General features: G+C 32.4%; 4 protein-coding genes and 2 long non-coding RNA genes across 6 annotated transcripts in view; 4 read left to right on the forward strand and 2 right to left on the reverse strand.

The window, feature by feature from the left end:
- Window positions 1-21,928: 21,928 nt before the first annotated feature.
- Window positions 21,929-119,283, reverse strand: spg (dedicator of cytokinesis spg). Its single transcript, XM_088234159.1, has 35 exons — window positions 119,057-119,283; window positions 117,249-117,332; window positions 115,822-116,000; window positions 114,530-114,678; window positions 60,052-60,163; window positions 58,485-58,733; window positions 56,622-56,846; window positions 55,904-56,003; window positions 55,571-55,821; window positions 54,103-54,265; window positions 53,601-53,724; window positions 50,541-50,695; window positions 50,295-50,463; window positions 50,076-50,210; window positions 49,751-49,997; window positions 48,633-48,822; window positions 47,923-48,155; window positions 47,347-47,493; window positions 47,095-47,220; window positions 46,823-46,982; window positions 44,782-45,010; window positions 40,642-40,804; window positions 39,275-39,388; window positions 38,719-38,847; window positions 38,438-38,632; window positions 38,155-38,296; window positions 37,159-37,325; window positions 36,586-36,693; window positions 35,328-35,435; window positions 34,673-34,875; window positions 34,461-34,547; window positions 33,045-33,150; window positions 32,209-32,270; window positions 30,161-30,240; window positions 21,929-29,999 (listed from the first exon to the last, which is right to left on the reverse strand). The coding sequence occupies exons 1-35, from the start codon at window positions 119,097-119,099 to the stop codon at window positions 29,602-29,604; spliced, it is 5,532 nt and encodes a 1,843-aa protein (XP_088090285.1). The 5' UTR covers window positions 119,100-119,283; the 3' UTR covers window positions 21,929-29,601.
- Window positions 30,145-34,807, forward strand: LOC148276504 (uncharacterized). The gene is made up of 3 exons (XR_015823711.1): window positions 30,145-30,246; window positions 30,497-30,619; window positions 34,681-34,807. It is a non-coding gene; the product is annotated as an uncharacterized LOC148276504 (long non-coding RNA).
- LOC148276505 (uncharacterized) lies at window positions 52,862-53,813 on the forward strand. The gene is made up of 2 exons (XR_015823712.1): window positions 52,862-53,491; window positions 53,625-53,813. It is a non-coding gene; the product is annotated as an uncharacterized LOC148276505 (long non-coding RNA).
- Window positions 77,064-106,766, forward strand: Inx3 (innexin 3). Its single transcript, XM_088234160.1, has 9 exons — window positions 77,064-77,429; window positions 91,919-92,091; window positions 102,533-102,729; window positions 103,222-103,344; window positions 103,678-103,773; window positions 104,200-104,310; window positions 104,534-104,670; window positions 104,790-104,937; window positions 105,069-106,766. Exons 2-9 carry the CDS (start codon window positions 91,929-91,931, stop codon window positions 105,249-105,251), a joined length of 1,158 nt encoding a protein of 385 aa, XP_088090286.1. The 5' UTR covers window positions 77,064-77,429; window positions 91,919-91,928; the 3' UTR covers window positions 105,252-106,766.
- A 9,292-nt stretch (window positions 119,284-128,575) lies between the features above and the next one.
- Window positions 128,576-139,980, reverse strand: LOC148276507 (solute carrier family 35 member E1 homolog). Its single transcript, XM_088234156.1, has 5 exons — window positions 139,640-139,980; window positions 133,564-133,772; window positions 132,644-132,769; window positions 131,413-131,652; window positions 128,576-129,610 (listed from the first exon to the last, which is right to left on the reverse strand). The coding sequence occupies exons 1-5, from the start codon at window positions 139,962-139,964 to the stop codon at window positions 129,395-129,397; spliced, it is 1,116 nt and encodes a 371-aa protein (XP_088090282.1). The 5' UTR covers window positions 139,965-139,980; the 3' UTR covers window positions 128,576-129,394.
- A 2,761-nt stretch (window positions 139,981-142,741) lies between these two features.
- Hou (GID complex subunit 8 homolog protein Houki) overlaps window positions 142,742-144,179 on the forward strand; it is a 7,872-nt gene continuing 6,434 nt past the window's right edge. The window contains exons 1-3 of the mRNA XM_088234154.1: window positions 142,742-143,013; window positions 143,094-143,290; window positions 143,955-144,152. Coding sequence (XP_088090280.1) covers window positions 142,875-143,013; window positions 143,094-143,290; window positions 143,955-144,152 — 534 coding nt within the window. The 5' untranslated portion in view covers window positions 142,742-142,874. The remainder of the gene's footprint in view (window positions 143,014-143,093; window positions 143,291-143,954; window positions 144,153-144,179) is intronic.

A 144,179-nucleotide genomic window follows, 5' to 3' on the forward strand; every position in this document is an offset into this window, starting at 1 on the left:
AACCAGAGGGATGAGTATTTTTTTAAAGTATGATAAAAATGCACAACATCTACTATTTTTTACTAATTTAGACTATCTTAATCATATGGCAAAAGACATCTTAATGTAATTTTATCTGTCATTCCCAAATAAATTTATTTATAATAATATTGTGCATAAGCGCTATCATAAGCTGTATTTAATCTAGGATCGATTTTGATGGGTAAATTATTATTTGTATGCGCATTTAATTGTCAACAGCCCAATTCCTTAGGATTATTCGTGAGTGAGGTGAATTGAGATTTATGTTGTTTGAGGTAGCGTTCATAAAATTTATGGACTTGTTATAATTTAGTAATATGTATCTTGACAACTACTAAAGTAACTAGTTATCACACACAATCATTTTCAACCTTTATTTGACTTTCTCAAGTGTTGAAAGTTGTATCCAAAGATTTTTGCTTAAAGAAAAGTTAAATAGGTGCGAATGTTTTTACGATCGCTGTTATCAATATGTTTATTTTTTGGGTGATACCGTGTGGGTTGGATTTGTTCCGACGTTTCGACTACCATTGCAGGAGCTGAACTGAGTGTTTGTCTGCCACATAAACATATTAAAGAAAAGTTGTTTAAAGTATTATTTCACGACTCGTCATTGTATACACACGAAGGTTGGATTATCCGGTCTTTCGCTTAAGGTTTTAGTTAAGGGATAATGAAATATAAAAGTGTAAAACCAGCTTTGGAATAAATTTTTTGAGTCAAACTTTCCGGAAATCAAACTCGGGTCCTCAAGCATGGTAAGCGAATATGCAAACCATCACATTACGTAATCTAATATATACTAGATTTCACCGTCTATTGGTGGTATTTTGTTATTGTTTTCTTAGAAATCGTTTTCATATAATCTGTGGGTGGAAAATCGTCCGGTTTAAGTAACGGTTTCACGCTCTATTACTTGGAAGGTTTACACTTTCCCGTGCGATCAAAGAATTAGAACGAATTATTTGAATGTATCCATGTTTTTAAGAGATAAATTACTTAATCTCATTGTACTCGTTACTAAAGTGAATATTACCTTCCGATGATGAATGAACAAGTTCTCGCGAACGATCCATAAGTGATATTTATGAAGAGTCGGCAGCCTTAAGTGGTTTCGTTCTGGGAGGGCCAATCATCAATCATCACTCATCACCTTTCCTATACACCCACACCCACACACCCACACCCTCACACATTCACTCATCTTACTAAATGGTTATTTACGATTAAATTACATTTTGTTTCTTCCCCATTAATGAACCGTTAAATTTCAGAATAAATCTTTTTACGACGTGGAAGCATAAACATGTGTACAGAGTGTCAACAGCTTGCGAGAACTGCGAGTATATTCCGAGTAAGTTAAATTACTAATCTAATTAGTATTTGTAAGATTTAATTACGTACCCTCGGATTACTCATAAACTTAATAAGTTACATGGAAATCAAACATCAGCACCAAAAAATCAATAATCTCGTGCCTTTATATTAGCGTTTTTTAATGCATCTTTTTTCAAACATAGGTATATTAATTTCACTTGTGTGCACCTATGAAAATAAAACCCATAAAATTATTTGGATCAAACATTGGTTGATAAACGTTAAATTGGTGATCATATATACATACAAAGTAGCACTGAATCACAATCGAATAAGATAAATAATCTTAAAAGGAGCTATATTAATTCATTGGATTGCTTCTTTCAGCATTCCTGATGCGTCTTTTCTGTCCAAATTTTGAACAATTTTACCGTGATATTTTGCGTGCTTTAGAGCACATTTCGAAATATTGTCCTGTTTTCAACATGGTAGGCTGAAATTTATTTCTGTACCTCAGAAGCAGACGGATGCAAATCCAAAATTTGATGAAATTACATTTCGATTTTCGTATCCAGTTTATGATCATGTCCATTGATTTTGAAGAAAGGTAAGCCTTAAAATGAAAGAACCTATATATTAAGATACTAAAAATACTAATCAATGCTATAAATTATTAGAAATAACTTAGATAGTAAGTAGATTTTTTTGGTTTGTTTTGAACATTTGATGTTTGAATTTGCATCCGTCTGCCTCTGAGGTACAGATTTTATAATCTATTGCCCAAAAAATATACATTAAAAATTAATTTTTCCATCGTAGCTGCTCCAAATTTAACTTATTTTGTTCCCAAAGAAGAAGTTCAGGGGTTTTCATTATTTTATTGGTTTGTTAATAGACTATCAAACTAAGCCAATATTATTATTTTATGTATCGTATTATCAGCGCTATGATTTTTGGGATTCAAAATTTACTCCGCCTATGACGTCTTAAGTTCTCAACGGAGAGTCCCGATTGTTGGGTTGGCTTTTCAGTCACCAGAAATGTATCATAACACTCTTTCATTCGTCGTCACAATACATAACGTCGTTAAAAGTAGTTCATTATTATAAAAATATATTTCTTAATGCATTTTATAATGTACTTATTTACTAACGGACTTAGTCCTAGATTTTTTACAAAATCCTTATAATACATACAGGCACAATTGAAATAAAATACAAATAAATAAAATTTAAACTAAAATTTACGTTATTTTATTTGGATTTTTTCGAAAAGTTCTGCCATACAATAATTAAATGCTCTAATTTTTACAGCGCGTAACATTTTTTATATCCAATTTCCCGTTGCACTAATTTGCTCATTGTATTTTTTTTTGTTAGTTGAATTTTTAATACGTTACTGTGACCACCTTTATCTGAAAATACTTTTTTTATTTTATTAATAAACGGTTCAAAAAACCTTATATATATAACAAAAATATAATCCACATTTTTTGTTATATACGTTTGCCAACCATGCGAAAGGTCTCGGGTTTGATTCCCGATATGGTTGATATGAAATATTTATTTAAAAGGGTGTTTTCACACTAGAGTATTTCGTAGTCCCTGGACTACATTGTATTAAAAATGATCAAGATCGCTGCCATTGGTGTACTGATGCAGTGCCCTATGCACCATTAGGTACGAAACTGGAATGACGATGATGATATATTGTTCTTAATTGGTTTTTCGATGATTGTTTTTGACCATCGTTTTTATATCTTAGAACGGGGTTATTTAACCTAGTTATACATTCAAGGCAACTTTCTGTTGGTTTATAATTTTATGTGTATGTAAAAATAAATAAATCAGATATTTTTTATACGAAATTTCGAAACTACAAAAAAAACTTAAAACTGAAATACTTATCTTGGAACAATTAACTTATGTTCTTTTTAACGCGTATATGTTTTTTTTTATAATAAGTTTATTCCGAATTGATCAAGTACTAGTATGTATCTATTTTTAATTGTAAAATAAAAATTTGTGTTCTCATGATTTACCCAAATATTAGTTGCAAATAACTCACTATTAGAAAATGAGAATCAAGTTGAGGTAGAATGGAATTCGAACTACGGACTTTTGAGCAGTGAGTCCGAGACACTAGCCACGGAACCACAACCCGTATTCATATTCATTTATAAACATCCCTCTTTCTCTCCTTCACTTTATTTCTTCATCCTCAACCTTCCTGTAGTATTCTACTTTTTTTTTGTTTTATTACATATTTCGTTTTCCTTAGTGTGTAACATATTCGATTATTATTTTTATATTCGTGAAAACCTTTAAATGAATGTACTTTTTTTTAAACCTTTTTCTTTATACAATTTATGTTGTTTTTCCTAATAACTAAACTAGACGCTGATAATATAAATAAAAATAATAATACAAATTTATTAAAATAATATTTACTTTAAAAATCATTAATTCATTTTTGTATTATTTCAGTTTGAAGAATCATTCTTACATCATCAATACACTTAGCCCTAAAATTTATTTGTAGTTTAATTATTTATAGCTTGTCTTTTTAACTCCAAAACGGGCAGATGTTTTATTCCAGAAATAAATCGAATCGATTTGTGCTTATTTTTCTTTTGTTTTTGCTGAGTATGTGTGTTATAATTATAATACACCTGAAAAAGTATAAAACAGCATTTTTAATTCACCTTTTGGTTGTATTTTACACAGTGGAGAAAAAGAGATAACACCACTGTCTGTGTTGAAAACAGATAAGGCAGTATTTGTTATGATTAATCAATTATACAAAACCGTCATATTTGTTTGTGAATATTTTATTTTAATAGTTAAACTCGCGTGATTCCTTTAGGTAATCTTGAAAAAAATGAAATTTTACTTTTTTCAGCAGGTGAAAGGCATAATGAATTAATTAAGTAATAAAAAATTCACTAGTTATTTTAAATTGTCAATAATTATTTATGTGAATACAATTTATTAATTATTAAAGGGAACGTGTACAAAAAAATACAGTTTTTAATAAAGCTATATCTACCCTATTTAGATAATAAAATAATACTTACCATTTATCGTAAACACAATGGTTTTAGTTCAGAATCATAAAATATTTTTAATATGTAAAAAAAACGTATCTCTAATTATTCAATTTATTCCATTTAGCGAACTATCTTGCATAAGATATTTTTTGCTCAAACAATAGTTGAATAAAAGGATAACTTCCTTTTAGAGACTAATACCCGTATGCAGAGAGAAAACTTAAGGTGAGGAAAGTACATTCTATTGTTTTCACCTTCGGGTTATTCTCCGCATTTGAGATTAGAATGTACTTTCCTCACCTTAAGTTTTGTCTCTGCATACGGGTATAAAGCGTTTACACTTAATATTAGTAATAGTAAAGAATACTTTCAGACCGTTTCTTTCAAGACTCTTGACATTTCGGTATTAAATTCCTATAAAAAACTTAGCTTTTAATACTTCTATCGGGCCATGGTCTAGCTGCTGTATAAAAACAAGATAAAAAGAGTTAGTAAGTATATACAAAATACGAGTTATGCATATCCGAAGACAAAAAATTCCCGTCATGTTTGAAGCTGATTGATTTCTGAAGTCCAGAATCATTATCTGTAAGGAAAGGTGCTAAGAGTTGAAAGGTTATATGCTTTAGTCAGGGGGGAATGAAATATGTTCCGTCATACATCATCTTCCAACACTTTTTACCAACAATTCATTTAACACCTACTGTTATTTGGGTTGGGCTCCGAAACACCATTTTAATTACAGCTCCGAGATTTGAATACATCAATATCTTGTTTGTGTAGGTAAGAACATCTATGTTACTTGGTACTTATCTTGATGATATTTAACACTTAAGGGGAGAGCCTGTAGCGTGAAATTCATTTGACTCGAAAACAGCGAAAAATCAGCTATTTTAAAAAGATACTAAATTAATAATATTTTAGGCGAGTTACCGGGTTTTATTAAAAATAATAAAAAAGTAAAATTTATATTTTATAATGTTTACGGCGAGACAAGTTATTTTACAAACAAATTTAAATACGAACAACTCCCTGGGGAGAAAATCCAGCCAGTCTGCGAGCATTTGGACATACTTAAAACATTGTTGAATTAACTACCTGGTAAAAGAAGAAGTATACAAAATTCAAAATTGTTTTCAGGCGTTGCCTAGTAGGTGAATTGGTTCAGCCGGATGGATCTCACCCACATGATAAAGGTTTCAGCTCTTTTACTTCACAAAAGTCAACAGATGGAAGAGTTGAGGAAATGTGGATGTTCAAACATAGGCAGAATGGTGAATGTTACACAGTGTGTAAAGTGGCTACTTAAATCAGCCAATAACAGGTCATAAGCCCTGTAAATACCTAGACTATGATATTCCCTTCTCAAAAATGCTTTCCCTCTCTGTTGCAACAAATTTTTATATTTTATATGTACCTATCAACATAAATTTCCTATATATTATTTTGATGAATAACCCGCTAAACCTATATTTTAGAGGCTTGTCAGCAGGTGTGAAAGAAAGGATATGGATGGAATGTATGAAATATACACCACAATACCCAAACCGATTGAGAAAAATAAATTTTTGTATTTTTTCTAGCAATTGGTAGGAATCGAACCCACGATGCCAGTTTCACAGTTAGCCGTCTAACCAACTGCGCCATAATTATTTATTCTTTTGTCCACCCAAATGCCTGTTATTACAGTATTTTTTATTGACAAGACAGTTCTTCGTCCGGTTCACTAAGTTTTTTGCGACCGTAAAGATCGAACTGTTCGGTCTAAAACGGGACACCCGGCAACCCTACTAATAAAACATATTAGTTATACAGGTATTCAATAAACATCGACATAATTAAAAGACACATTATGACTACACTACAAAGACACTTACGAGACAATGACTTGACCTTATAATATGTTTACATAATCTGTTTTAACGGGTTTTAAAAATTGTAAGTAAAAATCTAAATCATAATTACACTTAATCTTAATTCAGAAACTGTTTATTGGTTTTTCAATTTATTCATTCACCTCATGGATGTAATTTTACTGACTTGTATAACACTATATTAATAATCAAAATAAATATATATATGTTGTCTTTTCCTAACGTAAACAAATAATTTTGTTCGAAAAGTAGAGACGCTTCCAGCTGCCATGAGACTTTCGGGTAACTCGTTAAACATTTTGAAACCTTTGTGCTAAAGGTTGTTGGTTATATTGACGAATAATTTAATTTTTTGAGGTTACTTAATTTTTCAAATATCATTGAATTTGTAAACCATTATTTCTCTGAGATCAATTATTCCACTAACAATACCTACGTTTTGATTTTAATTAAAAATTTATTTACATAAAACAAAATAACGTGCTATAATAATATTACATAACTTTGTTCTTAATACTAACCTCCCGGGTGAACGTACCTATAAGATGAAAATGTTGAATTTCGTTTCGTGTTTTTTGTTGTAGATACTAATTAGATGTTTTTGTGAAACATCTCATTTAATTAAGAACGATCTTCAGGAATTAATACTAGCTTTTGCCACCATGAAGGTTGCTCGTTGAAAATGACAATTAATTTTATTTTAATTATCGTAGAAAAGGCAATAATGACGTAAAATGTGATTTTGAGTAAGTACAAAATGAGGAGAGATAAAACAGGTGTTTTGTAAATTTATGCTACAAAAAAAAGGAATTTATTCAAAGCGGATTTGATAATTTATAAATACTACACCCAATTTAAAGATCTACCAACGCTATCTAAACTTTATAGATAATGTCAATAATAATATTCACATAGCAGCTTTTTCTTTATGTGTGTCGTAATGCATTACTATTAAAGTGAAGTTATTCGCAATTGGGTAGTCCTCAGTTTTATGAAATTAGCTTATTTGTTTTGTTTTTAAATATGACTAGTTTTTATCCGCGGCTTCGCTCACGTGGTATTAGGGAATAATTAGCCAATGAATTAGTTGCGTCGTTTATCGGAATTAAAAGTAGCTTGGTCTTCCAACTATCGCAACTATGTAAAAATACGAAGATCCGTCAGTTTATGGTTAGCATCGTTATTCTGTTCACAAATCCAAAATTCTCAAAAAAACAAAAACAAAACGAAAAGCAAATCAAACTAACCATAAATGAACTAAGTCAATTATAGAAATTTAAAGATTTCGTTTTGATTCTCTCTAACATGACACCTTACCGCCAGCTCATTTTTAAATAATGTTGCTCATTGTTGATAAATTATGTATTTTTTTCATTGTAATTATTTTTCATTCGGAATGAAAAATATGTATCCTACTTTACTTTTCGCCTCTCCGGCTATTTCTGTGCAAAAAAATATGCCAATCGATCGCTCCGTTGAGACGTGAACACAAACAAACGAACAGACACACTTTCGCATTTATAATATGAGTATCGATGTATGGATGAAATGTAGCTGTTGTTAATCCAAATAAAGAATTTTTTTCAAAAAAAGAATAAAAAAATAAAAAGGGTGCAAGAATTGCCAAAAGGTTCTTTTTGAAAAAAACAGACATTTTCACTTTCCAGAACACTATTCTATCAATCAAATATGCCCTATTTTGTTTTTTTTCAATATTTATTTATAATTTTAAAAGCCCGTTATGTATATAATTAAAAATAGTCCAGAAAGAGCGTGGAATCTTACTTGAATACATCGGACTGTGTCCAAAAAACCCCCCACTTTGCTCTACTTTCCTCACGGCTTAAAGGTCTGGTCTACTCCAACTTGATTCCCATTTTCTAATAGTGAGTTATTTACAACTCGTTGAAAATGGCCCATAAAATTAAATATTTGGTTAAATCATAAGAACGCAAATATTTATTTCAAAAAAAAAACCTAAAACTACTTATTTAAGAGTAGTTGAGTCGCTTTTTGTTTGATGCGCGTATGCGGTTTCTGGACTATTCTTAATTCTATATTATTTTCAGTCTTTTTAAAATGAGACATTCGAGATTAAAAAATATTTTGTATATTCATATGGGTAACAAACATTTTTCTAGCGAAAAGTACCTACGTACCCACGTTACGTTTGCACTCCATAAAAAATCGAACGCAGCCAAATTTCAAATTCTTTCTCGTTGTTCTTTTTTTCATTTTCAGATATGTCATCTCGCGTAGGTAGACATATTATTTCTAAGACACAAAAATGAAGTTTTTTTTAAAGCATTCATTGCTTATTTATAAATACATAACGCTCGTATAGTGTAGGTACCTACAACACCACCTGTGACCCGTGCAACCATATATTATTATTGCAGTGTATTCAATTATTTGTTTGAGGCTAATCATATCGTTACAAATAATTCAATAGTATGATAGTACTTTTATTATCTTCCGCGAGCCGTACAATGAATCGAAATTATCGCTGAAAATCGCATCGTGTTATTGGAAATCATTGTGCACCGGGGAATATAATATTGTAATTGTGTGTAATTGGCGCGGTGGGTGCTCAACTGCTCAGTGCACAGAGTGCTCGCTGAAGATGGACGCAGTTGTGCAACCGTGATGCTGTGAAGTGTAGAAGAAAATGCAGGTACGTACTATCCGCGGGTACTGTATTACTGTAGGTATAGGAATAAGGTATGATGTAAACAAGCGGCATCCCGCGGCCCGCTCTTAACTATGCAATACTTATTGCCATCGAATGCGAGGCATTGAATCCTATATGGGCAAGGTGCGCGCAAGGCGTTTGTTATTAATAAATACGAGTATCAACAATATTGGGCTATGTATAGCGTGTGAGCTCGCCAATATATGACAGTAAAAAAATTATTGTCTTTGAATTTCCTAGAGTTTTAACCATCGAAAAAAAAAGAAGATTGCAAATCAAATAAACAGACAATGGAAATTTGATGTGTATTATTTTAATAGATTGTTTAAAACAGAAAAATATGCATTTTTATTTTTTGTAATAAAAACAGTCTAGTAAATTCGAATAAATAAAAATACGCTTTACATTAACAATATTAATTAAAATGCAAAAATAACAAATACTTGAAAAATAAATATTTTTGAGTGTTACAAACATAATTTAAAAAACGGATAGCGATTAAAAGTAAAAACTATCTTTAGTTTAATTCTTATTGCGATAAATACATAAACATTATAAAACAGGAGTTATACAAATACAAAAATAATATTGTAACTAGGCGGCTACCTACGCGGTTAAATTTCGAAACACCGCGCAATTTCTTATCTCGGCTACGCTATGTAAAATGAAAAAAAATATTTAAATCAATAATTTCATCACGTCATGAAGTCGCCCCTGGGTTGCGCCTGCTAACGTCAATCAACAAAAACATCCTCGTTTTAATTACAATATTTCGGCTACGCCATGAATCTCTTTTTTTAAATAATTTCTCACGTCACAAGGTCGCCCCTGGGTAGCGCCTGCTAACGTCAATCAACAAAAACATCCTCGTTTTAATTACAATATTTCGGCTACACCATGAATCTCTTTTTTTAAATAATTTCTCACGTCACAAAGTCGCCCCTGGGTAGCGCCTGCTAACGTCAATCAACAAAAACATCCTCGTTTTTATAACAGTATTTCGGCTTCGCCATGAATTTCTTATAAAAAATGTCAAAACGTCACAAAGCCACTCTCTGAGTGTCGCTACTGACATCATTTACAAAAACATAATCATTTGTGCTCTTTTCGGGTACGCAACATTTTTTTTAAAATACACCTACCTAACCGATAAAATACTATTAGTAATTAAACCAAGGTGTGCTTTAAAGTTCCGTATGGCCAAATAATATTATTTATTATTAGAATATTATTGACATGTAGTTCAAGCATTGCTGCATTCACGTTGCTTTACTTCTGAGAGCTCAACTGCAATGTTTTTCTATGGTTATGTTTACTGTCATCTGTCATGTATTGGCGAGCTCACAGGCTATGCTTACGTCACAATATTTTCAGTATGTCCAATTTTAATCTAGGCAAACTTCCCACTCCTGAGTGTTCTCATATCTCTTTTCGAATATCTGTTAAATACGCCTTTTTTCATAAAGTCGGGAAAATTTTTGAATTTCTATAGAGCTACTAAGGTCAAACCGCACATTTCAATGTTACAAACATAGAATTAAGAATAGTCCAGAAGGAGCGTAGAATCATATTTGAATACATCGGACTGTGCCCAATAATTCCCCCACTATGTCCCACTTTCACCGCGCGCATTCGTGATGTCGCCGCGTAATGTTGGAAAAAATTATGGGAAAAAAATATAAAAATAACACAAATGTATGGTAAAAAATAAACAAAATGTTAATTTCTATAAAATTTTATTGTGCACGCGGAAATATTGACTGACACAACAGAGTAGATAAGTAAAGGGTCATTTAATAAGAGTAATTGAATTAATGAACTTTAAACATAAAATATAAAATAAATTTTATTTTACATAAAACGGATATTTTCATATCCTGTTAAATAATATTTGAGGTTTTAAAAATAATGTCGGTCAAATGTCCACCACAGAGTTGTTTAATCCGAGATCCAATTTTCATTAGTTCTCTCAAAGTAGGGTAAAAAAAAATACTACCCTGGCAACACTAACGAAATAATTATTTTGTTTCTTCGACAATCTGACGGATGGAAAAATAATTCATTTTTTAAGTAATGCATTTGCTACATACACATTCATTTGCTAATTTAACATGATATGTGATTCCATCTTGTTTATTTAAGATCCTAGCAGTATTTCTACACTTTAATGGGAAACAACACGGCATAGTTTAATTCAAATCAGGATTTGCGTACTGAGCGACGTCTACAAAGAAACTAATGGGTCAAAACGTAAACCTACTCATTTATGCGTAGTTTAGTCGCCTTCTGTTTGATGTGCGTATGCGGTTTCTGGACTATTCTTAATTCTATGGTTACAAATAAAAATAAGTAAAATAGTATAAGAGCAACTTTTGTTTTTATGCACTAATGTCCAGAATGTGTAGATTAGTCAATGCATCACACAACTTGGAATTCTTCGAAATAAATCTTCCGGCTTTTCGTGGATCTCCTCGCCATTAACAATGTGGGATGAATATGGATTGGCATGGGTTAGAAGAAATTTTATATGTTGATCGTGTTTTTGAATATTATAATAGTATATATAGATACCATTTTTTTATTGCTCTTGTTTGTCTTTGCTACGTAGTTTTTTGTATTTTTTGCCAGTTTCTTGTGCGTATATTTCTTTGTATAGCTATTTTAATTGGCTTAGGCTGTATGTGTGAAAAATAAATAAAAACAAACGATTCTTTAAAACATTATTAACCTTTACTCTATGTGTGTGTAACAATAAGATTTCGAATAAAAAATCATTCTAGTATGCACACTAACACAAACAAAATTTGTATTTGGTTCACCGACAGGCGGTATAGATATTATTTTTATTTTATTTTGAGACTTCTTGTACGATAAATAGTCAAAAAGCAGCAATCCCGAGAACGCCACACTTTAGTAGTCAAGTATTTGTCAATTTTAATTTATTTTATTCAAGTATAAAAGTGTATCAACGTAGTGCTAGAATCTTCCTTGAAAATCGCAATATGTTATATGTTATACTATGTTTTGTTTTTTATTTTCCAATATTTTTATCAAATTAACTAACATGTACTTTACTTATTTAAATATGCACTATGCATATACCTAATATAAAATATTTTTACCAAACCTATTATTTTAGTTTGTTTTTGTGTCTAATTTAGTTTATGTAATTTGTAATTTCTAAAATAATATCTATCTATTGGAAGATATCAATGAATTCCCTATCCGCACCCAGTGGTGTATAGGGCACTACATTGTTACTCCGATTACAGCGTACTTAGATCATTTTCGTAATATTTCAGATAAGGTGATCACTCTTACGTTTCTGGTGCCAGTTCAGGAACAATGAAATATTGCCGTATAGAACTGCTTTTAAAACTATGATTTCACGTCTGCCCTGCCAAGAATCGAACCTAGGACCTCAAGCGTTGTAGGCAAAAATTCCAATCACTATTTTTTTATTATTGATAACTTATATAGCGCCATTTTTGTAACATAACACCTTAAGGGCGCTTTACAAATTGTTTATATAAAAAATAAAAAAATTATTTTAACTTTTTTAATTTATAATTTAAGCAAAACAATCAACTTTGTAATCACATGCTACAGATTTATTCAAATTAATTTCAGGATAGATGGGTTTTAAATTTTTTCAGAAACATCACATCACTCTCACAGTTTCGCACCTCGGCTGGGAGTGCATTCCACAGTCCGCTGTTTACGTAGAGGTATAATAAATTTTTCCTCTCGACGTAGATGTAGCTGATCTGAGCGTAAGACGTCTGTCAGCTAGTTCATCTGAAATGCAAAGTTTCCTTAGATGTTTTGAAGCAGAGTTGTGCAGTGACTTATACATAAGCCAACAGAAAACGTAGCCTGTGTAATTCCCGAAGTAGTGGAGTGATTTGACTGAACTTAGAGATTCCAAAAATAAGTCTCGCTGCGGCACTCAATACAGACTGTAGGCGAGTCATTTTATTCATTGGTACACTGCACTGCGAGGTGGACTTATCTCCATTGGATTTCATTTTTACCGGAGAGTGGCCATTGGGTCAAAAGCTCATCAATAAAATAACATTGAAAGATGCAGCCTTTTTGGCTGAAACATTGTTAAAAAAGTCGATTTTAAAAAAAGAGACGCATTTCATAATTAAAAAAACTAAGTACTGCTCCTTCTTTACAGTCTCAATCCTGGGGATTGGTTTGCAGCGAATTCTATGCAGCCCTCTTCAGCTCTACACATGAGGCGCAGTTTAAGTCCTTTGTTTGTCTGAGGCGGATCATATTCTTACGAATAATTCGATGGTACTTTTATTATCTTCCACTTCTAAATACTCCCGTCGGGGGCGCCCTCTGTGATTTATCCCCTCAGCCATTCCCTCTATTATGTCATGCAGGAGACCCCATGGCCAATCCATCGGGCTCGCCACTCTGAAATGTTTTAATTAGGTTCCTCACTTCTTCGATTATATTGAGAACCTCGTCATTAGTGATGTGGTCTCTCCAGAAAATTCCACGACCCTGGACGTTATATTATTACCAAAAAATACTTTTTTCAACATCCTTTAGAAATCTAGACAGCCAAGATCTGTGAATGCTTTTCAAACTTTACTCTACTTCTTTATAATATTAAATTATGAAGCCTCCTGGCCTGTTGTGGTGCAAAAAAGGAAATTCTTTTAGGAAAATTATGTAGGTATTAAACAAAAGTTTAGTAAGTTCTTAGTATTTTCAGTATTTTTTTATTTATTAATTAATAAGTACTAAATAATAATAAAAAAAAACGGTTCTATGGCAGCGTGCGTGGTTTTCGGACTAGGAGATCCGAGGCTCGAACCCCGCCCTTACCACTTCCATTTTCCAATACAATTTTTGACGACAAACAGAAAATGTCCCCAATACTCGAATAAATCCTACGAACGTAAACACTTATTTTTAGTACAAAATAAATATTTTCTTACAGCTTGTTTAATAAATACGCATATTTTTTTATGAACAGAAAATGTCCCCAATACTCGAATAAATCCTAAGAACGTAAACACTTATTTTCAATCCAAAATACATATTTTCTTATAACTTGTTTCATAAATAAGCATATTTTTTTATGAATAATAACAGCCACGCAGCACCTTATCATCCGATATGACTGGCTCTGTATAATCCACGAGACTTTTTGTTACCAGGGATGCTTTTTATTATATTGATCAGATTTTTTCCGTATTACGATTTTTATAGGTTGTTACCTCCTCGAGCATAATACACGGTGCGCCAATACACGGTGGACCAGTGGATAAACATTATTAAGTATACACGTGTAATAAATAATAATAATATGATAAGTATAGTAAAAAAGATAAAACACTCTTGTAAAATACCAACATAACATAGTTCTAACCTAGAACACCGCGCACCGTAGCCTAACGTATTAACAACTACTTCACGATAAATAAACACTTGACAAAATTACTGAAGTAGAGGTATTTTATGAAATAATATTTTACGAATTGAGATGGTGCTTTTTACCCGCTTAATAATTTATTAAATTTATCACACCACAGTATTTTACTCGGTCTGTTTTTTTTATCTCGTATTTTTCAAAGAAATCGCCCTTTCCTGGTGTTAAATAATACTATGTTGATTTCAATTGTATACCGTTTATTCACTTATATATGTATTCAAAATTAGTATTTTTCTAACTTCTTATAATTTTAAGATTTTTAAAATATAACTTATACGAAAAAATGCACTTCTGTTCTCACTGCAATATACATATGTGAGTATTATAATGTATACTTATATACTTTCTACTAATATGGAGAGATTTTTTTTTTTTTCGTACTCTTCTTAATTCATTTTTATTTTTTGCTACTTTTGTGTAAAATGAATGTCTGTTTTTATTGGTTTATATGTATGTAAAACATGTAAAAGCCTACAAAGTAAATAAGTAAACTGAGGTTTATAGCTCAGAAAAATATTGGGTTGACAACATATAAGTAGATTCTCCACCCTCTGTATTGAAATATCGGGAAATATTTTTTTATTGTGTCACTTTGGTGATCTCACGTTTTTATTAAGCATTCTTACACCGTTTCCCTCAATTATTCCGTATTTCACTTACGTATCCATCCATACTTATATTATAAATGCGGAAGTGTGTTTCTTTCGCGTCTCAACGAAGCGACTGATTGACATATTTTTTTGCATGAAGATAGCCAGAGGTTAAAAGTAAAATAGGATACTTATTTTTCATCCCGAATAAAAAAAAGTAACAATGAAAACATACATAACAATAATAAATTTGAAATGAATTCTTTAAATTTATATTATTGACTTTCTTTGTCTATGGTTCGTTTAGTTTGGTTTGATTTTGATTTTGTAGTATTATTCTGGATTTGTGAACAGAATAACAACGCTCCGTCACCATAGACTGACGGATTACTGTATATCTTTCATAGCGATAGTCGGAAGACCAAGCTACTTTCATTCCCGATAAAACACCATTCTAACGGGAAAATTCTTATTGATAAACGACACAACTAATTAATTACCTAAATAATTTATCTCTAATACCACGTGAGCGAAGCCGCGATTAAATGCTAGTATTTTATTTAAAAATGTAAAACATTACATTTGCAAGTATGATCAATTAAGTACTTTTAATTGTTTCATTCCGGCGGGTAAACAGTGTAATAATTATCCTGAAAAGGATAATTTATGTTATATTATCCGCTCGGTAAGTTTCCAATACATATTTATGAAAGTTAAACCCCCAGATCGTTTAAAGGCATTATGAATCGTGAGCGTGTATTTTCGCTAATCAATATTGTTGAGAATTTTTTCTAAATTAATTTATTATTCATTATACAGAATAAATAACTTAATTAAACGAGTTTTTTTAAGAAATGTATTTCTATAATATTCAATGATTTATGTGCAGTTATTGTTTGATTAAAAGCGCGCAACGCAGGTGTGATGTGAATAAATGCATACTTATTTTAAAATATATTTTTGTAATATTAAACGGCTAAGCGTGACGAGAGCGCGTGAGCCTTATTAATCAATTATTGTTGTAGTTTATATTTGTTTAATTTTTATGTTTGTTTTAATTTTATTATTATTATTATTATTAGTATTTACATTTATGCTTAATTTTTAAATTATAAATTAAACATTTTCTAATTTGTAATTATAATTCAATTTTTATTTTTATCGGTATGTTTTCTAATTTATATTTATTTTTTTCTTTTTTATATATTTTTTTTAATTTAAAAAAAAATTAAAAGCGTATCACCTTAATTAAATTATTATTATTATTTGAATTTTTTAAGCATCATTTAATGAAAAAAACACATGTAAAAAAGAAGGTCCTACCTAAACGGATGAATTTCCTAGTCGGTCAGGACCTGAAACAAAAAACCTCTTTACATTTTTAAACTGTAAAACAAATAAATTAATTAATTATAAATTCACAGTAGGTGCCCAAAATTATTATGAAAAATACTTATTTATTTGTTTATCATTCAAAGGCATTATTCGTACTATCGTTACTGTAACAAGTCCAATGTTCCGATTCGCCGGTTACGAAATAATGTTGTGCTGTTCCTCGATCAGCACAACACAAACTATGGCTTGCCTACACCGATGGCGATGTCCCGATCGTGTCGTATTGTAAACTCGATACAAGATTTGGAGCTTTTTGGTTTGGAGTCTTTCTAGATTTAAACAATCACCAAAATATACCAGATCTTGTCTCGAGTTAATTTTTTTTATTTTGTCCTATGTAGCTTGAACTTTTTTACTTGTATTTTATTTGAATCGTACCAACACATTAAAAAAATATTATTGTAAGTAGGTGGACTGAATGATTTCGTAAATAAGTTATGAACAGATGTCGGGATTTAGGATAAACTTGCATAAAAATTATTATACATTTACACAAGTGAGTAAAAAATATGTAAACAAGTATTTTGATAGTTATTCTGTCAATCATTTCTAATGCTATCAAACATGTGAATAAGTATCTATATACCTATATAAATATTCGTTCGATTCCCTACATAGTTGACATGAAATATTTATTTAAAAAGGTGTTTTTACACTAGGATGTTTTATAGTCCCTGGACTGGTACCTGAAACGTGAGACTGATCACCTTACCTTCACGTAACAAAAAATATCAAGATACGCTGCGATTGGTGTACCAATGCAGTGCTCTATGCACCATTGGGTGCGGAAAGGGAATTATGATGATATAAATATTCACATCTATTTACGTGATAACATATAAATACTAAAGGCATTTCCACAAGTTGTATTATTTGATTTATTTTTCTGACTTGTTTAGTCGAGATCCTATTTTTTGTAAACGGTTTTATTTTATTGCATTATTATCTAGCTGTGTTAGTTCAACATTAATTTAATATAGCAAAAATATTCATAAAAACGCAACATTCTTCACACCCGCTGAAGCAGTGAAAAGTAGAGTGACGCTCCGAGTGCTCGAGCGCGCGGGAAAGTTGGCGAAATAGTCGGGGGCGGAGCTCAGCGGGCCAGGGGCGCACTAACCAGCCGCACCGCACCGAGGCGGGGCGGGACACCGCGCACCGTGCGCTCTCGCGCTGTACGGCTATGCAGACTATATAGCAGACTCGTGGAAAATTCTTACTGTAGCCTCACACATATTTAATAATAAATTTCAACCATCGCCAGATACAAATCTAATTAATCTACAGATTTACAAACGTGTGAAAATTTATCACTGATTTTATTTCTTTCGGGATATACTTAAATATTATATTCTACGTAGTTCTATATATTGCGAAGCGCAGATTTAAATACCTTTCAGTTCATTCTTCGACCAAAAAAAATCTACTTCTTCTTTTCTTGCCGCTCCTACTATTCATCACGATCCTAAGCCAGTTTAATCAGCTGCTGCATTCGGCACACCGAACCACCGTCTAAGATTTCTGATCCATGATGCTTTTTTCCGTCCCATACCGCCTGCTGCCTGCCCTCTATCTTTCCTTCCATTATAATATTGCGGAATATATTATCAAAGTATTAGGCATTTCTACTTTTGACAGTTGTCAGTAAGTCCATATCTTTGTTCATGGTGCTTAAAACTGCTTTATCGAAGACATGATCAGTCCATGAGATTCGAAGTTCTTCGGCACGACCATTAATTTTACTAAAATCTTTATTTGTAATCCATATGTGTTGTTTTAATTTTAAGTCTACTTATGTACCTACTTACATACGTACAGTACACATTCAAAGTGTGGGTATTTTTATTCATTTTCATATTACCTAAATAGTCGAGATGGTATTTATTTTTGCGAGGCGTTACTTGATTTTCAACTGCTTAGAACAGTTGGCTGCCCAAAAATTAATCATCAATTACGTGAAAGAAATGGACTTCTTTGTAAAATATAAGGCACACTATTGGTAAAACGGAAAATCGAATCTACATCATAGCAGACAGAACCGAAGGGCATGTATGACAAGATGTATAAATGTGGAGGAAGCTAGGAATGTATGCCAGGATAGACGTGTGTGGCGGTCCATTCTTTCTGCCTACCCTTACGAGGAAATGGCGTGATGGTAGTAGTAATAGTATAATCACATATAAATTATGTATATATATTAGATTTAGAAATAATCAAACAATATATATTATGTAGATTGCGTGCAGTCAAATAATTGTTGTAAGGATACTGTATGTAACTAAGGGCCAAATGCGTTTTAATTTCGGTAAGAGTCACATTTGAAATGTGAGTTAATTGTTTTTTCTCATTTATTTGAGGTCAGTTATCATTGATTGCAACGTAATAATTTGGCAATTCAGTTATGCACAATCCGCCTGCACTGCAAGAAGTGCAGTGAACATTGTAATTACATCGCAGCGAAATGTTACGTCACGATCCATCCTGCGCGCTGCGTCCTGCGCGGTGTGGCGCGCCTGCGCAGCGGGGCAGACCCGCACCCGCGGTACACGTACCTACTTCCCGGTTCCCGGTTCCCGGGCCCAGCCCAGCCTAGCCCGCCTGCCCCGGCCCTGCTGCCCGAGCGTTCGAGTCCTCGTAAAAACCTACTTCGATCATCAACTCCATAATATATTGAATGTAATGTGCAAGCCCGATACAGATATTGAATAAACAATAAATACCATTGCAGCACCGAAAGTTAGCTAGCGCGAATTACAAAACATCGCGAAATTTATTTTAAGTGGTTTTATTTCAATTACAGAATTTATTCATTGTTTTATTTTGGCCACCCCATCATATCGGCGCATGCCTCGCGTCGAGATGCCAAAAAGAAATAAAAAACATCGGGTGTGTTTCATATAAAAATTATTGTTCGATCATTTTCACGCGTACATAGGGCACTGTATTGATTCAATGGGGACGTTCAGGGGTTTTTAAAAATATTATTATTTGTTGATAGACTATCAAACTAAGCCAAAAAATATTTTCATGTCCTATAGTATTCTCAGCGCTATGATTTTTTAAGTTTTTTAATTTTGAAATTACTCCGCGTGTAACGTCACAAGTTCTCTTCGGCGAACTCACCGAGAACTCTGCTGATTGGTGAATTGGCTTCCCGATTCGTAAGAACCAGTGACGTTATTCAAAGTAGTTCGATTTTATGAAAGTATATATTTTTTTAATTCATGCATTTTCAAGAAACTTCGCCGTCATTTTTTATATCCAATTTCCCGTAGCACTGAACTTCCTTGTTGTTGTGTTATCATTATGTAAATCCAAGGCGCAGTGATGTTAGAAATTTAAGTGTAGTCACCCATTTTAATGAGCAGGATTTATGATAAACTAATTGTTTTCTTAAGAAAGAATCCACTCCTTAAAAAATAGTTAGAATGGCATTTTTTCGATGATAATAAGTGCTACAAAATTTACCAATCGGCAATATAAAACTTTTTTTTAAAATATTTCTTGTATCTACAAATTATTTTGCCCAAGAAATATATAAAAAAACACTAACGTAATTACCGACGAGTGCTTATCTACAAATGACATGTTTTTAAAGTATTTATTATTGTTAAATAACCATAAAAAATAAAGTAAAATCAATTAATTCAATATTCTAAATTTGTTGCAACAGAAAGGGAAAACATTTTTGAGAAAGGGGTATGGAAGTCTAAGCCTTTACAAGACTTATGACCTGTCATTGGCTGGTTAAAGTGGCCACTTTACCTACTGTGTAACATTCACAATTCTGCTCATGTTTAAACATCCACATTTCCTTAACTCTTCCATCTGTTAACTTTTGTGAAGTCTTTACTTCACAAAAGTTTCTCCCATGATAAAGGTTTCAGCTCAAAGGAGCTGAAACCTTTATCATGGGAGAACGGTGAATGTTACACCGTGCGGAAAGTGGCCACTTAAACCAGCTAACGACAGGTCGCAAGCCCCGTAAGCGCCTAGATTTCCATATTCCCTCTCTGTTCCAACAACTTTAGATCTCAATAACTCCCTAGGGAGGAAATCCAGCCTGTCAGCGAACATTTGGACATGCTCAAAACATTGTTGAAATAAAATATTAATTATGATCAAGTCATTAGTATTCTTCCATATCCTCGGTTCCCATTGGTACTCCGCGATCATCCTGTTCTCACTTATCCCTGCTTTTTTGCGCGCAGGTAAAGGTAGACGGTAAGTGCAGAAGCTCATCTTAATGTGTACATTGTACGTCTTGCTTCCCACTTGGCATCACGAATTTTCCCTTAAAATATAAATGAGGCCCTTAGTATCAAAGATGGTTAAACGCCAAAAATAGTATCAAAAGCGGCAAACAGCATATTAAATACTTTATAAAAATAGCGTTTCTTGTTATGTTAACCTTTAGGTTAATTGTTCAAAGCGTTAATGGCACCAAATATTATCAAATAAAAAATATTTTTTGTTAAAAAGGGGCTATTACAAATTTTCAATTTTAAAAAAAAAATAGGTATGGGATCTTTCGGCTATCTTTGATACCGAGGGCCTCAAATACACCTACTTACGTTAATATTCCTTTTGTAAACTTGTTTTGTAATTCGCATTCTGTCATTTTAGTAATAAACTTACATAACGTAATAAGTACTGCAATGCCATCCTCGCGTTGTAAGGCGCTTTACTGTAATAAAAATATCTGACAAATTGTGGGTAAATGTGATTTCGGTATATTACCTGTTATGTTGCACTCGTACTGTATGTTCTGCATTCTAAATGAAATATGGGTATGAAAGATCGCAATATCTTTAGGGATATCGCACTCGCATATGTAGTTTTAGGGTTATCAGGGCCTAAATTTTAAAATTTTGGCAACATTGAATTTTATTGCGACTGCCAAATTAAATGTCAGGTCGGATGGAGAATACTGTTATGTGTGTGAAATAGAACAAGAATCCTGGACGAGTGTTTTAGACTCGATGAGTACTCTCAAGTAAAATTTCTGAAAAGGAAATCGTATGGGGAAAAGTCCGCTTCGTTGCGACTACGCTAACACGCCAAACACTAGTTTGGAGTGTTCGCCTCCATGCTTGAGATCTCCCTACCATCCTGTAACACATAGTCATGAATGTACTTTTCCAATGCAGTGCCCTATGCACCACCAGGTGCGTATTAGGCTTTGATGATGATGATCTATGGTAAAATATGAATTTATTCAGGAAATAAGTAGATATAATGTATTTGTTTTAGTAACAATAAGTACAAAAAAGAACATCATCATTTTCTTTCCGCACCTAATGGTGCATAGGGCACTGCATTGAGTCATTGCTTTGATCAGTCTTACGCTTCAGATACTATAAAATATTCTAGTGTAAAAACACAGTTTTAAATAAACATTTCATATCAACCATGTCGGGAATCGAACCCGAGACCGGCAAACGCGCTGACCATTACACCATGAGGCTGACAGAACTTAATAACATCAATTATTTCTAGGGTCGAGGAAAAGGGTAAAGAAAAAAAATATAATTTACAAATGACTAGCTTATAATTTATTTATCTTGCAGTAGAGTGAGTTAGTTACCTTAAAATAGTCACAGTATGTTATATTATTCTAAATACATTCATTTTCTTAAATGGTACACATTATTAATGAAGATAATTTCATAATAGACAAAATAAATTCATTGATTCATTACAAAATATTTAAGATTTTAAAATATTTAAAGATTACAGTAAAACATTGAATTACAAAAAGTAGATTGATTTTGATTGAACCTTCCTACCTCAGGGTGAGCCGGGGGAAATGTGTCTGGGGGCAGTAGTATTATTTTTTTTATAAACGGGTATAAAGTTTGTTGAGCAGTATTTTTATATATATATAGTATTAGTAGGTTAAAATAAAAGACGCTGTAAAACTAGAAGACTTTCATAGGCGCATAAAGTAATTGCTTGTTTACTAAAATAAGTATGGTTACATTGCATATTATGTCTACCATTTGTTATCCTGAATTTTTAATAAACAGACTGTTATTTAATCAAATATTTTACTATAGGTATACGCCTAAAGCAGGGATGCCCAACTGAGATCACTCAGTATGCCTAATAAAATAATGCGTTTCTTTATTGGTCATAATAATATGATTTTATTATTATAAAATTAAACAAAATATTTAACTTTTTATTGTTTGAAATTTTTTTATTTCGAACAATAATTTGAACGTCGCGCATCGCAATAGGTTTTTTAAATTTACATCAGTCAACCTGATTCGACACTTCCATTTTACGATAGTTACTTTTAAATGGAAATTACCGCTGTAATGACAATTGACACTACATACTTGTGCACATAGGTTTTTGATGTGTAGAAAGCAATGGCAAATGAACATTTCAATACCATTTGAAGTTTTTTTTTATCATTTGTCAATACTGACCTTTTTTCTGAGGGGTTCAAGAATTAAATTAACAGCTCCGACATTTTTTCCAACTATCAAAAGGACGCCATCTGTAATGCCTATGAGATTTTTCAAATTAATCTCATAATTCTTTGAGCATATTTTACAGCGGCTTTTTTAATATTTTTTCCGGTGGTTGTTTTTTGAAACCTACAAGGTCCAAATTTCTTCTGTCACATTAATTTGATCATCCGAACCTCCGATGAAAATAGCAAGCTGTGCAGTATCTTTGATATAAGTTGTCTCATTTAAAGCCAGTATGCCAGTAAAGCCACATGCTAAGTTTGACATAAATTATGCCTTCTATCTGTTTCAACTAGGATATTATTATTTAATCTGTGGTTAGTGCGAGTTACGAATTCGCAATACCGATTCTCACATCGATCATGGTCAATATTGGTGTATTAAGTTTTTAGTTTCACCAGTAATAAAATGCAAAATGAATAAAAAGTTCAGGACTTAGGAAGAGCCACCCAAAACAAGTGGCCACATGTGGCCCACGGGCCAAGATTGGAGAATGCCTGGTATGAAGCGATATATTTTTTTTTACGTGCATACTTAACAATCTAGAAAAATTGGTTAAAATCACATGTTTGATCAAATTTAGACATAAGATGATAAAACATGGGTTTTAAAAGTATGTAGTTATTTTTTTTAGACATTTGTAAAAGATTTCAAAACAAAATTCTACACTTACTCCAACTCACCCATAAAATGTACATTTGAAAAAAACTTATTGATCTCTAACTGATACAACGGTTTTGGGAAAAAAACTATTACAGATAAATCAATTTGTGCAAAACATTTTAGTTGTGAAAAAGTGTCCACAAAATGTCACTTTCTTGTCAGTCTTAGATATTTTATACAGATTTATTTTTTTAGGAGGAATAACCACTGAAACTAAAAATTCCTGAAAGTATTTGCGGATATTTTTTCTAAGTCATACTTTTTGAAAGAAAGTTTATTTTCTTCGTAAATAGGTTAAACACTAATATTTACTACATAATGGTAGAAACACTTATCAATAACTAGGTATTCATATACATTGATCCCGAAACAAACTATTTCAATATTCTGTATAAATAATTGCAGAACAATTATAAAAAGTTCATTGAGAGAATAACATGTGACAAATGAATATAATCATCTTATGTCTAATGCATAAAACAAACAGGATATAGTGGAAAAAATACACCGTGGGTATAATTTTTTATTTAAAATCATCAAGACATTTTAAATTTATGAGACGGTTTTCTTAAAATATCTTATTAGAAATTTTAATAGTCAATAGACCATTCTAATACTCTTACTTCATGACTTAACACTGAGAAAATACGTTTTTCAAAATAACTGAATAGTATTTCTAAGACAATTATGTTAATTTAATAGATGACACCTATAAAATTTAAAGATTTCTGACAGTTAAAATTCGTTGAAATTTTCTTGGTACAAAAATAGAAAATTTATGAATATTATGACAGAAAATATTCCTACGGCGCATTATCAGTTACGCAATAAGATTTCATTTATGTATGAAGGATTGTATGTTTTGGTTCAAATAATTACTATCTGTAAAAATATATGTACAAATTCAAGCCGTTGGAAACATTTTACAATGGGTATTAATCATTTTTGTTTTCTTCAACAAGAATTATTTATTTGATTAGTGGACATAATTGGTTTTTTTAAATAGAAATTAGTTCTTATTATTATCAAAAATGATATAGTCATAAAAAAATGAATTTTTATGATTTACCAAAATATTTCAGTTTTAGGGGCCATTTGTTACTATTTAAATTGCTAATGAGACCATTATACAGCACTTATTTTTATTAAAAAATATATTAGTAGGTAATTTCATTATGCTGTTAATTTTCACAGCTTATTGTTAAAACATATCCTTCTCCACCGAAGAATAGGTTGTATCAAACACTATCAAAGTTGTTTTATTGTTTGGAATAATTACAGAGCTTGTTTCATAATCAATCATTTCATCAAATTAATATAAACAGTAAAAGTGTTTATGTAGGGTGAAAAAAATGTGCAATTCCACGGGTATTTGAATAGTACAATTCCATTTAAAAGCACATAGAGTTATTTAAAACTAGTAATAATATTAAATAAAAATGTGTAAGAATAAAATTGTGCATAATATTTTTATGACAATAAAACTGTGTTATTACTTCTAAAACAATTAAAAGCAAGCAATACATATTTTTTAAAAGAATACTGGGGTTAGGTATAACAACTAATTAGTTTATTATGTGAATATTTAATAATTACCAAACAACTATTCTGTATTACATAACTATAATCCAAACACCAGGATAAATGGGTTATCATGGTAAAATTCCATGTGCAATTTTAATATATTCAAACAAGTTAGTGTTGGTGGAAAAAACTTTGTGCATTTTAGATAAGTGCATAATTATTATGCAGTAAGGTGGTTTTAAACGTCAATATTTCATAGTCCCTGCACTGGCACCTGAAGCGTATAAGACTGATCATCTTACCTTCATGTAAGAAAAATGATCAAGATAGGTGCGGAAAGGGAATGATGATGTATTTGTTAGAGATAATTATAATTAAAAATAAAATAAACATGTACCAGTACTTTAAAATATATTATATAAGAACAAAATACATATTACATATTTGGCAGCTCACAACCAATTAATTCTTTATTGAAAAATCTGAATACATTCAGGGTTTACTTTCTACTTAACTCAAAAAAAAAAATATATATATATATACTGTTTAATGTTGTAGGGTTCAACATGAATCCGATTTATAAAAATAAATGCCATTTTAAATTGGTTTAACCCTCTGCCGCTGACGTTACGTCTGTCAGACACCGCAAAACATTTGCACAATTGCCATGTTGACATCTCATGATTTATCATTATATCTCGTGTGTTCCGTAAAATGTATTGCACATTTATTCACCATGCAATAAATTCACCTTGGAACACTAACATCGTGTTTTCTGTCAATCTCCAACTGGGGTAGGAGCTCCAACCCTTAACCAGCGAAACCCTACAAATATCAAGAAACCAAATCAAAGAGCCTTGGCACATCAGCTGTAAGGAAATTATGTTGCTTCTGTCCAAGAAAACTGAAGCATTAAACCAGGTTTTCTTGTTGTTTTTGCGCAAAACCTATTTGTCTACAGTGCACAGCGCAAGTTTGCGAAAATTACAAGACTGATGTTTGAGACCGATTTAGGAAAAAACTACTGCTAAGATTTTTTTTTTAAATAGTCCGTATTTAAATAAGTATGAAAAAGGAAAATTAACGTGAATTTTTTTGATATTTTGTCGTATGCTTATAAATTTTTTTTAAAATGGTTCTACTCAAATTTTCTTTATTTACTAAATATTCTATATTTTTTAATAAATGAGTTTTACTTGACCCTTTCAATAATTGTTAAAGCATAATATTTATAAAAACACTCAACTTAATAATAAATACATATAACTTTTAAAGTCACCTCAGTGGCAGAGGGTTGATTAAACAATTTTATTTTTATAACACTGGTAATTTTATTTTAACTTGCTTCAATTTTGGTAGAAAATTTGTTTGAATTATCAAAAAATATAGAAATAAATGAAAAATGTATTTCATTAGATCAAAAACTTTGGTTCTTATGATCCTTATATATCAATTTCACAAACATTTTTTTTTTTAATTAGGGAGAATGACGAAGGAAATAACTAATTTTCCAAGGACACTGTAAATTAAGTATCCCTAGAGTTATTCATTGAATCCCTACAAGGTTTTATATTTTCTCTACAATTTAAATAATTATAAACCTTTAATAGTGGGTCTCGCTGTTAATCAGAAATAATTTTACAGACATACATACACTTTAATACTTAGGCGAATACAAGTCCTTACAAATCTGTAATTCTTAACGTAAATATGTATTAAGGATAACCTAATCCAAATCCATTTTATTTATTGAAAAACTATGAAAAGTAGTACCATTATTCATCATAAATTATTTAATGAGCACACGTGTCCACCTCGTGGCCTAATGGCTAGCGTGTTTGCATACCGTGCATGAGGTATCGGGTTCGACCCCCAATGGGACAGGCATGATATATCTGTGGCTCGGGTCTAGAAGGGCCAACGTCAGTTTTTTTTTTGCCACCATTTTGTAGAGGGTCGATGTCAATTGTATATTTTATAGAAGAACTTGTATATTTAACTATTTTATCCACACATACACATGTGTTGTAATGTTTTTAATTAATATGTGTTATTAAAGACGTCAAACAGTTCAGTAAAACACTACATGTGGCTAAATAATAATTACCATTTATGAAATTGGCCTTTATCAATCCAAGCCCCAGATATATTTATTCAAAAGGGAGTATTATATAGTCCCTGAACTGGCACCTAAAGCGTAAGACTGATTATTCTGCTTTCATGTAACAACAAAATATCACAATACGTTGCGATTTGTGTACCGATGCAGCGCTCTATGAACTATTAGGTGCAGATGAGAGATCGTGGATCAATCGGTGGTTTATTGTAATGAAATGGAAGTTCACAAGGCAATTTGACAAAAAATGAATAACTTTGTTGAATGTTATTTATTCAAACATTTAAAAAATATTAATTTGTTGATCTTTTTATACATTATTTGACAAGTAGCCAATAAGTAGGGCATTGGTAGCGTAATAATGTGCAAAAGGTGTCTGTTATTATTTGTAATGCTCATCCAAAAATAATTATTGTAAATATAAACATGTAAATATATGTTATCATGATTTTGGGCGATGGATAAGCCAAACAAAGTTAGAAGATTTTAAATCACCGAGTGAATTTTTAATAATTTTCATTTCAAATATGTATTTTTTTATTGATTTTATTTTCTGCCTCCATTGTCATTAAATAAATCACAATTTATATTTATTTTGGAAGTAGTTAAAGAGCGTTTTAATTTTATACTTTTCATAATTTGTAATGTTTATTTTATTATTAACACACCACCCCCTAAATATTTAGAAAATCACTAACCCACTCCCACAAACTCATGCACTCAGCATTCACTATCTTAAATAGTTAAAAAAAATATGTACATTTAATTGAAATTTTAAAAAAAGTAACCACAATTATTACACTAAAAAGACCAGTTCCATCAACAAGCTTTAAAAAAACAGTTTACATGAAAGTAATACAGTAATAAGTGGGGCCTATTTTGCAATAAGGATCATTCCGTAGAAATAACATTTGAAGTAGACCTTAAATGTTGATTCTTGATTCTTTTTACCGTAACTACATTTGTATATTTTATTGTTATATTTAAAAAAAATAAAAAATTTTGTGCATTTGAAAAAACGAGGACAAAACATTCATTCATTCAATATAAATGTTTTTAAATATGAAAATGGAGTGTTTAATTTTATTTAGAACATCGAAATTGATTCAGAAATACTTATATAGTTGTCTATGGAAAATTATCACATTACCTAATATATATTTGCTTCCGGATACACAAATTCCAAAATTTTCTTCAAAAATAAACAAGATTCTAGTTATTAATTTAATTTTAAAGAAAATTTCTTATGTATTTTCCATTCCAACTCTGTTGGTTGGCGATACAAATCGATATGAACAAGTTAGGCATTGTAATAATATTGAAAAACATATTCATCGGAAAACAGACAATTTGGATTCTTGCCCGTATTGCAAAACAGTTGTCAATTATTACTTTTTGGCTTTTCACCCCTCCCCCTTCTCAAACTATAAACAACTAGATTTAAATTATAGATTTGATTCAAAGGAAATATATTCAAGTTATTTTAATAAAAAAAAACATTAAGGATCTAAAATAAATGTTACAGAAATTAAAAAATGGACTGATGTATTAAAAAACTTCAAGAGCATGTGATGAATTATGGATAGGGGAGGAGTAATTTTAATATATTGTAAAATATTAGAGGTCTTTTTAGCAATACATTTTTGTAAGATTGAATACAATATGTAATAAAATGTATATCTCAAATGTTACAATATTCAATGGTTAGATTGTAGTAAAATTACATGGAAGTCATTGAAATTAAATCAGTCTAATGTACCCTATACTAAAATTGTTCAATAAAACAATTTTTATGATACTTAATTACGCATAAATAACAGTTTAATATTTGACTAATATCCTTATTTTATATTCTGCAAAAGCTTGTCAATATAATAAAATTTTATGTGCAAATGAATATTTAAAAAAATTTAATCATTATAAAATATATGTTGAGAAGTTGTTAAAAAAAACCTATGCATGAAAAGATACAGTGGATTAAAACATGTGCATATTTTTTTATATCAATAAATAATGTAAATCGGGAAAAGTTCTAACAGCATAACATTAAGTTATAAAGCATAGTAATTACTGAGAGCATGTAGGTAATATTGCACAATACGAACACAAACATACATGATATTATATTCATCACTGGAAAATAGTTTTCATCCTAGTGTTAATTACAATCTAGTTAAATCTCTACATTTAAGGATGGGGTGCATGATGGAATATGTTTTCACAATAATATTCAAATAAATACGATTTCATCAAATGCTCAAATCAGATCAATATTATTATAGTTCATCAAATTTATAAGTTGTAATTTTATATATTTATAAACGGGAATGTACTGTAAATATGTAGTACTTATAGCAATTCCTAACACCAACTATTAGAAAATCAAAAGAATAAAATAAAATAAAAATACGCCCTTAAGTTTAGTACATATCGTGGTGAGAAATAATGGAATCAGATTTGTCCATGGTTCCTATTTTTGGTGGAATGGGAGGCGGGCCATCATCGGTGTCTAGATCGGCATCGGGAACAATGTTCATAAATTGCTCCAGTTTAAAGGTGGAATTCATTGCAGCGACATATTTACACTCCGTAGCGTTAAAGTCGCGAGATTCGGAGTTGTAATGGGGGATAAACTCTTCATAGGACAAGTTGGTGAGTGCTCCTGCTAGCTCGCTTAGACTGGTTGTGTAGATTCCGGAATCACGTAGGTCGGGAGTGCTGGACGCCGGGTGAGGTTCTTCGGGACCAGATGGCTTGTGAGCGTGAGTCCTCTTCGGTATATTAGGTGGATTTTCTAATGAGGCTCGCTTATCAGAACCTATAAAATAAAAACATTGAGGTTTATACTACTATAAAATCATCAGAAATAAATGTGAATCCTAGAAACATAATCTTTAGATTTACATTCATTACATTTACTATGTAATGAAGTGATTGTTGACACCACGCAACTATTATTTCAGGTATAAAAGAACATACCTGTGAGACGTGGGGGTAAGGGAGGGGCTGGACTATCAACTTCTGAGGGGGGTGTAGAGCAAACAGGATTATCCAATTCTCTGAAAGTAAGAAAGACCATCTATATTGTTAAATCTTCTAATAATTCATTGAATATTTGTTTTTATTATTGATGATACATTCAAAGAAAAAAAGTCCATGCAGTTACCAGTTATCTCTGCAACCGTAATATGTCGTAAGCCACAAATTCTAAATTTTACATGAGAGCGAAAAAAAACTAATTACTTCATGAATAATATTCAATTAAAATGCCCCTATAATCTCGAGTCAATTAATAATTATTATTATTTGTTATAGGCAGGCAGCCTTTGCTGATGTGCCTATATTTTGTGTACTGCTGTTTGTCTGCGTTCTTCTTCCTTAAAAAAAGCATCCAAACGGTTTTTGAACTGGTTGACCGAAATGGACTGGACAACTATGGTAATTTATTCCAGGCTGAAACTACCCTGCTAGAAAGGCAGTTTTTCTTGGGATTTTGGTGGAATTGGGGACGATAGAGCTTCCAGTTATGACCCTGTAAATTTGCATTGGGATTTAATTGATACATCTCAAGCAGGGGTCAGTCATAGCAATTATTGAGTATCTTATAAGTTTCAATCAAGTCCCCTCTCTTCCGTTGTTATTCCAATGATGCAAGACCTAGTGCTTTTAATCTACCGTGATAAGGCATGGTTTTGAGTAATTTGGGGATTTTTGCAACACATCTTTGGACCTTTTCCAATAGCTTGATGTCTTTAGTGAAGTAAGGACTCCATACTTGATATCCATATTTCAATAAAGGTCTTACATAGGTCTTGTATATTTTAAGAAATATCTTTGGAGTAATATTTTGGAATGCCCTTTTAATCAAATAAACTATTGACTTGGCTTTTTTAGCAATAGACGTGATGCGCCCTTGAGGTGATTTTCACAAAAATGGCGCTATATAAATTATCCAAACATTATTATTATAAATATATTGATATGATTATGCCGAGATCTTTTTAATGCTTTGCGGATTTGAGTTGGACACCACTTAAAAGATAAGTATACATAGTGTTGTTTTTGCCTATGTGAAGAACGGTACATTTTTCAGCGTTTAGCGAGATTAGCTATTAGTACATTCATTGATGTGGTCTAAATCCTAGAGTATAGAACAGATAATAGAATGAAACATGATATTTAATTTTAGATATATGTACATTAAATGATTTTGTGGCTCATGACATTCCGCTCCATTAAAATCTAAAACATATAAGTTAACTAGAAAATTATTAATCAAACCATTTTTCTGGGTCATGACATTTTAGTTAGATTAGATTAGTTTGGTTAGACAATGGATAACCACCAATACACCAAAAAAAAAAAAAAAAAAATTTACGACGAAATATTACAGTTGCATGTACGATATTTAAATGTATGTACATCAAGTGTGTCAAACTCAAAGACTGACATGGGCCAAATATCGAAGATTTACGTTTACGTGGGCCGCAAAAATTAAAAAAAAAAAAAACATATTCTTAGAAACATCGGTTTATTTGAAATATGTCTTATAGATTGGTAGAATTAAAAAAATAATAAGATTAATATTATAATAAATGTAAGTTAATATTTGTACATAGCCACTTTCTGACTACAAAACCCACTATGTACCTTTACCATAGAAGTTGCACAAAACCAGCATGCTGATAGGACTGCTATTAGAAGTTAACACCAACATGCGTTGATGATGGTGCATAGTGGCATTTGCATGTTAGTGTAATTAGTATCCTAAGAAAGAGACTGATATGCCTCGAAACCGGTAGACAGAAATCTCCGTAAGTGGTCCCATACAAATATTTACTAACAGGTCTGCAAATTCAACACAGCGTCGATTTCAATCAAGCCCAAGCGATTTCTTTGTTTTCTGAACTAAAATGACTATATTTTTTACATTCATTAACATTTAATGCATACATGACTTTATTAATATACTTACTGTGTATTATTGAATTTAGTCAGAAATTATAATAAAATAAGTACATATTTACCTCGAGTGTCTTGTGGGTGGACGAAACGGTGCCGATATTGCATCGGTTGATTCAGATGAGTACTGCAATAACATTATACCGATCAGAATCATAAAATGCAACAAATATGTATGTATACATAAAAGAAAAATACAATATTATTACGTGTTGCATATAGAGCTATTAAATACATCTGTATTTATTGAATACTTTAGTAACTGTGGTTACATAGTTAGTGGATGATAAAGTTACAATATTCTTATGGGTTTAAATAAAATAGCAGTTATAAAATACAATTTAAGAAACCCTCAAAAAAGGAAATGTATTTCTAAAATTTTATACAAAATTAAGCCACAATATTTGAAATTCATCATCATCATCATTCCCTTTCCGCACCTAATAGTGCATAGGGCACTGAATTGGTACACCAATCGCAGGGTATCTTGATAATTTTTTGCTACATGAAGGTAAGATAATCAGTCTTACGCTTCAGGTACCAGTCTAGGGACTGTGAAATATTCTAGTGTGAAAACACCCTTTTAAATCAATATTTCATATCAACCATGTTGGGAATCGAACCCGAGACCTGTCGCATGGTAGGCAAACGCGCTGACCATTACACCACGAGACTGATAATTTGTGTACTGCGCATATTTCAAATTAAACGCTTATTACTTACTCTTACTGAATGAATATGCAAATTCAATACTAAATTCACTTTACTACGTAGATACTTAAGTAATTCAATGCAACCCAAAACATGTTTCTTAAGATGTAAATCTCTCTAAATTGACAATAAAAAGGTATAAGGTAAAAGTATAAAGGTAAAAATAGCTTTGGCGAATTACAATACTCACTATTGGCTTAGTATAAAGATGAGAATCTTCATAATTTGTAATATTGGTCTGATCCACTTGTAAACTCTGAGATCTCCTTTCAACAGGAAGGGGAGGTAGTGGGGTGCTGAAATGATTTATACAAAATTGACATTATAACAAATATGGAGATAGGTTAAAGCATTATGGAAATTTTACATTTTTAGATCTCGAGAGTCATCAGATAGAACTTCCATTTTCCCACAACCTTAATTTATGTTCAAATATAAGTTGCTTAGCCACTATCAAAAATGTTTTGCAGGTATGTAGTAGATAGGTATTAAAAAATATATTTTATTGTGTTTGTTTGCGCTTAATTTTTTTTTTTTAAAGGTTATACGAGTTCTCAGGTTTCTGACTATAAGATATATCAAAATAAAAAAAAAGAGAAATACTAGAGTTCTTATTATTTACTCAAATATTTCAATTTTTAGACCATTTCCTAAAAGTCGTAAATAACTTGTGCTGGAAAAATGAATATTGAGTTGTGTTAGAGTGGGATTTGAACCTGAGACCTTTGGTCCGTGAGTCCACAATACTACCACGGGACCACAACCCGGTTCAAATTATTAATAACAATGTTTCGAGTGGGCTCAAATGTTTGTAGACAGGCTTGATTTACTCCCTAGTTAATATGATCTAAATTTATTGCAACAGAGAGGGAAAACATTTGGGAGAATGTGGATGTTTAAACTTAATTATTGGTAATTTGGAAGACTACAAATATTTCATAATCATATTCCTAATACTTTACTATTAAAGTCTTATCAGTTTGTATGTAAAAGTTGATGTCAATAAAATAAATATTCGTAAAAAAAATTGGTTATCAAATTATATTCCTTAATAAGTAATTAAGAAGACAAAATATTTTCCTATAAAATATTATTTTTATCGGTTACAATGTTTTGGCAATATGTATAAGAAATTGGTGTTGAGATTGTAATTTTTGACACTGGATTTTTTAGGTTTAAGATACAAGATGCGTTTTGATATTAATATATTCATTTTTACACTAATTTAATTTTGATAACTTCTATTGCTAGTTTTATTTCGATGCACATTTTATTTATTGTTTTTTATTACTTTTGAACTTGAATACTTGAATGAATTTTTGATATAATTTAATTTCAATCATTTATATTGTTAATTCTATTTGAATTCGTATTTTATTAATGTTTACATGTGGATATATATAAGATATATTTTATATTAATGAATTAATTCTTACAATAATTTAATTTCAATTTTAATCATTTACATTGTCAATTTTATTTAAATATGTATTTTATTAGTGTTCACATGTAATTGATGCAAAATAAACAGTCTTTTTTATTAGAATATTTTTGTATATTCTGTATTAGTTTTCATTGTTTATAAACCAAATAAATAAATACTCACTTAACAATACTTTCCGATTGCTGCCTTTTTATTCTAGCTATAGGTCCGAGGGATTGCTTCAGCTGTCCAAATCTTTCAAATAGCCGCCTGTAATACAAGTATTTATACATATTCTCCTCTAAAAAATTCTTAATTCCTATTTTAATAAACTTATCAATTGTAAATGACAGAAATGCCATAAATAAATATTAATTTAAGTTAAAATATTGTACCTGTGTAGAGGTTGTACACTCGGGGGTGCCAGGCGGCCGTGAAGGGCCAGAGCAGCTTCCAGGAGCCGAGCCTGAGCAGCCAGGAGTGTCTTGAGACGCTGAACTTCTTCACTTAGCCGTGGCCAATTGGATAAGAAGTCTTCACAAAGAAAAGCTTCCTGGTACTTACTTGGACCACCCATTACATTTGCATCAATAATACCCTGGTAATGTAATGAAATAAAATGTCATCTAGGTATATTAGTTATATAAATGTCAAAAGCAATTAAAATTCAGTTATAATTGTAGAAAAGGTCACTATTTTTTTATGATAATATCTGATAACATTATTTATAACAAAATACACATCCAAGTAAAATAGCCACATGTTTTAATTCATACGTATATCCTCCTTATAAATAGAGAGATGCTCAAGTCTCACATATCAAAATATTCTGAAGGTTATTTATTTATATATTATAAATATTTAAACCCTTGTCTAAACATTCCCTTTATGTTGATAAATGTGACTTTCCCACTTCTTCATTACACGGTTGATCTTCACACATTTGAATGTAAAATAACAATATTTTTTTGCAAATTCATCGAATCAAATAAGCACTTAAACAAAAAAAGTATCATTACATGAAAAATAATGACAAGTGGCAATATTTACCTGCAATCGCATTGAGAAGGGATTAATATTGCGAGTTGGTTCTGCGGTGTAGAGAGCTACTAGTTGCCTTAACTCCTTTTCAACACTCTCCATAGTTTCACAGGCGTACTGGAACGAAAACAGTTTGTATTTACATTTCTAGTAATATGACCACTCCATGGAGGAAATTGGATAGTCCGACATAACATTTTTTTAACACTCAATACTATTTAGATGTATAAAATAAACCTTATGCATTACATAAAAGCAATATACATTTGAAAATAAAAATATGTATAGATATAATATTACATATTTGTTCAGTATGAACGTGCATATTATAATATGTATATTATTTTTTATTTTATGTTGCGTGACTATACAAATTTGTACAGGTGTAAAATAATTCAAATATTTCTTATGTTAGAATGCATTTGATGTAACTAATCACTGTCGGTACATATTTTGTCATTTTTAGTAGTTTTGGCCAATTTGAAGGCAAATTCCAAAAATGTACTCCAGGGGATCAGTTTGGCATGGAGCTTTCACCCGTTTGGTTGTGAAAATTACTACTCCTTTACAAACCTCAATATTATAATAGCAAATAAGTTCTTTTTTTCAAATATTTTTGTAGTTTGAGGGGTTTTTAATTTATTTTATGTAAATGTATAATAATGGAAAAATAAAAACATTTTTTATTGCAAAATTTGGTGTGTTTTATTTGTTGTATTATTGTTATTTTTTTTGTTTTGTAATTTATATTTTTGTTACAATTTTTATTATTATTTTATATAATATGTCGGCCACGTGGTGAAATGGTTAGCGCTTTTGCCTACCATGCGAGAGGTCTCAGGTTCGATTCCCGACAATGTTGATATGAAATATTTATTTAAAAGGATATTTTCACCCCAGAATATTTCACACTCCCTGGACTGGTACCTGAAGCGTTAGACTGATCATCTTACCTTCATGAAATAAATAATCAGAATAATAGAATAACAGAATAACAGAATAATTCGGAAATAATCAAGATAGACTGCGATTAGTGTACCAATGCCTATGCACTATCAGGTGCAGAAAAGGAATGATGATCATGATGATTGTTTTAGTATCATCCAATGAAAAAACGCATGCAAAAAAAATCAATTAAACACTCTGTGATTTAATGCGGGTTAATATTTTTTGTAGTTTAGAGATGTTTTCTAGGCATGAAAATAAAATACCGTAAATTAATATAGGAAATTGTGTGATTCCTTCACTAGGTAGATTTTTGATTTACCTGAATCGGTGCAATTTCTTCCATTGATCGCTGGATTACTTCTGACCACCTCAATATACCAGGAAGTTCATTCTCTATAACAAGCGTTGAGCGTTCGATCCATAAGCTCTATAACAATAAAAATTATGTATCACCACTTTTTGCAAAATTATTACTATGGACATATTCAAATAAAAATTAAAAAATATTTGCATACTTAAGATTTACAAATATTGCAATTTTGAGACAATTTTCTTTTAGTCGTAAATAACCATGTTGGAAAATGCACCCAAGGGATGACAACACGTCTCAAATATTATCCATTATACCAGTGGTATTTACAATCTGCAATTATTAAAGTTATTTCTTGTTTTGTGAATTTAGATATTACGCATTTTATTTTAGATATTTTTAACCTGACAGTTAAAAAATATTTTTTGTGGTTTAAGAGGAAAACTCTTTTTAAATGCCAGTAATTCACACTAACTGGACAGATAAATTATTTTACTATACTTTGGTAAAATCAATGCATCATAGTGCATAAACAAAACTTTACTAAAACTAAAGTTTTCAATGAGAAAGAAACGTGCATACCTTGAATTCATTGTCTTTATCTACAGGTCCTTTGTGCTTTGGTCGATCGCAGTGAAATGTGCGGAGATGGTGAGCTTGATAATGGCGACACAATACTTCGGGAGCTGATGGCCCCAATCCACCGGCCCCGGTAGCAGCTACTCCACGCACATTGCATATTTGGATAACTGCATAAAACATAACAATGTCTATAAATAAAAGAATGACTGAGATTATTTCAAATATAAACTATAGCGTGTATACGAAGGTTGATCGATATACTCCACCCCTGACCTATTTCAAAGTAGATGAGAAAGGTTATTGTACCTTATTTTTTATGTAATCTCCCTGGACTTGTATGCACTTCTTCCAGCGATGCTTCAACATTTTAATAGCTTCCTGGCAAAACATTTGTCTGGCCCCTGTCAACCACTCATCTACACAGCTCACAACCTTGTCGTATGAAAATTTCTTTCCACTTCACTCCACAAAATTCCGTTCCTTGAGTTTTGGGAATAGCCGGTAGTCACTGGGGGGCTAGATTAAGTGAATCATCATTCAACCAATTCAAACCCAGCTTCATTAATGGCAGCCATTGACGCTGATGCCTCGTGTGCACAAGCAGTGGGGAGTAGATGAGTGGTTGGCAGAACGAATGCCACTATCCATGATCATTGTTTTTGGAACGGCCAGCAAAACCAGTACCGAAAAGACTATTAATTTTGAGTTCAATGTGCACATTAAACATGACAAATTTTCTTTTAACCCCCTCATATAACCAAATCATATATTTATTTATTTGTTTACAAAACAGTTTACAAAAATATAACAGATAATCGTATATAAATACAGGTAAAGAGTACAAACATACATAAACAGCCTAACTAGGGTTAGTACCCCGTACTAAGACCGGCAAGTATTTAAAAATTTTTTTTTTTTTAAATGTCAATATTTATTTATTGATTTCAGATGAATGTTGTTATTTTATCAAGAGAAAAGAGAAAATGATGATCATACATTGCCCCTCTGAATTAAGAAGATTATCATCAGGTGGAGAATTTTTCATGAGTATCTGAGCGGCTGGAAATTCAGCTTGCAGTCGCGTTGTGAATGCTCCAATCCTCTCGTATTCTAGTCCCCGATACACAAATTGCTTGTTCTGAAATATTATAATAGATACTGTTAATAAAACTGTTAACAATACTGTTAATAGATAGGGAAATGATTATGATGATGTAAATAAAATTCAATTTTAAGGTTAAAGATAATATGAAGCAAATATATTAATATTACTACTTACTCTGACAAACAGTGGAAATCCTTGCCCATAGTACCCGACTCGGAAATATTCTGGATCAGGGCGTAATTGAGTGAGAATATTTTCATGAAATCTTGCACGAGTACGCAACACGTGAGCGAGCTTTCCATAATCGTAAAGTCTGGTTTCGTAAAGATCTGCTAGTTCCTTGCAAAGAGGAATTCCAGCTTCCCAGCACTTAAAAAAGAATAAATATTTTATCAGAAACAAACAGCACCATATGAAAAAATAATATTTATACATTAATAAAAACTGTTTATTACCTTTCCTCTGTCAAAATACTGTAAAATCTTATGATAAAGCATCTCTTTTCGTTCCCACTCCGGAATATTGGGGTTATTTGGATCAGCAACAGTACTATCACTGTCCCAACTGAGCATATCAGCATACAGCTAGAAACATTTAGTTCACATAGTATAATATGTACGCTTAACTTTCATGCTTTCATAATAACAAAGATATTGTGTTTTGGGCCCCGATTACAATGGGAAGTTAACAAAATAAAGAGTTATCTTCGACTATCTATAAAGAAAAACCGATGTGTGTGCACGAAGATGAGTATGTTTGCATGAACATTTAAAGTATCTTCGTCGGTAACCTATAATTGAACATGTTTAGGAGAAAAAAATGTATGCATATTCTGCTTTTTATACAGAAAACTTAATTTTACTTTGTAGATAAAATTGAAGATAAATGATAACTTCCCATTGTAATCAGGGCCCGGTATGGTTAAAATATATAAATTATTGAAGTTATTAACGGAAAATATAAAATTTAAATAAATAAAAATAACAAATAGTAAATAAAACAATAACATACTTTCATTGTATAACCCGCTTCTGTAAAGTTTTCAGCAGCCAAATGAAGGTCGTGCAGGCGGTAAATATAACGCAGATAGAGCTCTTTTCGATCTATCTCATTCTTGTAGAAATTCTGTAATTGGGATAAAAAAAATCATGGGAAATATTTTCTTTTCCAATAGCTAGATATTTTAATGATTTATTTGTAAATTACAAAAGTAAATATAAATTTATAACTTTTTTATCATTATTACTAACTGAACTTTCATGAAATGCTTATTTTGTATTACAATAAAAATAAACATGATTTATTAAAAAATATTTGTAGTCATTATATTGGATTTGACTTGTGAATTTTTAATACAATAAATAGTTAACATTAAACCAGCCATAAATCCTGTATACAGTTACTTTTCTAATTCTTTCTTTTAAAAAAAATCTATGGTTCTGTTGAGGACCCTAGTAACAAAGTCGGATAATAACCATTTTTTCAAAATGGGTTTTTTGATTGGTTGACTCGTGGATTTTTAATACGATAAATAGTTAACATTAAACCAGCCATAAATCCTGTAAAAAGTTACTTTTCCAATTGTTTCTTTTTAAAAAATCAGTGTTTCTGTTGATATATATTTGAGGACTGTATCAATGTCGAGAAGGTATCAAAATCTCAATTTTTTCAAAATGGGTTTTTTGATTCAAAATGGGTTTGAACGCTATTCTTAACAGAAAACTAAAGATACATAGCAAAAACGGTCATTTGGAGTGAAAATTTAGGTATTAAATATAAAAAACGGACATTTACTCACCATCTTTGGGTCAAAAATGGACATTCAATGCATTATAAGTCCTAAAGTATCATGTCGGTTGTTAATTTGTCATCTTTAGACAGTTCGAATCAACTGTCGGCAGTTGATTCGAACTGTCAAAAGGAGATTCGGAGAGGATCGGAGAGCGTCTTTGTCACTTTTAGAGTTTAGAGAGAGTGTTAGTACTATAGTAGAAATATAAAATGAAATGTATTTCTATACACTTCCCTTTCATTACTGTTTTATAAATCTTGACCATAGTAAACATCCTTTTAAAAACGGACACTTGCAGTTCAATGGGTTTCAAAAACGGACAACTACATGCATGGGTTTCAAAAACGACAAAGACATTTTAAAAATGTGTTTTTTTATTTATTTAAATAATGCTCTTCTTAGATGTTTGAAGTGCACAAAATGAATTTTTATCCATTTATTTTGTGAAGGTAATTTTTATATTGGTTTCTCATATATCCGAAACAGAAAATCATCTTTACTGAAAAATTATGAAAATGGCTATTGTCCCACTTTGATGCTAAGGTCCTCATTTATTTATTATGGATTAAAGTTATGGCAACATTACCAGCAGATTGACTGTGCAAGCCATTCTCTTGTCTCGGTTTTCCTCTCCTTGCAGTACAGCGCGGTAGTCCAAAAGACGTTCCAAGAGTCGGGTAACACATCCCACGAAGGCGGCTCCAGCTTCCCGCCAACCACCTTCTTCTGCTTGGACTCTCTCCATCAACCTAATTAATATTCGGTTATTATTGCATGATTAACATAGAGCTAAATTTTATAGCGAAAGAGAATAATGACCAAATAAGTAAACCAGAAATTTAATAATAATATTAAAGATCGATAAACCCGATAGTAATAGAAACTAATATACCACAAGAATACTCATTGTCGAGTCTGCAATCGCAAGTCAATTATGTAAGTTACTAAATGTCAATTTTAAAATAGACGATTGAACAACTAAATAAGTTATTTTTAAATGTAGGTCTAGATAAAAATAAATACATTAAAATGTTTTTTTTTAAATCAAAGCCCTTATATTTATAAATCAAAAATAAAATAAAAATCAACTGACAGAAATATCTGAAAAACTTTAATAAATATTTTAACAAAAAAATAAAAATGCATAAAAATAATACCTTCTTAATTCCCACCAAGACGGTAAAAAAACATTTTGAGCACTATGAATTAAATTTTGGTTAAACATTTTTATAAATAAAATGATTTTATGGAATGAAAATAAACTATATATTACGCAAGCATTTTAATCATTTGGAAAAAAAAAACAGAATGGTCAAAATAAAAAGTTAATGTACAATATATGCAGTAATAAAATGAATTCGATGTTGACTTCTCAAATACTCACACAGCACTGAGATGTTCCCTGAAGAAAACATTTCCAGATAGCATGTAATATTAAACTTTTATAAACAATGATTCATACAATATAGCCGTTACAAACCCCAACATTCATCAACGAGGTACTTGTTGATAAATGGCAACTATATTTGTTTTCTTTAGATAAGAATAAAAAACATTCGGCATGTTTTTACTGGACACAACATGCTGATTTGTATTTTATAACATCAAATATATCGAAGCAATATTTTTTATGAATCCAGTAAAATGCATATTTTTATAACACAAATAATTTAAACTATATACAAACCCTCGATGAAAGTAGATAATAATTTTATAAAGAATTAACTTTTTTGTTAACTGTTTAAAAGTATTCATATTTTAAGCACATAATACATTATGTTGTCATTGTTGATACATAGCTATTTAACAAAGAATTCAGAAATCGGTCAGTAAGCATAGAGGAAAATATAAAATATTATTTTTTTAATAATAATATAATTTTAAAATTATATAAATCCGATGTGAAATTTTGGTAAATGTATATTATGAACATTTTAGTAAAGTTTTTTGAGCTAAATAAATGTCCAGCTAAATTTATAAAATATTGCTGGAAAAGAGTATGTAAATAGTGAAAATTAAGTGTAGGCATATAAAACCAACATTTAAATCCATAAAGCAATATCGAATAGTAGATATTTATGTAATATTTAAGGCAATTAGTATTTTTACAAATCTATAATAAATTTAAGTCAAGGTATCAATTTTCGCATTGATGATCGCATTGATGATGATCAATGATGATATTATAATAGTATTTAAATAATTTGATCTCATAACCTAATTTAATATCCTAATACAGATTGCTGATTCACAGGAGCTAAAAATTCTAAGCTATAAAAATGTTCTGTATAATATGTTCTACACATTATTTATGAGTAGCACAATATCGAATTTCGTTTTTATTATTGTGATTCATTCAGGGTTATTAATATTAAATAAATTGACACATTTTTTGACACTCTAATGAAGGTATTTTCCCACTGTACCTGAATATAATGTTAGAGACGCAAATATTACTATCTAAATATTTAAATTGTTTCTTTATCATTCTTCTTTCCTTCCCATCCCCTTTCCTCTCTTCATAGTATAGTGTTAATTTTTTTTAATGTATTTTTATTTTGTTAATATTTGTTTTTGTATAAAATTGTAAGATTCAATATGTCCATGTATTTATAATTTTCTCAAACTGAACGGTTTGGGTAGGTAGGAAGAAATTGCCTTAAGGCAATATGCCCGCCCTTATATGTATATATATTGTATATGTATATAAAGTGTCAATTAAATCAAATAAATAAATATCACTCTTAATTTTCATAATAATTCACAAATGAAAATACTTTTTTACCTTTTTTTCCTAAATAGGAAATAATATCCCGGGGTAATTACTACAAATAAGTCAATTCAAAATCAGAATTTTTATGTTAAGCACTAAAACACATTTTGTATCCTCCTCCATAAATACTAAAAATAGACAAGTGGTGCATTCAAATCATGATAATATTATGATTTGAACGCACAACTCATGGAGGATCCAGAAAACTTAAATATTATACTATACACACATGGACAAAAAAAAGTTCGCACTTACCCCCCTATCCGTAATTCCCAGTTTACCTGACTCTATTTCTTAGAAACGATTTTATTATTTAACGATTGCTTTTGTTTATTTTTAAGGAATATATTGGCTACACATTTAAAGTAGTTACATTTTTAAAAGCTTCATCAGTCTTCATCGCTGCGAAAATATGGAGAGTTCGGGTCAAATGTCTATCGCGGTAAAATCGAAAATTATTACTCTGTCTCAGGAAAATATGTCAAATCGTGAAATTTCTCGTAGAATCGGTTTCTCGGAGTGTTCTGTGAGAAAGTCTCTGGAGCGAAAAAAGGGAAGTGGTCGGCAGCGCAAGACAACTCCTAGAGAAGATCGGCTGGTTGTCAAGCTTATCAACCAAAATCGTTTTCTAACTGCTGCAAAAATACACGGAGAGATCCAGTCTACGTACCAAACCACGTTCTCGGTGAGGACGGTTTCCAGGAGATTATTGGAGCAGGGGTTCCAAGCAAGAAGTCCCGCAAAAAAAGCCTTTTATCGGAGAAAATGAAGAAGGCTCATCGAGATTGGGCCAAAATGCACCAAAATTGGACAATAGACGATTGGAAACAAGTCATTTTTTCCGATGAATCTAAATTTAATGTGTTTGGTCCAGATGGCAGGACGATAGTCCGGCGAAAACCTAGCGAAAGATTTCACCCTAAATGTATTACACGCAGTAAAGTATTCATCCTATGTCATGATATGGGGGTGCATGACAGCTCATGGTTTGGGTCCACTACAGATAGTCCAAGGCACTATGAATGCCATACAATACAAAACTATTTTGGAAAATCATTTGTTTCCTACAGTTGAAGACATTACACAATTTAGTTCAAATCCTAGATTCCAAGATGATTCTGCGCCTTGCCATCGAGCTCGATCTGTGAGTATATAACTTTATTTTATAAGTTTAAATTGTTGTAACTTGGTTTGTAATATCATATCTTTCTTACAGGTAACTGAATTCAAAGAGTATTTTGGAGTTGCATCACTGAGTTGGCCTGGAAACAGTCCGGACCTAATCCCGATAGAAAATTTATGGGCAATAATGCAACAAAAAATTGCGAAGAAACGGGCCAAAAATACCCAGGAATTGATTAAAATCATTAACCATGTTTGGGAACATGAAATATCATTAGATATTATAAATAATTTATATTTTTCGATGTCAAACAGAATTTCTTTAGTGATTAAGAGCAAAGGCGATATTACAAAATATTAAAATACTATCGAACCCGAAAAATTACTTTTATTTTTATATTATTTTATTTAAAATATTGGTCTGTTTACCCTTCACACAAATCTATTAACCAAATGTAATTATTTGCGATTGCCAATAAAGACACAGTGCCATAAATCAATTATGTCGGGTACAAGAACAATGGTAACGGAGCTGCTACCTGGAAAAAACCCTATTTATAAATATATATTAAGCTTTTATTTTTATATTTTACTTGGAAACATTACTTATTCATCAAATCTACAAAAATATATTTTTAAAAAAAATCCAAGCAATTGAGAATATTTATTATTTTAAATTAAGAATTTTATTACAAGTGCGAACTTTTTTATCCATGGGTGTATATAGGAACTATAGGATGGTTGACTAAAAAATTGTGATTTTGAAGTTACCTAGTAGTAGTAATTACGCCACGATATGACCTTCGAGCTTCTATTTGTCTGTGTACTTACATGGTGTTGAAGAGCCTCCTGTACTCATCGTCAGCCTTATTATCACTCAGTAAGGTGTCGAGTCGGTCTACAAGGGCGGCTTCGAGGCGCCGAGCGTGTCCTGCAGCAGCTCGCTCTCTGGCCATCAGCTCCACTAGAGCACCGAGTGCCGCCCTCCGCAGCTCGGCCACTAATGTCACTTCAAGGAGTGGTCCGACCATCTCCCCAGCCAGCACAAGCTTCTGATCACCTGGTCGTGATAGAGTAAATAACTTAAAGCAAAACTTCCAGGTACAGTAGAAAATTGTAGAAATATCTATTTATTTAAAACTTTTTTGTATAGAGTACGTATAATTAGTCGACCAATATCTTTAAACCGACCAAATAACAAGTAAATAAGTGATGTTCAGGTCAAGACATATTATAACAAGTATGAAAGAACCATAAATAAAACATTTGAGTGTAGTATTAACATATTACAACAGAGATTAAGAACATTTCAGAGAAGGTAATATAGAAGTCTAGGCATCTACAGGCTTATGACCTGTCATTGGCTGGTTTAAGTGGCCACTTTACACACTGTGTAACATTCACCATTCTACCCACATTTGAACATCTTTATCCCTTCAATTTTTGTGGCCACTTTACACACTGTGTAACATTCACCATTCTGCCCATATTTGAACATCTTTATCCTTTCAATAACAGGTCATAAGCCCTGTAGATGCCTAGACTTCTATATAACCTTCTATGAAATGTTCTTCATCTCTTCATCAAGAGGTCTCGGATTCGATTCCCGATATGGTTGACATAAAACGTTTATTTAAAGAAAGGTGTTTTTACACTAGAATATTTCATAGTCCCTGGACTGGCACCTGAAATGTAAGACTAATCATCTTACTTTCACAAAACAAAAATTATCAAGATACGCTAAGATTTCTAAACTAATGCAGTGCTCTATGCACCATTAGGTGCGGAAAGAGAATAGTGTGTTGATGAAGATGTTAATATATTAAAAATGTTTTGCGTTTGTCTAAATTTTGGGAGACCTGGACTCCATTCAACCCCATAGGGACCTGTTAACATTAACATATTTCAACAGACATGAAGAACATTTTAGAGAAGAGAATATAGAAGTATAGGCTTTTACAATTAAACCAACCAATGACCCGTCATTGGTTGGTTTAAGTGGCCACTTTACACACTGCGTAAAATTCACCTTTCAGCCTATATTTGAGTCCAGTCCTTGTCTACAAAAATTTGGACAAACTCAAAACATTGTTGATTCACCTCCACCTGGTCCAAGAAATATAAAAATTGAAAAATATTTTCAGGCATTGGCTATTATGTAGGTGAAATAATTCAATCTAATGAATTTCACCTGTATCAATAAAGGTTTCAGTTCTTTAACTTCACAAACATTAACTGATGGAAGAATTGAAGGAATGTAGATGTTGAAATATAGGCAGAATGGTGAATGTTACACAGTGAGTAAAGTGGCCACTTAAACCAGCGAATGACAGGTTTTAAGCCCTGTAGAAGCCTATACTTTTACCTTCTCTAAAATGTTCTTCATCTCTGTTAAAATATATTTATATTAACAGGTCCATAGGGGGTTGAATCTGGTCCATGTCTACCAAAATTTGGACAAACTGAAAACATTGTTAATATATTTACATCTTCATCATCACTATTTCATTTGGTGCCTATGTTTCTACATTCCCTTCTCTAATATGTTAACGTAAATAGGTCTTTTTTTCTATCTGTTGCGTGGATTGCCACACTTTGAGTGACAGAGCACTGTGAAAACACCCACTATTTGCGAGTAAACTAGCAGAACAAATTTTAGTATGAATATAATCGTTGTCAAACAAATCAGACGTATATTGTTTTTACAGAGATCAGTATTAAATGGGCACAGGTGTTACTGCAACCTGTAAAGGTCTATTCTGACGGACTCCACATACCAGAGAATAGATTCAAATAATAAATGTAATTCCCAGTAGATATACTGTCCTCTTTATAAAAGTAGAATACCGCCAACCGCAAGCACGAGACTCACCCAAGTGCGACCACATTGAGAGTAAGTGAAGAGCAGCAGGGACTCGCAAGTCTCCGTGGGCTTGAAGGAGGGGAGCTCGCCATCCGCGGCCCCAACTCTCCACCTGCAATGCGGGTTGCCGCAGAAACCTTACCATAGCACCCAAATACGCGCTCCATACCTAAAAAATGTACAAATATTTTTGGAAATTTTCTTTTTATTACTACATATTCCCTAAACTTTTTTTATATGAAGATATTAATGGCTATGTTTTCCTACGATGTGAAATTTACCTGCGGATCAAAAGGTGGATCGGGGCCGAGGAAACGTTGTGGCAGGGGCGGAGCCAATAACTGTAATCCACGCAACAATGCGGCACATCCACTCACACGCATAAGCAGCCAGTCACCGGGAAAAACCTATAACAATCACATGATTTATTTTAAAACTAAGAGTATATTATTATAAATTAATTCTTTGAAAATTCTGTTAAACAAGATAATTACATGAGTAAATCAACTAAAAGTAATTAAATAAGTTAATACCTCAAGCTCTATTAAGTTCGTGAAGAGAAGGAATGTTCTCATAAGGAAGTCCTTAAGTGGTTTATGAGCTAGAGAATCACATAGCTTCATCAATTGCTGCCCTTCCACTAATTCCAATAGTCCTAATAGGCATGAACTGAGAGCACCCTGAAATATGTTTTAAAAGTAATTAACAGAAATAAATCAATAACATTTAGTAAAATGTTTGACTACAAAGTTAATGCTTTCAATATTAATAATACAATAACAGATTTTTAACAAAAAAAATCAGAAGCATTAAGTTTTTTTGCTGTTATTCTAACTTTTCAATGCAAAATAAAAATAAAACAGCTGAAAAATTAAGAAACCATATTTTACCATTAAAAACCAAGCTATTACACGCCAAATACAATACTACACCATAGGTTTGGCTCAATACTCGATGCTAAGCAATATTTTTAGTTAACCACTAAAAATCACATCTTTAAATCCTCATCCATGAATGCTTCAAATCATCATAATATTGTTTGAATGCATAATAAATAAAATTTTGCGGTATTTTACGGTAGGAATAAATTAATAAATACTGAAATTTACCAGCACAGGAGTGGTTCTCCCGATCAGGTTGAGCAAGGCATCAATGAGTGCATCGAGAGTGCCAATGCACAAGGTGTCCAGGTGGGAGGACGGCAGGGGGCTGTCCTGGGAGATCTGGTGCAGCGCTGCCAAAACCTCTCCCAGGAGTTCTGCACACTCCTCCAGCTCGTCACGGCGAGCCAAGTGCACTCGCACGTGGCGGCAGATTGCACCCAACAATATGTTGCGAGACTCTATAAACAAATAAAATTTATCGCTGTCAATTGTAATTACATAACGAGAAAGTTAGCGCTAATCAAAATTCTAGAAATTATTATTTAGCCATAATCATGATTTAATAATTTAATTGTATGGCTAAATTCATTAAGGAATCCGAGTCAATATTATCATTTATTAATTTATTTATTTTTTTACCAAAACACTTATTTTTTAGTAACTTTTCTTTTAGACAATTTGATTACATGAAACCAGGATGAGTACCACATAATCCTAGCTTCTTACATTTTCATACTTCTTATTAATTATGCAGACAGATTTGACAGGATATGAAAAGAACGCATTCTGGGTCATAAAAAAAATACTATTGCATTTCAGGTCGCATATGTTGTAAGTGCTTATTTATATTAAATAAGCGTAGGTGTATCAAAATACTGTTAAATAAATTCATATCAATCGGTTTTACTATAATACTCTCAATCAGTAACGTTTACCCTGATCTTCCAAGAAGATGTTTGTTGCTACAAGTTGTTTAGCTGCCTTCAAGCGGGCTCGAGCCAGTGCTGGGGGAGGCCCAGGCTGGGGGGCGTCCAGTAAGGCAGCCCCTGCTCGAGCCCCCTCCGCCCCCCCGAGTGCCTCTCCTACTTGCTCCACTACCGCTCCACACGAACCCAAAAGTGACACCTAAAAAAGGAACAATCTCAAATATTTAATACATTTTATTTAATATATATGTACTCTTAACACTATTCAATAGTAACGTTTTTATCATAACGAAAACATTATTTTTAATCTTCTAACACGTAATTTATTGAGCTGTCATCGTTTGTTGAAGGACATATCTAATATCTCTATCTATTAATCTATCTTCCTTGTTAAAACCGAAAAATTTTCACATTTTCGAAAGCATTATTTTTCGATATCTTTTTCTTACATATAACCAGCTCGTTTAACCATTTAGAATGCTGTCTCCCTTGCAGGGTTGTAAGGGAAACAGTTTTATTTTAAAGAATAGCCCTTATGAAGAACTGTTGAAAAACTAAATTGCATTTAGAAAATCTTCAAAAAATATGATGATTGAAACAATGATTTTACTTTTAAAAATCTAATATATGGGGTTTGAAGACGTAACACAATTAATATTTTATCTTCGGCTGAACAAGCTTGTGCAATCCGGTAATAAGACAGGCTCGCTGTATGAAATGAAGGTTTAAACTAAATATGATATAAATTTAGTATCGCATGATATGCAAACGATGGTTTGTGTTGTATTTTTTCCTAAAAATATGTTATAAATATGTAACATAAAACATTATCGATGTCAAAAAAACATGGTAAGCCGATTCGATTCACCCCTGCTCAATACAGTATTACCGAGTGAGGCAGGTAATTAGAAAAAAAAATATTTTTTGTAATTAAAATATAATAAAAAAACACAAAATAAATCCTGTGTATTTATTTATAGTTTCAAAGGCCACTGCTCAATAAAAGCCATGAGAAGATTGAGGTTTGTTAAAATCCTCCCTGAAAAATTCATGTGTTGGTCAACTTTTATTATTAAGAGCTAAAATCAACAATTTACTTTGGCATACATGAGGATAGGAAGAATTACCTGTGTTGGCAAAATTGGTTCTGTCGGTGGCAACCTTAACATGGAAGCAAGAGCAGCCGCAGCAGCTCGTAAATCTCTTCTGAAACTATCCTCATACTGTCCTCCAGTGGCACGAGCAAACAGGCGTCGACTCTGCACTGCCAACCTCAATATAACTCCCAGGGATCGGAAACATTTACGGATAGGTTCCTGGTTTTCGGTGCTAACTGCCCACTCGGCACAATGCTGCACAGAACTCAAAAGACCTCTAAAAATACAAGTGACATTTCAAGTCCCCAGAAAAACATGTTGAGTTTATAATTTTATTTTATTTTAAAAATCTTACTTATACACCAACGCTGCTGCAAAGTGGCTGTCAATATATGCATCCATCACTGGTTTAAAGTGTTGAAATTTACTTTCATCCAAAAGACTGAAGATTGAAACCAAAACCAGAAAAACTGTTCCTGAATGCGGTGTACTAAAAATATAAGCAAAAAATGCACATTAAGATACAAACCTACGCATAATTAACTATCAAACACAATATTATTATTGGTTCTACCTGTTTCCATCTTCTGTAGAAAAAAGTGCAAAAAGTGCATCTAAGACATCTTGAAGAAATTTGACCAACTCTTCACATAAGCGACGGTCTGCTAAGCGGAGAACTCTGAGTAGAGTTTCCTGAACTCTCTCCGGGTGTGCCCTCCATTGCAGAAGTGCCAATAAATCACCTGTAAACATTATTTTTTAGATAACAACATTGTAGAAAATGAACAGCATGTTTCGTACTTATTTATAAAGCACTCACTGTTTTGGGTCAGCTTAGTAGAACAAAGTAAAGATTTGATGAAAACTACTTCTTTAGTGCTTCTTGAGAAAGAGGAAGCATCATTATTCTGTTGTTTCGAATGATTTATATCTTTGGCGCTGCTTGGAAGGCTCAGGTAACTAGCACTAGTCAATCTAGAAAATAACATATAAACAATAATTGGTAAACACAAGTGATATGAAAATTTCTCCTAAACTTAAACTACATATTACAATATTTTGAGTTTGCCCAAATGCTTGTAGACAAGACTGGATTTCACCCCGAAGGGAGTCATTAAAATTAACAAATTACAAGAGCGATGGAGAACATTTTAGAGAAGGAAATATGTAAATCTAGGCATTTACAGGGCTTATGACCTGTCATTGGCTGGTTTACGTAACCACTTTACACGACGTGTAACATTCACCATTTTGCCTAAGTTTGAACATCCATATTTTTTCGATTCTTCAATCTGTTGATTTTCCATTTGTAGATAACACATATACGGGAGGAATGCATCCATGCTAGTCGAGGTGCGGAACTCATGTCTGTGCCGTCTTTGTCCCGATCTAAGAGAAGGTGGGGGTAATTATCCTTTGCTAAACAGGAGTTGCCGGACGTGTCTGGGCCCTGAGGTTTTTGATTGCGGGTGCCCCTGTCAGTAGGCATCTATTATAATAGTCTTAATAATAATAGTAGTCTTCGCGGATAGTTCCAGAAGTGGTAATTTGTTTCATCATTTGGATTGCTGAGGACTTCCCTGAGCACGAAATATACGTCTCCTTTATTGCTTTCGCTTGATGAGGTAAAATTCTTCAATAATAACAGTTTGAGTAGGTATGAGAGGTGGCAAAAGTTGGTTTAAAAAGTCTGCTGCTTTTGGGTGCGCTGCCGGCGACTGGCCTTGAGTGTCACCTGAGGGCGTTCTGGTGCTCCAGAGAGTAGTAACTAACGTTTCCTATCACTGTCGACATAAAAGGGTTTGAAATGGGTGAAGGATTTATTTATTTATTTTATTTATACCTCCCCTTGTCCCTACCTTGTAGCGATGAGGGGGGGTTTTAGAGCGACATTGAAAGCAACATTAAAAGTTGTAAATGTAAATATTTGTTCGCGCTTTTCCTTACTGAATTTGGTTAGTAGAGGAAGAAATATAATCAAATCGTAGTGAAAAAAAAAAATTGCTTGCTTGTATGAGTGAATCCGAAGAAAGACATTTAGTCTTTAAAACAGATTCGGGTATGCGGTGAATGCGTTCAATGTTGATTTTAGTGAAGTAAAGAGCTGAGATTGAAAATGGAAAATTATATTCAGGCGTTGCCTAGTATGTGAAATAATTCGATCAAATGCATCTATTCACAACAATAAATGTTTCAGCTGTTTAACTTCACTAAAATCTACAGATGGAAGAATTTAAGAAATATAGATGTTCAAACATAGGCAGAATGGTGAATGTTACACAGTGAGTAAAGTGGCCACTTACCAGCCAATGACGGGTCATAAGCCCTGTAAATGCCTAGACTTCCATATTCCTTTCTCTAAAATGTTCTCCTTTCCTGTTGTAATTTGGTAAACTACATAGAGAAATAGTTATTATACATCATCTGAGGTTGTTTTTATTATTTATAACTGATGGCCTTAATGATTGTAAATGGATAAAGTGCTAACTTTTATTAGGCTATAAAACTCCATAAAAACCATTTTTATGTTTTTGATTTGAAAAAAAAAGTGTTCTTAACCCTTTACCGCGTGGAATTTTTAAATCGTTTGAAATAAATATATGTCATGTTGAGCATCAAATGTAACCTAGGAAAAATATAAAAAAATATATACATTTGTTTTCATAAAAAATATCTTACAGAAAAAACAATTTGTTCCAAATTTGGAACAACATGCAGTAAGGATTATAATTATCTAATGGCCAAATTTGGAACAGCATGCAGTGGTGTCTCAAGTATTTATTCTTCTTCTTCTAATTTTTACAAGCACAATAAAAAAAAACAAAGTTATCATTATGACATATTTTTATTTATTATTTAGCATGATATTTTTGTCAATAAAATTTAGGTGTGTAAGTTTTTAAAACAATTGCGATCCTTGTTGAGGCATGAATAGCATTTGCACTTTTGTCACATTATTTGGGATTTTTGTGAGCATCCCAACATTTCACATCTTTTCCAATCTGACTGCTACACTGGCCAGTGATTAAAACCATCTTCAGCTACTTCGATTGGAGGCAACTCAATGCGTCGTCTTTTTCCTTTTTTTAATGGCTCATCATATTCAATGCCATTATCAGACCACACCAAGTTGCCTTTTTTATTTCTTTTTCATATTCAGGAGAAAAATATCTCTGATTTAGAAAGCTGGTTGTTGATATCACCTTCATGCGCCTTCTTCTTCGTAACCGCTAACTTCATTGTAAGAATTGGTACTACTATAGTCTCCTTCAGTTTCTGGGATACATATTTTGTGGAGTTGTGGTGCGGAATTTCGTAATCATCATCGTGAGATATGTTTTCATCCTCGCTGGTTTCAGGAATGTTGATAACAGGGCGAAATATAATAATATGCAAAACTGCATGGTGTTCCAAATTTGACCAAGTATAAATAACCGCCAAACTGCATAATGTTCCAGATTTGGTCAACCGAAAATGACAAGACTGCATAATTTTCCAAATATGGCAGAAAGTTTAGTTGATGACATAAATATGATATAAATATTGTTACATACTTTTTTGTTATAAAAGTGTTAAGAATCCATTTCAAACTAAAAAAACACTTTTAAAAATTTTTATTCAGGAAAAAAAACTGATAAAATCACGCAAAAAAAAAACAAAAGCCCCGTTGCTATCAAAATAACAAATCTGACAGATTACTAACATTTTTGTAGCTACCAGAATGGTCCACAATAGCGCTACTTTATAATTTATGGCAAAACAGAGTCTACAGTAAGAAATTATCTCAATTAGTTGAAACAATTGTTTTTAGAGAAAACCACAAAAATATAATTAAAAATGCATAAAATGTTTTTTCTATCACAAATTGAAATAATCTGACCTCCCTGGGTCTTCACATTTGTAGATGAACAGCTCATGATGTCCATCACTGATAGTGGCTCCACCTTCTTCCATGAGCCTTGCGAAGGCAAAACCAAATAGTTTCCGTTCTCCTTTATCACGAGCTGAAATTTTAAAAGAGAAAAGAAATTAAATATCAAGAGTTTATAAGTTTTAAGAAGAATTCAGAGTTTGTATGAATAAGATTTTGTTCAAATAATTTTTACTCGGACAAAAATCTTTATATTTAGAGAACAAACTTATCAACAAAATTATTGTTTTATCTTATGAACACAAATATTCCACAAACAAAAATATTTTCAACATTAATTTCCTTTTATTGACAAAATTATTTTTACATTTGTTAATAGTTGTAGTTGTTTACATCACAAAATGCGATTTTTTATTTTAAAATAGCTTTGTAATGAAATGGTTTGACTTCATTTTTAAAAAAAAAATTGTGGAGAAAATTGACAGTATTCAAGATAATAACCAATACTTACTAGAGCAATGTCGGAAGTCAATCCTGAGATGTGCGGATGGGAATCTATCGAGGGGGACGGCTAAGCGAAGAGCTTCTTGCCAAGTGGGTTGGTTGTTGTGATACAGGAGAGGAGCGTCGTGATTGGATCCCCCACTAGAGCCAGCTGCACTACAGACACATTCCTGAGAAAGTCAATAAAATATTTCAAAATCTTATCAATAAATATTATTCGTAACACTTCTAAAAAATTAAGCTTAATAACGAAACTCGTGAGCTTCGAATTAAAAAATTAATCATAACGGAAAATGACAGTGTATATGAGAAAATTTTAAGTTTTTCAAATTACAACACAACATATTACATCCCTCTCTCAGTAATCCACTGATTAATTATCCGACAACTACTATAATTTGCCATTATTTTTACTAGCAAAAAGCACAAAATCAGGATCTATAATTCACCGGTATTCGTATTTCAAATTCAGTAGTCCTCCGTGTGGTAGGCTATGAGTTTGCCGTATTTGACGAGCATTTTAAGATTTGGACAAACATGCGGCCAGCATTGCTCGAAGATAGGTATTTTTTTTCATTCCTAGTGAATTAATAATAAATGAGAAGATTTTTACTTTAACGTATTAGAAAACAAATAGCCTCATGTCCGAAAAATATGTGTAAGTTAATAAAAAAAAACAAATTTTTGTTCATACTTACTGTATTAATTTCTTAAATAACATTTCACTTGAAATGCCCGTGATCTGTTTACCTAAAACAGGCATTTTTCTGAAAAATCAGGCATTTTAGGCACCTTGAACAGGTAAACCTTCATTTTGAAATGGTTGCCCTAGACGCGTGCCTATAAACTCAAGAGTTAAGCTCTTTAAACCTCGGCGCTGAGATTGGGTTAAATCATTAACAAAACATAGTGTATTTGTAGGTCGTTTTAAAATAATTTGGATTAATTAAACTGTAAGATGCAACTGCAAAAAACAGTTTTTTTACAAAATACATGAATTAAATTTTATCATATTTTCAGTAATTGGACACTTATTGGATTGGGTGGAAGATTACTGAGAGAGTACTGTATTCAATTTTAATATTCATTTTACTACGGCCACATTATATTCTAATGCTTTTTTTTATTTATTTCTATATTTTATTATATTTTAAAAAAAGGAATAACGCGCTAAGCCTCTATTAAGAGGCTTGTCAGCAGGTGAGAAAGAGGGGATATAGAAGGGGGTGATGAAATATACACCGCAACACCCAGACCAATTGAGAAAAAATCTTTCTTTAATTTTTTTCTTGCAACTGGCGGGAATCGAACCTGCAACGCCTGTTCCACAGTTGGCCGTCTAACCAACAGCGCTATGGCGCCTGTCTCGAAATTTTTACATGAAATATTTATTGTTTTCGTTTTATTTTAGACTACATAATTACTTCTGCACTGTGGAAAAACTTAATTAAGTATTGTACATTAATTTCAGATACCTCAATTATGGCACCAGAAGAATCAAAAACAGATATGCTCGCCAGCACATTCTTAGGAGTGGGTTTTCCTCCTCTCTCAAACTCTCCTCTTTCGAGTGTGATGAAGAGATCGTTCCGGATATCTCCTGGCATGATGACATCCGGGAAGCCTAGTTTACATGCTCGGACAGCGCCACTGGGATTAGTACCGCTGGTCACCGAATTGGTAGTCAGAGCATCGCCACGGATAAGTCGAAGTGACACTACCATTCCTGAATACAAATTAACAGTTATAAAAACATGTATAAGATAAAAATAGAAGATCTCGAACTTTTATCAAGAGTAGATACTTGCCAAAATTTGGATGTCCAGAAAGCGGGCTGTATTTATTACTTTGCTTTTTAATGATCAGTTCATGAAGTTGGTGAAAATCTTTTTCCTCACATTGGTATAGCTGGAAAAAAAACAAATTGTTTACTTATTACATTTGACTCGATAATATTTAACAAATTGTAACCTTATAGAAAAGACAAACCATTATGTTACTAACAATGTTTTGAGTATGTCTTGATGTTTGTAGACAAGCTGGATTTCACTCCCTAGGGAGTTATTTAGATCTAAATTTATTGCAACAGAGGTGGAAAACATTTTTGAGAAGGTAATATGGTAGTCTAGGCATTAAACATAGGCAGAATGATGAATGTTAGTGTGTCAAGTGGACACTTCAACCAGCCAACGACAAGTCATATGCCCTGTAAAAGCCTAGACATCCATATTCCCTTCTCAAAAATGTTTTCCCTCTCTGTTGCAATCAATTTAGAACTTAATAACATTCATTATTAATGGAATTTTATTATTCACTAAACTGCCGACATTTATTTTGATTGTGTTGTTTCTTGTAAGTATGTTCAGCAGGTAAATGGTTAGAAATTATATTTTCCAGAATATTAAAATTTAATGATGTATAAAACTTTAAATAGTAACATTTAAATATGCACGGTTCACTCAGTCATTTAAAACACAAAAAACTGTTTTGATAGGCACATTACATTTCATAATAGGCTATGCTCACCTTAAAAGTAAATTCTTTTTCATTTTGATGCGGCGAGGCTGCCAAGATGTCTGCCAGTGGGAGTACCCCGCCCCCCAGGGGCCGGCGGTAGCCTTCCGTCCCCCCGGCCCCTGGAACTCCTGTCACGCCCCCTTTACGTGCCCCCTCTGCTGAAAGAATGCGCCCTATGCGGACTATCTGTGCTACTAAGTACAGTTCCTTGGCAAGATCTGCATTTCCAAGATCCTACAAAAATTTAAAAAAATAAATAATATGATCTGAAAATAAATTTGCAAGGTGATTTTTAAGTATGTTGTAATTTTGAAATAATGTTTATAAAATTAAATTACTTTGTGGTATAAACACGCTATTATTTCATTATTCACCAAATATTGGTTATTTGAAATATTAACACTGGAAAAGCAATATTAAAAAAAATGAAGTGTGAGACATTGGCATTGCATTATATATGATTTATGATGTCAGTTTTCCTCCCTTTACATGTATGAACATTTATTATTTACAATAGGTACATAAGTAAATTATTGTGCTTATTTATAAAGTCGCAACTATTGATGGCTACATTACTGCATCTCATATTATGATTTGTTATGTCTTCAGCAGATTTGCCTTTGTCAATACGATATTTTAGTCTTATCAAATAAAATGCTCTTATTGTTCTGTTAGACAAAACATACTTACTTATTAATATCATATACATAATTTATTTTAAAGGCTGTTCTGCTTTGAATAAACGTATTGTATTTTCAGGCAATAGTATCCTTTAAAAACATAATTTTGGAAGGAATACACAAGCTTATGTATCGCTAGACTAAGCAGGTTGCCAAGGGAGGATAGAATGTTGAAAAACTTTTTACCTAACAAATGGTGTTTGGGAATAATTTTTGAAGTTACATAATGACTGTAATAGAGATATGGATATGGCATTGTGGGTAAATACCATACCTACAGGGCCCAGCTCGCCTGCATAGCTGTAAAGTCATCATTCACGTCCGTCTCTCTTTTACTTTTCAGACCTATTTAGTTATTCCACGAATATAAGTATACTGGCTGAATTTTTATTTCAAGAAGCAATTTCATTATTTTGAACACATTTTTGACCAATATCAAGTAGGCCTTATAGATATTCTAGAAAGTAATGTTAAAACCGAAAACACCTATCGGCGTAATCCTTTTGCCAGAATGTGTATAAGACCCACGTAATTAGTTAAGAACACAAATTAATAAAACAACTTCGGCCGAAATTGTGGTTTGAAGCCTTTGTCCTAAACACAGTCGATATTGCAATGAGGAAGTTCAGTGGTTTTTGAAAAAAAAAAAAATTGTCAATAGACTATCAAACTAAACAAAAAAAAAAACATTTTTATTTGAATGTATCGTTTTATCATCGCTATGATTTTTTCAAGTTTTGTAATTGAAAATCCCCCCCGAAACTTCAGAACATGAGTTCAGATCGGTAGGTGTTTCTGAAATTTAAAAGTTCAAACGTCAAAACATGATAAATGTAAAAAAACAGTGCTAGCTACCCTGGAAACCGGAAATCTGTTGCCGGTTGCCCCAACAACATAATTTATAAATAAGAGGACACTTAAACCTGTGACGTTGCAAAACAGTTCATTTTCAATAATTTTTTCATACCTTTTTGAGAAACTTCATGGTACAATTAAATGCTCTAATTTTTGCAATGTGTAAGAAAACATTATTTTATATCCAACTTCCTGTAGCAATAAACTTCCTTATTGTGTAACCATTAGTACAATAAATTTAAAAATCTAAAAATCACACAGTACAGTATTACACTCTAACACCTCCTTCATCACATAGTAAGGGAACAAAAAAGAAAAAAAACAAACGTATTCTTACGGTGAAAATAGCGCAGTTGGTATGCAGTCGGTCGAGATAATTGTTGAAGCCGTCGGCGTCCAGCCGGATGAGAAACCTTTCCGATACAAAGGCCTGGCGGCGGGCGTCATACAGGCTGAGCAGGGCCTGCGCCGGCTGGCCCCCGCCGGCGGCGCATTCGCGGGCGCAGCACCACAGGTGCGCCGGTCCGCCGACGGGCAGCGCAGGGGCAGTGCCCCCGTGGCTGCCGGAGCGTCGGAGGGTGCCGGTCTGCGGGGACAGGGAAAATTCAATGTTGACACCATTTACCAACTTTTATGTCATCTTAAAACTACTACCAAAATATATGAGAAAGCCTAAATAATTGAATTTGTAAACCCAGCATATTTTGCTTAGAAGGTGCGACAAATATATAATAAAAAAAAAATATATGTATATATTCTTTTCATTAATAAATTTGATACAACGCATGTTTTATGAGTTAAATCATTCTGGAACGTGTTACAATAAGTAATATCTATTGAATTTTGATGAATTGAAAAAAGATTAACAATTTTACAAAAAAATCAGCTAAAAATTTTTATATTTACAAAAAATAAATGTTAATAAAAAAAAACTTTTACAAAAACAATTGGCTCCATAGGATTAAATCAATATTTAATTGATAAACATAGAAGTAACAGGGTTCATGACCTCATCATAGAAGTAATAGGGTTCATGACCTCATAATATGGAAGCTTAGGGATTTACTTAATACTATTATCTTTCATCTCTGTTGAGATATCAATCAATATCAATATTTTGCATTCCGTCATGTGATACATATATAATAGTAGGTATTGTACTAAGACTAGTACATAGAAAAATTCTTACAAAATATTTTAAGGTTATTTTTATTGAGAACTTCATGATATTTTGAATTGGAGGGAAGAAATATGAATCTTTTCAAAAAAAATTGGAATAAATAATTATGTATATTTCGTTTCTTTGGCAAACTGTGGAAGGTAAAAACATTTTGCATTTTAATCAAAACATAGTAGGCAAAAAAAAATCTGTGTAAACTTAATTTAAATCACTTTGAAAAAAACCAATATCATACAAGTGATTTAATTATTGTAACAACTTTGGACATTATTTATTCAGCCAGCTGCAAATTCAATAACATGGCACAATCTAAAAAATATTTTTTACTTCACAAGAAAGAGATTCCAGTTTGAGTCGACATATAACATTCATTTTAGAAATACAGTTATGTGTGTGAAATATAACCAAAAACCTGGGTGAGTGTCTTCCACTCGATGGTAAAAATCCTGAAAAAAGAAATGAGCAAACGCCTTGTAGCGTACTAGTTGACAGGATCTATCATGCTTGAGGTCACGAATTCGATTGCTTGGAATATTTGCTTTAAGGGTGGTTTTACATTGAAATATCTCAATGTCCTTGGGTCGGCACCTGAAGTCTAAGACTGATCACCTTACCTTCCTGTAACCGATGATCGAGACAAGCTACATTTAGACTAACAATTCAGTGCCCTACGCGTCAGCAGGTGCTGATAAGGGTTTGATAATGATGAAAGATTATCTCATACCGAAACGGAATCAGCACTCGCGAGGTGAACTCTGTATAGTTTAACAGCACCCAACTGTCCTGGCTGAACTGCTCTGGAGCCTTCCCTAGGCACCAACTCCAAACCCAGTTTCCTGAAACAATTCAAATACAAACTGTCAAAAAAATATAAATATTTTGCATTCATTTTTTGGGAATAAAAAAACAGTACAACAAAAAAAAAATGTATTGAGTAAGTATGCGCCTGTTATGTATGTATAACAGGCACATATAAATATGTGTGAGTGCTCAGTGCGTGCATATTTTTGTGCCTGGAGGTAGGGTAGTAACCAACCCCAACTGTTCATTATTACTGTATATTATGATCTATTTCGGCAAAAATATTGAAAACTGCTTTTATTATAGGTTCCGCTGACAAGACGGTTTCGGGGTTTAGAGGGTTTTTAATTATTTTTTTTACTTTTATTAACATGTATCGATTGAGTTGAGTATGAGTTGGTCAAAATGACAGCTGAAAAACGGAATGTCCTGAAACATACGAAACAGTTGGTCACTCCACTCAAAGAATTGATGAAGAAAATAAGAAACATTATATTTATTTATTTTATTCATAGTAAATTTATTATCAACTCCATGGAACCAAGTCCTGTGTTGAGTTGGGACGAATATATGTAGTATAACACTGTAACATTCGTGAAATAAGAAGGTTTAGGGTTGTTTTTTTGTAATATTCTTATTTTATTATGTACTGTACCGAACTACTTCGTATTTCACTAAGCTAAAAGCGGATATATATATTTTTTGGTGTTATTTTGAAGGCACTACGATTTTTTAAGAATTACGTAATCAAAATTCGTGCCGTAATTCGTTATCTACCGCATGTATTGGGGATAAATAATTCAGTTTTTCCAGTAAGCAAAAAAATATTGTAAAATTACACGAATCAGTTTCAAGTGTTCAAATACCAGCATATTTTGTATAGAAATACGTATACAGGGGTAGGCGCTCGAAGTGTTACAACCTTCACGCTGATGTAGCAACCAAACGGCTAATGACAGTGCGCTCATGTTTTGACACGTGTCAGTCTGTTATATTGTTAATAATTCTACCGAAGCATATCGTTTTACGTCGCAGTTAAAAAAAGTTATAGAAATGGAATTCAAACTTAACAGTGTTATTGCTCTGTATTTGACTGGAAAATCGCAACCAGCCACTATAAATGAGCTACATTTACATGTGAACAAAATGTTTGTGTATTTTCACGTTACAATGATACTGGTAACATAAAAAAAACGCCATGGAGGTGGGCATCCAAAACCAGCAACATCGATAGAAATGGTTCGAAAGGTGAAGGCCAGAATTCAACGTAATCCACGACAAAGCGCAGCGCATTGGCGAAAAATCTCAATGTGTCTGCTCGTAGCATGGGGCGCATATTAAAAAATGAACTACGATTAAAGCCCTACAAAATAAAAAAAAGTGCAAGATTTATCACCCGCACAAAAGGCAGTTCGCCTAGCAAGAGCAAAGGTTTTAAAACACCTGCACGTTTTTTTTTATGGTTCAGCAATATGTTAACAAACATGTATGGTAAACGATCGTGATAGTTACACGATAAACGATTAATTATTATTTCATTTTATTATATTATAAGACTTGCAAGTTCGTATACAGAGTGTTCTTTAAACCCTGTCACATCCGAAACCGCGATGATCAGTATGAGCAAGAAGACATATTGGCACATTAAAATAAACTTTTAGAACGAATAAAGTTTAAAAAATAAAACATTAAAAAAAAACAAATGGTTGCTAACATAGCAGGAGAGAAACGAAGAGAGGGGATGGGGGAGTCTGACACACCGTTAACCGCGCGGCCGCGCCCCCCTCGCTTCTCCCCTGCAGAAGTTAGCAACCATTTGTTATTTTTAATATTTTATTTTTACAAATTTTCTTCGTTCTAAATATTTTTTTTAATATGTCTTCTTGCCCATACTGATCATCGTGGTTTCGGATGTGACGGGATTTAAAGAACACCTGTATAACAAGAAGATGCTTTTTCATTGCGTAGCTGAATACTAAAAACAGCTATATTATAGCCAGAAGCTACAAGTATGGCCGGAAAGAGGTTTCCTACGGTTGTTTGTAAACATAAATATAAGTAGTATAATAATTACAAATCACTTCGAAGAACGAACGTGAAATCGCGCTATTCCAAGAATGATCTATGTTCAATAATCTCCCGAAAAATACACAAGGAAGATCTTCAAATTAAAATGTACAAACTTCGAAGCAAATCTTAACTATGAAAAGTTCCATTTATTTATATTTTTATTTATTATCCATATACAAACAGAGGGCTCTTACATGACAGGTATAAAATTAAAGAGGTTTATGATATAACAAGTTAACATGTAAGTACTTATATAATAAACGACAATAAGAATAATAATAAAGCATCAAAGACATTATGCTTTAGAGATATAAAGATATAATACTTTATATAAGTAGGTAGGATCATAATTAAAGGTGTAAAAAAATTATCACATTTTTAGGGAAAAATAATAGGTTACAGTGGGTATTATTTAAGTGTAGACGAGCAAAACAGAAAAGTAATTTTTAGAGCATTCGAATAATGAAAGTTATTTTGATTTCATCGCCGTAAGAATTTTTTCTCTAAAAAGTGAAAATGGAAAACGAAACATATCAATTTATCCATACTCGTTTCTGAGCCGGTACAGTCTGATGATCGAATAATCAATACAATAATTTTGCGTACGTGTGTAAAATAAACCTATTTTTAAAAAAGCAAACTGCAAAGTCTCTAGACTTAAAATGGGTTAAACGTGTAACTTTAAATATAATTAATAAAGGCGGTCCCGCAGCAGTGAAAGCTAAAAATAAACTAAGCTGCATTCTGCTGCAAACGCACCTTTGGTCGTAAAAATCGTGCGATTTGGACAATAACTCTCGGGTCTCCGGGCGAGTAATGCTTGCCTAGCACCACAAGCAACGTCATTCGCGAATAATTCGCATCTCCGATTGAAAACAGGTTTCGACCCCGAGACATCTACCGAACTTGTCTGCAGCGCGAACCATACACAGAAGATCGAAACACGGGACACTGGATCCTTCCCGCGATCTACCTTCCAGCCGTTGCACGTTATACTGCATAGTGCATGACATAAAAGGAAGATTGCGCAAGAAAGTTTCAGAAATATTACGGAATACCAAGGATTACATCACTCTGCATTATCTCTTTATCCAAATATATAGAATACAAAGCGCATCCTATTTTTATTATGCTTTTTTTAACTCTTGCGCTATGACGTCACATGAGTCTACATATAATACAAATGAATTTATATATCTCTTTCATTTTATTAAATACTGAAGTCGTATTTTGCTATAACTACGGCTTCCAGTCGCGACTCTCGACACAAATTTGAGTCTCGAGCCTGAGACGAGACGAGACGAGACGAGACTCGGAGACCGAGTCTTGAAATTTCGAGACTTCGAGAATACTCAATACTAACGATAATTCGTATGAAAAATTAGTGAATGTGGTGAATAAATCACACCATACAATACTATTAATGATTTCTTAAAATGAATACGAAACATACCTACCGACTATCGTCCCTATATCACCAAACACACATGGACCACAATAGAATAACTAAAATAACACCTTCTTAAATCAACAACTAGTTGAGGGTGTCGGGAGCAGTAAGCAGCCATCTTACTCCAGACAGAGCTGAAGGAAAATATAAGCAGCTTTAGCATATATTCGAATAGTGCCGCACTAATCCAGCCTCAGTCTAATTTTAAAAAATGTATTAAATTAGCATATACGCAAATTTTAAAAAAATAAAGTAAAACGTAAAATATGTAGAGCAGAAAATTTACCATTTCGTTTTACTTTTGGTGTTCATTTTAAAATTTAAAAAAAAACAGACACAACTTATATATGTGGGGTTCATAGTCCATGATTGATGACACACCCACACGCGCTAATTATTTTTTCCTGAAATATAGTCATGACTCCAAGAAGCAAGTCAGCATTTTCTATTGAATTCAATTCGTTACATTTTGCGAAACACGAAATCAACGTTTTGCAGTACATTAACATCGTCCCTGCCATGGAGATATGAACAATAAAGGAACGTGGCCTGTAAAGAGACCACAGGGCGTGGTAACACCCAGCAGTTCAGTTCAGCATCAGTCAGCTTAGCCATTCCGAAAACTCAGCTCAACGCAGTCTCTCCAACCCATCATCGCCGCTACGCTCGCGCTACACAACCAAGTGCTGTATCTTATTCGCCATGTAATAAATACGCATTTAACAGCAGCCTCAGGTCTTCTGTAAATCTCTAACTGGGGTAGGAGCTCCAACCCTCAACCACATTTATCCTATATATATGTTATATTATATATAGATAACACATAAAATTTTATTTAATAAAATAAACAAAAATACTGTCAGGAATACGAAATATTTGAGAAAACCAGTTCAGGGACTATGAAATATTCAGTGAAAAACCACATATTAAATAAAGTATATTATAAGATATATATCGTAACATCATTGAATCGTTATATATTATGTCGCCGAGATGTTTTTAAAAATTACAGTTCGAATCAGTTTTTTTAGTCATTTTTATTATATGGTGATATAAAGTATGTAGAAAGTAATCCGAAAAATATTTTTTTATATTTTGTAATTTTATTTCCATACCATTGGAGGAAAATATCACAAATTCGATTGGCTAATCATGCGACACGATACGATGTAGTAAATGAATAGATTAGTATGTGTTAAAGTGCTTTTTTTCTGTGTTATTCGTAATGTTCCGTCGAGCAACAGGTGAAAAAAAGAACGCTGATGAATATATCAAAGAAATGCTGTACAGTTCAATACCGTTAAATAAATATATGTAGACACATAGGGAAGCTACGTAGTTATGTCTAATCTGTGATAGAAAAAGTGTTAGTTTGGTCTTCCAAAAAATTACTCTGCAACGGTGTGAGTCAATTTTGATATAACAACTTACCGGTTGAAACTCGAATCGGACAAAGCAAGTAGCAAAATTGAGCGCTTGATTTAATGAATATTAAAATTCAATGTGGGAGCAAATATTGTCATCGATAAACTAGCTATAGGCGGGTTCCACGTTCAACGCACACGGAAGGAATGCGGTAGTGTTGTGACGGTTCCCGGTTGAGTTTCGCGTCTGAATTGGCGCGTGAATTCAATAAATTCGTGAATATCGACGAACCATTTTTTATAGAAACTCAACTGGGCAGTGTCACGATACATTACCGCAATCCTTCCGTGCACCTTGAACGCAGACCCCATCTATACGTTACAATTTACAACGTCTACAAATCAAAAAAAAATAATTAAAAAGCAGGTAGATAATTCAGTGTTAGACTAACATAAATATATAACTAATTATGTAGCCATAAAGAAACAATTAGATAAAGTATTTCGATCACTTCTTCTAACGGGACGTAATGTGGAAAAACGTAAGCATATAAAAGCTTATATTTTCGCAGTAGCTGGACATATTCGCTTTTAAGGATGAAAATATCAAAATTCTTAGTTTATTTACGGGTACAAAATCTGAAGCCGCGCTTATTTATACTTCATTACCAAAGCTAGACACAGTGACAATAGGTGGAATGAGAAATCCAAAATCCGCAAAAAGGCATTGACCCCCAAAGCCTGAGAACCCGCGGAAGATGTATAACCCTATTGTATTATGACTGGAATCTCAAAATCACGCCCACGACCGGACCCGATACCCAGACCATTTTTTTACATAAGACGAGTGAGTAACGCGTATAAGGATTTAAAAGCACGAAACGTCTTGTGATTCGGTCTTCGTTAAAACTTGAATACGACCTGAACGCGATCGAAGGATAGCTTCTGTAATGTGCATTACTTCTCAGCGCCTTCGGGACGCGTGAAATAACTCGGAAAAAGGATCGATGCAGTAGTGGATTACGGATTACATACACATCCGTGGCACTTAATACAATATGCATCGTTTAGATCTGCAGAAAAAGGTAGAGAATTTAGAATAATAGTCATTCGGTTCACGGTTCGCCAAAATGGCAATGCCTTTGTTACAAGCGCACTGAAAGAAAACATTACTATTAAACCAATAAGGAAGTTCAGTGTTTTTATTCGTCAATTAAACTGAGCCAAAATTAAAAAAAAATATTATCTATAGTATTATCGGAGCAATGATTTATTATAGAAAGTTTTGTATCTCCGAAATTACTCCGCGTGTGACGTCTCAAGTTTTCTTCCGCTTCTTCTCGGTCAGTTCTGCCGATTGGTCCGTTGTCTTACCGTAAACCGGAAATCTTTCGCAACATTCTCATCATCGGTTGGTTCTAAGAACTAGTGACGTCGTTCGAAGTAGTTCGTTTTTATAAAAATATTTTTTATTATATTTTTCGTACATTTTCAAGAAACTTTGCGACACAATTTTATGCTCTAATTTTTACCGCGCGCGAGAAAACATTTTCCGTATCCAATTTCCCGCAGGGCTGAGGTTCTTCCTTAACTAAAACAACTTAAATAATGGAATTGAAGTTGTAAGAGTGATTCAGCGGAGAAACCAGGTCTGTTCGGTATTTGTCAACTCGAAAGTGAGACTTTGGTAATGCGACTAAAAAAGCAACAAAGGTAATGAGTCTGCTTGCAGAAACATAATAATCGTTGCAAATTGCCAAAAGAATCAGTCACCGCTTGAATGGCTAAAATTTCCCAGTAATGTCAGCGGGCCGTGGCGCGATGTATATTGTATACACCACACACTTGACTGTCGTGATTTGAATACTAAGTAAATGACCAAAGAATTTGACTGTTAGGTAGGATATACGTGTGAATATTCGTATTTAACCATCGAAGTAGTACACCCACGCTCGACAAATACGAGGCACAAAAAATGGCAACTTGCGCCTATAAATAAAACTACCCATAATTATTATTCATTGTAGATATTTGACCAAAAAAATCCAAAATCACTCGCAAACGAGTGAAGGAGTATAAAAAAAAAATTAAAAATCCAAAAACTCGCCCGATATTCTTCATTTACACAATGGACGATTATGATTACTTTTGCGTAACTATGGTAAATAAAATTCAAGAATACACACGTTGTGCAGGTGCAAAAATAGTTAACAGTATTTTATGGTAATGACGGAACAAATAAATAGTACGAAAAATTAACATAAAATCACAACAACTTATCAGCGGGAAAAAATGTATGTATAACAATAATACCTATGTCATTCTGTCAATTTCCCTGTTAGTTGCCATCCTAAAATCATGTCCATTTTTATAACATTACACCTTTTTAAAAGTAATGAGTACAATTATAAATGATAGGATTTCTTATAAACATTTTGATTTCAATGTATCGGCGCTTAATTCTAAAAATAGCTAAAAAATAGTTTAGATTTGCAGGTTTATTTTCTTTGGTTTTTATTATCCCATCAAAAAAACAACTACATTTTGGGACTACTTTTATACCTTAGCGTATCAGTGGAATTATTATACATTTTAGGGTGAGTGTATACATATGTGTATGTATGTGACAATGTGTAGTGAATATAAGTGGACTTACTGAATAGTGATCAGTAATTATTATCTGGCTTTCTTTTTAAACCTTTACGAGGAAACCAATCGACTACCTCATCCGTTGATGTAAAATTGTAAAGAACGCTTTGGTCTAAAACCCAAATTATAATAGTAAAAGTAATAAGGTACAATAAAAACATGTACATGAAACATAAGGTTATTTGGTAATGAGAAATACGTAATGGTAATGTCTGCAAAAACTTGTACTTATTACTTGCCTACTCGTATTTACCAAACTAGAAATACAAGAGTTGTTGGTACATATGCGAGAAGATAAAGGGTTTTATTGTAGTATTTATAGATATGTTCCAGTTTACATAGAAAGATAGTAGATATAATGGATTCATTTGTAAACTTAATTAAATTGGCGAAACTAATGGCACGGCAGCGGCGTTCGTAATATTAACAGCTTTTGTCGCTTTTCTATTTGTTAAGTTTATCGATGATTTATCGAATAACCGACTTTAACTTATTGAAAGACTATCAGTGGTGATAAAATATATATTTTTAAATAAAATCACGATAACAGCTTTCAGTTAGGAGATTACTCTGAAATATTCAGAAAGTATTACTTTGTAAAGGTTTGCCCTTTACCTGTATAATTGTATTTGTAATCAGTAGTAAATAAATGCAGCGGATAGTATTTTAGATTTATAACATAACGAGCTGAACCCGGCAATGCTTTGCTATTACTAGATTTGAGTTCTTGTAAAAAGATTAAATGAACACAATCGAAAGTTTGATATCAATTATCGTGTTTAGTCCAAATTAGATATGTGCGGGCGTATACATGATTATTTTTGTGTTTCGGTTTAGATAAATTGTGAGGACAGAGAATTTAGATAAATAGGTGTTCGAACGTAATGACAACTGCATGTCAGACCTTTTGTTAGAACAGACAAAATCGACGTTCCGCTCTACCGTTTTCCGCACCTCAAAACTGAACCGATTTTGTTATTTTTTAGACAGAATATCAGAATAAAATGTTCTGTTTTGAGTTTTTCAAAAATAGTTATATTTGTATTTGTATACCGTGCGCCCGAAGACAGAAGATAAAACTGTGATTTTTTTACGGGTTTGAGTGGTTCTCGTTCTCATAATAAACTTGTTTTTTTAAAACGAAAAAATATGGGGACACACCAATTGTAAATATCTATAATGTATAAAAACGAGCTCTGAGCTGGTTTGGACATATAGAGCGAATGGACAACGAAAGAACGGGTAAAAATATTTACAATGCGAATTTTCATAGATGCAGAAATAGAGGAAGAAGACCGAGAAAGACATGGCATGACCAAATCCAACAAATACTTGATGATGGATATGGCAAAAGTCGGAATAATCGGCGCGCGTGCATGAGAAGATCTATGAATGTAGAGGAAGCGAGATCTGAATGCAAAGATAGAGTGATGTGGCGTTCTATCCTCTCTGCCTACCCTTACGGGAAAGCGGCGTGATAGTTTGTTGTTATTGTAAAAAAAACATTTCTCTATGTAGATAGTCAAAAATTAAATTTAAGTAGGTACCTAAGTACTTGTTTATGTTTGAATTCCAAAACTTAAATAATAAATTATTTAAGAATTCTTTTATCAAATGTCAAACTCCGCTCAGAGAGTCAGGAATGCGATTTTTAAAAATGAATAGAATATCAGTTGATATTATTTCAGTATAACCAAAAATCCAGTAAAAAGAAATAAATAGTTATAAATTATAAGGAATTCAATAAAATAATCTGACTGGGATCCATAAAAAACGAATGTTGATTGTAAACATTCAAAAACCAGCTTTTTTTATACACAAAAAAATAACCTCCGTCCATTTTTTTGTATTCACATTCTCGGCGAACGCAACCCTGGTGATGGACAAGAAAAACATTTACGCTCCTAACTTTTTGGTACTTAATAAATTGAGGATTTTATAATCTATAAACCTTCTCGCGGCAAAGATGTACATTTAACTGAAAACCGCACGTAAATCGGTCCGGTAGTTATCGAGTCCATCGAGGACAACCATTCGAACATTGCCTTTTGTATATATAGATAGAAGAAGAAGATGCAGGATTTTCACTTAAATAATCGTTTAGATTGATTTTACATAAAATATTACAGAATGTGCATTTTTTCTCATAAAACAATACTTTACAGCAAAAACAAACTATCACATCATGTCAGGTCATGCCTTGTCTTTCTCGGTCCTCCTCGTTTTTTTACTCCATCAACAATCGCATCGTAAATCTTTTTAGTCGTTCTTTCGCTGTTTATTTGCTCTACACGTACAAACCATCAAAGCACCCTTTTCTTAGTTTTGAATATAATGCTTGTTTCAGCTTTGCATACTGCACGGATTTCGATATGTGTGCATTTAAAATATGCAGTTTTACCACACATTCGCCTGAAAAATCTCATTTCAATAGTATTCAGCCTACTTTCTTTGTTGTTTTATTTCCAATTCCACACATTAGCGTCGGTACCTGGACTCCATTGCATTACTTTTTGATATATTTTAATTTTAAAGCTTTTCAATCAATCGTACTCCATATTAAGTAAAAGAACTGAAATCTTTATTGTTGTGGGTAGAATAACACTACACAATATATTATATAAGTATGCGTGGGGTGCACGATGCAAAAAATAATGAATAAAAAATACTTTACATAAATGTTCAAATCTGTCACAATATACGATGCTGGAAGATGACAAACTTCAAATGGATATGACACTTTTTGCAGCAAAGAGTGAATAATTCGCATCAAAAGAAATGAATAAAAAATACACTGCATAAATGTTAAAATCTATCACACAATATACGATGCAACCAAGATGACAAACTTCAAATGGATATGACACTCTTTGCAGCAAAGAGTGAATAATTGGCATCAAAAGAAATATGTTCATTGTTTGGAAGAGGGGATTTATAAAACTACCCAAGTCAAAAAAGGCATCTTCTATTTCACTAAAAACAAGATTTTTTTGTTGCAATTACCTATCGATCTAATACAATTTTTAAAGGTGTTTCAGTCGTTGAAAATATAGGGATGGAAAGAATGAGAAATATTTAGAAAGGAAGGTGAGTGCCGGGAACAAGATAAACGGTGCACTTAAATCAACCTTGGAAAATATTTTTTTGCCGCAGGAGGCAAAATTAGCAGTTCACAGTGGAGTTCTGATGCCGACCCTTATGCATGGGAGCGAAGTACGGAATTGTAATAACAATGATGAAAATATGAAATGAGATCACTCAGGCGAATGTATAGTAACACGTAACAATATGTATGATAGGTGCAATGTCGAGATCTGTGCATTATTTAAGACTGAGACAAGCATTATGGCCAATATCAAGAAAATAACTTGGCGTTGGTTTGGACAAGTAGAGCGAATGGACAGCGTAAGAACGGCTAAAAGAATTTACGATGCGAATGATAATAGATGCAGAAAATGAGGAAGACCGAGAAAGACGTGGCATAACCAAATTCAACAAATACTTAAAGAGGGACATCTTAAAAGTCAGAATAATCGTCGTGCGCTCATGAAAAGATATATAAATATAGAGGAAGCGAAGTATGTATGCAAATACAGCAATGTGGCGTTCGATCATCTCTACCTACCCCTTCGGAGAAACGGCGTGATGGTTTGGTTATTTGATCTCAATACCTTAATTGTTTATGTCAACAAAGACATTTGCTTCTTGCCATAAAATTGTAGAAAAACTCTTTTGAAATAGCGTCTGACTTGTGTAGGGTTGGGTGGGTAGAAAAGTAGCGCGGGTATGGAGTACCACCCGGTGTATTTCGCCTTAAACCGCATGGATACTTCTTATAGACAATAGACATAAGACACTGCCACATCCGCAGGAACTCGCATTTTGATTTTGTCGCCATCCATCGGTCACACAAGTGTACATTTTTTTTTTTTACCAAAAAGTTTTTTTTCGGATCACAAAAATTAGATACATTCCAACTAAATTAAATAATTAATTATTTTTTTTGCATGTTACGTACATACCAGAATAAGACCAAGCGTGGTACTGAAACTTTAGATATATGTAATAAAACTTGCTGCAAATGTATGGCTAGTACGTCCACAACAAATCGTCAGTTTTCTCATCCAGAGGTGAAACCCCTACCTAAAGCTGGTCCGTTAAATATGTCAACTTGAGGAAGAAAGCGTCGTGAAACCGATATCTTATCCGAAACTCCCGCAAACACAGCCCTCGAACAGTCGAAGAATAAAGTATCTGAGAATCAGCTGGTAAAGAAAAGATCATCCAAGAAAGATACCTTTTCTCCAGCCCAAAAGATAAAGAATACTTTGCATATCATGCTGAGTCTTATTGAGAGAGTTTCCGGGGAGAAAGGTGGGTCCGTGTAAACAATTTACCTGCAAAAATCATTATAAGGAGGTCTTCTACTTTAATTTTTTTAAATTGTGATTTTGAAGACGATTAATACATGTCATTTTATTTTACAATAACGTATTAATCTTTTTATAAATAAAATTATTATTTTTGGTTCTTAATGCAAGTTGCTGATGTATTGGCATTTTTACCCCGATGATGCGGTGAAAAGGGTATCGATTTCCTCGAGAAAAATGTCAATAAAATTCTTACATCTGGAAATAACTACATTATTTTAAATAAAAACTATGCTGCAATAGTGTAATTACAAGTTGATAAACTCAGAATCCCTCTAAACGCATATGCACTCGAATTATTCAATTCAATGTTAAAGAAAGCCACTTTTCTCCCCATTCAACCCTACTTATAGAACTAAAATAATGTTTTTTAAGCGTACTTTCTGATGCCTAACTCTTTTTGACCAAAATATGACGAAGACACTTCTAGCATTAACCACCAGAATTATAAATACAGACGACAAGACGATAACAATGACATTTTAGGTAAGTTCCAACAACCACTTCGTTTAAAAAAAAAAGAAAACATAATTATCTAATTGTTTTGTACGGTAGTAAAATACTGGCTGCCGCAACAAATCGATGGTTTATAATATTTATATGTATATAGTTTAATATATAATGATTGGAAATACATATTTGTATATCTAAAATTCGCTTTAACTTTACAGACAATTGGAGATAACTCTATTAACTCCCCACTTGTAATCGGGGCCCTGATTGTTATAGATAAAATATGTCGCCGAAATCAACTTCCCCGGCCCCGGTATTTAACGATTTGTAACATTCGGGGCAATATAATATAATAATATGTTAAAGTGTGTCAAGTTCGCGTAGGCTTTATTGAAAGTTCACCGTGTTTTGTCCAGTAACGAACGTTGATCGCTTATGTCGATGTATAGTATTATAATATAATATATTAAGTATTTTACATTCCACTCGGGCGGAGACTACGATTTGAAAATGCATCGACGATCGAATGTGAAAAGGTCACATTGCAAGCCTTCCTTCCTCCCTCCCTTCCTCCGTCACCCCCACCCTGGCGCGCACCGTTCGGAGAAGAGTTGAAAATCCCTGAAAGTCCACCGCAAAACTCGTATTCACCACAAAATGATAATAAAAAAAATGTTTGAAGAGTGAACGAGAGCGGGACGGAGTGAGAAAAACCTCACCGGTTAGAGGAGCACCACTCTAGTTTCGTCACAGATATTACCGTGTGAGTTTACTAGCAACAACGGTGATCTGAAAAGACCATATTACACTGACCAAAAACATGGTAAAAGCTTTTCACATATTAAAAAAAAGAATTACAAAACACATCATGTATTGTAACGCAAGCTGAGCGAAAACATAAAATAATATTACAACAGGGATAGAGAATACCTTAAATAAGGGGATATGGAAGTCTAGGCATTTACAGGGCTTATGATATATCTTATATCTTAATGACTCCTGAGGGGGTGAAATCCAGTCTTTTGTCTACGAACATTTGGACAACTCAAATATTGTAAATAATTTACATTTATTTTATTTTAAAATAAGAATAACTAATTTAAAAGCTTTCCGTTTCTTTAATTAATTCACTTAAAATTTCAGACAATACATTATTTTTAATTTTTTAATATTTGAAGCACTAACTTTGTGGTTATTCATTATAATAAAATAACTAAAAACTACTTTTTTTTAACCACCTATTTGTTTTTCTTTCTACCCACCGGTTTCAAAGCTATACAAGCTTCTTTATCAAGGTATACTTAACTAATGAATTCTATCCTATTTTATTTTATCAATGTTTACTAAATATTATGTAGCGTATGGAGCTAATAAATCAAGTATTTTTGTCTTGAAAGGATGGGAAGCGTAATGTGAGATGAATACTATCTTTAAAACCAGACAGGAGTGGACTAAAGGAAATATTGTTTATTTGATTATTTATTATTTCTTCTTTTAATGAATCGCTTTTTTGATTTCTAAGATTTCCAAGTTGTCTAATTTGAATATTTTATTTTCAACATGAAGAATTTTTAATCCAGTGTCTATTAAAATAATGGTTTGCGAATTCAGAAAAAATATTATTATTTAGGCACCTTAAGTGTTCGTTTACTCCAATATTATACCTAGTTTATTTTTGTTTTTCCAATGTAAATTATATGCCAGATGACTTTAACTTCGTGATTTTTAAACAATGTTATATTATTAGTTGTGTAAAATATAGGTTTAATGTTTGATGGCAGTGAATTAGATAATTGTTTATAAAAATTGTAATTTATAAAAATAATCCTTAAGTCTAGTTTTAAAGATCGTATGATCGTATCCATCTCACATTGCGCTTCCCATCCTAACAAGACTTGATTTATTCGCTCCATATGAAGTATAATATTAATCAAACATTGATAAAATGAATCAGGATAAAATTCATTAGTTAAGTACACCTTGATAAAGAAGCTTGTAAAGCTTTGAAACCGGTCGGTAGAAGAAGAAAAAAAGTTGTTAAAAACACAGTTGTTTTTATTTATTAAATTTTTTTTAGTGCCTATTTTAATTTATATATTTTTAAATTTTATTTTTTATATGACATATCGTACAAAACACTCAATATTTAAATGAGCGAAATAGCGGCTAAAACGATATACGATACGAAAAATTAATATTTAAAATAATATTTAAATGAAATATTGTTCAACATTGAAAATGATAAACATGGTGCATAATTTTGGTGAGATTAAAAATATTTTATTTCATTTTTACGCCTTGCAAAAAGAACAGTCGCGTTCCAAAACCAGTCAGTTTTTAAGGTTAACAAACTTAAATCATTAGTAATTTTTAAGGAAATAAATGCACGATTGTAGGTTATCTTATAATTAATTTTCGTATTTTCGTACACCTTATAAATTATAAATATAATCCGTTTACATGAAAATCACAGCATGACATAAAAATAAAATATAAAAGTGGTGAATAATATTTTCAATTGAAAAATAAAAAATACAAATAACGAACATCACGAGGAATCAAGTTGGGGTAGTGCGGCTCAGAACTCGGACCTCTGATCCGTGAGTCCGCCTATTACTAGCCAAGGGGCCCGACAACCCGAACCATATGAGGTTAAGAGAAATTTTAAATCATCTTAATCCGAGTATGTAGTTAGATGAAAAAAATCCTAAGTTTTAAGTGACACTAACTAAAGCGCAAAAAATAAACTGGAAACTAAACACAAAAAAAACAGTATGGCTAAATTTAAATTTTACGATAAAATTATGCCAAAAAACATAACCAAATTTGTATGAGCTGTCAGTTTACGTAATTTAGTTTTTATTCAGTTATGTTTGTAACAAATAATCGTAACATTGACCGTAGTTTCAGTTATTTTATTAAATGTTTGCAAGCCATTTTTCCAAAAAGTGTTTTAATGTCGTTTGAGTTCCTCAGACTCTCATCGTCTCAATTTTTATGTACGATATTTATCCTAGTGTATTAGCAAAAACATGATTTATGTCACAAATACTTAAAGAGGGACATGTCTAATATCTGAATAATCATTAAGCGTATATGAGAAGATGTATGTATGAAGAGGAAGTCTGGTCTGTATGCGCCCATCGTTCTATTCTCTCTGCTTGCTGAAACGGAGTGATGATTCGTTTGTGATTGATTTATTTTAAACATTATTTTCCCTCTCTTGTACATTTATTTACCCTTCTTTCTCTTACAGCATTTCAATTTTCCGCCGACGATATAGTCTTAAGATATGAAAATTCAAACACATTTCAAAATACCTGTTTTAACCTGACAAACAAGAAGATATTGCACAATACTTTGTAAAAAAGAAACTATTTTAATTCATCGGTAATACAAGACGTTATTATTTGTCATTTTAAAATTAAAATTAAGGCATGTTCATAACCCTCCACGAACCAAAATAATTATTTCGATCTTATTTCACCACCTCATTCGATTCATTTTAATGTATTCGAAATTTGTACTTTTAATTCATCAACTTTAATTTAATAATTTTTTGCTCCACGTGTATTCTTTATCTTTACTATTTTTTTATATTCAGATTCTTTACTCTTACTCAAATTTATAAAAAAAAACAACCTGAATGTAATATTCCATTCTTATTTTATATGTTTTAAAAAAAAAATTATTTATATATACACCATAGATTTCATCACGTATTCTAGTTTTAGTATACCCATGCACAGGCTCTTAGGGATTTATTTTTGTTTTCATGTAAAGTGATATATTATGTAATATTTTTGATGTTTGAAGCCCTTACTTTGTGGAACATTATTATTTGAAAATAAAATAAAATCACTTTGTTTTTATGTACCACTTATATTTTTGTATAATTTAACAAACAACTAGTTTCGGCAATACTATGCCTTCTTCAGGGTTAATTACAAACAAACATATCATATTTAAATTAAATAATGATAAAAAAGTACCAAATGCAAGCGAAAATTTTGTAAATATTAAAAAAAAACATTTGTGTTATTTAACAACGTGTAAAAAAGTGTTAAAGTGTAAGTAGGAATTATGACGAGGTCAGTATTACGATTTTAATTGTTTTATTCGTTGAAGAGGAATTAAGTCGTAGGAAAAGAGGAGCTTTATTGGGAAAGGAAGTGTAGAAGTATCGTCACCTCAGTTCGTTTTTATCTAACATACCAAAATCCAAATCTGCAGAAAAAGAGCTTAAAAGTTTTTTTACAAAATAGGCATGAATAATGACCAAACTTTAGACAAAATTAGTTTAAAAAACCCCTTAAACAATCTTTTAAAAATATTTTTTTCATTCACATTTTATAAATAAAGGCTCTCTCAGAACTCCCGTACACTTTACTCAATTCCGATAAAAATGATATGGTGGACAAAAACGAACTGAAGCGACGGTATGTAGTACCGGCTCGCGTCTACCTACTACCTACTCTCGGTTCAGGCTTCAGGCCCGAAGTGGGACGGCCGGCAGTAGAACCCTAAACATCTGACGGCGGGTACAGGGCAGGCACAGGCGGTCTGGAGTCGAGCACGGCCACTCAGCACTCAGCCCGCAGCCGCAGTCCTCACAGTTCTCCGTCAGTCACACGGCGACCTGAGCCGAAGTAAGCCGAAGGGGGCCGCAGCTGCCGCGAGTTACTAACATCTGCCAGTGGGTCCGAAACCGAGTGCCATCTAATATTCGTGAAATAAATACGGGGCGCCACCCATTCCTTACAAAATGACCGCTTCGTAAAGTTAAAATAACGAGTGCAGTGAAACGAAATAAACTCGCTATCGAGAAGTGGTTACTTTGTGTTGTGCTGTTGTAAAAGTTTTGACATAGCCGCGTTTATTAAAGGTAAGAAGGAGATGGTGCTATAGATGTGAGACGTACGTCGCACGGAAGCCGTTCTGGACGTAATTCCAGAATGGCTAAAAGTTAAATGATTCGATGCCTTTGTATTATGTTTTCTTCCAGGATAGGACTCGAGGATGCAATAAGCACGTATTCTCCGACTGTTTCAGAGTCGTTATCACAAATTTAACTCAATTTCCTGCGGTCATGTTATCACGCGGGAGCATTGTTCAACTTTGAGGAAATGAGACAACTACTGTTTTATACAATGGCGTTACAGACATGCTTTAAAAGTTCGTAAACATTCATAACATTGGACTCAACGAAAAGTACCCATAATAGAATTACGATTTAACAGTAAAATAATTTTATTAGTGAGCTAAATGTTTCGATAGTAAAAAAAACGAGTTTCTATTCGTGAAAAAAAAATATACCATATCTATAAGTTCCTATTTTCGATCCGCTTAGTTTATTATTGAATCTCTAGAAGTTCGGTGATGCACATGACCAATAAAGCGCAGTACAAAAGCCTAAAGTAGCTATTGACGGCATTTTAAAAAGTTCACAAAGCACAGTAAAGTTTACAATGCATCTCGTGAAGTCAGTTATCAGTGGAGAGAGTTGCTTATAGAGAGGGCCATACTCGCCTATGCTAGAGCGGGACCACTGACAACAAACGATCCCATAGTATAATATTCCATACTACTGTTCATTCATTTCATGGGGCCATCTTACGGCGTATCTCTTCACCTTTACCTTTCTCGCACTGGACAGCTCACTTGCGACTGTGACCACTAATAATAACTACTCGCTTTGCTATAATATAATATTAAGAGAACTACGGGTAATTCAGCTAACTAACTTCAGAACACTCCGTTAGTGTCGAATTGAGGATTACGTTTTGTTGTTTGAAAACAAAGTTATTCTCTCTAAAAACAATCGATTTATCAAAACACACGTGCATAACAGTAAACAGTACAACACACATTATTACATAATACAACCACAGGTCAGTCGAGATCAATGAATCAATTGAGGTGGGTGTAGTTATAATTAGTAACAACCGTAGTAAAATTTAACGACCAATATTATTGATTGTTACAATAAAATGAATACAGATTCCAAATTTCAACGTGTAATTTGAATAAGACTAGTATTTAGTTGGTAATGTTGGCCAGTAACATTTTGTGTAGTTCAAAAGTTACACATTTAAAGTGAATTCAGCACCCAGCAAAACAAACATAAAATTTTCTTATATTTCACAATAAACAAAAAAATATTTGGGGATCAAAGTGAGGAATTTGATTTTAAAATATAACCCTTATATAGCGCCCTGCATCACCCCGCATGCACTTGGTGGGTTATTAATGATTTTATTATGCGCAGAACTGCATCATATTACTATTTATATTTACACAGGGCTAATGGGTATTAATAAAGCTGGAGTGCAAGATATGATTATTATTAAATTTTAATTTTAGCGGATAAGAATCTTGTTAAAAAATATGAAACAAGTTGTGGTGGAACGGGGTAAGACAAATAAATCAATTAATAATGCAAAAATTTCAAAGTAATAAGGATCTACCTATACCAATAGATCTACCAACAGTGCATAGGCCAGGGAAGTTATACTGATTTAATAATTCTGGATATTTGAAGAATTAACAATACTAGCGTAAAATGACCGAACGTAATAAGTAATTACATAATATTGATGTGTAAAAATATTATTCTTGTATATTTTCATCATCATCATCGTCTGTTCACAGCAGGTAAAATATCGCAGCGTAAAACCGTTATTAAAGCAATAACTCGTGTCGACCTTCCCAGGAATCGAACCAGAGATCACAAATATGGTAACCAACCACCATAGTACGAGGCGGACTTGTATTACCCATTCGATTTCCTTTCTAGGATTTCAACTGCGAAAAGCCTTCGTGTCAAAAACACTCGTCCAAGATTCAGGTTCTATTTCACGCACATAACTGTATTCTTCATCCGTCCGGAGGCGGATAATATTTTATAAAAATACAATAATTGTCATGCAGGCCAAGAATTAGACAAAGCGTTATGAATCATTATTATTTGAGACATGATTCGGGACTTCATTAAACCCCCTGATAAAATAGTTACGACGAACAAACAAACGATACGTTTTTATAATCTGACAATCATAATAAACCATGAAAGCGTGTTATAAAAATGTAATATTTGTAGAGGTACACGACAGATAAGGAACGCTGTTACCGAAAAAAAGATATCCATGAAAGTACGATGAAGGACTTATATTGAAATAAAAAGGCCCTTTTTTACATTTATTTACATCAGGGGTGCTATTCTGAATCGCTCTTGCGGCACGAGAAAACAGTTTTTCTTGTGTATTTTGTATGTAAAATAACGAGATAATACAGCCGCGAGAGAGTTAGGAATACCACCCCAGTACATGTTTACAAGCTTTTAAGACTTGCGGGAAGAATACAGAAATTAAATGAGAAAATGGTGAAACTTTTGTATTCAAAGCTATGCTAACTTGTGAACTTTCTCTGTGAGCTTTTTGTATTTTTTTAAAAATCGTTTGATATTTTTAATTAACATGGGTGTTTTGTACATAAAAAACCAGGAAAAAAGTTTTATGACTGAATACAGAAACATAATATAAGCGACGAGTTTACTTCACATTTAAAATACCAGTTAATTCACTTCACCTCCAATGGGCTCATATGAAGTTATTTTGCCGTATAATATAAAATATAGATAACTTATTATCTTTTTTCTAAATAATTACGTACGAATTTCGATAAAATTATAGGTCAATCATCTTATCGAAGCCTATTTTTAGATAAAAGACTGAGAGATTTTAAAAAATAAAATAAAAATACATTGACAGGCATCTAATTACTGAAAGTGTTAATTATTTCCTTAGAAGTTATTAGGAATTGTGCTGAAAGAAATCGTGACCTTAGAAAACGACCGATAAAACCGACGTAACCCGAGGCAGATTAGTGCGTAGCCCCGTCGACTCCTGAATTCAGCAGACAGGCACAGCGCACAGCCAATACGGAGACCTGCATACCAACAACATCTCATTCACACCGGTCAGAAATCAATCAAGAAACGGGTTCCAGAACACCAACTCGTAAAAAGTTATAGCTTTTTGTATCGGCGGAACACGTGTACGTGAGACTCTTTTAGGTGGTGGTCGGCTCGAAACGGTGCACTCGATCTGTGTCCGGCACTAATAGCCCAGGGTGAAACTACAAAACAAAACTACGATAGACATAAAATACGAAAGCAAAAATGACTATTAAAATAATGATTCATAAATTCCTTCTCTTTGTGTATTGGGTATTATTTTATTTTATTTGGAATTTAAACAGATGTACAGCTTAAAATGCTTGTACTTCTTCTACTACTACTACCATCATATCAAACTAATTAATTTCATCTGTTTTCAATGCAACAGCAAGGCTTATTACGGGAGTAATAAAATATTCTCACATCTCACAACATCTTCGAGATTTGCACTAGTTAAAAAGCCCAGAGAGAATAAAATACAAGCTTTGCTGGACAGTATTCAAATCCCTTCATGACATGGCTCCAAAATACCTATCGGACCTTTGTATTGGGGAAAATACATGTCAAAGAAAATCTACTCTTAGGTCAGCATTTGATTCCGGAAGAGGAAAACTTGTCGAAATCCGGCGCTCCCCAAACACTAGATTTGGAGATCGTGCTTTTGCCGCCGCCGGCCCCTCTGCCTGGAACAACCAATTGCCTTCAAACTTACGAATCATCGATAGTCCCGTCTAAGTCAGTTCAGATCCCAACTAAAATCCCACTTCTTTAGACTATCATACCCTCAATTTTAAATCTGTAATTATAATATATCACTTTAGTTTAGTTAGAATGTAAGTTTAGGTATACAATTGTAAAATGCCCTTGAGGTGATTTTTTACAAAAATGGCGTTATATAAATCAGCCAAATATTATTATTATTATCACGCTATTTCCCCGTAAAGGTAGCCAGAGAGAATAGACCGCCACACACGTCCATGATGGCATACAATTTTAGCTTCTTCTTCCACATTCATACATCTTGTCACACATGCCATTCGGTTCTGCCTGCTTTTGACATGACCAGACTTAACATTTTGGTTTATCTGATCATGTCACGTCTTCCTTGGTCGTCCTCGTCCCACGGTGTCGTTCATTCTTGCCAAATATACCCGTTTTACCATTATTTCGTCATCCATTCTTATACCTATACTAAGAAAAATATAAATAAAAAACGTAGTAGGGCCTGCGATCCAATTATACGAGTATGTACAAGTATTCCCTTAAACTTTACAAAATGAAGCGACGGTTTTAACAATATAAATAAAAAGGAAAGGTGTATCGACAAAACGAGGAGATAGTGGGAAGGGAAAATAAGGAAAGTGACGAGGAGTGGTAGAGGATGAATAAAGGAAAGTAGGAGTGTAAATGTCTATTGTTATATTCTTATCTTTGAATGAACTTATAACTGAACATGAGTAACTTGAATTGTTTAAACGTTTTTCATTTTATTTTTACGCAGTTTATTATTATGGATAACTTATATAGCGCCATTTTCGTAATGTAATACCTCAAGGACGCTTTACAAAGTGATTATATGAAGAAATAAATTTAATTTTAACTTTTTTAGTTTGTAATTTAAGAAAAACTCAAATAACATACTTACTTTTTTCTATTGTTTTATTTTTATCGTTAAATGAATTTACAACGGCAACAAAAGAAACTTAAATTATATACAAGTTTTTAAAAAAAAAAAAAATATTTTTAACATTACTTTTTTTTATTTCCCTATTGTTATATTTTTATCTTTTAAAAAAATACGTATCTAATACATACAGCGCTGCTGAGAATCAGTATTTAGTGACTCTTTTATCCGTCTAGGTGTACTAAATAATATATTGTAAATAAATATTATTATTATTATAAGAAACATATTACAAAACGTAGTAAATTGTAATACAAGGTTTTTTTGTTTAAAATTTTTCATTAATATTTGAAGCACGAACTTGGTGATTTTCCATCTTAACATATAAAGAAATATTTACTTAGTTTAAAATCACTAAATGTACAAAAAAAAATTGCCGACCGGTTTCAAAGCATTACTGTTCCTTCGTCAAGTCATAAGATAAAAACGAAATATTATTTACTTACTAAAAATAACAAGTAAGAATCTTAAATGCATTATTTGCTATCATTATGTGTTTATTTTTGTTTTTGTTTGTTATTATCTAGGTAGGCAAATAAAAAGTAAATATTTATCTATATTTTATGGTTTTAAAAATATTCGATTAAGTAATACTAGAAAAAAAAATTAGCCCCATAGAAATTTGGCAAGTAGTTATCAAAATTATGGAAACACGGTTTTAAGTCGATGAATAGATTATCGAGGAATATGAAGAAAAAAAATGGCTGCCAGAAAGTTGACACGATGCACGGTATAAGTACAGTTATGCACGATATAGCCGGACTGACGACTTCAGAGGCGTCAGACACAGGTTAAATGCGTCAGAAAGTTACCACACTAAAAAAAAAAAAGAGTTATTATATTTTTTCCATCTGTTTTACTATCTTTCCGAGTGTATGTATCGAGACGTTATAGGAGCCGGCTTTGTAGTCGATCGGTAGATACATACAGACGATCGTTAAGCGTACCGTATAGGTGATTTCCAAAAGTCATGCAAAATTCATGTTCAAACGAGCATTTTTTGCTTGAATTGGGATTTATTGGAGTTCATAATCGCTTTGAAGTGAGCATTTTTTATTACAGAAGCCTATTTAAAATATAAATGAGAACTATATTTAATGTTAATGACGTAAGGAACGCGGACTAATTGTTTGCGGTCATTCCATTGGCTTGTTTCGATCATATGATGTCGATATGACAAGTAGGTAGAACATACCGAGGTAAAATACGGATAGTACAGAAGTTATGTATACCGTCTCGATATATACAGATGAAGATAGCGTTCGTAATAGAGGCACTGGTGACTTGTGACTCGGCACCTTGCCCTTCCGAGAACTCGTCTACCGTCTCCGGCTCTATACTCCATGGCTACAGTAACTACGCTCTACCAGCGGGCTTTACCTACCCGGAGGACTGACGACAAGGACGGCTTTACCTAGCGGTGGCCGTCGGCCGGCAGTCTCCAGGTCCGTATTCAAATGGGAACTTGAAATTTATCTTCAATTTTATATACGAAGTAAAATTAAGTTTTCGGTGTGTGTTTTTTTTTCTAAACACGTTCAATTACATGCTACCGACGAAGATACTTTGAATTTTAATACAAATACACACAATTTCGTACACATAGCAATGTTAGCAACGATATACTTAACTTCTGTACTATATGTGTCTACCTCGGTATGTTTTACCGACTTGTCATCTCGACATCGTACGGTTCGAATGACAACCAATGAATGACCCCGAAAATTTAGTCCGCGTTCCTTAATTAAATTTTAAAATAGCTCATATCTATATTTTAAATAGGCTTCTGTGATTAAAAGCGGCCACTTCAATGAATCTCAATTCAAGCAAAAAAATGCCCGCTTGACCATGATTTTAATATGACTTTTGACGATTACCAAGACGGTATGCTTAACTTTCGTCTGTATTTATCTACCGAGCGATTACACAGCCGCCTCTTTTAACGTCTCGATAACACTCAAGAAGATAGTAAAACAGATGAGAAAAATATAATAACTAAATTTATTTTTATAGTGACAACATTTTTACGCCTAGATGCTCTTATATGTTAATATGGCAGAATCTAGCCACAGTATCTGCGCACCTAACCTTTCGTTTTCAAAACTGACAGTTTAAATCGGGTTGTGGTCCCATGGCTAGTGTCTCGGACTCACGGCTCAAAGGTCTGTGGTTCGAATCTCACACTACCCTAACTTGATTACCAGTTTCTAATAATAAGTTATATACAACTCGTTGAAAATGGCCCCCAAAATTAAATATTTGGGAGAACGAAAATATTTATTTTGCTAAAAAAAAATGGCGGAATTTAATTTGACTCAAAATTTTACTTATTTCTCTCTCATATTTGAAAAAGGCTTTTAAGAAGAAAAAAAACTGGCCACCTCAGAACGATTTAAGAAAATAAATTAATTGTTATTAAAGCAAAAACTGCTCGGCGGAAAAAAAAAATTGCCACTTTCAATGAGTAAATACGTGTACCGTGAGGTACTAGACCCGTCGGTACAAACCGATGTACTTACCTCAAAACTTGAAGGTGGGGGGTCGGTAATGTATCTTCGTAATCGCTACGAGTAATTATTTATCTTCAACTTTGACGTCCGTATACGTACCGTGGCGTACGCTTCCCCTTGTTACATATCGATGTACCTACCCAAAACTTGAAGGTAGGGGGTCGGTAGTGTATTTTCGTAATCGCTCGGGAGAATTTATCTTCAACTATACCGCCATGGTGAAGGTATGACGTCCTTAGCTTCCCATCGTAACCGCGGCCCAGGTAAACGAATATCAATACTGTGATTCATGTTCATACCTGCCAAAAAAGACTCGCTAAGCGATTGAAATAATGTCCATTCAGGAATAATATAACACTTTAATGAAATATTGCTGAGTACAGAAGTATGGAATCCAAGGTGTATTTAAAAATAATAATATCTCGTTTTAAAATGATAAAATACAGTAAGAGTCAATTCTCGTGTAAAATTATATAGCGACACTCTTTATCGGACGGCGATTTACATATTTTTCTAATATTCCACCGTTGAACTTTACGTGTGTGCGTCTATGTATACCTCCTCATTATTCCGATGATATAAATTGACCGTGTCACAAGCGGTATGCGGTAGTCCCTGAACTGTGTAATCGACTGTGGTGTGGATAAACAGTAGCTGTTTGGAAACATCGGACGTATTCCGCGTTTATCTACTTAATTACTCAACTATCAGTGATATGAATGACTTAGTTAATACTGCCAGTGGCAATGAAATAGTAAAGGGGATATATTATGGTATTGTGTTGGATGAATGCATTAAAAATAGAATCGAGACGTCAGAAAGTATGTAGGACGCTGATAAGACGAAAATGCAACCCCCGAGACACAAAAGCGCACGAAAACCTTCAACAGGTAGTGCCGGGGGGTGGTGGCGGGACGGGGGGCGGACCGGTCGGTGAACAAAGACTCGAGTGCGCGCGGGGAGCGGCGGGGGGAGCGGGTAGGGACAAGAATGCGGAGCGGGGGGTTGGCTCGTAACACCGGCAGAGGGAGGACCATGACATTGCCAAAAGTGCAACAACACCAAACTGAATATTTTCTACAACAGCGACCATTTTGACATCAAAGAGCGATTGCAAACGCTATCTTCATCGGTGCATATAGAGACGGTATAAAGTAAAATCGATATGTATGTACGAAAATGTATAAATTTGTATGAAAATTTAAAGTTTCTTTGTCGGTAACCAATAATTGAACATGTTTAGAAAAAAATGTATGGATATTTTATTTTTCTTACAAAAAAAAATACTTTGCAGATAAAATTGAAGATACTTTTTAACTTCCCGTTAGAACACGGGCCCAGGGCCCCGATTACAATGGGAAGTTAACAGAGTTATCTTCGACTGTCTATAAAGAAAAACCGATATTTTTGTACGAAAATGAGTATATTTGTATGAACATTTAAAGTATCTTCGTCGGTAACCTATAATTGAACATGTTTAGAAGAAAAAAATGTATGCCTATTTTGCTTTTCATACAGAAAACTTAATTTTACTTGTAGATAAAATTGAAGATAAATGTTAACTTCCCATTGTAATCGGGGCCCAGGGATGTTAGATATCGATTTGTATTTGCTAATCAGGTTCCGCCAGCGTAGCCAAAAACCGAAGCTCATCGCGCAACCGGTTTAAGATCCAATTTCGATTACATTTCGTACTGTCGGCTATTTGCCAGCAATGCGCCAGACGTAGATTACGTTGGAGGATCGCGTGCATATTGACCAGGTCGCATAGCACGTGGTAGAGGTGGTGCAGACCGCCATCGTCAGTTCAGGCTGCGGTGGAATGGGCGAGCTGCGAGATGAGAGTCGAGCGGGCGGAACAACGGGCGGACTGCGGACGGTGCGGACCCGACAGCGACCACCGGAATGCGGTGCCACTTAGAAAACCAGTAGCCGATGATGACTAAATTTCACTTTACGTTGTCTGAGAGGCGCGCCTATATACTCGTATGATAGTGGACTAGTGGTATTACCAGTCTCCCAGACAGTCTGCACTGCGTTAGCTATAATAGGTACAAACATTTCTTTTATGTTTAATTATGCGTATGATTGTCAATGTTGACCGTAAAATTATTAAAAAGATACGTATTTAACTCATTGCGGTTTTATTCTGACAATTGACCAATTGTAGTTAATATCCGGAAACCTGACCAATTAATATGTTAATGTGAACGTTACTTTGACGCGCAAAACTAGAGCAACTATTCGTCGCATCATATGATTTGTAAAACACTAGAAATTCAATAATCAAATGGAATCAAAATTCATGAGATCTACGTCATTATCTAAAGGAAAAGATTAACGTTTCTAAGAACAATCAAAACTCACGAAGGAAGTTATAACGTGTGAATCACAGATCCTTAGCATTTTCCGGGTAACCGCAAAGGACGCAAAAGGAGCAAGGTGACTGTCGCATAAGCGAGAATGTAATAAAGTCTTTTTTGCGATGACATCAGACGACTACTTTTTACCTTTTAATAATTCTCCGAAATTAAAATGTGAAACATCACATAAAACAAATAAACTTTAAAACAGCGATAATTAAACTTAATGTTTTTACAATATACGAGTAAATAGACAATTAATAGCATAATAACCGTTATTATTTTGATATTGCGTTATGATAAATTAAACACTAGAGAAACCAAAATAAATATACTGATTGCATTATTAAGTATGCAGTTCAAAATTAAAAGTAAAAGGGTAATTATTTTAAATAAATACATTTCACGTTTAAAATTATTATTTACAGAAATTATGATCATGAAAACTCACGGACAAAATAATATAAATAGTATAATTATAAGAACATAAAAGGGTTTTCGGGGTCTGGAAAACGGTGTCAGACGATGGTCTATCTTAGACGAACGTTAAAATCTACAGCGCACGATAAATTAACATAGGACGGATTGATATTAATTTTGTAATAATGAAAATTTAATTTATTTATAATGAGACAAACGCACTTATCAGTACCAACACCATGAGGCCAACCAATCTACCCTCGAATTCTGGCTGAAGTAGTCGCTGCATAATGTTTTTTAAAATACAAAAAATTATGATTAATGTCAATCCACCCTTATTTGACCGTGTCGTGCGAATTAGGACGATTCGTGGTAGTAGTAGAAGTTTACGAAGATATCTGTATTGTATCAAACTGAACTCTCAGTTGTCAGTTCAAAAGGATCAAGTAATTGCCATGAACATGTGAGGACTTCAATTATCAGCTGACCAGCGGGCCAGTCGTCTACTGTGTCGCTACTCATCATACTGACCGGCTAATCAGTCACCGTCTCGCAAAATAAACGCCTTACACAATTTTCAAAGTCAACAATAGCCTGCTTATGCAAATTTGAATTTTCGTGCCATCGTGGCTTTTGCACCAAGATTAACCGGATTTGTCACAAGTTATTTTGTATTTCTAGTGATAATTATACTTAATGAATGCCATATTTATATTTGCCGAAAGCTAAAGATGGCATGTTTTCACATACCCGTACCTAAAAAGATAAAGCCATACTTTATTTTGTGAATTTGATCTCTATTAATGCATTCAATTTGACTTTTTTTAAACTTTTTTCATAAAAAAATATATAAATAGGTAATAAAAAAATTACGCTCTGGTATAGTCAGGTTTGACAGCCAATTGGGAAACGACTTTCTAAGGTAAACAATATTACTTAGCTACAGAGTTATCACAGCATCAAAAATATGTTCGTGACTTTCAATGGGGTAATGGTAAGTTTTAATTAGGAAAAGGGGTTGCGAGCTGAAAATAGTAGTTAGAGCCAACCCCGTTCGGGAGTTGAAAATTTTTGCGTTATTTAATCAATTTATTGGTTTATAATAGGTAGTGTCGTATGTAGTGGGCGAGGTTAGGAGAGGCTCAAACCTTCCCCCCATCGAAAAGTAGTTCACACTAGATTTAATGAATTTGAAAACCCTATAGGTAGCTACTACTAATTTTTTACCTTTACCTAATATGACATAATGAAAAACCAAACCTGGGCCAAAATACATCGGTGGGAACACCAGGTTCTCAACGAGCCATTCTGTAGTTCTCTAGAACACCCTCCGTGTGGAAGCTATAAATACGCCAGTGAATGCTAGTAGGAACTTAGTTATGAATATGAAAACTATGTCAATTAAAAAGACGTGGAAAATTCATGTATTTTTAATTTATTAGCTAACAATTAATTAATTATATTCTTATTCTGGATATTTTTTAGAGCGCTATTTTTATACAAATCACCTCAAGGGCGCTGTACAATAAACATCCCGACACGTCGCGTCGTGCAGCTACCGAGCGCACAGGCGGTCGGGATTCTAGTTCCCTATTTCCAATTATGTTAAATGTTAATAATATTTATATAGGAGCTAGATTACAACACATCTTGCAGCTACAGAACGCATAGACGCTTAGAAATCTAGCCATACGTTAATTTATAATAGAATTATAAATCATACCAGGAATTGTTCTATCACAAAAAATAAAACAGAGTACGGTAAACATGAATAAGACAGAAATAGTTGATGACGTATAAACCGCATCCGCAAAAAAACACTGTTGCTACTGGGTGTTTTTTTTTTGGCTAAGCGACTAACATCTAACATGATTACATTATAATATCTGTAGTAGAATAGATTAGAATGGACGAGTGGAGGGGACGCGCCGCCGCGGCTACCGGCCGCCGCCGCGCCCGCCGCTCGCTATGCCCCGGGCGCCCGGGCCCTCAAATACGGTGACCAGGTTCTGATAACCGGTGACTAATGCATTAATATTTGGCCAATTTTTATTCCGTCATTTTTGTAAAAAATCACCCAGCCGAGGGACCCTTTACAATTCTGTACTTAAACTTACTTTCTATCTAAGTCAACACTACATATTAAACTCTACGATTTTAAAATTGAAGGTATGATAAACGAAAGAAGTGGATCCCGATTGAAATCTGAACTGGCTGGGACTGTCGATGGTTCGCAAATAATGTGAAGGCAATTGGATCTATGCAGAGGGGCCTACTACGGTAAAAGTGCGATCTCCGAACCTGGCAACGCCGTAGTTCGACAAAATTTCCTCAGGTTGAACCTGTCGATGGCAATTATCAATATTTTTAGTCAATAATTAGCTTAGCACGTGGATTACTATTTCTATTAATTTAAGATTTTTTTTTTAATTTTACAGTTTCGGAATTATTTATCATTTTCACTCAATTTTCCGCCTTTTCTTATTCATTTTAACTTGGCGGCCTTTTGTTGGAATTCCGAGAAATTGTCTAGACCTTCTCTCCACATTTTGAATGAATGCTAGTGAATTCTATCCTATAACATACATAAATTAAGGAAATTTCTTTTAGATATTTTCTTTTAATAATCAATAGAATTATCAAATACTTTGCTATTGCTTTTGTAAATTCATGGCAAATTAACGGTGATAATGCTCATTAAAACGCTCGTCCAATATTCTAGTTGTATTTCACACACAGAACTGTGTTTTGCATCCACCAGGACTCAGAATCATTATATTCCATCACTACTGGCGACTGGTTCTACAGCATACAGCAGACTCAATCTTCACGTGTTTACCGTTTCTCGTCCATTGCGACAATAAGGCCTGATTCTACTCGTAATTCGGAATATCCCGAGCCGCGCGATAATCCACGTCACCTGACTTCGGCTAACCGACTTTCCTAAAGACTCCTAGCACGACGACTCAGCTTACCGCTGACCGACTGCAACTTGGAATTAATTTTTAAGTGCCATATTTCAATTAGTTTACATCGATCGAAAAAAACATATCTCTTAAGACGCTACGCGCGAAGTACTTGTGCAGTATACATCGAGTAAGATGTATACGTCTAGAACGTATGTATTTCAGAATGAACATTCGCGAAGACGTGGCTTGTTGCGAGGAAGGTCAATTGTTCATTAAATGCGAAAGAGGTCGTTCGTTACTTAAGATGACTTGATACTCGTATTATAGAATAATAATAATTACTAAACAAGTGTTTATTCATTTTGAAAAATGAGACAATCAAAACGAAAACGACATAATAAATCGGTAGAAACGAATGTGAATAGAATTATAATAAAGCTATAATATAGCTATATCTCACAATTTATTAGACGACGATTCGATGTAAAAACAACAAAAAATATAGACATGTAGCGGATATCACACTACGGAATGCAGAGATTGGAAGGCGGACCTATAATTCGGGAGATCCAAGACCAGTTGGTTTCCTCGCTCACGACCGCAGTTCAAAGTTCAATATTCGTGAATAAAAGCATGAGGTGCATTTTAAATGGATTTTCACCGCACGATACATAGTACACAGCCACGGCATATCACTCACAGGTCACAGTTAGGTAGGTAGGTATGGGCAGTGAATACTCTACTTGCGCTCTGTGCAGTGTGTAAAGTGTGTGCATCGTTACAGCGTAGTCTGGGGTCCAGGCTGAGCCGTCTGAGGCTGAGGCGGGGTCCAGTATCGAGAATGCGCTCCGGGGAAGGAATCGCCCCAGGAGGACATTGACATACTGTCAGTGAAAGGAAGTTATTCAGCCTAGAATTTACTATGCATTGATTGCTTGTAATATACCGTATACCGCAACCTTCATTGGCTTCTGGTATAATTTGGATATAATTCAGATACGTGGTTGATAATTTTATTAGATAAGATGGAGAACTGACTCGGTTGAAGACTTCGGTTAGACATTACAATATAAGCAACTGATTTGATAATACAGCGCCAATACAACTCGCAATAAAATTTGTTTTCTTCAAGGGGTCAAGGGCACGTTCATTAGATTATCTGTCGTGGTTCGTGGTACACTGTACGTACACCTACACGATACGAGTAACTATTTAAACAACATACGAGAGAGTCATGAGACGACAGTAAGACAGATCCATTTAAATTGTCGCCGATTCTTCAGTTCCATCAATCGACTCTTCTTGCGTAACTGTTCGCATTCCGAGCTGACGAGAGACGAGACTAACGCAGCGCCAGGCGCAACGTCGCCGAATACACCATTTGACAAAATACAATATCTTGAAATAATAACACACATACGCACTGAAAATACTTATTTACAACTTATAACAAATAATGGTATCTAACTATACTCATATATCATCGGTATCTGGTATTGAAATTTAAACACTCTGCTTTTTCTTTTTTCAGAAACTAAAAGATGGCTGTGTTCGGCATGGTGTCCGCGGTGGCGGGCTTCGTAAAAGTCCGCTACCTGATCGATAAAGCCGTTATCGATAACATGGTCTTCCGGATGCACTATCGCATCACTTCTGCTATCTTATTCCTTAGCTGCATCCTGGTCACAGCCAATAATCTCATAGGTGAGCAAACCACACTTGTATTATTATTAATTACTTGTATTATTTCTACTAATATAATATTATATATTTCTACATAATATCATACAGACAATTAAAATCAACACAATTATGTAGGCACTAGGTGCGCAAATATTTCTCAATACGTTTTATATTGATCGATATTGTATTGAAGCTCAGTCGCTGATTTATTGCATAATATAGACATGATTCGCGAATTAGGTATAAAGTTTATAGTTAATGTTGTATTATGTACCTACTTTTTATAAATAAACACGTGGATCCTGAATTGCGTAAATTTTAATTCCATGTAATCACTACGATTTACATAAGCTGTACACATTACACACCCGTTGAAAAAAACATTAATTTATTATTACGCATAAAAGTATGTATGTCGGTAATACTTCGAACCTAGGATCAATGAGCCAATGCATTTATGCTTTCCAGTGTTCTACTTATTTATAAGATAAGCAAAACGCATACTACACATGTATGTACATATTATCCGTTTCCATAATGTCATATCCAATAACTTGAGTAATAGATATTATTTAAATAAGTAGTACGCACGCTTGAATCAGCACATATTTGAAATACACTCGTATTGCTGGGATCGAGTCGAGTATGAAACTTTGAATCGAGCTGAAATAATCAAAAAAACGTTTTCGAGGCGTCTTACGTCGAGATATAACTCCTTCGCCAAATTAACGGAGATGAATCAAACTTGTAAATAGCAGTTATCGCAAAATTGATTGCGAAACACGAACTAGAATAATTTAACATGTGCTACCAAAATTAAGGTATCATAACAGTACCGAAACAGACATTAATCAATCATATACATATTATTGTTAGTTTACTCGTATTATAATTGTTATATCCCAGAGTCAATACGTCGGGCGGACCGCAGACCACGCATCGCGTATATTCTGCAGTGCCGAGTACTGCAGAGCTCGATCTCTTGTCAGGCGAGAATAATTCATCATCGCTAAGAATTAATGATAGTAAATTATAATGTAGACTGTTTTTACACTTTACTATTAGCGGTACATAAAAAAGATCCGCAAACGAAAGGAATACTACGCGATGAATTATAGATCACTTAAAACAAGAAAGCGGCGATTCTAATTAATTATGCAAAAATGTAAGTCATTATGTTAAATTAGACTGGTCATAAATCAGTATCACGAATCCAGTGTATTTTAACTAAGTGCAAATATCGTCTCGTTTTCCATTGATATTATTATACCATCCCATGATTCAATTATTATTCTTTGAAAACAATCTGATAAAATCCTTATCCATTCGTTCATTAACAACACCATCCGGCGTTTTAGGAATTATTTGTTGCGAATGTTGTTGAAAACTAATTTTCCATAACATTCCTGCTGTTCGTGGTTAGAATGCAACAAACCGCGACGCATCAGTATAAAATGAACTGTCGCAAAAAATTGAGAAATAACGCGAAATAATTACCCGTGTAATGGTGGAATAAAAACGTGATGTATAATTCATCGCGTTGTTTAGTTGAACATCGAAGAGGATGCTGATCAACATAAAAAAGAAGAAACCTTTGATTACTTCAATTTACCGAAGAGATAGTGATATTAGGTATAATAACAAACTGAACTTTTGACCAGCGATATTTTCCTGCTGGTGGCAGCCGTAGGTAGATAATAAATACGTAATACGTACGCAATGTTCCACACGGTACCGCGTGCCGGTGGCCGGTGGCCGGTGGATGCGGCGGAAGTAACTCTACCGAGATGATTTATTCGTTATAAATAGGGGATAACACAACACTGACCTTGCAAACGTTCAAGTGGCGACTTACATTTGAAAACCAATTTGATATTAATTTATGTAAGCTGCTCGAAGATTTACCCACGTAAAACAATGATGAAACTCGAAGAAAAACCTCGAAATCATTTTCACGAAAGAAGTACTGTTGAGATCCGATTACACGAACACAAAATAAAAAAAATGAGCACCCATTCAGCTGGCGGAATAAACCATTTTTAATCGTTACTGATCTGACGAGGTAAACAATTAAACCACTTTACATGAATACCGCATTAACCTGTATCAGTTTAAGGTGAGAGTTTCTTAATGTAGCTAGATTTTAGTGCAAAAAATAGGCACTTACTTACCAAGTATAAAGTGTTGCAACTAAGTTTAATCGTTGCGGGAACCGGTCACATATTTTCAGAATCTAGAAATATCAATGACGTCAGAGCATTGCGAAACGTGGACGAAATAATAAGAGAAAAATGTTTGAAATTTGCAATTGGTAAAAAGCCCGTCTCGCAATATGGAGGTCTGTTACGAAATATGGTAAGTCGTGCAGACTTTGTTTAGTTATTTTAAGCCGTTTATGGATAAGCCAAGAATGTGACGAATTGGTATATCGCTGTGCCACATAAGGCCTGCCTTGCACATGTGCTCCTTACCTCTGTACGTCTGTACTCGGGTCTCGGTACTCGTACTGAGACTTGTGGGTACTCGATACTCGGTACATTGTTCCCAACCACGGGCTATTTCTATGCGTGTAGGTACCTACATAACGTAAAACTGGTCGTGGAACCGACACCCGGTACTGGGAAACAATTTAAGTGCAGACAGAACAATAAAACACCCATTTTACTTGGATTTTCCGTCTTCAAAAGTACGACACAATACGCCGCTTTATGGGGTAGTTAACTCAGTCGAGAAGAGACAATACGAAAAGTAATAAAGACGAGTAAGAATGTTTTTACAATGAGTGTTATTTTAAGACAATTACAATGCGACAAATTAAGGGTTCACTTTAAACGACTTCTCTTTAACATACACCACTCGTGAACCATGATTAAAATGGCTAAACATAATGGCGTTAAACAGCGTATCATGTAAAGTAGACAATTATCGCGAAAAGAGACAATTTAAAAACGGGATTCGTGTACATTCACCTCAGGAATGAATCAGAATCCGTAGTTCAGTGGTGGCGAACCAGTCTGTGCTGTGTGTGCGGTGTGCCGCATACCGTGCGCTGCGCACTGTACGCCGAGGTCATCCCTCGCTACCTGGCGAGAGCATTACCTGCAACCTGCAGCCGGTAACCGTTCCGATGTATTATAATAATAACCGAATACCCAGTCGCGCTCTCACGAAGCCATCCTATTCGGCACCCGCGCATAACACCACAGATTAATCAAACTACCTACCGACTCCGACGTACAAAGTTCACATAGGAAGGCAGCTCTGAATTTCAGATATTAATAACTCTTATTTTTATGCTGGAGAAAGTTAAAATAATATGATTTTCCCATTTCATAAACTAATGTATTCACATTTAAGCGATAAAAGTTCAAAGATCGCAGATAGTACACGTATTTTTACGTATTGATAGCGCGATAAAAAGCGGATATTTTTTTAACGCGATTTTATTCTTTAGTAGGTGGGTAAGCAACAAACCCCGCACCACTACGTTCTGCTTTATAGATCTTGTTTAACAGCACCGGATTGCGGTTAAACAATAGACACATAAATATTTAATATTATCTTATTGATAGAAGTGAAAATTATACTATTAAAACATTAAATCACATTATCAATAATTTTACGAATAGCTACGAGCTAAATGTTACTTGCAGTAGCGGGAATGCGTAATTGATAACTGACATGACCATATTATTATTTCATTTTGGCACAGTTTATTAAGTAAGAATTTTAAAAACTTGTCTTCTTATCTATGTAGCCCTTAAAAATTAATAAAGAAATACTTGACGTGGTTCGATGGCATTTTAGTCTATTGTACATTGTATGACTGGTGAAATGAATTACTCCTCTTTGTGCTGTATGACTCGGTAAGCTTGCTGATGGAGCGGACGTTGAGTAAGAAGCGGTACACGGATTCAACCTCTTTGCTTGCCGTTTATAGCCAGCAGAACGTGTATTTATTACATTCTTATTTAGTGCGTACATTTACCGGATAGAGAGAGATCTCAATCCCAATCGATACTTATAGGGAGCTCCTCCTTTTTTAAATATAGTCAACTGTTAAATTAAAGAACCAACAAAGCTAAATAATCATTTCAAGTATTATATTGTTATGAGAAAAGGAAAGGAATGTTTCAAGTGTCGCTGTAAATGTTTTTTTTTGGAGCTCATTTTTTTTTACTCTTACCTTTGAATGTTCACGAAAAAAAAAATCCGAAGCCTTTTATGCGTAGAAATGGAGCAGACTTCCGCAAGGCACATTACGCCAATAAGTTTTGCCTCTGATTCATTTGTAACATTTTAAAAATAAAATAATTAAATAAGAACATCAAAAATTAAACGTAGATAGCACAATTAAAAAACATTATTTTACCTTAATATGACTGTTTATTGGTATAAGATTGTGAAGCAAGCTCCCTAGAACGAGCAAGTGCCCGTTATAGCTTTATATCTATGCAAAATTATTTCATTGTAATTTACAAAAATAAATAAATAAATAAACAAACCTACCTATGCGAATACTGTTTACTGTTCGTGAAATTTGTTGCTAAAATGTTTTCCAGGCGAAAACAACGAAAAAAGATGTATACTTATGTATACACATAACACATACGTAAAATAAATTTCAAGATTTTTTTCTAATGGATTTTAAATATTAAATAATATGTAATTGTTTGAACCAAATTTTCCTGAAAATTGATACAAATTTTGAATTCAAATTAGTTTTTTGCAAGAGCTGAATTTTTGACATGCATACTCGAGTTTGAACCGGGTTGTGATTCCTCGGCGAGTATAACGGATTCACGAATCAAAGATCCAAGGTTCGAACCCCGCTCTACCACATCTTGATTTCCATTTTCTAATAGTGAATTATGTTTTAATTTTATAATAGTGAGAAATGTTTAGGTATTTATTTTTATAAAAAAAGATAATAATTTAGGAGAATGAAAATATTTTGCTGCCTGGATGGCGGATGAATTTTAACTGCGCATATTTATACGTAGTAATTAACATTTTTTAGCATAAAATTAAAAACGGGTAAACGTATTACCTACATAGTGAATGAATTGTCATAATACATTGTCAAATTAGAACTGGCTCCATTGTTCAAAATTTAAAAAATAATGATAGTGATTGCCTTAAAATCGTTCGCCTCTATAATTATTATAATTTATGTTCAGTATGTCGTAAATGATTATGGCCTAAAATGACAAAATTTACATAAATATACGATTTTACATTCAGTTGAACATAGACAAGTGGTGAATTTGGAACCTTCGGTAGAACTGTTGCCAGATAATCAGATGTTAGTGTGAACGCGGATATCAATTTAAGGAAACATCCCATTCATTAGCGAATTGAAAAAAAACGGAAGAAGTATGGCATACATAATCGGATTAGATTAAATATAAAATAAATAAAACAACTTTGTTTTTAACCACTTCTTTTTTTTTCACCGACTGGTTTCGAAGCAAACGAGCTTTTTCGTCAAGGTTTACGTAACTAATGAATTATTTCCTATTTTATTTTATCCATGTTTACTAAATACTCCATGTGGAGCTAATAAATCAAGTCTGATTTCCAATCGTTAAAAAAAAAAAAAGTAGCGGTTAAAAACAAAGTTGTTTTATTTATTTTATTATAATGAATAACCACAAAGTTAGTGCTTCAAATATAAAATAAAATGTAGTTTAAAACGCAAGACAAATTTTTTGAAATACTAATTACGCTTTTTATGATACTTCAGACCTTAGAGTAATAACCTAATAGAGACGCCCATACTGAGGAAGACTATTCTGTGATTATTGACCACGAAGTTAGCTACAGATTACAGCAATGCAACGGACCGTAGGTATTGGGTTGAGAATCGCAAGCGCAAACCGAAACCGTCCATTACACGTTTGTTGTTAGACTCAAACCAAACCAAAAATTTGGAACGCTTTTGTTCTATGCAATAGAGCTTATTTACTTAGAGAATTCTTACTCTGAGCTTCAGACCATATCCAATGATGTTTGTTGTAATTTTTTTTATATTTCTTTTTATTTACATTTCTGTTTTCTTTCCTTTCCTTTACATCTTAACATTGTTAAAAAGCTTTTAGGCACATGCAAAATCATAACCTAATGTACACACATACATATTTTGAAAATGTTTTTTTTTACATCAGAGCATGTTAATTCCTACCTTTAAATTACTTTTACAAAAAAAAAAACTTCATTTTCAATATTATTTCCATTTGTAAATACTAACTACAAACTTTTAAATACTTTTTTTACTTTAATTTTTAATATTTAATCAACTTCCATTTATGTTTTTTTTTGATACTCTTTTTTGTGCTTATTATTATTGTATTAAAAATAGTTCATTGATAACCTTAGATATAATTATAATATAATATGGAAACTTCACTGGTCCATTAGAGCCAAGTCTAACTGTGTAATATATAAAACTATGTAACCGTACTGTATGTTTCCTGAATAAAAGAGAGAAAAAAGTACTTAAAATACCAGCATAGATATAGTAAAACAAATATTATCTAAAATATTGTAATTCGATCATTCTCCGTTTTTATTTCTCCTTTTTCGGGTAGGTGCATTATGCATATAATTTTTACAGTGTATTCTGCACTGGGAGATCTCCCAGCGAAAAACAAATTAATAAAAAATTTAGTTTTTTTTTGCTTGGTACTTAAAATATTGAATGTTAATTTGACTCTTTCAATACAGGCTTTTTAGCCTACATATTTTTTAAATACAGTCGGGGGGAATGCGGTAGTGTGATGTGATGCGGTCCGGTTGTGTTTAGATAAAAATTAGCTGGTCGATATTCACGAATATATTTATATTCTTGAATATCATCATCATCATTCCCTTTCTGCACCTAATCGTACACAGGGCACTGCATTGGTACACCAATTGCAGCGTATCTTAATCATTTTTGTTACATGAAGGTAAGATAATCAGTTTACGCTTCAGGTACCAGTCCAGGGACCATGAAATATTCTAGTATATAAAAAATGGAATATCAAGGTTCCAATTTTATTCGAAACTCAACCAGCCAGCGTCAAAATGCATTACCGCATTTCTTCTGTGCGCCTTGAACGTAGACTTTGTATATGCACCTAGTAGATTTTAGCCCAATTCGTGAAGATTGATAAGTAGTGAAATAATGAAGTTAGAATCCCACCCTCGACAATAAAGGTTTCAGCTCTTTCACTTCACAAAAATCAGCAGACAGAAGTTTAAAAAAAAATATGGATGTTCAAACAGAGGCAGAATGATGATTGTTCGTTAGCACCAAACAGCATAAACCAGCTAACAAGTCACAGGCCTTGTAGAGACCTCCATAGTCCTAAACAGCCTAAAACGCCATAACAAGTTAGTGAATGTGTAAACAAATGAAATTTGAAATGAATTAATACGAGTAGTGTAGGTACATATATAGAATACTACGTAATTTGAATTACTGCTTCCATTATTATACTCAGATTCACCAAATCTGGCGGCTGACAATCCTTTACTAATTACAGTCCTTCCTGGAACTCACTAAAAATTTAATCAATCATTTGAGAAACCTCACAAGTCAAGTTTTTGGCGGATGTGACTTCGACTTGAAATGCACTTCATTTTGTTAAGGAACCAATGTTTTATAAAAAAAATAAAGGTAAATAATAAACAAATATGATATAAACATATTACAACAGAGATTAAGAACATTTAAGAGAAGGTAATATAGAAGTCCAGGCATCTACAGGGCTTATGACCTGTCAATGGCTGGTTTAAGTGGCCACTTTACACACTGTGTAACATTCACCATTCTGCCTATATTTGAACATCTATATTCCTTCAATTCTTTCATCTGTTGATGTCTGTGAAGTTAAAGAGCTGAAACCTTTATTTATGCGGGTGAGATTCATCTGATTGAATTATTTCACCTACATACTAGGCAATGCCTAAAAATATTCTATATTACCTTCTCTTAAATGTTCTTAATCTCTGTTGTAATATGTTAATATAAACAGCTTCCCAGGGAGTTGAATCCAGTCCTTGTCTACAAAAATTTGGACAAACTCAAAATATTGTTAAATATGATATAAACTGGTTGGGATTCTCAGAACAAGACAACTGTGGTTGTGATTTCTACCAATAGACTAGGGCCCCGATTACAGTGAGAAGTTAACAGAGTTATTTTCTACTGTCTGTAAAGAAAAATCGATATTTGTGTACGAAAATTAGTATATTTGCGTGAACATTTTAAATACCTTCACTGGTAATCTATAATTGAACATGTTGAAAAGAAAAAAAAGTATTCATATTCTGCTTTTCATACAGAAAACTTAATTTCACTTTGTAGATAAAATTGAAGATAAATGTTAACTTCCCATTGTAATCGGGGCCCTGGTAAATTAATAGTGCCGTATGATTTATTTATGCAACACATTGTATAGTTAAAATGAAATAATGCATATAATAGATAGGAACACTCCCATATGCCTTTCATTACATTCAATAAACAATCGACCTTGGCCTGTAATCATTTATGCAATAGATTGATAAGCTAGGAAACTAGGTGCTATTATAACGAGTATACTATCGAGGGTGCATTGTGAGAACTCATGTACTTATGCACTCAATCGAAAACATAGCTGGTCTAATATCTGACAGATATTTGACCACAAATAAATTTTTAAAAACTTGTGTACGTGGAGCGAATTGCAGCACAAAACACCTACATGAAAAAAAAAATGATCTCATTGGGAATATGGGAAAAACTAGATAAAAGGCTATTTCAGATAAAACAAATACTATACAAGTATTCTAAGAAAATAAATAGACTTATCAATGAGGAACTTCAGCCCAACGGGAAATGGGATGCAAAAAAAATATTTCTTAAGCACTGTAAAAATTAAGGAATACCCCAATTAAAATGCTATAAATACGAATAAAAAATTGTATGTCATTATGATTTGTGATAAAATACTGTTGCGAAGGATGCTATATGATATTGCGCTCCACTCGCTGTTACACGTTGAACAGCTCTGATCTAAGTCACGCCACCCGTTAGCGGGGCGGTACAGCGGTGAGTTGGGAGAGGAAATGAGAGAATGCATGTAAAATCTAACGCACCAAATCCTATTATTGTATTTATTTCTGGAAATAAGCAACAAGAAGAACGCGTGCGAACTGACCAACGTATCGAGGATTAATCAATATGATGATTAACAAAAGTCATTGAAAAGAATATGCTACCTGGGGGACTCTAGATACGCCCAGTTGAGTTGTCAATATAATAAAAATGAAAATCTTAATCAAGGTATAAGAATGTTTGCATTTTTAAAAGTAAAATCATTAAGAAATCATTTTAGGAATTTTTTTCTAAAAGTAAATTTAAAAATAAATATTATAAAAATTACGCATTACTTTTATCTTTTCCTCTAACATGAATTTTTCTGTTTAATTTTAAGTTATCTTTACATGCATTCTCCATTTCAGAACAAGAACATAATAAGTCCATAATGAAATGGAAAAACATACAAAAGATTTTTTATAAAAGCATATATTGGAATAGCCAGCAGGCTTACTGATGTGAAACTCTTACAACCATGTGACATAGATTATATTGAAAGATTTTCGTCATCAAAACTAGCAAACAATCCTTCAACCATTTATAAACATTAATTTGTTATGACTTAATTATCTTACATCTGTTATAAGTTTAACACGAAGTAAACACGCTGTGCAGAATAGCTAAACAGTGCTACTGTAGCTAATATTGTGACCTTAATACAAAAACATTCATTATCTTTTTTATCTGATGAAGATGTGACAAAAGAATGATGGTATCTGGGCATAAAAAATTAACAAAGTGGCCAATAAATGAATATAGAAGATATTATGTTGTGATCAAATTAGTTTCTAATAAATTTGATACAAAAAACAATTAAACATCTTGGTTAAGTCGACAATATTTTGAGTACCTATGCCTAAATGTTTGTAGACAAGCAGTGGAGTTAACCCTATGGGAAGTTAATATTGTTGATAAAACCAACCAAGAAGTACATAAATCGAACAGTTTTTTAGGTTTTTCCTAGTAGGTGAAATAATTTCACGCACATCATTAAAGGTTTTAGCTCTTATGCATCATAAAACTCAAAAGATGGAAGAATTTGCGTGAAATAATTTGCTATGTATTAATTATTTTATTTCTTTTTAATTCAATAAAATAAACAAGTTTATCGATTTCTATACTTTGTTTTTATTATGTTATAAGAATGTTTTTACACTTTTAATTTCACATTTTATTTTTTATGCAAATCACAAAAATAACTTTTTTGGATGACAAAAGTTAATATCTAACATGAGCACTTCTATGATCAATATGTGTGTCTACATTTTCAAGACAAGATAATTATTGGTTTCTTATATTTACGATTATCCCTAATGTGTGCAATAAATATTACAGGCGACCCTATATCCTGTATCAATGAAGGAGCGATACCGAGCAATGTAATAAACACATTCTGCTGGATTACTTCCACATTCACACTTCCCGGGCAAGACCCTGAGAACACGGGTCACCCTGGACTCGGAAATGACAACTTCGGAGACAAGAAGGTGCACAGCTACTATCAGTGGGTTCCATTCATGCTGTTCTTCCAGGTAAATACATAATATTAAATGAGTTTGATAAATCTCAAGTAAATCTAATAAGTTTATAGCAGGGAAATATTTACACACAAAAAATTACTTTCTAAAAGAACATTTTTTATATTTGCCTTAGTAAATATGACATTTTTGTCAATATTTTTTTGTTTCATGTTATAGTTATTAACGCAACTGTCTAGAATGGTTCAAGTGTCAGGTTCATTCCCCAGCAAGATTTACACAAAATTAATATATTTAAAAGGTTATTTCATAATATTTTATTGCTTCTGAAATTTTACCCCGAGTAATAAATTACCGACGTACACAGGGATTGAAAGGCAAATGCGGTGTTTTATGCACTATTAGGTGTGGGAATGGAAAAGACGACAGTGAAACATAAAAATACCAACACTTTTGAGTGTGCATATTTGTACGCCATATTGCTAATTAAAAACTAAATTAAGGGTTATTTTGCATAAAAAATTCAAACAATATAATTTTTTTCAGGGACTTCTTTTCTACATTCCCCACTGGATTTGGAAGAACTGGGAAGAAGGAAAGATCCGTATGATATCTGAAGGAATGAGAGGTTCCATCGCTGGATTCGGAGAAGAGAGAAAAGAAAGACAGGTAAAAATTGGTATAAAAAAGAATGTTAAAAATTAGGAGTGCAAACCTACTCAAAAATTACCGTTTAATAGCAATATGCCTGCAACACATTATTCACAATACACAAGGTTAATAATTAGTTATAACATTAAGCTCAACAACGTTTTAACATTACTGCAGTTTGTGTTTACGGCCTATTGTTTATTCATATTGGATTAATGCAGGGGAAATCATTTAAAAAACATAATGCTTCGGCTTAAATTTTCTTACTAGAGAGGCGGGTAATAGTAAAATCACAAACCCAAACGTCTTTATTAAGTATGAGTAGATATTCAATAAAAAATATTTTTTCAGAGTCGCCTCGTGCAATACATGCTGGAAACCCTTCACACGCACAACACTTACTCTTTTGGGTACTTTTTCTGCGAAGTACTGAACTTCATCAACTCTGTAAGTAAACTTGATTCATTAATCCCATATTAATCCCCAATCTAGCAAGATTAGTACATTCATTTCAACTAATAAAAAATTGAGATCTGAATTGATTGAATGAGAATTAATTAAGCATTGTTTAACAACAGCCAGCTGGAATGATGTAATGACAAATACTTATTTGGTAAGAAACTCAAAGTACTCGACAAAACAAAAACTAAAATGAATTATTATGGAAAATATATGGTAATTGGCTTAATTTTTTTTCATTCCTTATGAACATGAGTAACAAGCACTCCAACAAAAAATGCAATAAAAAGTAAAACTTTCTTTATGGATGAATTCATTTGTTATTTAGAATCCGGTTGATTACATAAAACAGTTCAGCCAGTACTGAAAACCAACATGATATTTGTTATTAATTATTCAATTAAATGCTTTCAGGTAGGAAACATTTTCTTCATTGACCTTTTTCTTGGAGGAACCTTCTTGACTTATGGAACCGATGTGGTTAAATTCTCCAACATGAATCAAGAACAGAGAACAGATCCGATGGTAAAATAATGTTTTTATATGGTAGCATTTTTTAAATATAACATCAGGTCAAGACGCCTACTGTGTTACTACGTTATCATGGTGCATATATGGCCCGGATGGTCTGAGAAAAATTACAATTAATTACTTATGGCGATGACACGGGATATTTACAACTATTGAAGTGTTTATTAATATAAATACAATGCGAGAACCGTTTCATTTACAATTTATTAATTTTCAGATTGAAGTGTTCCCCCGCATTACCAAGTGTACCTTCCACAAGTTTGGAGCATCGGGGACTATTCAGAAGCATGACGCGATGTGTCTTCTAGCCCTGAATATTTTGAATGAAAAGATTTATGTCTTCCTTTGGTTTTGGTATGTAAAGTTTAAGAAAGTAAACTTATTTTGCACTTAAAAAATAATAACTTAATTTAAAATAAAACACTTAAAAAATAATACATAGCTTAATTTTAATGCCGATGGTACTTTTTTAGGCTTATCATCTTATCAGTGGTATCTGGTCTGGCTCTGATATATTCAGCAGCTGTGGTGATGCTTCCAACAACTCGGCAAACTATCCTCAAGAGACGATTCCGAATAGAAACTCCCTCCGGTGTGGATTGCCTCGTTTCAAAGACTCAGGTATAATAATTTAAATTATTTCATTATCAGAGAAACGGTGATAATAATATTGTTTTTCCTGCCTACTTTTGTAGATTCCTTTATCACATATGCGTGTAAACAAATCCTAACATTAAACATTGTCGTTGCAGGTGGGAGACTTCTTATTGCTCCATCTGCTGGGTCAGAATATGAATTTGATGGTGTTTGGAGAAATATTGGAAGAACTTGCAAGACGTATACAGATGGAAAATAGCCCTCCATCCGCTCCGTCTACAGTGGAAATGGTGCCCATCTATCCGGATATAGAGAAGTTTTCCAAAGACGATTCATAACCGACTACCGTCTTCATTTTCTGATAATATTAATTCATTTGAGATTTTGTCCTAGTGTAGAAAACATAGCAAAATTTATACAATTTGTAGATCTGAAAGTTTGAATATCTAAACTTTATATATATAGGAAGAGTTGTTACTTCAAATCATTGACAATGAAATATTATCTATTGGATATATTATATGAATCTCATTTAGCGAATCTACATTGATCTATTTAACTTTTACATACTTTATTGGATGAAAGTAAGTGTAAAATCAAAGGAGTGATATTAAGATTCAGATTTCAACATTCCATATTTCATGAAAATATATTTTTAAACCTTTTGGGACCAATTATACGAGGACTGATATAATTAAAAGGATGCCATTTTATGAATGACAGCAAAGTGTTTAATTTTAAGAATATTATCTAATTAAGATTACGAACACCGCCATATTCTGGCTTTTATAAAATTACAAGCAACGAATTAGATAGGGATATATGAATGTGAAAATGTGTAGCATTTTTTTATGGTTAAATGAAACTTTTAAAATGCTCTTAGGGAACATTTTTTTGCCATTTTAGATAGATCTCCATTAAGGCTTTTTAATTTTATATTTTCATTATTTTTTATTCTGTTTCAGTATTCGTTTTATTAAAATATTTGAGTAAGAGTATTGAATTTCAATTAAGTTACAGTATGTATTTAAACAATATTATTGTAAAATCAAAATAATTAAACATTGTAAAATTAAGACAATAGTTAACTGGAATCTAGCACTATGAATAGAAGTGAGTAAAATATCGATGTGTGCGAGTCCAATAATATTTTTATTTTGTTTTAATCAATTCCATTATTCAATGATATTACTTTTTTAGAATAAATTTTCGTTTAGTTGTATAAAGAAATTTCCAAATGAATTAAAATGAAATGTTTAAATGACATTTAGATGGACAAATGCAGTTCATTTTATGTGCTGTCATATTTTAGGCGGTAATTAGGTTGTAATGTTTAATAAATAAATTGTTAAAGTGATATAAAGTGTTTTATAAGCGAGTCTGTGTTATTTATGAAACGCATGTGGTTATACATAAACTCCTCAACATTTAAGCTCGTCAATTTTCCATTCACGTAACATCTGACAAAAGTAATAATTTACACATTTGTAAAATATGATAATGCTTCTTCATTATACACAATATTAGGCTATATTAGGAAAATTCAACTATATAATACTGTTCTTAGATACTTCATTATTTCCCTACCGCCACACTTTATATTGCAATAAATAAAATTCTTTTACCTGTTTTTTTTAATATGTATTATTCATTCCAATATGTAATTATTCCTCATGTGCTTTTACATTTCTATTTGTTTTAAGATTCTTTAAGTATTATGTGTACGAAAATATAATGAATTAAACTATGGTGCATAATTTTTATCACGGCAGTTTTTTATCACATAAATTCAAGACTTGATGTATTTTCTCCATTTTTATTAATAAAACTGAATAAAAAATGTATATACATAATTCAGACATCTTTTTATTATCCTTTTCATGTAAGCCAATCCTCGAATTATCGAGGATTTATTCGAGGATGTATATTAATACATGTAAGGGACTCAACAACCCGAGACAGAACATTCTAGAGTACACCAGAGTATGTTGTAGATCCAAATTTATTATTATATTTTATGTTGAATATTTAAATATTATTGATGGATTCAATAAATTCTTGAATACATTTTTAACACATACTTTGTGAACCTGGATTTAAAAATCAATCAGACCAAAATTATTAAATACGGTGCAGTATCTTTTGATACACATAAAACTTAGCTAAGAGAGTGACAAATTATAAGGAGCTTCAAACATGTTTATTTATAACTGAATGTTATTTTTAAGAAAAATTGCTTTAATTGAACAAGTTCAATCTTCAACAGCGTGCAATTAATTTATCAAGCATGAAAATTAAAACTTCCAATGGTAAGTGAAATTTTACATCATATATATTTTGCCATTGAGTGAAGATATGCTGAAACCTGCTGGCCACATAAAGTTTTAATTTAAGACAGAAAGTATAATTATATAAGCATTAATGAAAACCACTCCAGAGCCCCGATTACAATGGGAAGTTAACAGAGTTACCTTAGACTGTACGAGGGACAACATCATCTCTGGCGCGCGTAAATGCAGAGGTATTAGCACACCTGATATTGGGATCCACGGACCGAGTCGATCAATTTACGTGAATGAACATCTGACTCCGTGTAATAAGACTCTGTTACAAAAAACTAAACTACTGGCTAAGGAAAAAGGACATAAATTTACATGGACAAAAAACTGCCGTATATACGTGCGCCGCAACGAAGAATCGCCACCCATACTAATCAGCGAGGAGAACGACTTAAAAAAAATAGTTTAATATTTGTTTACATACTATACTTCACACATACATTTACACAAACACACGCATACTCATACACAATATGCTTAATCCTATTTTTGCAAACATTTTATTTCGATTCTCTTACTTTTTCTTTTCCTAGTAGAACCACTTCAATACCTTTTCTTTTTTATACCTCTAATATTTACCAGTGGTCTACCATTCTATATTTTGCCTATGTTACTCTAATGCTTACACTTGGTATATTATTGATATACATGGAATGTTTAATGTGCGACACCTATATAATACTTGTAATTTCTCAGTTTATATTTTATGCTGACTTCTGTTTATTTAAACTATTGAGTTACCCATCACCGGCGAGTTAAGCGTATACTATCAAAATGTGCGGGGTTTAAGAACAAAGCTACTGAAATTTTCACAAAGTGTACTTAATAACGACTTTGATATAATTGCTGTCACGGAGAGCTGGCTTACTGATGGTATAGCTGGCCCCGAAATAATAGACGATCGATATGATCTGTTTCGATGTGACCGTGATATATCCAGTACCGGCCGATCTCGCGGAGGTGGTGTCTTTATTGCAGCGCGACGTACACTGCGCGCCCAACACAATATCAACTGGCAGTGCGAGGCTGACTGCACTTGGGTCACCATTCCTTCAGGTAACTTTAACCATAACAATCAACTTCACGTAGCATGTGTATATATACCTGGTGGCCCCAATCACACCTCTCAGTTACAAAATTTCTGTGATTTAGTAGACCAGCTCTCCATCGACAATCCTGACGACCAATTCCTAATAATGGGAGATTTTAATCTACCACACATGACTTGGGAACGAGATCCTGTTTCGCTACCTCTTAAACCTCATATCATAGGTAGTACAGATTATATTTTGAGTGAGTGCATGTCATTTTCTGACTTGCACCAGTATAACGGTACAGTGAACTTAAATGGCAGGTTGCTTGATTTAATGCTTAGTAACGTAGAATTAAGGGTTCAACGTAGTGATATTACATTGGTTAAAGAGGATAGTCATCATCCAGCACTTCTTGTTGAATTGAATATTTTAAACGCCCGGACACTACCTGAAGTGAAGCGTGTTGCGTTTAATTTTAAGCGCGCGGAATTTGAATGTATTAATTCCTTTCTTTCGACTATTGATTGGGAAACAAAATTTTCTAATTGTGATTGTGTGAATTCTGCAACACGGGAATTTTATTTAGAGTTAAAAAATGTTCTCAGTGAGTTTGTACCTCTAAAAACACTGAAAAATAACTCATATCCTCGCTGGTACAGCTCATCTCTCATAAAAATTATTAAGGAGAAATCCAAATATCATAAAAAATGGAAAAAATACAATAATCCACGTGATTATGATACATTTGTTTTGCTCCGGGCCAGGCAAAAAAAAATACAAAAAGAATGTTTTAAAAAATTCATACTCGAAAGTGAGAAAGCTATTGTGAACGATCCTAAATATTTTTGGTCTTTTATTAAAAGTAAACGTAACTCTAACAACATTCCCTTGAATATGCAGTATAAAAACCAAGTGTCTAATAATGCCCAAGAAGTAGTCAACCACTTCTCTAATTATTTTAATTCGGTCTATACTCAAAGCAATTTGATTGATGAAGCCTGCATAACCTCCCCACTCCATCAAAGCACACGCAATGTTGCTACATCTTCAATTAACTTTTCTTACGACGATGTCCGTAAAATTCTTACTAAATTAGATTCTAGCAAAGGTGCTGGAAGCGATGACATTCCTCCATTATTCGCAATCAAATGTGCAAATCAACTTGCCAAACCTCTAACAATTATATTCAATCGCTCATTAAAAGATGGAGTCTTTCCGAGTCACTGGAAAAGAGCACTTATCATTCCCATTCATAAAAGTGGCCTTAAAAATAAAGTTGAGAATTATCGACCGGTCTCAATCTTACCAGTGTTTAGCAAAATATTTGAAATGTTAGTTTATAATCACCTTTTATCTGAAGTTGCTTTACACATTCCAAATGAACAGCACGGTTTTATGCGGAAACGATCAGTAGTTTCTAATTTAACGCTCTTCACAACCGATATTGCTGAGTATATGGCCAAGGGATTACAATCTGACGTTATTTACACTGATTATTCAAAGGCGTTTGATCGTGTTGATCATTCAATCCTCTTAAAAAAGTTAATAGCAATCGGAATTAATAGAGATCTCTTATGTTGGCTTGGTTCTTACATCAGTAAAAGGAGTCAGGCAGTCGTCGTTGGCGGGCACTCTTCTGACTTTTCCTTGCTTCCATCTGGTGTCCCTCAAGGTAGCCACTTAGGACCCCTTTTATTCAATGTATATGTTCATGATATAGGCGATTGTTTTAATAACTCTAAATACATTATGTATGCAGACGACATGAAGGTATACTTAAATATTGAAAATACTAATGACTGTCATAAAATGCAGGAGGACCTCACTAGACTGTCGGTTTATTGTTTAAATAATAAACTATCGCTTAACCCTGAAAAATGCCTAAAAATAACATTCAAAAGAAAGACCCGTGCCATCGATTTTAATTACAAATTAAATAATACAAATATTAAATCTGTCGAAACCGTCCGTGATTTAGGTATCCTCTTAGATGGAAAATTAACTTTTAATCGTCACATCGATGGTATTACTGAAAAATCTTTTAGAACACTAGGATTTATACTACGCACAGGCAAACCGTTTCAAAACACCGATACTCTTAAAAAATTATATTTTTCTTATGTTCGTAGTTTACTAGAATTTTCTTCACCTGTCTGGTCTCCTTATTATAAAATTCATTCCTGCAAAATTGAAAGAATTCAAAAAATGTTTATAAAAAATTTAAACCGTAGATTACATCTCAATTTTCCAGATTATCGCCAAGCGTGCGTTTTTCATAATATCCAAACTCTCGCTGATAGACGAACCACAGCTGATATAGTGTTACTCACCAACATAATATCTGATAAAATAGATTCCCCCGAATTGGTTAATCGCATTCATCTTAAGGTACCACAGAGACAAACGCGTTATACACAACTTTTCCACATACCTAAATGCAGAACAAATTCGTCAAAAAACGCTACGATTAACCGTATTATGGATACGTATAACAGGAAATTTAACGAAATAGATATATTTACCAAAAATATTAAATTTATCAAAACTGCCATAGGTAATAAATTGTCTTTGTCCGCATCCTCCTCTCCGTTGCTCTCTATCCCTGAACATATATAAGTTTTATAGTGAGAAGATCTTTTAATATAATTATGTATCCCCGTACTGCGGGCCAACTGTTTGTGACACCTGATTTTTATAATCCGAATCATTTCTATTAAACTTATATGTTATTCTTATTTATATATTATGTAGGTGCATATAATATGCATTTGTGTCTTCGTTTTGAATCAACGTTCGCGTATTGTCAATCCTTATTTTATTGTTGTCATTATTTCGTATTTACTGCATTTTGTGGTTACCTACCGTACTCGTATTGTATAGGACTCGTCGCACATTATTCATTCGATGTGTATCAGTTAAATTTAAAAAAGACTACGGTTCTTCAGAATACGGTTTTGAAATTTAGCATACTTAAAAAAAAAAAAAACAATTTATATCATTTCGTCATTTGAATTTTAACAAAAAGGTTTCTAACTTTTTACTAAGCTCTTTATTGTACCATTTTTAATACAATTTACAAGTTTTAAGCAAATATATTATTTTCATACTTACGCACCCATACAAACGCACCCTCTCCCTCTTTCATTCCCACACGCACATGTATCCTCTCCCTCATTCATTCACGCATACACACATTCACATACACATGAATACAAACGTCACACAAATAAAATTACTAAACTTCTTTTCTTATATATTATGTGTCATTATATTTACAGTGGATTTTTTTAATTGGCTTTAGTATTGTTAAGATTTTTCTAATTATTTTGTTTATGTAATAGCTGTAAAAATCCCAAATAAAATGAAATAAATAAATAAATAAATATGAAATAAAATCGAAATTTACCTATGAAAATGAGTTTATTTGTATGAATATTAAAAAGTATCTTCGTCAGTAACCCGTAATTGAAAATGTTTAAAAAGATGTGTGCATATTGTAGTTTTCATACAGAAAACTTATTTTTACTTTATAGATAAAATTGACGATAACTGTTAACTTCCCATTGTAATACGGGCCTAGGACCTAGATCACAAATGCTATCTTTATCAGTATTTACAGGGTGTTCTTTAAACCCTGTCACATCCGAAACCACGATGGTCAGTATGAGCAAGAAGACATATTGGCACATTAAAATAAATTTTTAGAACAAAAAAATTTGAAAAAATAAATTATTAAAAAAAAACAAAAGGTTCTTTACTTCTGCAGGGGAGAAACAAGGAGAAAGAGGGGAGTCTGATACACCGCCAACCGGGCGGGCGCGCCCCCTTCGCTTCTGCCCTGCAGAAGTAAGAAACCATTTCTTTTTTTAATATTTTATTTTTAAAAAAATCTTCGTTCTAAATATTTTTTAAATATGCAAATATGTCTTCTTGCCCATACTGATCATCGTGGTTTCGGATGTGACAGGGTTTAAAGAGCCCCCTGTATATATAGACAGTATGTTTTTCTTTTCTACTTTCCAAGAAAAAATAAAATAGGAAATTTTGTTCTTAAAAAGGAAACATTTTCAAACTGCTGCCATTACTCTACTGGGCGTATGTATGTCACCGCTAAATAGTGAAATCAGCCACTCAATCGGGCAGCTATCCTGTTCAAAAAATGTGAGCTTCAATCATATGGCTAGGCCGTTCATTGAATGAATTAAGATAGCTCAACGTTCAACTATTTGGCTGGCTAAACGCAAGCCCTTTGAAAACGGCAGAACCGAAAGCCGCAGGTCATTTAGTTCATATTTTAACCACTGCAACGCAAACTGTCATCTGTCATCTAACAAATATTGCGTCAGTAACTGACAATGTGTGTTGTTTTCTGTTAAAGTGCTTTGTTTTGAGCATACTAAGAGCATACTAAAAGATAAAAGGAATACAGAATGGCTTTTTTTGCAAAAAATGAGTAAGAGACGAGTTTCAAACTAAAATATGAGTCTTAACTTATCAGTGTTCACAAGCTAGGGTGACTTCCAAAGACCTGCGGACGTCTATGGGGTATTTTACTGGATGTCTAAGTATGATATTATGACTGCAGTGAATGAAGAGCAATTTAATATTTCCTAGAGAAATGTTTTGTTTATCATTTTTTATACAATATATTTTATATAGAATTATAAAGACTGTCACTGCCAGATAGTGTTTTATTTTTTATGTGAAGTTAGGTTAGGTTAGGTTGAGTTAAATAATTTTAAAAAAAAGGTTTTTTCCAATTAAGTTAAGTAAAAAAACTATTTTTTTATATTTTTAAACTTAACCCAACCTATCCTAACCTACGTATATTTAAGAATAAGGACATTGATGTTTCACTCTACTTCAACAACCTCACATTCCTTCTATCATCAGACTTAAGTAAAAAATTATATACCTACCAAACGGTTTCATGGTAATAATAAACCTCTCTTTATGTCTCACTCTCGTTGCTGTAGGTGTATTCGCGAGCGAGAGAGGCATTTCCTTCGTTTACGTTGCTTTCAACGTTTTGGCTAAGCGTCCATTAGCTATTCGATGGAATGCTGGCATTTTATGAACAGGCGAACCGTTCGATTGAGTGGCCGATTTAAGTATTCGGCGGTGACACATACATTATCGGCATCTTAATTGGCACATACTTTACTACATATGCCATTTCCTTTCTGAATATATTTAAATGCATGAAATAAAATGCAACAATGTCAAATATGTACATTTATATAATAATATAAATCACAATAAAGGCTTAAACTGATCACCAAACAGACATCAAGCACTTTACATTTCTTGTACATAGATACGAATGACATCTAGATGTATACATAGGGGTAAAAGAGCCCACAGTAGAAATCGATTTCCGTATCTTCTCAAACTGCCGAAACTCATAAATGTTGTATCTTCGTAATTGCTCGGACAAAGTTCACTTTTACTATTCCGTCTGTTTTTTTGTAGAGATAGGTTAATAAGAAAAAATTGAAGTTTTTAATTGCCTTACAAATATCTGTGTTTTACTAACACGGTTTTACAAAAAATACTAAACACAAAAGGTCCTTAAAGTGCTAAATAATATGGATACTCTTTGCAAATTTTGCATTTTGAGACAATACTCAATTTTAGTGAATCCCCACAATTAGAAATCAATAAAGGATTAGTCCTAAGAGCAATAGTACCTATGTATCGAAATGCACTACATAAAGTACTCTAATTGCACCGTCGACGATCTAAGATTTTTCATTTTTATGTTATTATATAATCTTTATGTTTGAACTTAAAAAACAAAAAATACTAACATAATATAAAGACATATAGGATTTAGACACAGAGGTTAATTAATAAAAACATATATGAGGAGCAAACATTTAAACAGTGATTTGTAGAAATTTGAAAACAAAATGTTTTTTATTAAATTTTATAGTTCATACCTAAATCCATGAGAAAAAAAACCACAATATTCATTCAAACCGCATTATTTTCTATTTAAAATATGTTCTAAAGTTAATATATTTAAACAAATAGTGTTGTAAAAATAAGTTTTTCTTCATTATTCAAGCTCTATATTTCTGTGACAAATCACTCTTAAAATTTTGCTCCTTGTATGATGAAAAAACCTTAGCTCTCTCCTGCAAAGTATGTAATAGATTTGCAGATAGAGCACTGAACATAGCAGAATTTTGAATATACAGCGCGTATTTCCAATGGCCCTTAAAAAATTTATTGACTCACCGATTTCCCCAGTCTAATTTGGATGCAATTTGATTTCTCAAGGCTTCAGCAGGACCTCGCGGTAGAGCTCCTGCCAGCAAAGATCTTCTTCCTGCCAGGAGTTCGCACATAACTTTTCTAACAGCTTGGAAGCGATATGTTTCATTTTCCTAAAAGAAAAACATTTAAAACATAAATAACCATACTACATTAATGCATACAGACTCGTGATATTGCTTGTGTGCGGCACGAAAATTCGTAACAGTTTTAAACCCACAGAAAAAAAGTTTACTTGCATCATAATACTACATAATACATGGGAAGAACTTCCTGACAAACCGAATTGTGGAGAAATGGAAGGGCCTTCCAGAAAAAGTGATTGATGCTAGTTCAGTTAATGTGTTCAAAAACCGCCTAGATGCACACATCAATTTATAATGTTTAATAACCATGTACACTTGATATACACGCATCAGCTTAATAGCTGCTAGTGTATTATTGATAATAATAATAATAATATAATATTTTTTTATTGTAAACATAAATCTAATAAATATTGTGAATTTAAATCTAAAAAACCTTAACCAGAAACATGAAGTTCAGTGGGACCTACAAATTCAGTTTTATAGTTCGACATACTTTACATAAATACTACTACTACTACTACCATCACGCCATTTCTCCGTAGGGGTAGGCAGAGAGAATGGACCGCCACACACGTTTATCCTGGCATACAATCCTAGCCTCTTCCACATTCATACATCTTGTCATACATGCCCTTCGGTTACATAAATACAGAGTTAAAATAATCAGCTTAACTAATGAGGTCAATTTATAAGATAAATACATATAAATATTTATTTTTAGAATCATCTTAGTGAAGTCACGATTGAAATTATATTTACAAGATAACACAAGTAGTTTAAAATCATTGTAATAGCATCAATTAATTTCTTATATGAAAATCACACCTGCTTAGCTCAATAAACCGAGCAATGGGTCAGAAATCTAGAGGAAACACGTTAAACACCTGATGCATACATTATTTTCTAATTATGTACGTATTGCATGCATCATAAAATGTAGTGGTTGGCGTATTTGTTTACCATTCTTGAAATCCCGGGTTCGATTCTCAAGTGAGTGGACGTGAAATATTAGTTTAAAAGGTGGTTTTACACTGCCCAATACTTCATCATCCCTAGACTGGCACCTGAACCCTAAGACTGCTCACCATGATCCAGATATGCTACAATTGCAGTGCCCTATGTGCTGATAGGGAAATTATATAAAATATTAAATAGTATAATTCTTACAACATAAAGTTTCTTCCATATACGTCCCCAGTCCCTGAGAACAGCGGCAGTTTCAGCTACTAGAGGCTCCGGTTCCAGGGGCACTGCCCCTGTCCCGTTACCCCCAGCCTCGCGTACCACACTGGTAGGGAATATGCCCCACGAGGACTCCTCTGTCCGTCGTCTTCCACGGTACCAGCCTGCATACACAAAAACTTATAATTTGCATTCTTAAAAATGAACATACACATTTAAAACCTCACATGAAACAAATTGCGAGGAATAAAACGTTAAAAACTAACGGGCAGCTGGGAAGTACAATGCACGAAAATTTGATGATTTGAAAACAAACTGCTCTTTTTATTGTTTTTTAATGGCCCATACAAACAGTGCGTGTTGTGTTTAAATTATCAGATATTTCCATTTGAGTGTTCTTTTTTTATTTTCAATTTACATTTTAAATTAGTACAAATTACGTTTCTAATCTTGACTAGCTAAGAATTTCCAGTGTCAATTCAGGATCATTTTTTTTATACATACATGCATTGATATCAATATTAAATGTTTTTATACTCTCATCAATCATTATGATTGTGTTTTTATTAAAAATAAATATTAATATTATACGTAGAGTGTAATCAGAAAAAAACTATTTACTGTCACTGAGGTTTAATTTTATTTTATTTGCACCACAACAGGCCAGGAGGCCCAATTACAGTGGTGAATTACATCACAGAACACCCAGGCTTGAGAAAAATCACATTTTAATTTTTGTGTTCTCACCGGGAATCGAACCTGGAACCTTTCGTGCGTGAGTCAAGCGCCTTGACCACTACACCACGGAGGCCGCCAATAATTAAATAGATGATGCTTCATAGAAGGATATTTTGAAATTATGTTCTGAAAAAAGAGCGTTATTGCGTGAACATTGCCGTGCAAAACACGTTGTAGAATAAAAGACTGACTTTCTATGCCAGTTTACTGTGAATTCAAAGCTGTATATTGCGCCTTTTTACTTCACGTTTCCTGACTACAAGTTAGGTTCTAGAACTCAGGTTGAATGGAACACAAGACAGGTGCTTAGTGCTGCATCTAGTGTATACATATATATCAATGTTTATTGTGTATATACTGTAGTTTTATTTTAAAGGTAATTTAAATGAAAATGCATAATTAAAAAAAATAAATTAACACATTAAATTAAAAAAAGTTTAATGTATTGTCTGGAAAAGAACACTATCCACATTTATTTTGTTTGTTTGTAAGTTGTTTAATATTATTACTACATAATATCATAAAATAAGATGCCTAGCGCCACCTGTGGAGCTAAGTAACAAACAAAGTGTCATCAAGTTCTTGATTTTGTGATAATTGTAATTTAAATATTAGAGAAAAATTAAACCCTGTCAAAATGACACTAAGATATTATATATTATATATGTTATTACCAGCATATTCTTCAAGAATTTCAACAGAATCGCCAATTTCCAGAGGGAGTCCATTTTTGACATCTCCTTGCCAATTGTAAACCGCTGTAAAAAAAAAACAAAACAAGAATAAAAATAAAAAAATATTATTGAATAGTGTACTTAAAAATTCAATCATTGTCATAAAATCCACCTTATATTATTTATAATTTATTTCATTTGGATATATTACACTTAGTACCTTTTAAATGTAAAAAAAAACAATAGTAAACAAAATAGACATAAAAGAAAATAATCCAAGACGATATTTTTGTTTTAATAAATTAATAGTTAATAACAATTTAGAAAATATTTTATCATTGTTTTATGTAATCCAAAAATAAAAAAATACGAAAATTATTAAGGAAAACATTTTTAAAAAACCACCGTTATTACACCAAATAGCAAAAGAAAGCAAAATATATAAAATATGTAAAAAATAATATCAGAATACATTTTACCTATATATTGTAATATATTATTGCGCTATGACATCATGTACATGTTTGTTATAAGCGTACCAAATAGGTGATTAAACTATTCCATTGTAGAAATGGGTAGTCATATACACGTACAAAGTCTTAGCAACAACATTTTAATTAAAATATGGCATGAGTACTTACATACTATGTAATTAAAAGGGAAAAACAAGCCAAACCAGTTAATGCATGGGTTTTAAAATCACATACTAGGTTTTTTTATATTTAAACAATATTTTGAACAAAATTTTTTCTTTTTTTCCTTTATTCATAATTTTTAAAACCTGTTACGGATATACAAACATTTTATAAGATTGGTACCTATAGTGATCATATATTGTGCTTTTTAATTTGTTTCTATAGCACCCGCTTTAATCCCCATACATTTTTTCGCATGTTGCTATCCTATTCTTACTTACAACATGGTTACTTATTATCGACTACTCTAACATATGGAACAGGTTTGCATATTCTATCGCATTCCAACGCATTACTCTTATGACATTCCGCCAGCCACCCGCACTTACCCAAAGCCCCGCAACACCTCTAAATTTTTCATCACCCCTTAATTTTGGCCTTTATAAGGCAGATTCCTAGCGCTAGAAGTCAAATTAATCAAGTCGTCTTCTACCATTTTGCTTACCAGAGACATCAGGTATTAGAGATATAAAAAGCTCAGCTGACCGAAGTACCGCGTATCATGTTGCTTTGTAGGTGGGTCCACAAAGTGCGCCCCCCTGAGGGTTGCGACCCTGGCAGCCGCCCGCCTGGCTAACCCCTAACTATGAAACTGAGTGAAATGATTTATTTCAAAATTCTAGTTGGATACTCAATAGCAATTGTTAAGATAACTTCAAGCTGAATTCATAATTTAACATTATTTTAGCTTATTTAAATTAAGGTATTTTATGGTGCAGGCAAATCATATTGAGATAATATATATTTTACAATACTGTCAATCAATATACAAACTCTATTACTCTGTTATTACACTTATATCGACTGTACATCAAATTAAGTTCAAAAAATACAATATTGCTTTGATCCATATTTGTGCAATTTCTGTATAAATCAGAAATTAATACACAATGGTACTGAAGCATTTCCTAGTGATTCATAAAGCAAATTAAATTAATTTAGAATCAAAGTCGGTTCAAATAATATTGCACACCGGAGGCTAGAATAATAAATTATAAAACACATTCACGATACCATAAAAAACAGGATGTCAAAATATGAGAGATGAATCTATAATAAATCGGAAATAGAATCGAGACAGGAAATATGAAGTGTCAAAATGACAAGACTTACCGACTCCGAATTTCTTGATTTTAACGGGCAGCCACATTTTCATCTCACCGTAAATCACAAACAATTCTTCTCACATAACCACACTCATTTCTTTAGACATCCACCATTCATAGGGCCATTATAGTAAAAATTAATCAATAACAAATAACATGGCCGCTGCACGGAATAAAGACAAACACCAGCAGATAAAATACTACGGCCAGCAATATGAATGAAGTTGACGTTTTGACGATGTGCGGATGCGCAATCCAGTCATCGACGGGGAAAACAAATCGACATTTAGAAGAAAAAAAAATCATTCTCATTGTATCAAAGTCAATCAGATAGTATTAAACATAAAAAACCTAAATAACTGATGTCTTTTTCCGGCAGTTAAAAAAGGAAATAGGATGAAACAATAAATACTCTATTTTATTTAAAAAATAGTAACTTTATAATACGTAAACCATAGAATTAAGAATAGTCCAGAAGGAGCGTGGAATCATATTTGAATACATCAGACTGTGTCCAATAATTCCCCCACTATGCCTCACTTTCACCGCGCGCATTCGTGATGTCGACGCATAGTGTTGCACGATAGGAAAAAATATAATTATAACACAGATGTAAGGTAAAAAAAACAATTTGTTCATTTTCTAAAATTTTATTGTGCACTCTGAAACATTGATCAACACAACAGAGTAGATAAGTAGAGGGTCATTTAATAAGAGTAATTAATGAACTTTGAACTTAAAGTATAAAACAAATTTTATTTGACATAAAACGGATATTTTTGCATAATGTTTAATAATATTTTATGTTTTAAAGATAATGTCGGCTAAATTTCCACCACGGCGTTTTTAATCCGAGGTTCAATTGTCATTATTTCTCTTATTATAGTATGAGCAAAGTAGGGTAAAAATTTTTACTACCCTGGCAACACTAACGAAATTTCCATTTTGTTTCTTCGACAATCTGACAAATGGAAAAATAATTCAATTTTTAAGTAATGCATTTGTGACAAACACATTTATTTGATAATTACGCATGAAATGTGATTGCATCCTGTTTCTTTAAGATCCTAGCAGTATTTCTACATTTTAAAAGGACACAACACGGCATGGTTAAATTCGAATCGGGAGTTGCGTACTGAGCGACGTCTACAAAGAAACTAATGGGTCAAAACGTAAACCTACTCATTTATGAGTAGTTAAGTCGCCTTCTGTTTGATGTGCGTGTGCGGTTTCTGGACTTTTCTTAATTCTATGACGTAAACTAAAAATGAAATACAATGTCTTTAAATTCAAATGTTCGGGATTTATAAATAGTTTCGTTCTGTAGCCAACATAACGATGTGAATTATTTTAATAAAATATGTTTAGCGACCACGGACCTGTGATAATACTGATGGACTGTTTATAGTACAACACTAAGTGGATGTTGTGCGCTCTAGCATCTTTAACGAAAACTACTAAAATAAAATAAACAGATGAATATTTTTATATGAATTGAAAGATCTTTAAGTATAAAAAAATAATGACTTAATTTTTAAATCATTACGCTTTTTCGATTTGAAATAAATCGACATTACAAAATGTCAATTATCAATGGTCACATCTCTACGAACAAAACTGCCAATATTGCCATAGTAAAACGAAACTCACGCAGTACCTACCTACATAAGATTTATTTTTTAAGGCATCCTGCTTTAGTATTCATCAATGTAGGTGTTGGTGTTCATTATCAACAGCTAATCGGAGAATAAAAGTTCGCACCTTTTAGAACCACGAAAGTCGCCTTTATTTATGACCCTATTTGCGGAATATTTTTTTTTTTAATTATTCGAAAGATTATGCAAAAACATTTTTTTTTTCCCCAATAAAATAATCGAAGGAAGCAATGGGTAACTCAGTTGGTATTCATTTATTTTATAACATTTATGTTTTGAAGTGTTATGTATTTTATAATAAATAAAGAAAACACAAGTACATTTTAAAACCAATTTATATTTCTGGGTTTAAAGTACAGAGTCACTCAACAATGCACTATACATTATTAGGTTGTGTACAAATTTTATTTACAAAGTTTCATTTTTAAACAGGCACTTCCACTCTTCAAGTTGAAATATAAATATTAAATTACATAACATGAAATAGCACCTTAAAACAATAATATACCGAATTCGGCATACCAAATTATTATTGATTTCATCGGACAAGTTACAAGGTTTAATTTCAAAAAAGGTTAACAAACTTTATATAAATAAAAAAATGACCAGCTAACTATTCATTTTCGGCGGATACATTGTTGCATGGTTATTTTAACAATAGTCATGTAAATAAAGCATCAATAAACATATCCATACAAGCAGAAATGTAAGATGTACTCTGGTTAATTATATTTTAACATATGAATAAATAAAAATTTAATTGATAAAATGGCTATTCAAGAATAGATGCAATAACAATAAATGTCAGTAATAAGACTTGAAGAATAAACTTGTGGTGTCATAAACAGCATTAAAATAATAATAAACCACTGAAATCGGAAAAGACAAGTTCAATTTCATCAAACACGTTTTTTTAAAGAGATCATTTACAGTACTCTGAAAAACAAAATTGAATTTGCATTGCATCATAGTAGAAATTTAATATATACCGAAAATTTCTAGGTTATACTACGTTTTTTAATTGCCAATGTAAATAAAAATCATCAATCGAATTTACTTTTGGATATTTAGTATATCAATCGAATGAAATATCAAACTAATACACATTATAAATAAATTAAATCTCAGAAAACATTATTAAAAAAATAACATTATTTAATTATAAATACTATCCATATGGTGGGAGATTAAAATATAAGTTTAACTGGGAGATTAATTATTTCGAGGGTCTATTTACAGCAAATTTGGCTAGAAATTCCACCTGCAGATTTTCATAATTTAAAAAAATAAATAATAATACATTTAGTATTACAATGAATGAAATTTTTAATTTCACACATGTCTTATAAAGAAATCTCATATTGTTAATACATCATTTGATCTTGTAATCGACATATCGCCGGTGATACTGCAATGCCGCATAACCTGTTTTTCTTAGGAAAATATTTTACTGCAATCAGTTTGTTATAGGGAGTAAGGAGCCGTTAGTTTTAAATTATTGCTATTTTAACTATAAATAATGACAGTTTTTCTGATACACAAGCGGTACTTTTAATTTATTAAAATCGTAAGAAATATATTAACAGAATGCTTTTTAGGTTCCCCCTACCAAAAAAAAACATTCGATAGTTACGCTGTATTGAAGTATTGCTGACGAAATATAATCAGATACATATACATATCAATAATGGATAAAAATAATACAGAACCATTTTGAAAATTATTATATTGAAATTTCTTGTTTTGGAATTTAGCAAGAAAACCTGGATACTTTATAATCAAATCATTGTTTTTCTATTTGAATTATGAACATAAATTATCAAATCATATTTCTTATAAATTAAATTAATTTTATGTAACCAATTTTTTTTATTGTAACAAGATATAAACCCATTGGACACTAGCAAATATATGGCAAAAAAATGTTATTTTAGGACTCAAGACAATTATCTTTAATAGTAAAAAAACAAATATGGATATAAAGACAAACCTCTCAAATATGAACATGTTTTTTACGGTAACTATATTTTTCAAAATGTTTGAAGGCAGACATTGAAAAAACTGATTCATTAAAATAAAAGAAACCAGAAAGGGAATTAATTAATTAATGAAAGGGAAATAATCAGTGCTATGAAGACTAAATCAACAAATAAGTTAGAATGTAAAAAATACTGTAGGTATTCAACAAAAATCAATGAATATAAAAAATGACGGTGCTAAAATAGTAAATAACTTGAATGTTTAGAAAACATACATTTTTTAGATGAGTAATTGATTTGAAATTATACATAAATTGGTTTGGTTGGGTTTTTAGGGATTTTAGAAAAAAATGAATTATTTGCATGCCTCTAAAAAATATTTTGATTAGCTAATTAGCATAGTACACAAATCACTTGCTTTTAAAATAAAGTTAAGAACAAAATACTTTCTTCAAAAATCAATTACATATCTGCAGCTCTATGGGTTAAACGAATGATAATAATGAAATATAAATTCACATTTATTTATTTTATTTACAATTTTTTCGTTTACATTTGTTACATTTTTTATTATTTTCTTTATTTTATTATATAAATTTACCTTTATCTTAAACACTAACCGTTAAATATAAAATTGATAAATCTTACACAGCTATCTTTTGCAAAAAAAAATAATGTTTTTAAAAAATACTAGATAGTGGAAAAAATTTGAATGGTTGAAATACAAAAACAATTCATTGAAAAAAGGATGGGTAGTAATTTGATTTGTACTTTACGTTTAAAAATAGTTGAAAATACATAACTCAAGAAGGATTAGACTGATATGCTATCTGTCATATTAAAACATGGTTGTAAACCAGGCAAATATGTGATTGTAAAATTTGAGTATTGAACTAGCAGTGTAAGTGTATATACATACATATTATAAAATCATGTTTAATCTTGACATCATTATAATATGATAACATTTGACTTAACTTTAAATTTGCATAATACTTCGGTGATGAGGTATGTTTAAATATATGATGGATTTTACCCATTTACAAATACTTAAAAGTTTAAAGTAGATACAAACGCAGCCAAATAAGGGATTTCAGTAAAGTTAATATAAACAAAATTTGTTCTCATACAAAATATAGTAAGCATGATGTCTAATTTTCAATATACATACATCAATCTGACCTATTGAGAATTGTAGCCTTATCCCAGATCACAATGGAGAATTTAGGATATTATTTTAAAGCAAATTTTAAAATAACATAAATATGTTTTTTCTATGATTTGAAGATTAAACATACTGAAACTCCTTATTTAACAGTTTTCTGTAAAGCTTGATCAGTATTCCAAAGATACAATATAATATGTAAAATACCAAGGATAAGAGCCTCTCAAGTACATTTACTAGTAGGATAGAAAAGCTTATAGAATCAAAGGAGAAAATTAATAATGTAAGACTTTTTATGATAAAAGATCTTTGTAGAAATAAGAGGCGTACTGTATAACATAATTTGTACATATCAAGTCTCCGGGCATTTATTTATCTTTATCTGTTGTTCCAGAATTATTATTCAGTAATTTTCCCAACAATTTATAAGGAAATTGAACCGATCCTTTTAAAAATGATAAGAGGTTCCACATTAACACAGATATGAAAAATACTTAAAAACCTAAGAATCTAATAGACTCAATGCCTTAGTACTCACTGTATTTGTGTATGTACGTATATACCTATAAGTATTATTTTTGAACCCCATACATACTCATTAAATACAGCGTGTTTGCTACACCCCGTTAACCATGATTGCTGGTATGATCAAAAGACATTGAATATAAGAAGGCGGCGCAACTAGCTACCCCCTCTGCACTCCGTTTTCTCCCCTGCAGAAGTAAGTGACCATTTGGTTTTTAAAATATTTTTTTTAGAATAAATATTAAATATTTTACTTTTGAAACGAATATTTTTTTTTTCAATATGCCAATATCTTCTTGCTCATGCCGCAAATCATGGTTTCAGATGTTACAGGGTTTAACAAACGCCCTGTATAAACTTTAACTTTGCCTATAAAAATTATCTACATATTTTAATTTATCTTTTCGACAATGTTGATAATTTTTTATATGGAAGTCACGGCAAAGTTATCACATGAAAAACTATAAACGCGGATGGAGTTCATGTTTGCTTTGGATATACGCATCATATTTAACATACTATATGTAAAACAAAGACAATTTGAATATACCTAGCATTTTCTAATCAATTAAGATACCAAGCCAGCGATTACCTATTAACTTATTTAGATAATTAAAAATGAAATATTATGAAAATGTTCTGAAATTTAATTACTCAATGCTTCATAAAAAAAAAAAATTGAATGCAGAAAAGAGCCAGAAATAAATACACACAATATAATACATGATAATCATTGACATATTAATACATAGACGCGCCGTAAAGAGTAAAATATTCTTAAAGGTAGAGACATGAAAATGTACCTATAGTTACTGAGTTTGTTTATTTATACCAGGGCAGCATTCAACGAGCATGCATATAATACCACAAGTTGGAGGATACTAATAATAATAATGGTACATAAAAAGTTTCTTTCTTTGTTTCTTGAAATTCCTTATAATTTCGACAAATTTATTTATTTTAACTGGATTTTGGGGAATGAAAAAATAATATTAACTCACATTTATTATATTTTAAAAACGTGTTTCTATCAGAGCAGCCCTGTAAGTAAGAAGAGCTTTGCATTTGCGCCACTCGAGGTGGTTTGGAGTTTGCAAAAAAATATATTTATATTTGAATATTAGATTATTATTTTCAGCTTTGTTAATCACTCGTGAACAAACATTTACCAATCAAAGCTACAGAATACTTTTTACAATGTTTATAGGAAAGGTTTTAATATGCTTTCATGACATAAGCGGGCATTTTGGTTTCGAATCTAAACATCACACCCGGTTGGCGGTCGAAGAACGAATAAAAGTTAGGCATGAGTTAAGTGTCATCATTTTTGAGAACTCAGGGCATGTCGATGTGTATTTTTAATGTCAATTAAAAAAACATGTGTTTAGCAGATAAATTTTCGTGTTAGCTTTATAGAAGTTTTCTTTTTAAGTGTACGTATATCGTTTGAAAAATGTTAATAATTAGTATATGTTTTAATAATAATTAGATATAAGTTAATATTAAGACATTCATTTATTATGTTTGTACTATTTAAAGACAAAATAAAAAAAAATTAATATATCAATGATGATAATGAACAAAATCACACTTTATTTTCATGTTTGTTAACAAATGTGTTTTTCAAAGCATTTATAAATCAACTTACCAATATTTAAATGGGCTAGGCTTTTAAGTTGAAAAATATGAAGATTATGGAGTTAGAATATTATACGAGGAGAGAGGAGAGTAACAACTGAGTAAATCTAATTAAATTGTTGAAATCAGAAAATAAAATTCCAACAGAATCAACACTAGCGTCATAGTCAAGCTTCTTCTAAAATGTGTTTTACTCTAGTATTTATTTATCTACTTCTCTTTCAAAGTACTTCAGATGTACATATTTTAATGTGTTGGCAAAACAAACTACCTTAAAAAAGATCACAATTTCCAAATGTATACAATATAAATTACTTAGGGGTACTTTCCATTGTTTTTAGTTATGGGATAAATTAATAAATAATATCGAAGTCAGGATGCAACATAAAAAACAAAAAAAATACTTTCAAACAATGAAATAATACAGAAAATATTATTTGTCAATTCCAAAACAATAACATATTTATGTTTTATCATAAATTTTTAATTATTGCAAATACAGCAGTAAGTTTTGTTAAACTAAACTATTAAACATATGAAGGAAAAATAATTATGTGTCATATTTCAGAATACTTTGCAAAAGGTTTCTTGTAACCCTTATTGTTTTGATTATTAATAAAAAAATATCTACGTATGTATTTTCTCATTTGCAACCATATTAAATTTTACACTTATTTGTTTATAAATTTGTATAAACCACTTAATTTTTTTAATTACACTTCGACCGGTTTCAAGGTTACTACCTCATCGTCAGGAATTTAACTAACTTATAATTACACGCGTTGCTATTTATATAATAAAATAATGTATGAAAGAGACAGAAAATTGAAAGAAAGAGAGAGAAAGAAGATAAAATAAATCATAACGGGAATAGTTTTAAAAGAGGACTCGAAGTTAAATTTTATTGATTATTTATTATTTGAAGTTTTTGATTAATGGCTTTACTAATTTCTAATCGCTCTAAATTATCTAAACGAAAACCATTTTTATTGACATGCAAAATTTCTACACACGTTTCTTGATTAAATTCATGGTTTTCGGATATAAGATGATTTGCAAATTCTGAAAAATTATTATTACTCAGACAAAAAAAAATAAAATTAAGTGGTTTATACAAATTTATAAACAAATAAGTGTAAAATGTCATACCACGAAGTGAAAAATGTTTTTGATAACAATAATACATATTAAATTTATTCACAATTATCTTGTAAGGAACTAATAGCAGCGGAATCGAGTATTATTTGGTCGGAAATAACAATGTGAATATGATGTGAATTTAAAATAAGTAGATTTTTAGACATTTTCCTCATTTAACAAAACAATTGCTTCATCAATCGACAATAAATAAAAAACTTAAGTCTCTATAGATCCATTAACATCTAGAGGAACTTTTGTTTCCATAACTTTAAAAATAATTCCCTTGTAGATCAATTTTTACAGTAACTGAGGTGCTATTATGGATCGTAACGCAGGGGTAGAGGAAAAAAACTAAGGATTATTATTTTTTGCATGCGAATACACTTTGCTTCCTATGTGGCCACACTGATGATTAAACATCAAATGATGTATAAAACTTGTATTTTATATAAAGCAGTAAAAAAATATGATATGGGAAGAACATTTATGAAAAAAATATACATCAGAATTCAAACAGAAGGTTAAGAAATATGTGTTAAACAACTTATAAATTAAATATATGTACATTGTTATTATTAGAGTTCACATAAGAATATGCTTATTTGTGCCCTATTTCAAGATTCAAAATAATAAATAAAAAAACTGTTTAAAACACGGAAAAAAACTACTACGGTTTGGTCAATTGAACCTAATCAAGTGTTTTGGGTAATGCTTAAGGCTGTAGTCGGGAAAAAACAACGCAAAATTAGGAAATCATACGATATTGCCATTTCAAAACGAATGTTTTTTTTTTAGTCGGGCAATAATAAAAAAAAAAAAAACATAAATTAGATAAAAACAATATTTTTTAAAGGTATTTCTGTTAAAAAATATACTTAAAAGTTTAATTTAACAAAAATGTAATTACTTTTAGACCGGCAGATTACGCCATTTCAAATTTAGACTCAACTTAGGTATCTGGGATCTCAATAAAGACTTAGTATTGAACAAAATTTGTTGTAATATAATTTTTTGTTTTTGAAAAAAAATACAAGCATTTTAAATCACATACATTTTTGTGACATTTTCCTATATTTCTACTTAAAATTATGCCTTCGGTAATGCTTAAAAAAAAAAAAAACTTTAGTTGAGGCCTATTTTTATAGAATTGTATTCTCTTTTTTTTAAAAAAGAAGATAATTCTGGTTGTACCTTCAGATCAGCCTTAATTGCTTTCGAAAAGGCTAGTCTGAAGGTCACAAAAAAGTCAATAAGATATTGTTTTAAATTAAATATTACAACCAGAATTATCTTCTTTTTTCAAAAAAAGAGAATACAATTCTATAAAAAAAGGCTTCAACTAAAGTATTTTTTGAGCATTACCGAAGGCATAATTTTAATGTATTATCTTAAAATTATTAAAACAAATTTTTGTTCAATTCTTCTTTTTGTTCAGTTCTTTATTGAGATCCCAGATACCTAAGTTTAGTCTAAATTTGAAATGGCGTAATCTGCCGGTCTAAAAGTAATTATATTTTAGTTACATAAAACTTTTAAGTATATTTTTTAACAGAAACTCGTGTTTTTTTATTATTGCCCGATTTAAAAAAAAACATTAGTTTTAAAATGGCAAAATCATATGATTTCCTAATTTTGCATTCGTTTTTCCCGACTACAGCCTTAAGGTCGCAATAATGTTCTAAATTAAAGTAATCATGTTTAATTTTAAGTGTTCATATTTATTTGACGTTTAATCATCAGTGTGGCCATATATGAAGCGTGTAAATGCATGCAAAAAATAAAAATCCCCAAATTAATCACTCTTTAGGGGGTAGAGAAGATTCAGAATAGCACCCCTGGACTTAATCAATATGTAATATGTATCATGTTAGTGATGGTTTTCGATTTACATATCGAGCCATGATTGCCAAAACATCGTAACAGACAAAAATGATTTTTTACAGGAGAACACTTATTCCTTTCAATTAAAAAGGAATACACTTTGGGAATCAAACTCTGCATGGACTATTTGTTTTATTAATATCTCAAAGTACATTCCTTAATAGTTAGAAGAAAAAATATTCTCCAGTAAAATATTGTTCCTGTCAGTTGGAATGTTTTTGCGTTCACGGCTCGATATGATTATTATAAATAATTTTAGAGCTAGTCAAAGACTTTGGAACTAATGAGAAAATAATATTTACACATTGGTAGCTTGGCTACGAAAAGAAATACAAAATTTAAAAAAGAATTTATGACTTAAGTTATACAAATAATAATTTACTATGAGTTTTTGAAAGTTCTTTTGATATATGTGGTGAAGTATCTGCCGGTATGAGGTGATACCCATTTCGGAGAGAGCCATTTATGTACTCTGATTTTTCTATATTAAAACTTCTAACTAGGGGATGTTCCGTAGATTTCTGAATTAGCGGTAATACTGGCGTTTTCCTTTGGTCTTTTCTCTGGTCATATTTTGCCTACAAAATAAATTAAGATAAATAAAGTTCTTCTTTGAGCATGGTCTAAAAAAATCTTCATAAACTAATACCATTTATCATTAGACTTAACATTCTAATATATTATTTATATTTTTTTATATAGAAATATTAGTAAGCTATTTGTAATGAGTAGTAAATTATTCACAATTAGAAAATGGAAATCAGGTTGCGGTGGAGTGGGATTTCAACATCGGACTTCTGATCCGTGAGTCCGTGACACTAGCCAATGGATCACAACCTGGTTCTTTATTTTATTTTTATTTGTAAAAACAACAGAAATTATATAAATAAGTTTAAAAATAGCACGTAAATCCATTTAAAGTTTTACACAAACAGAAATATAATAGTAGAACATGTTATACACTAAGAAGCAAATACAAATATTATACAAGGAAATAAAAGAAGAGCACTGCAAGAAGGCTGAGGATGAGGAAATGAAGTGGAGGAGAGGAATAGTAATATGAAAGTGAATATGTATAAGTGAATCAAAATATTCATTTGTTTAAAAAGTTATTGAGTATTTGCTTTTTAGACGTGGAAAATGACAAAGTTAGTGCTTCAAATATTAATTAATTAAATAATTTATATTATGATGCAGTTGGAAATTTAAATAATTAAAATCCGATTTTAATAACCCCAAGCAAAATATTACTTTAAGACTAAAGTAAATTTCTAGTAAACTAAATATTTAAAATCTTTAGGGACTGATAACTCAAGAAAGAAGAATTATTATTCATTGAATTGTCATTCACTTCGTAACATTATAAATTATTATATACGAATAGTGTAACACTAATAACAAAGTTTTATTTTTATAATAATTGAAGAAGAATTTTAACTTCGATAGATATCTTAACCGAGTAAAATTACTGGGCAATGTGGAAATGTAGGTTTATGACCCGTTATAGGATGGTTTAAGTGAATTTGTTACACGCTGTGCAACATTCATCATTCTGCCTAATGTTTATGATTTTTAAAAGTTGTATATATCAAGACAAACCAGGCATGCTTTCAAATTATTTGGTGCTTCCTCATATCCTTCTTTTTGTCTAAGGGAAGAGACCATTGCAGGAGACTGCTGCGAGATATTGCATAGATTTATATACTATTAAGCGTGTTGTCCAGATGTCCTTTAAAATATATGTATGTTTATGTAATAATATTTCATTTTTATTTTTGCTATTATTTAATATGTACGTGCTTCCACTTTCCATTATGTTGTATCCCAACTTAACACAGGGCCCTTGGCGTGATAGAGTTTGGAATACGTTATTATTATATTTTTTTGTAATATGTATGTATTTATATGAATAAAATAAAAAATTATCTGTTGAATTTATGGTGACATTTTTGTAGCATTAAACCAGGTGATAACAGTTCTTATAAAAATCTTACTGAATAGTTGAATTATTCAGAAATAGAAGAAATTACTTTGATCATTCAAAGAAAAACATATTTCAGGAGGTAATCTTTAAAAATGGTCAAGTCCAAAATTGAGTTTTTTTGTTTTTTTTTCAGAATATTTATTTTAGAGTACATTTATTTTAGAGCAACGCTTTTGCATTAAATGTATCACGATATCACATCTATTTGCACAAAAATGAAATGTTTTTAAATTGCTAAATTTCAAATTTGGTCAAGTCCCTTAGTGTTCTACTTCAAAATAGAAACTTCAGAAACTAAAAGTCACATTTACTAAATTTTAACAAAGGTGGACATGAGCATTTTTGAAGATTACCTCCTGATTTAATGTGTGCAAGAAATTTTAAATAAATATTTACCTTATTGTATCCAAGGACACCCAATATGGCAAGCAACATACCAAGTATATTCATAGTAGTTACTGGATTTCCTAGTATACACAAAGAGACAGCAATCACAAATATCCTTTTGGATGCATTAGCAACAGCGTAAGTCAGTGGTGCTACTAATGATATTACACTAAAGGCAACAATATTTTGTACCCAACATAGAAAGCCATCAGCAAATAAAAGACCGATGACTTTAGCTGATCCAGAATTCTGAAACACAAAACGAAATTTTATAAATAAATGTAAATATGAGACAGTAGACTCCGTCAAAAAATGGAGAAATTAATGAAGAGCATTCAGTGGTATTCTTATGACTTTCCATTGTTCCAGTTTGAAAAACAGCAGTACAAAATATCTGTAATAACCAATCACAAGTCGCTTGTGATGTCATTTTCAATTTTTACTGTTTTCCATTACTTTTGAAAAACTTTTCTATATCTTTATTAAAATATTTTAAATAAACTCATTTGGGTATGATAGCCTTTGATGAAAATCAATAGATAAAAAAAGAATATTAGAGTGGGACGAGTACAAGATATTAGATATTGTACATTAGCCTTAGAGTTAGAAACATATTACAGCAATACAACGAGCCGTAGGTTCTCGGGTTGAGAATTGCAAGCGCAAACTGAAAACGTCCATTACTCATCTGTTGTTAAACTGAAAATCACATTTAAAACCAAACAAAAATTTGGAATGCCTTTGTTCTATGTTATAGAGCTAAAGGGCTTCTCTAGTGAATTATTACTTTGAGACATCAGCGTACTTGAGTTGATTTTCAGAAAAATGGCGGTATTTAAGCTATCCATAATTATACCCTGTATCAAAAGGCAGAATTATATTTATTTTATTAAAAAATGTCAAGTGTAAAGTACATTATTTTAAAAAGTAATAAATAAAGTTTGTAAGCAAGGTGCAAGAATAAAAATGTACAAGTAAAGATTTAGATATATTTCAACAGACATGGGGACCTTGTAAAGTGATCAGTGAAACCAGCCAATGACAGGATACAACCCCTGTAAGTGTCTAGATTTCCATATTCCATTTTTAATATGTTATGTTTCCAAATTGGTTAAACATAAAATGCTGATGAATTAAAAAATATTTTTAGTAAAGTTGGATTTATTTTTTGGTCACAATAACTGTAGAAATCAATAAGAATAATACTTATTAGCTGTTAATATTTAAATTAAAGTCTTACAAGCAGAGGATCCTTAATAACATTTGAAAAGTCGAATATTAGCCAAACAGGAAGAAAGAGGAACAGTGCCAATCTTCCAAGAATATGCAGCAATCTTAAATGATGGATTCCTGTGTCCTGGAGAACCTTTTAATAAAAATACAATTAAGTAGACAGTAAACAAAATAATTTTGAAATAATAGAAACCTATTTTTTTTGTAAAATAAAGCTACAAACAATGTTACAATTTTCATTTATAAAATAATTAAGGGGTTGAATCGAATAAAAAATATGATAGTATATAACCAACAATTCCATATATATTTACTGCAGTGCAGATGAAAAAACACCCATACACATTCTATGTGAATATGATGTTTTATACCATAAAAGAAGCCCCGTCCTCGGAGGACCACTGGTTAAACCTGAGGGTGTTATAGCGCTCGCCCTCTACCTAACAGTGTGATAATTTATGGATATGAGCTTGGAGTTGGAGATTTAGCAAAATGAGAATTCTCGTTCCCCAACCCATACAGCAGCCAGGCTCTTCAAAGACTGGGCTTGCAGGGTGAGAACTCATCACAGGAACCTTTACAATAGATCTTCGCAGGTCACAGTGATGTCGGGAGCTTATAGCACTGACCCCCCATTTCAAAGAATAGAACGTCTTTAAAATAAAGTGGCCATCCATAATTACAAATTTGAATTCTCAGTTGATACTTTAATATGATGCAAAATAAGGCAAAACATTAAAAATAAAGAAAACTAATGGCAGTAAGTACCTAGATGTACGAGTATGTATACTGTATACAAAATCGTTTTACACAAAATGCATGTTGTAATAGTATATTGTAATATTTTTCTTAGATAAAATTAATAATATAATTCAATCAAGGCAGGCAAATCCCATATAAGCATAAAAACAGAAGAAACATTCTTACTTTTTTAGAATAAATGTGTTGCAGTGAGAACCCAGCTGTTGAAATGAGTGCACAAATCAACCCGATGCCATCGTAAGATAGTTCAGTCATAGTGGCTATAGTAACTCCGAAGATTATTGGAACTAAACTAAGATAAACTTTAGATGTTTGTTTTTCTCCAGTTATTAGTCTAGCCAATATGACAGTAAAAAGAGGCATGGTGGCTTTTACTGAAAATCAATTGATAAAAAATAGTATTAATGTGGAACGAGTACAAGGTTTTGGATATTGTACATAGAGTCCAGCACTTAACTTTACATTATTTAGCAATTGATAGAAAAATAAGTAATAATGCTTGAATAGTCGGAACAATGTTGAAATAAACAAAACATGTCACTCACAGATTAAATTTCAAAAATTAACAATGTATCATATTTACAAGAGCTCAAGTATTATCATTTGTGTAACAAAATTATAATAATTTTAACTTTTAGGACTTTCATAAAATATTTTGAAAAGGCTATTGCATCATTGTTTTCCAACCAATCAATTAGACACGAATCAGAGAAGGTTTTAGAAGCAGAAAATCTTGTTAATTAAAGCACAAAATAATATTTATCATAGTTAGTTTTTACATTAAGATGTTAATATTTGTGGTGCGTATTTTGGTAAGTTAACTGAGAAAGCTAAAAAAAATAATAGCTTTTAACACATAGATGGATTATTTCTTTTTAAAAACCAAAATTTAAGTTTTTTCTTTAACTTTCCTGTCCAATTTATTGCCATCAAATTTTTAGAACAAACTTTACTTAAATACTTTGTCTTTACCAATGTACAGGTCAATTAACAAGTGGTGGCGCGTTCACGTAACTCACGAACGCATTTAAAATCTACAGGCTGTTGATTTAAAAAAGGTAATATTAAATTTAAACCAAATGTGCTATGTTTTTTAAAATCCCTCTTGGATTAGAAATTAGGGGATTGTGTAAATGAAAGAATAAGTAATGGGTCAAGAAAATATAACATGGTTATTTATTTTCATCGGAGTACATTTTTTATTGAATATTTTGTGTTCATTGTAATAAAATTTTATACGGTGCAAATAAAATGCATAAAACATGTTGTATTGGAGAAAAAAAATATATACACACTTATAGATAACATAAAAATCCGATTATTTAAATACATAATTTAGCATCCCAGAGTGATTAACTATAATTAAATAAAAATGTATTATAATTAATTAAACTAAAATATATTATAACTAATTAAACTAAAATATATTATAATTAATTAAATTAATATTATTTAACTAGCGACAACTTATTTGATCCTTACAAATCTGGTTTCCGTTCACGTCATGACTTAACCGTCAAATGTCTTGTATGCTGATGGTACCGTCCTTCTTGCTAACAACAAAGAGGACCTGTGATTTCTGATAACAAAAGTCTACGATGTATGCAAGGGAAGCGATTTGCTGATGAATGTCGATAAATATAATGCGATGGTTTTTGAAAGAAATGAAAGTATAACTAAATGTGAAACTAAAACAGATAGAGAAATTTGTGTACCTGGGAAGTATGTTTACTTGGGATACAATGACTGAGAAAGATATTGAAAGGCGGGTGAGTGCCAGGAACAGAGTGAAAGCTGGACTTAAATTAACCTTGGTAAATAAAGGTTTGTTGCATGAGGCAAAATTAGCAGTTCACAGCGGAGTCCTGATGCTGGCCCTGACGAATGGAAGCAAAGTATGGACTTGGAAAAATATAGATGAAAGTAGGCTAAATACTGTCAAAATGTGATCTCTCAGGCGAATGTGTGGTAAAACTATGTATGATAGATGCACAAATGTCGAGATCCGTACATTATGTAAGGCTGAGATAAGCAATATCAACAAAATTAAGAAAGGAGCTTTGCATTGGTTTGGACACATAGAGCGAATGGACAGCGAAAGAACAGGTAAAAAGATTTAGGATGCGAATGTTGATGGATGCAGAAATTGGGGAAGACCGAGAAAGACAAGGCATGACCAAATTCAACAAATGCTCGAAGACGGACATGTCAAAAGTCGGAATAATCGGCACATGTACATGAGAAGATGTATGAATGTAGAGGAAGAGAGATCTGTAGGCAAAGACAGAGTGATATGGTGTTCTATCTACTCTGCCTATCCTTACGGAGAAACAGTGACGGTTTGTTGTTGTTCATTTTACATTTTATTCTACACTAAACCAACAAACAGTAAACACAGCCCACAAAAATTAAAGTTCGCATCGGTTGACCAATGAGCGATTACTGATCGGTTAGGACAAACGCAGGAGCAAACTGTAAGTATTTTATAATCATATCATTAGCAGCAAACAAAGCTATAGTTGTCTTTGTCACACTCATAAGCGTGTCTGAGTGAATTTTCAAAGAGTAGAGACAAAGAGCATTTTCATAATGCGTATGGAGTACGATGTCATGAGATTAGGTTGTGGTCCCGTGGCTAGTGTTGCCCTCTACCCAACTTGATTTTCATTTTCTTATAGTGAGTTATTTACAACTTATTGAAAATGCCCACCAAAATTGAAATATTTGGGTTAATTATAAGAACGCTAATATTTATTTTTTAGAAATCAAATAAAATACCATGCGCTTATTCACAGATACTACACAAGTGCGATGTGTAAATGTATTGTTCGCGCCAGCTTTTGCTAACAGACCTGTACCTAAGCTTAGTCGATATTTCAAGAGGTGTAATTTGCCAGTCGAAAAGTAATTATATTTAGGTAGTACATTTATAATCAGAAATACCTTAGAAAATAATTGTTTTTATTTAATGTTTATTTCCTGACTTTTTTTAAAGGCACAATTTTGAAAGAATGGCGATTAAAAATTGCAAAATTGTATGATTTCCTCACTAGCCTTAATAGTAATAATAAAAATAATGAAAAATTTTATTTTTAAATATTGTTTGTAAGATTGAAGCAGTGTACTTCATGGTTCTTATGATAGAAAATTATTGGCAGATATGAATTAAGTACCATACTACAGAAAAAAGAAGTGTAAACACAAAACAAGTATTTTATGACCTTTTACAAGATAACAAATACATGCATGTTAACACTTACATATTTAGATATTCTATAAACAATATAAATAAATAAAAACCTCTGATAGTTAAAGTAATTATTTAATTTAATCCGAAAAAACTTTTAAAATAATTATTCTTAATAGCAAAGCCGAATGCACAGCAAAAGAACGGCTAAAAGGATTTATGATGAACAAGTTGATGAATACCTAAAAAGAAGAAAACCGAGAAAGACATGGCATGACCAAATTCGATAAATACTTGAAGAGGAATATGTCAAAAACTACCATAATCGTGCGTGAGGAGATCTATGAGAAAGACGTGGCGATGTAGGAAGCAAGGTCCGTGTATGCAGTAGAGATGGGCATTTTGTTTTTTTTTTTTATAAAAGTAGCAACAACAATTACTGTTTTACAAATTATGCTGTTTCTAGAAGACGTTTAAAAAATAACAGTTTTGTTTGTGTTGTTGAAAAACACTAGATTAGTGAAATCCAGGTCTTATCAAATCTTATCGCTTTTAATATTATTTTATGAATAAAAATATTTAAAAAAAGAAAAATGAAAGTTTTTTCAGTTGCTTAACTTTTGTTAATTATTAAACAGAAAATAACTAATTTTATAAAACTTTTTTTATTTTTTTTAATTATTATTTAATGTATTTTAGAGGAACCTTATTTTATGGAATAACATTAATATGTTTTAGCTTAAAACTGTTATTAAATTCAAATAGAGACCTTTAAATTCACAAGATGTCATTTCATTTATACCTATAATTATGTTTTCATTTGAATTATATGTGTATTAAATTACATTAAAATTTATTGAATAACGCTACGCTAAATTATAAATATTGTTTTTAATAAATAAAAATTTTTAACTTTTAAAAAAAAAAGGAATAACCCGCTAAGCCTCTATTTGAGAGGCTTGTCAGCAGGTGGGAAAGAGGGGATATGGAAGCAGGTAATGAAAATTTCACTACAACACCCAGACCAATTGAGAAAAAAATCTTTAAGGGAATTTTCTTTTGCAACTGGCGGGAATCGAACCCGCGACGCCAGTTTCACAGTCGGCCGTCTAACCAACTGCGCCATGACGCCTGTCACGACAACTGTTTTCATCTATTGCGTTTATGAGCTGCAAATAATCATAAATGATTATGAAAAAGTTTTAAAGAGCTTACACTAAAATTGAGCCACTAAGTAAACTTGGCATTCTTTTTCTTCGTCAATGTATTATCATATAAAATACAAACCCTTTTTAAAATATGGTATTCATTACTCAAGGCAAATGTGTTTATGATGTGATAATTATGAATTATTATCAAAAAGGATCGAACAGCAGGGTCGGCGAGCTGATTAAGTGCCTCATTACTGTATGTAAATTCTGATAATATTGTATGGAGTCTGGATGGATGAGTCAAAAACTTAAAAAGAACACCCGGCAAAATTTAAACTGGGTTTCTTTGAAACGGTTGTTTTTAAACAGTGTAGGCTCACAGTTTTTTTCAATTCGTGAATATTTCCCATTTTCTTTTAATGTCTTAAAGGTTACAACTAGTTATAATACTGTTTAATTTTTTACTCCGTTGTGGAAACACCTTCAGTTCTTTTACAACGGTAACAACTTCCTGCTGTTTAAAATTTCGTTTTCAAGATATGGATGGACAAGGGCACGGGACTGCGCGGGTGTAGGGTGGAGTGGAGACGGACCAGGGAGATTTCATGCGTATATGTGTATGTACTTCTTCCTTGGGAGATTATAATACGAGTAGGTAGGTATTATGTATAAAGATTAGAAGTTAGGGCAAAGCGCGGTACGGAGTGCGGCAGGGCGTTGAATTTATTTCGCGAAGTGAAATGTTTTTTTATTTACTTCTGCGCTTGGTGATTAAGTTTTTATTTTTAAACAAATTAATTTATTTTTGTGAAGTTGTTTTAGGTTTTCCGGGGGGGTAACTGTTTTAAAACAGCAGTTACATTTTTTTTACCACCTCTAGTATGCATACTGAGTGATGTGGCTTTCTATCCTCTCTGCCTACTCCCACAGCGAAATGCTGGGATGGTTGGTTTGTTTGTTTGTTTGTTGTAAAGTCAAATAATTTTGAGTTATAAGTAAACCTCGTGACAAATTTTAAAGCGAATTTAAGGAATTTTAAAGCACCTTCTTAATTCTCATCCACAATGCCTCTTTCTTCTCTTACTCATATAGTCATATAGTGTCCATGCGGCTCCACTGGGGAATCATTTCCCGTCCACTATCAAAGACGCTTCTACAGTATCTCTGTTTAAGTCACGGCTGAAGAAACATCTTCTTCCTTAATCTCTCTCCCTTTCCTCTCTCTGTATTACCCTTTTTCATTGAATTACAGTATAGATTTTAATCAATTTATATACATATTTAATTTTATTCAAATACTCTTCAAAATTTAAATGATATAAATGACACTTTTATTTTATTGGTTGGTAGAAAGAAATCGGCATTTGACAATAAGCCCGCCAATGCACAACATACATTATGTACAAGAAGTCAAATAAAAAATCAAAACATAAGTTTACTTTTCATATTAAACTAATATCAGTATAATTCTATATTTTACATTAGTTAGTACCCATACATGAATAAATATAATTAGATAAGTATATCGTAACTTATTCGCTTATATAAATACATAAAAGTAATTCCCAGGTTATAGTATTAAATTTGAATTAATTATACGAAAAAAAGAATTGAAATACTGATGTATATACATACATCACGACTACGTCATTTAAAAAAAAAATAGATAAAAATAACTCCGAATTTTGACAATACGCTGAAAAAAATTAACCTTGAAAGACCTAAAATACTCCGAAGACAGTATAATATATACTGTATTTAATAGCATTTGTGAATTTACGCATTCAGTCTAAAGCACACAACCAAAAAATAAAATCGTGAACAGTGTAGTGAAAGTAGTTGCCATCTGTCATTTTGACACATATGCTGTCAAAGGCAATTTACACAAGTGAAATATCCTTACCGGTGTGTGCGTAGGATACAGGAACTTTCCATATAGACACATGGGAAAATACTGATGTAATGAATTTTCCAAAAGCGAGTGGTACAATTAATTTCATATAATATTTCCACGAGATATCAACATATTTACGTACACCCCACAGATTGAAAAATGGTCCACTATAAACTGTTATGGATACTAACTGCACCATTGTGACAGTCATCGGATATGGAAAAATATTAAGTACCATTTTTCCAATGACATTGTTACTGGAACTAACAACATACCAAATAATACAAAGAAATAACACCGTAAGACCTTCCCTAGCCTGCTTTTTGTCCGCCATGCTGGCCAGAGAATGTGCAACTAAAAAGATGTGAACATCTGAAAAATATTTTGTGTCAATGTGAAATAAAGGCTCATGCATACAATCGGCGATATACCTACGTAGCGCAAAAATATTATTTTGTAGACCATGCGTAGAGATTAATTATTTGTGGTATTTTTGATAAATTGAGTGATTGAGCATAATATTTTTTATTAGAACTGAGCAACCGTAATATTTGCTACTTGTACAGTGAACAGACAAAATGTTTGAATTATTTGCTTTGTTTTTCTTATAAGACTCGTACTTGGATGTCAATAGAAAAAAAACTTTTTTTTTAAATTTACCGATCTATACTATTACTGGGCTACTGATTTATTTTTTTAGAAGATATGAAGGTATTTATAGAAAATGCAAGGGTATAACTCCCTCCAGGTATTCAAAATTTAAAATGTTTCTGGAAGACTGCTAAAAGTAAATTTAATGAACACACGATTTTCCATAGCTAGTAAAAATAAACTTCAGCGTCTGGAGTGACGAAATAAAATTACGTCAAAGCTGAAGATGAAAATAAAAAAAATAAAAATGTGAAAACGAATAATAAGGAAATGTACGATTAAAAAGCAGTTGCAACTGGTGAATGACGAAAAAATACCAAACAATCATATTTGGTGTAGAGAGAAAATTCTAAGTTGTAATAGCCAACAAAAGGAAACAAGAGAAAACAAAAATGTGACCACAGTAAAAAAGGAACTTCAAGAGATGTACGCAACTCCTAAAAAAATACGTTAATTGTGCCATCACAATTGCAAGTATAGCGATGCAGATTGCAAATATAGCGATGGTAAATGATTGGGGACACGACTAAGTCACGCTCATGAGGGGTAAACGTGCTCACGAGCATGATATCCGGACTTCCGGAGAGCCGTTTGATTTTAGTTTTAGGGCTAAAGCAATACCTACTAGATCCTAGTCGGTGTTGGCTAAAGCCGTGTTGTCGGTCGTCGTGTGTTTTGTGTTTATAGTTTATCTATTGTTTATTGCTCATGCAGCGATAACTCACAAATCTACTAAATCTATGGAAATTGATTTCATCAGTGCTGCCAATTTGTAAGGAATTCCTCAAACTGCAGGGAATCTCAACTTAATGAGGAAGTTTTATTATTATTTGTTAATAGATAATTAAACTGAGCAAATTTTATTATTTTTATTTTATGTATCGTATTATGAGTGCTATGATTTGTGAAAGTTTTATTTTTCTAAAATTACTCCGCGTGTGATGTTTCAAGTTCTCTTCCGCTTCTTCTCGGTCAGTTTTTCCGATTGGTCCGTTGGTTTCACAACCCTCTTATCATTTGTTGATTCATATGAACTCGTGAAGTCCTTGATCCTTATTAATTTTTTTTTTATTTGTTTCGTAGGTGTTCTTGAAACTTTGGGTACAATTTAACATTTTAATTTTTACCGCGCGCAGGAAAACTTTTTTGTTTTTCGATTTCCGATAGGGCTGAAGTTTCTAATTGGGTATATTGTGGGGGACACTTTGCGGGGAAAATACGAGGATTTTCACATTTAAGCATTTATTCATTTACCGATAACTGATACGTTAATAGTTTCACTTTTAGTAATTATCACATAGATTATTCTGAATGTAATCGATATTTTTTAAAAGCAACACTACATCATTTTATTCGTGACTTCTGTAAAAAACATAAGTTTTATTTTAAGAGTTTTCACTGTTCCCTATGATTATGGTTAGAATAAAGCATTTAATATAATAAGGTTTCAAAACAGTGCCAGAAATTAATAGTCACTTTTTAAACTTTTTGTTTATCGTATATCTACACATCAGCGACATAAAAGTATTAATTCAATGTCTTTAACTATTGACAATTAACAAAATATTTACGAATTTTAAGCTACGGCTGCAAAGAGGGGCTGTGTCACACTCAGCTGGTATGGTGTGGTGGCTGAGTGCTAGGTGCCAAGAATATTGAGCGATTATTCGGTATTCGGCCTATTTGGTTCCTTTTTTTCATATTCAGTATTCAACCGAATATTGCATACTATTCGGCTGAATACCAAATCATGAAAAAAGTACGCACACGTTACTCAAAAATGCATATTTTTTTATCACAAATTATTCCTTTGATTCAATTTATCAAGCTCAATAGCGAATGCCGAATCAAAATCAACGATGTTGCCACAGATTGGTTTGAGGTCACCACCAGAGTTCGTCAAAGTGGCGTCCTTGTACGGTTCCTTTTTATGATCCTAACGGACTTCGTCTTAAGGAAGTCAATTCCACTAGATCGAGTAACATCCATCTCCTCCGCCCAAAAACTCTGCGACTAAGAGTATGCCGATAATGTGGTTATAATTGACGATTCAGTCAGGGGTCTTCAGGCCATTGTTGATAGCTAAATAGGTACTCCGCATGCGTGGATTTAATAATCAATATAGTAAAAATCCATAAACTGTGTAAAGCTAGGGTTTCCTAGGACAGCGGTGCCCGTATCTTAACGGCCGTAGTGAACGGTGATGCGGTGGACAGCCGTTGTAACGGTGACTAGAGAGTGGTTTCCCTGGAAAACGGCGTTAAATGGTGTTGATAACACCGTTTTCCTAGGAAACCACTCTCTAGGCAACGTTACGACGGCTGTCCACCGCATCACCGTTCACTACGGCCGTTAAGATACAGGCACCGCTGTCCTAGGAAACCCTAGCTTAATCGAGACATTGTTTTCCTTAGATTTGGGTAATTTGTCCTAGATTTTTGAGGAATTCAGAAAATTGGCATTGGCAATACTGATTGTCATTGTGTTTGTGTGATTTTCTGACAGTAGTTTTTTCAGGCGCTTGTCGTTTGTCGTTTGTCGCACTGTCGTTTGTGTACAATTTTGAGCAATAACACACCATCAGATTTGGACAATGAGCTACGAAAGTGCAAGCAGTGGTCTTAATAACGACAAAGGTGAATTCGCTAAAGACGATGCGTACAATAGATCGGAAGCTACTCAAATTTCTAGAACTGATATGAATATGCTTATTATGAATTATCTGGTGACAGGTATTTTACCATATTTATTTTCTTTGTTCATGCCTTAGAGTACTTATAATTCCTTATTTAACTGTGCTTTTACTTTGTAGAGGGATTTAAAGAAGCGGCTTTGAAATTTCAACAAGAGGCTGGTTTATCTGAACCTGCTCTCTCTGGCTCTTTGGATCAGAGAATCCTCATAAGAGAGGCAGTTCAAGGAGGGAGAATACAAGAAGCCACAGCTTTAGTCAATGCTCTGCACCCAGAACTCCTTGATAATGACCGTTACTTATACTTTCACTTGCAGGTAGGTGATATTTTTTCTCAAAGCCGGTTTTCTGCACAGTTTAAGACAGTTTTAAAAATGGGTAATGTGAGTTTTGATCCCTTTAAATGAAAATCACCCCTTTAAACAAATACTTCATGTCGACCTTGCCACAAATCTAACCAGGGACCTCAGGGATGGTAGGCAAATGCGCCAACCACTCGACGACTAAGCGGACTCATCTCCCTGATTTCCCTTTTCAGGATTTTTACCTGAGAGTAGCGATTGAGTCGAAAATCTAGCCATCTCACTAGCCAAAAACACAGTATGTTACATATATATATATATATATATATCGGTAGTCAGATGGCAGAAGGAATATTTTTGTCTATGTTTTAGTTTTCAAAAGTTTTAATTAATATTTGAGTAAATACACGCAGATTTTTTTTTTAAATCAGCGTCATTTAGAATGGTAATTTATTATTGAAAAGCCACACAAAGATCTTAGTTTGTGGATTAATGTCTTGAAATTGAGACGTATTTCAGCTCTCCTGAACATTTTTGAAAATTACAGATGGTCCCTTCTGCCATCTGACTACCGATATATAAGCAATAATAAAAACAAATGTTAAGATAAAAAGTGGTTACATGGTAAAAATAATAAAGATCTTTAAAATTTTACTAACAAAACATTATTTGTTTTCAGCAACTGCACCTTTTGGAGCTGGTGAAGGCAGGTCGTGTAGAAGCAGCCCTCGGATGGGCTCGAGCCGCCTTGGCGGAGGCTGCTGCAGCTCGCCCCGCAGCCCTCCCCGAGCTCGAGCGCTCCCTCGCCCTTCTTGCCTTCCCCGACCCCAGCAACAGTCCCTTTGCTGACTTGCTACAGCCTCAGTACAGCCACACAGTATGTATTGTCCTCGTCAAATTGTTG

The sequence above is a fragment of the Micrasema longulum genome, unplaced genomic scaffold, assembly GCF_059751315.1.
Source record: "Micrasema longulum isolate JH-2025_06_02 unplaced genomic scaffold, ASM5975131v1 h1tg001208l, whole genome shotgun sequence".
Taxonomy (NCBI): Eukaryota; Metazoa; Arthropoda; class Insecta; order Trichoptera; family Brachycentridae; genus Micrasema; species Micrasema longulum.

Coding starts and splice junctions, on each gene's coding strand:
- Inx3 (XM_088234160.1), top strand. CDS start 91,929: ATGGCTGTGTTCGGCATGGTGTCCGCGGTGGCGGGCTTCGTAAAAGTC. Junction 92,092..102,532: donor CACAGCCAATAATCTCATAG/GTGAGCAAACCA, acceptor TAAATATTACAG/GCGACCCTATATCCTGTATC. Junction 103,774..104,199: donor TACTGAACTTCATCAACTCT/GTAAGTAAACTT, acceptor AAATGCTTTCAG/GTAGGAAACATTTTCTTCAT.
- spg (XM_088234159.1), bottom strand. CDS start 119,099: ATGAAAATGTGGCTGCCCGTTAAAATCAAGAAATTCGGAGTCG. Junction 56,004..56,621: donor AAAAAGAATTTACTTTTAAG/GTGAGCATAGCC, acceptor TTTTTTTTCCAG/CTATACCAATGTGAGGAAAA. Junction 33,151..34,460: donor CAATCGGAAAGTATTGTTAA/GTGAGTATTTAT, acceptor AAATCATTTCAG/CACCCCACTACCTCCCCTTC.
- LOC148276507 (XM_088234156.1), bottom strand. CDS start 139,964: ATGGCGGACAAAAAGCAGGCTAGGGAAGGTCTTACGGTGTTATTTCTT. Junction 133,773..139,639: donor TGTATCCTACGCACACACCG/GTAAGGATATTT, acceptor ATTGATTTTCAG/TAAAAGCCACCATGCCTCTT. Junction 132,770..133,563: donor AACACATTTATTCTAAAAAA/GTAAGAATGTTT, acceptor TTTTATTAAAAG/GTTCTCCAGGACACAGGAAT.